Here is a 121,054-nt window from a genome sequence, read left to right on the forward strand (position 1 = left end):
TCAGGAGCAATTAGAAAGGGATTTGTGTTGTTTTTAAGCAGCTGTGATTGGTTGCTTAGCAGCAGGCTCTAATATGGACACTAATACAAATCGACATACGTAACGGGAGTCAGGACCTCAACATCTCTGTGGTCATTACGACCAATTCTGACACATCCATGAGTCCGACATAGACAGTACTATCATTTTTAATCTTCTATACAGCACGGGTAGTTATTTACATGCTCCTCCAGACAGACTCGTGGTAGACCAACAGGGTTTCATATCACTTCTTTCTCTCCAGGCCGAAGCTCCATGGGCTCAGACAAAGGAATGATACTGATCTCCTCAGCGCTCAGTAAGAAGGCGAACAAAGGTGTTTCCCCAGAATACTACCTGTACACTCTACTGCCATGCAATTTAAAGACTCTTCAGAAAATTCAGCAAAGCATATAATGTTAAATTTATGCTGAGACTGAGTGGTACTGATCCAGCTGTGAGCGGAGTCTTCGAGGCTGTTTATTGTCATTTGTGTTGGACTGCATCATATTGTCTGTCTGTATCTAAAGACTGACTGTGTTCCACCGGTCCTTGTGATGAGACACAATGGATTATGTAAAAAAAAAAATACAGACAACAATCCTGGTGTGTTTGTGAGCATAAATAAACTAACATTTGCAGTTTATCCAGCAGGATTTATAATAGCTGTGCAGAAGCTGTTAATGCTACAATGGGTGTGTGACAAACGAATGATCTACATGCCGAGAGGCAGGTATCTGTTCCTGCAACATCTGAAGGCAGCATGAAACTGTCCATTGTGATCAAGAAAATTAAATCAAAACATATTACATATTTATCATCTTTATAAATTAAGTGCTCTCCTTTTCTGCACCAATAATATTGTACATATTCTGGATAAATCTTGGGTAAATTAACACGAATGTGTGTCATCACAAATGATTGCATTTTCCTCCAGTGCTCATCTTTTCAATCATCACTTCACATTCGTTACTCAACCCGAACATGATTGAAAACAAGCGCTGCCGAGGAAAGAGAAAACAAACTAAATAATGATGTGGAGAGAGTTTATGCAGCTAGAAGTTGAAAGAGGTAAAATAGAGGGCAAGTGTTTCTGTGGGACTGGTTTTCCCACATGGCCATGTGGAGGGGGGTATGTGATTGGAGATCTAATAAACCGCTGGATATGCTGCATTGCCTCTCCTGGTTGGTAGTCATTGCCATGGCAACTCCATCACAAGCACTGCAGGTTAATGTGGGAAATTATGATTTGTCAGTTAAAAATTGTGCATGCACGCACATTTTGAGTTTTGAATTTACTTCAAAGTCTCTGAGCTGGTAGAAAGATACCGGTTCCCATGGTAAATGTTTCAAACATCACAACGCTTCTGAAGAAACATACTCCCAAGCTGTAATTAATACATATGTACTTAACATGCATTTACCCAATATATTCATTGTGTACTAAATATTACAACTAGAAACAGGGATCATTCTGTCTTTTATAAGAAGTAAGAATAACTTGAAAAACCCTGTAGTTTAAGATTGTACCACAGTAAATTACTGTGACATAAATACTGTATATTTCATGTCTTATTAAAAAAAATATTCTACATAATATTTATTATGTGTAAAACATGCTATGTATGAGAATTTGAGGCCATTGGACTTCACTGACATGAAGCTACATCCTAATATCACTCAGTTTTATAAAGTAAGTATAACTTTACAAGTTCCAATATTGTTCCAAATAACAATCATTTAAAGTGTTTGTTGTTACAGCACAAATGCTTAGTTGTTTCTGTTACCAGTAATAATGACATTTGCAAATGTCTATCAGCTAAACACAGGGCCATTCGACCTTTTTTAGGACCTATAGAAAAGGCTAAAATAAAATGTGGCTTTCCATATTGTTGAACTGTATTAAAATAAATTGTAATGGTAAATTAAAAGTTATTTTTCATACTTTGCATGTCTAACAGCAAAATAAAGAACAATCTCACACAAAGGGCCCCTGTCCTCCTTTTGTACACGCTTCTTCATGGTGAGAAATGAAGAACCTTCAGGAAAAGGTCTGTTAAGAGAACCTGAGCAGTTTTTACAAAGTATAGACAGTACCAGAATACCAGTCAACATGTTGGATGCAGTCAACAACTTATTTAGTTGTAATACATGCTCCAAAATGCAGGCTTGTACAGTACTTTTGGGACATTTTAATTAGCCTATAACCTTCTAAGCATAAATGCTTATTAACTTTATCCAGATTGTGCTACTTATAAAAGAAGAAACCTGCAAACTAGTGTTTATTCCCCCCTGTGCTGAAAATGTAAACTCATCTGCTTAATTATAATGCAAGTGAGTAAATCCTGTACGACATCTGTCTTCTATATTTTCTCCTCACTGCAGAGATAATCACATTCCTCCTCGGTAGCTGTGATTTGGGTGAAGAAGCAGCTTGGCAGCTCCTGAAGCTGCAGCTCAGACAGAGACTGGTGAAAAAGTTGTCATTTTCACTACTCCCCTTAGAGTGCAAACAAGGAGGATGAGCGAACAGGAAGGGAGAAAAGAAAACAAGTGACAGGTCTGAGATTAAACGAAGTGTTTCTTTTTCAACATATGGACTCCTGTGTGTAAGTATGAGCTTGCAAGCGTTTGGATGTGTTTCTATCATTCATGTTGTGAGGAAATGCACAAGTTCTCTGGGGGTCTTTGTCTCTTTATCATGATAATGTGTTTTTTATCAGGGAAAAAAAGGGTTAGAAGATCATCGTAACATGTGCACGTGTCTGGATGATGATAAATATATGTTGTCTGTGAATAGTTGGTTACTTTACACCATTAACTAATCAATCAAGCAAAATCACTGAGGGTTGCCTGGTGCAAGAATTGCTATTTTAAAAGGAGATGCAATTTATATTTACTTGATATAATGTGTGAAAGAAACTGCACAAGGATGTCATTTTCATTTTCCAAGTATTATAATAAGGTTGTTTGTTTCAGCAGATAACCATTTAATGTAAATTTCTCAATTTTTACTCATAGCAGTAATGCTATGGAATGAATAAATAAATAAATAAATAAAAGGACAGAGGAAAATGTAATGAGAGATGGAAGTAAGTGGACTAATGGTTTGGCCGCCCCATCAGGAGATCTTTTTTTCCTGGTGTGCCAATGATTATATAGTCTAGACATGGTGAGATGTTACACATAATTATCACCTCAAAGCAAGGCTGTTTGAAGAAGATATAAGTCATCAAGCCCCAACATGTGCAACATGGACCTTCGGACGGCTGCCTGACTTATATGAGTAATGAGAACTGCCCGTGACATAAGAGGCGGAGCGTAAAAATGCTGCAGTTAAGTCAGACGCAGTTTACTAATGTTAGTGAGCTCACAGACTCGTGGGAGTACCATCCGGAGCAAAAGCTTTTAGAGATGACTTTACTTTTTATGGTCTCCATCAGAATGCTCTCAAATCAAATCTTCACGTGATTGAAAAGAAATGAGGTTTTAGTGATAAAAACAACACAGACTTCAAAGCAATTACTTCTTGAACCAAATGGTGCTTACAGATTTTCTGCTTGAAGGAAAAGATAGTTATTCCAAAGCTTTGGGTCCATGGCATAAGTCCTTTGTGATGCCCTGCACTTCTTTCCCTGGACACTAATAGCTGAACGTGACATATTTCTGGTCCTCAGAACAGGTTTTCAGCGCATTATAGAAGAGCTTAACCTGGAGCACTGGATGAAGAGGATAATATGTCACAGAAACCCACATTAAAGGTCATGAAGTTACTTTTACAGTGTTTCAAACTGTGTATTTCACATTTCTATTCAGAAATGGTCAAGAAATAAAACTGCATGGAGTTCAAAAATCACACTAACTCAACACTAACTTTCTCTACCATTTCTCTTCATTACATAGCTGATTTGTTTGCAAAAATACTACTAGATTGAAATGTTTTCAAGGCTGAATTGACAATATTATTCATATTCTTGAATGGAAATCACAATTTTGTAGAAACATTTGCAGACCTGCTGATGTTATGTCTTATTTGTCCTCCACATCCTGCTGCATGTGATATGTGTGTTTATCTGTATGATTTTATAATAGAAAAGGAAAAGTTATAAGAAGTCACTGGAAATCGATTTTACTGGTATGCATGAGTAAGCACCTATAGTGCTGTCTGCCTGTGACTGAATTAGGCAGGACCCATGAGAAACTCAAACTTAATTATAAGAATATTACAAAAAAAAACAACAACAATTTAGTGAACTGCTTATATTCAAAAGTGAAGAGGAATGGATTTATGTTTAGATATGATTAGAGTAGTTTCCCTTCAATCAAGGTGTATATTGTTCAACATGAGCACAGTCACAAAATCCAGATTGTAATGAGTCAACATATAGTGTAATTTTAGGGTTCTTGGTGTAAGATATGAGTTGAGTTTAGGTTAAAGTTTGGGTTGTGAATTTATAGGGTCAGGATTTGGGAATGATAAGGATTTTTGTGTTTATTGATGAGCCAGAAAGATGGAGAGAGATATGCATGTAATCCACTTTGAAGTCCATGTCCTTCCATAATAATATGAATTATTAATTATAAGGTCATTAAATTTATATCGACCAATGCCCTTTGATATTCTTCCACGAGTCGCTTAAAAAAAAAATCAATCAAAAATGATGAATGCAGGTTGGCTGACCTGACCGACAACTTCCAGAAAGATCAGCAACTCTGAAGGCTGATTTATGGTTCCGCGTTACACCAACGCAGAGCCTACGCCGTACGGTGCGCGTCGCCGCGTACCCGACGGCGTAGGCTCTGCGTCGATTTAACGCGGAACCATAATTCAGGCTTGAGTCAGTGCGTCTCATCTCTGCCCTGGGATGCCACTATACTCCTTCTTGCGGCATCATCCCACCACCACATTGCTCCTCACGCCCGGTATAGGGTGGGACTTGGGTTCCCATGGTAGCGATGACAGGACAGATGGTGAGGCTGCTCGTTTGGTCACAACAGTCAGGCGTGTTTGAGTCCAGCTGACCTGCGCTGGGGGGCAGCTGTTAGTCTCTGGAAGCTGCGCTCTGCTGCTTTTTCCATCTCTGAAACATCATCGAGTGAACGGATCCTGCAAACCCCGGGGTGTTGTCCACAGGTCTGGCTGTTCCAGGGAAACATAGCTGAATATATGTACTCCAAAACATAATCTGCACATCACGCGCAACCTCCCCGAGCTGCGGATGCTGCTGGTGTGAGAAACAGTCGGCTGCAGCAGTCTGCCGTGCATTCAGGCTACGGAGGACGCAGCGCTTCATAGGTGAGAGCCATCTGTTTGTGGCATGATGCATGTGCTGAAATTATCATGTTCTCGTAGAAAAATGGCAGCTTATCGCAGTTGATCATCATTTCAGAAGGAATATTTCCAAACATCAGTCCTGATTTTAAACGTGAAGTCATAATGAAGCGTATTTGAGGATGATAGCAGACAATAATTTCCGTGGAACCTCGTGTTACAGCCGTCAAGGAATCGCTGAACAAACAAAAAAAATGTGATTTAGATGGCAAAAAGGAAAAAATCCATAGCTTGGTCACTGCGCTTCGTCCATGCGCTTTTTACTGCGTTTGATGGATCTAATCAATAAATGTATTTTAACAGTAATCTAAGGACAGTGAGCTCTGCAGTCAATCCATATATGGTATATGATTATTATGAATCCTCACACAAGTCTGGATATTTGGTCATACACAGATGGAAGTAAGGACTATGATTAGAAAACGTGGAAGAAACCTGTGTGGCATAACCTTTGTTAAGTTAAAAAAAACAGAGAAAGAGAGATAATTGAAACCTGGTTGAGAGTTTAACCTTGCAAAGATCTAGGTGTATTACATTATCCAGGACATTATACTGTAACATGTACATAGTCTGCAGAATCCACCACCAGTGCTGAGTTCTGCTGGAACAGGTGAGCAGTACAACCTGTCTATCAGAACATCTGTCTCATCAAACCTAGCAGGGCGCCTGAGGGAAAGAAATCAGCAGCAGATGTCAGAAACTGAGGCAAAGATAAGAAAGCCTCAGAATCACTGTTTTCATAAAGACTTTTGGTAGAGCTGGAAATCTGCATCATTAGGGTCACCTTTAGTCTTGGACGTTTCAGGTGCTGCAGTACCTGTTACCTGTTACTGACATCACTATGGCAACACAAGAGCAGGGGGATCATCAGTGTTGATGCACAAATGTGATGGAGATGGGTTATTATTGAGACGCCAGTAACATGCATTGGAATCTTTCCTTCATTCAACTCTGTGTGTTGACTTTGTCTTGGAGGGGAAAGGACACAGTTGGTGCAAATGTCACCCAATGAACCAGTCATATTGTTCAGGAGCTTCTGCCACCTTCCCCCCCAAACTTGGCAAGCACAAAGCTGTGTGACGTGTCTCCTCTGGTGATGATGAGGAGTGTGAGAAAATTCCCAAACAAAGACACGTCTCGGTGCGTCTGCGTGTTTGGGGGTATGAGTGGAGTGCGCAATAGGCCGAACTCTGCAGCGTGTGCTGGTGTCTGGGCTCTCACAGCAGAGGAGTGGAGACAAGGGTGCAACGGCAGGACCATCCCCCTTTTTTCAGAGTGTGAGCTGAAGGGAAGTGTGGAAACTCTATTGGCTACTCAAAAGTCAATGTGTGGTGACTGAATCAGGGGGGTTCATCTTTGTTGACATGGACACGGATATTCTTTGTGTGTGTGTTTTTGATTAAAGTTTATTGGAGAAGTACAAGTTTAAAGCAATTACATATTCATTCATTCATCAATCAAAAACAACCACAAAGACTTGCAAAGAAGCTGTTTTTAAAGCATCATTTTTGGCATGATGTCTTTGTCTACAGGTTCATTCAAATAGTACACGGTATAGTCCCTGGCACATGCTTTCAAGCAGGTATTCCCCAGAGATCAGAGACTTTGGCATGGCTGTAGGATTGACCGGTGCACCAATGACAGAGCGTTGACTTTTCACAGATAACTGTGACTGTGAGGGAGAGCTAAAGCGGAGGGGGAGGATGTTGGGGAAAAAATGAAAACAGAAAAATAATTGCTTCAGGATGTAACTCTGCTTCACAGGGACATCAAGCTATAAGTATCTACAGAAAATACAAATACAGACAACTTGAGCTTAACTTTTTGGGTCTTGGAGGATACTGTTCAAGTATGCAACATAAATGTTGTTTCAGTCCATCCATAGTTCTGGATTTTGTCAATGTGCCTTTAGTCATGTTGTATTTTCCTTTTGATCAAATTATTTCTGTGGCTTTTTAGCTGAAGCAGAGCTGACCGTCCTCTTCCTCTTGGTGTCTTCTTTCTGACTGAATGGACGTGCTTGCTTCTCCTCCTCTGCTATCAGCAGCTGCACCAAAGCCGTCTGTGATGTGAAGTGAAACGCTTGCATACTAATGGAGCAGGAGCAGGATGTTTCTCAGGCAGACAAGCTCAGTGAGGACATGGACCAACATCAGGCAGTCCTCCTTTCCAGTTTTGCATCACATCTAGTCTGCACTTTTTGTAAACTCTGCAAAAGTACACGGCGCAAATGCAAGAAGAGAGTTAGATATACAACAGGAGTGTTTGTGAAAGATCATTGTTGTGTACAGTGGTCACAATATAGCTACCATATTTATGTATTTATGTATGTATAATCTTTTCATACGTAGACTATTTGCCTTGATGTTTTATCATACAGGTTCTGTTTCAGTCCCCCTCTTACGCCAGGGGGGGCTCTGACCATGGTATTAATTTAGCTACCTTAGGGCACTAGCAGCCTCTCATGTCTTCTCATTAAGTTATGAAACAGAAATGCTGGTACCCGTTGCCATGGTGATGGCATGTCTGTGAGCCCGTTGTGATGCTGCTGATTCAGAAACACTGCTTACATTTTGTACCAAGTGTGACATAGGGCCACAGAAAACAGATGGTGAAAGTGTGCTGTTTTAGCATCTTTGCTCTGTTCTGAGAGACTGAACAGACGTACGTTACTGTTGTGACTCTGCCTTGTCAGATTATTATTGTCAGTTGTAATGTCTGTCAACTCTTCAATGTTCGGGGTTAGGGATAGGTTGCTGAAAATGTTGCGTCAAAAACGAATGCAATGGATTTTCAAGTGAGGCTCCTCTTCTCTGTGCTAGTGACTTATGGTAAAGTGAGCTTTCGGCTGCATTGCATCTAAATTATAGTATCAATATGCGTAAGTTAAACTAATACAATTATCTCAAAATCTTACAAAATAAGTAGTCTTTTTAAAACTATCTTCCACTGAAATCAGAAATTGCACCTGCATAAATTTAAAGACAAAGGGGCCTGGCTCGAAACCGATTCGCTGGGCTTATTATCTCACTTCCTGCATTGTCCAGAAAGCCTGTGGTTTAAACAAATGTATCCAGCCTACATAAGCAGTAAAACCTCATTATGTGCCACAATTGTAATTTGCTGCCCCATGTTAAACATCAGGGTCAGAGATCTCTGGATTATGAGTTTCATATTTAGGACAAACTCTTCTAAATCCTTAATCCTTTATAAATATCATAACCTATTGATTTGTCTTTTATGCCTAATCCTAACCATGACCTCCTACAAGGTAAAGAAGTCAAATGTCCGTGAACAATTTTCACTCTATGGTCTAACCTTTTTCATATGTTACAATTTTCAAGGTAAAATTTAAGAATAATGGTAATATTTGTACACACAGTCTCACATAATGCAAAATGTAAGCATGTAATGAGTTTTTAGCACTGAAAGTTTAGTAACTCAACAGTATTTAAGCTTTTATTTTCCTAAAATGCTTCATTTTGCTTTGCGGCCCAAAGCAGCAACGACACATTCTGTTGTGAGACTGCGCCGTCATCAGAATTAAAAAAAAGAAAATCTAAATCCCACTGCTGAAGGCTTCAGCTTAGACAGTCAGCTGGATGATACCGAGCTGGTGAAGGATTATTCTGCCTCTTTCCAGTAGTCTGTATGTAGATGCATGTTAAAATCTGTCACTGGAAGAGGGGGTGGTGGTGATGGAATAGGACGAAATTTGTACTTCTTAAAAAGCGTAAATGGAAGGAAATGTCTTTGCAAGCGTTTTGGATTACCATGACTTTGATGACTGAGAATCTACACCAGAAAATTGATAAGTATAGAGATAGATGTGCTGTAGATAGCCATGTAAGCCTGATTGTTTAGCTTCTATGCTCTGCTCTGCATCAGGGAAAAAATAAGCAACAGATTTTCTAGTTTGACACTACTTTGGCAGTCAGGCTATTAATCTCATTAATGTTTGTCAACTCACTGAGAGCATGAGTTCATTCAGTGCAAGTTGATCCACTTCAGTGGATCAACTCTGTGAATAACACATCCTGTGGCGCATTGTGAAGTACGCAAGGATGGATTTGTGTCCTCCAGTGAGTATGAAGAAGGCCATCATTGAAAAAGATCATATGTGATCAGTGAACCTCTAAAGCGTCAATAAGGTCAACACATACACACAGCGTCAGGTGGAAGTGGATGCAGACCCCTATTGTGCTGCAAAGCTGCCAAAAACCTGGTGCCAGGTGTCGGAGTTTTATGGCCTCAGCATGAAAGCAACGATTACTCTGCCTGTCTCCTCCAATTAAACATTTCAGTAGCGCAAAACACACGGAGGAAGAGGGAGGACAGCAAAACATTTTCCCCCGTAAAGCTCTACTTAACAAAGAGTATTTATAGGCAGTTAATTAAAATAAGCAGCATATGACTGGATTGTTTTTGAGAGGCTGAATTATGGTTGATTAAAAACAGATAATGCTGCATGTTCAGCAGTCTTCCCCAGTCTTCCCCAGTCAAGAACTATAGACAGAGTCAACAGAAGATGGAGGTTTCTGCTGCCACACTTTAGTCACACAGAGGGAATCAAATCAATTTGTGTTGGATTAGGTCATTGCAGAGTCCAGCCACCTGATACCAGTCACCGTTCTCACCCAGAAACACAGCAAGATGGGTGAGCGTCGATGCTGCTTAAGCTTCCGCAGTGTATTTTCTGTTTGTTTGTGGTGATTCTGCTGAAAGCTGCTTTTTTCCAGAGCTGTCCTACTCTTGCGATCATATCTACATTTATAGAAACATCCTTGTTGGGCTGTTTTTCTAAGCAGATTTTTGTTCCTTTCCATATTTGTTGAGATGCTTTTTTACTGTTGCTTATGCAAATTTGAAAAGAGGAAAAACTGTGAAGTGTCAGTGTGTGGCAGGGCAGTAATAGCCAGCACATGCAAATGGAAAACGATCTGTGTTTATTTATGAAAATATCAGAGGAACTTGGCCGTTGAGAAACAGCATTTTTCTCTGTTTTGTTCTCTCTCTCTCTTACACACACACATGCACACACGCACGCAAACACAGAATAATAAAGAGGCAAGCGAAAGTTTGGGCATGTGTGAAATATTGATTACTTATAATTAGTTAAGTATTTAAACTGAACTGACCTCCAAAATTCCTAAATTTACAAACTGATATTTTAAGCAAATTATCATTATTATAATCAGTAATTATTTCAGAGCAATTTAAAACTTTAGCATTCATAAATCAGCATTTACCAAGGTCTTTGGCCTAAGATCACAAATGTTAAATCATTTCAGAATGGCATAAATATTCTCAGTTTTAAAGAGGTTTTCAGGAGTATTTAACAGTCTCTGTAGTAGGGGGTCTACTGGTCAGCTGTGAAGACACACTTGCAATAAAATGACTAAATATAAGCAATCAAATGAGACTAAATGCCCATTTATGCTACCTAAAGTTCATACATAACCACGTCAAGCGTTGTTATACATCACCGCCCTCATACTTCCATGCATCTTTTACGTTGTTGTCTTGGTTGTTACATCAATATATCCACTAGTGGACAGTGTTAGGTTCAGATGCAGATTGCGCTGAAATCGCCACAAAGGGCTGAACAAAACGGCTCAATGCACCACCAATATCTGCATTGACTGATTGTTTTCCAAACCAATTACAGTTGTCTCTGTATGTATTATGGTGTAATTAAATTCAATTCAGAAAAATCAAATGTCATAGTTATCCTCCATTCACAGTGCAGAAAGACAGCACTTAGTCCTTGCAAGCAATCTGGGAATTTAGTCCCAGTTGACTTTCACAGAAATTTCAGCTGTATTATTGCATAACTTTGCAAGTTTGGAAGTAAAATCTAAACAAGCCAGGCACATTTTTGTGTTCCGGTTGGTAACATGAGAAATATTTCTTCCAGTGAAGAAATTCTGAGGGAAGCATTAGGCTGTCAATTAAAAAAAAAGGCAAAAAATAAAGCTAAAAAATGAGCAGAGAAACCGTTTATGCATTAGAATCTTAGGATCTCAAAAATCAGATCTAAAGGTTTTGCCATATCTTTGAATAAAGGGCAGATTTCACAGAACATGATGGATTTGTTTTAGAAAGAATGAGCAAAAATTAACCAAACAAAAGGTTACAGAAGTTTGACCAGAGGTGAACAAATTTGTATACACAAGTTTGCAGTATATCAGCTGTCATCCACCAGGTTCTACATATAAGATGTCTGCACGGCATGCCCAAAATAAAAATACAAATGTTGACTCATCTTTGAAGGGAAATTAAAATGTGCTCAGTGTCGAGGATGCTTGTATTGTCCTTCACATGTACAGTATATATTCAGTATATATTAGATAAAGGATAAAGTAAGTAGGGACTGATTGAAAGTGAAGAGGTCGCTCTCTCTGCATACTAAGCCTGTTGTGTAATGGGCTCACAGCCAGAGCAGCAGGTTGTGGTTCCTCCACACAGTCGTTCAAGAGGATAACTGATATCAAGCTGGTATGCAGATAATCAAACCAACTCAGAGAGAACATCATGTCCGTAATATCCAAGGAGACAGACTCTTCATGGAAGCAAAGCTGAAATAGGTTCTTTCATCTTAAGATACAGGCAAACCTTGAACATAATTGATAAGAGTTACCAATCCGTATGCTCAAATAATAAGAACTTTTTGTAAGGAAACCCCAAATTAAATATGCTCTGTCGAGACTTTATCCAGTCCAGTGACACATTCATCCCAGTTGGTCCAAGTAGGTGCAAAGACGGGGGATACGACGGGAACATGCTGCTCTGTGGTCTGACGCAGCTGTCTATGCTTTAAACAGTAAAACTCTGCACGTTCAAGTAAAAAACAAAAACAATGAAAATATCTACATTTGTGGATTTTGTAAAAATCTTAAAAAAAAAAAAAAAAAAAAAAAAAGAATAATGTTAGTAAGTTTGATTCCAAGTTCCATCACCTGGTCCATTTTCTGAACCCACTCTGGCAAAAGTAAAACGGATGGATTGCCACATTCCGAGTTACATTGGTTCAATGTTTGTGCACTTCATCAAACCGTATCTGTTGGAGAAATTCATGTATAATCACTTTAAACAGACTAAATGCTGACCCTTAAAGTCTGCAGTCAAGTAGAAAATTTACCGTGTCTCATGTCTGTTGTGAAATCAGTTTTATATCCTGTTCTTCTGATTTACCCGCGTTTGACCTTAAAAGCTTGGAACTATTTTAACTAAAAAGGAAGTGTATGACATTTTGCTATAGTTTCGGTCTTGTCTGGAATAACAGCGAAATAACAAGCTCAGCACTTTTGCCTAACTCCTGTGTAAAAATGTACTCATGATGTGTAAAAAGAATACGCCCATGTACTCAATATGTGTAAAAAGAATACGCCCATGTACTGAATAAATTCAAGCTGAAGAGGGAAGCTCAGTCGGAGTTGAGCGGAGACACCTCAGTATTCTGAATTCTCCGAGGAGCTTTCTCCCCTTTGCAAAGCTGAAAAACTTTGAAATTGTGTCTGGTTCTCATTTCTTTGTAGGGTGATAAAACGAAATAACCTAACATCTTGGTGCCTTGTGACCCGCCTTCCCACATACCCACGGCTGACGGGGAGAGGACGAAAACCGTGCACGGTCAGGGTCTGAGACCTGACAGAAAGACCCGGGGGGTAACTTCCTCAGCGGGCCAGCGTCATAGGTCTACTCTCTTCGTCAGCCCTGGATTGACGGGATCCGACACATCGAGAACCGGCACAATTGAGAAGTAAGTGAAATTTCCTTTGCCAGGGGCAGGAAACAAGGTTAACCAGAAAATTTCCTTTGCCTGGGGCAGGAAAAAATAAGAATAAGAAAACTTCCTTTGCCTGGGGCAGGAAGGATGAGGCTAGCCAACAATAGTTATCAGGGATAGACTATTGTGAGAAGTGTGAATGACGAGTGAATGCCAACAGTAAGTCACTGAAGCAGCAGCATTGTTGTCAATGGTCTGTTGAAGTAAGTCACTTCACGTTGGATTTGTGATTTTTTTAATACAATAACACAACGCAGACTGCCACATAGGCGACATGGGCACGTGCATGAGTAAGACCCCCGACGGGGGGCGCTTAGAAGGAGATGCAAAGTTTATGTTCCAGAAAAATCCAGAGAACGTGAAATGGTTACTTAAATGGAAGGCTCTAGGAGACTGGTAAAGACCTCTTGTTAGTGAAAAAGGGTGGTTGGCAGCGGGTCGGGGACCCGATCTTTTTGAAGTCAGGGACTTTAATAGATACTAGCCTGGGGTTAATGCATAAGGCCGACACCCACTGGGTCTGGGACCCACTTTAAGATCAGGGATTTTAAAGTACAGAATAACGAGAAGAGGTTTCTTAGGAATGGTTTTTAATGGGTTGTGTTTCATGTCCACTGTTTGTCTTGTCTGATGTTTATGACAGGAAACTGTCTGTTCAATGTGAGGTTTCCCAAATTGTGAGGCAAAATTTAAATTGCTCACTAAACGATCAGGCTAAAACCAAACTGTAAAAAAAGGAAACTTGTGTCCTGAGTGAAACTTAAGGAATATAAAGCCATGAATGAAGGCATAGAATCATAGAATTTTCAAATTGGGTTAATTCACCATTCGAATTACAGATTACCTTTGTAATACTGTGATTCTTGACGTTGTGAGCATGAGAACAAATGATTGGGTTGATGGTGACATGAATGTGAACCAAATCAATCATTTGTCCTTACTCTGTTTGTTGTAAAATCACTACTGATGATTGACAGCGTCGTCAGGGTTGGATTTCGTACAATGAAATTAACGCTGCTGTGTTTTGGATACAGTGGAGTGAGGCTGTTCATGAGCCTACTGTCATTTGCATGTCAGTGATATTTTTACACAGAAAGGCGGAGTGTGTAAAATAATTGGAGAAACGTGTTGTACCTGGATCCCAGATGGAAGCTCTAATATGACAGCTATACAGCAGCTCCTTGATGACCTTCTGAGGTGACAACATGCTGAGAACTCAGGGGGGTCCACTTGGGATCCCCTATCATGGTTAACCAGTGGCCCCTGGTGGCACCTTTTGCTGAAAATTAGTGCACCGATACTGTGTGTGCTAATACTATTCTGCTTATTCACCACCTGTGTTCTGCCCTGTGTGAAATCCATGATAAAAAAAAAAACTATGGCAAATACTTTTGTCCAGTACCAACTGCTCCAACATGAATATCAAGCGTTGAAACCAACCGAAGATAAATATGAGGATGTTAGAGAGGAATATGATGATGTTGTTTAAGCCATACTTTGTCTCTTGATTATGATGTGATCATCGAAACTGTCCTGACATGGGATGATGTACTGATGTGTACAAGGATTTAGTATGTTAAAATGATAAACAGGAGGGAGATGTTGGAGAAATTCATGTATAATCACTTTAAACAGACTAAATGCTGACCCTTAAAGTCTGCAGTCAAGTAGAAAATGTACCGTGTCTCATGTCTGTTGTGAAATCAGTTTTATATCCTGTTCTTCTGATTTCCCCGCGTTTGACCTTAAAAGCTTGGAACTATTTTAACTAAAAAGGAAGTGTATGACATTTTGCTATAGTTTCGGTCTTGTCTGGAATAACAGCGAAATAACAAGCTCAGCACTTTTGCCTAACTCCTGTGTAAAAATGTACTCATGATGTGTAAAAAGAATACGCCCATGTACTCAATATGTGTAAAAAGAATACGCCCATGTACTCAATATGTGTAAAAAGAATACGCCCATGTACTGAATAAATTCAAGCTGAAGAGGGAAGCTCAGTCGGAGTTGAGCGGAGACACCTCAGTATTCTGAATTCTCTGAGGAGCTCTCTCCCCTTTGCAAAGCTGAAAAACTTTGAAATTGTGTCTGGTTCTCATTTCTTTGTAGGGTGATAAAACGAAATAACCCAACAGTATCTGCCGTGTATCTGCACATCAAAAACTGGCATTGAATGTCTTGGCAAGAGGAGTAGGGATATTGGGGATTTTAGATGTTCATTCTGCTCTTTTAGACACGTCAACTTAGTCTCCTAAGCATCGATGAGGTGGTACCGTAGAGATCTGCCTCATTTAAAAACAACAACAACAAAATTAACCCAAACAAAACCATGCCTAATATTTGTTACCTTTACAACCCCGTACAGTTGATCGTTTTTGTTACGTTCATTCAAAAATACTTGCTTTAATAGTTTCTTTGCTCTCTTTCATTTTTTTAGGGTGGAAGTGACCCCATGCCTGCTGGACCTTCCTTATGCAAAATCATTCCTCTGACTTAGAAATCCCCGTTCTGGACCAGCAGCATCAAGGGAGCACGAAAAGGAGTCTGATGCCCACGAGCCATCCCTTCAGCTTCTTCTGCCAACCACTGCCTCTCTTCTAACCCTTCTGTTTGCAGAGAGAGCAGCCAACATGGCACTCGGCTCTACATTTGGGGCTCCTCTGCTCTTGCTCTTCACAGGATTTATCCTCTCCTTTCTGCTGCCGGTGAATGGCAAAGAATGTCCTCGTTTATGCGTATGCGAGATCCGCCCTTGGTTCACCCCACAGTCAACCTACAAAGAGGCAACCACAGTGGACTGTAACGACTTGAAGCTGACGCACATCCCTACCAACATGTCGGCAGACACCCAGGTTCTTCTGCTCCAAAGTAACGCCATCTCTCGCACCTATGGCGAACTGCAGGCTCTGTTGAACTTAACAGAATTGGACTTTTCACAGAACAACTTCACTAATGTGGAAGCTGTAGGTCTTAGAAACATGAATCACCTGACCACCCTGCATCTGGAGGAGAACCAGATCACTGAGCTGCCTGACCACTGCCTAGGAAACCTCTCCAGCCTGCAGGAGCTCTACATCAACCACAACCAGATAAGATCCATTTTTCCTCGGGCTTTTTCAGGCCTGCGTAACCTGCTGCGCCTGCACCTCAATTCAAATAAGCTTCATGTTATAGACAGCCGCTGGTTTGAAGAAACGCCAAATCTGGAAATTCTCATGGTTGGAGAGAACCCAGTTATTGGTCTCCTGGACATGAACTTCAAACCGTTGGGAAGCCTGAGGAGTTTGGTTCTGGCAGGGATGGATCTCACCGATGTTCCAGCGAATGCTTTCGTAGGTTTAGATAATCTGGAGAGTATTTCTTTCTATGACAACAAGCTGGTCAGAATCCCTCAACTTGCCCTTCAAAAAGTTCCAAATCTCAAATTCTTGGATTTAAACAAAAATCCTGTTCACAAAATTCAGGAAGGAGACTTCAGAAACATGCTACGCCTTAAAGAGTTGGGCATCAACAATATGATGGAGTTAGTGTCGATTGATCGCTACGCTCTGGACAACCTGCCAGAACTGACAAAACTGGAGGCCACCAACAACCCCAAGCTGTCTTACATCCACAGATTGGCATTTAGGGACATGCCCTCACTGGAGAGCCTGATGCTCAACAGCAATGCTCTAACTGCCATTTACCAGCACACTGTGGAGGTGTTGCCCAACCTGCGGGAGATCAGCATCCACAGCAATCCGCTGCGATGTAACTGTGTCATTCAGTGGATGAGTTTGAATAGGACGACAGTGCGCTTTATGGAGCCTTTGTCCATGCTGTGCAACTCGCCACCTGAGCTCAGAGGCCGGCGGGTTCGAGAGCTGAAGCTGCTGGAGTCCACGGAGCAGTGTCTTCCCCTCATATCTCACAACACCTTTCCCAGCCACTTGAACCTTGAGCTGGGCATGAATGTGGCGCTGGATTGTAGGGCCATGGCCGAGCCGGAACCAGAAATCTACTGGGTGACGCCTCTCGGCACCAAAGTCGTAGCAGACGCCTCGACGGAGCGCTATCACTTAAGCACCGACGGGACTCTGTGGCTGTTTCACGTGCAGGTGGAAGATTCTGGTCGGTACACCTGCGTGGCCCAGAACACAGAGGGCGCCGACACATGGGTCGCCACCATCCGCGTAAATGGGACCCTGCTCGACAGCGGTCAGGTGATGAAGATCTATGTTAAGCAGACAGAATCCCACTCCATTCTGGTCTCGTGGAAAGTCAATTCGAATGTCATGTCCTCCGATCTGAAATGGGCCTCGGCCACCATGAAGATCGACAACCCGCACATCACCTACACAGCTCGCGTCCCTGTGGATGTTCACGAGTACAACCTCACGCACCTCCAGCCGGGCACTGAGTATGAGGTGTGCCTCACAGTTTCCAACATCCACTTGCAGACACACAAGTCTTGCGTCAACGTGACAACTCGGAGCGCTACCTTCGCTCTGGACCTGTCCCACCAGCACCCGAGTGTGGCCGTGCTGGCTGTCATGTCCACCATGCTGGCCTTCATCAGTCTGGCCACTGTGGGCATCTACATGGCTCGCAGATGGAAGAGGAAAAACTATCACCACTCCCTGAAAAAGTACATGCTGAAGACCTCGTCTATCCCGCTTAATGAGCTGTACCCTCCTCTCATTAACCTGTGGGAGACGGAAGGGGAGAAGGACAAAGATGGCCCCACGGAGGTGAAACCTTCCCCAGTTGACACTTCACGCAGTTATTACATGTGGTGAGGACTGACTAAGCAGGCTTCAATGCCTCTCCAGCAGCACAAAAAGACACACTTTTGCCATTTTGGTGCAAAAGTCAATTAAGGTTGCAAGTGTTTTTTGTATCCTCAGCTTTGCTAAGAAGAGGCAGAGTGTTAAAGAGTAAGATTTTTTTATTAGTATAGCGTATCGCCTTTTGTTTAATCTGTATTTCTTAACTGTTCTGGACTCTCTGAGACGGCAGCTGTATTTAGCCTCCATGTTGACTTAGTTGCTCTGCTCTGTTTCCGTGGTGCATCTTTGACTAATTTTGCTTTTTGATGACTTATACCACAGGGAGCGGTGGCTTGTCATCCTTTAGCAAAAATTGCATTAGCAAAAATCAATCCCCCCCCCCCACCTGTTTTGTAGAACAGCTAATTTGTTGTGCACTCATAGAGGAACCAGTTTCTTTGAACTTCAGATAAAAGCTGACAGCGGGTTTAGACTTGTTAAACTGTCTACTGAATGTTAGCAATTGTGCAGTAATGTTGTATCAACTATAACTTTGAACTTTCTGATTTACACTGGAAGAGAGTAGGATTTTAGTTTGCTAATAAACTTCATGTTGAATGCTAGGAATACAAACTTTTCTTAAAATATTTCAATTTTATTCTTATTAAAGTGAACTAGAAATGTTTTAACTTGTTCTCTAATTACTAATTTCTTTGTCTAGACTCTTACTTTTTGTTTTGCTTAGTTTGTTATTTTTACATGCCAAATGTATCATGAACAACTTAAATAAAAATGTGGTTCTTTTGCAAAGACTTTCTTCCTTGTCAGATGTTTCACTCTTAAAGAGTTGATGCAACTTTTAGGTTTAGACGAGCACTTGCAGTTCTCTGATTCCAGCTGTGAGTTTCATGTGGATTTTAAACGCATGTCAGAAGTTAAGCCTCAAAGTTGCAGGGTGCTCACTTCCCTGATCCATCTTCACAGACAGACCTCATGCTGTGTGCTACAGATAAACAGTAAGGTGGGTCGATATGACCAGCTGCTGCCCCCTGGTGGATCTTAGACGTTATCGCTTCACCTCAACGGGTACATTTTACATAGCAAACATGAATCACTCCTAAAATCTTCAAAACAAAACAAAGCTAACACATGATTACTGAAATTAAGAGTTTTTTATTTGTCCAATTATGACATTTTTGGACAAATTGAAACAGTAAAGTTATATTAAATCAATTAAAAAAAACTTAAGAAAAATAAAAATTCAAGGTAAAGCTCACACATACACACATCAAGACAAACGTGTTTCCAAAAATAATTTATAGCAACTTCACAGAATCATTCTACAAGAATTCCCTTTATTTCTACTTTGCAGGTAACAAAAACAAAATGTTTTTTTGCTGCTGAATAATTCTCAGGTCTGAACAGAAACAGTGACTAAAGTCATGAAGGTGTCTTCCCACCTGCGCTCCTAAAGGTGTAAAAAAACAAAACTAATAACTTAAAGACCTCAATTAACCTCTCCTACCAAAATATAAAACACAAAATATATTATACATATTGTTAACCTGCAGAAGTCACAGATGTGTGACCAGATGCTGATTCAAAGCAACATGGGTCGTGGCTTTGGGTTATGGAAAGGCAACATGGAAGTAGAACAAGTCTTTACAGTATTCACTGATGCAACTAGGAGCAAACACAATTTGAACTCATCATACAGGAAGTCTTTACATTAACCAGCATTAAAACTTCTCAGCCTGCCTCGCGTCACTACGATGGTCTGGTGGCAGAAGGGTCAACTCTTTGTACACCAGAGACTCTCCTGCACGCTCCACCTCTGTAATCTCCATCTTGGAAAACATTTCAAGTAATACATTCAGTGTTGTCTTTTACTTGCATTGCACTCAGCATCAGACAAAAGTTATACGAATACAAAAACTATAAATATATGTTTCATACATTTTGTTTTAAAAAGTCTTGGAGTTTTTAAATGAGAGTGCAACACATGTCAACAATGACTATGGATATTCTCTGCCTTTCATTTACTGAGATACTCTTCTTATGCAGAAGAGTGAACTGGCAGCTTAGCCCTCAGATTCAGCTCTTCTTTCAAGTGTAAACCCTGCATTTGACACAGGGGTTAGAGAGCAGCAGGATGGAGGGGCTCTTTGTTCACGACAAGCAGGCAAAGTCATCGTTTCTCCGGAGAAACACAACGAAAGCCAAGATTGGAGGCTGAGCTGTCTGGGGTGTTCTGACTTCGAGCAGCACATCTGTATCTGTAACAGTAAGACTGAAGGAGCGGGGGCGAGAAGAGAAAGAGAAGTTCACCCAGTCAAACCATAATCCTCACACAGCTTTTGTAACTTATCTCTCAGTGCTTTAAAAAGGTGAGGGATTAGTTTTGTACTTGAGAACACAATAACATCCTTGATAACACTGTCATGTTTAGCAGTATAGGTGAAGAAAATATATTTTTTGAGAATAATTAGTATGATTGTGTAGAAATATCTGCTGCCGTTACCTTGTGGCACATGTATGAGCCGCCCTTCTTTACTCTGTCTGTTCCTGAAGGAGGACCCTTCTGAAAGAGAGGACGTAGGGAAGCCAAAACTGAATTTATGACCGCAAAGGGGGGAGGGCTTAGATGGATGTTGGTTTTACCGGGTTGTTCTGCTTGTCCGCCGTGTGATGCACAGTCCACCAGTCTGAGGTCCATTCCCATGCATTTCCCACCATGTCATACAGACCAAAACCATTAGCAGGAAAGGACATCACCTGCAGGGTGAGAGGACAATAATGTACTTTCTGAATATATTCTGATTATATATACTTATTCTAATCAACAGACTCACTGTCTGTACATATTTTTGTGGGCCTTATTATTTAACATACCAGTAAAACCTGTTAGCTTATTGGTCCAGGGCCATTTCCAAGAACTGAATCACACATGCAGACCAGAAAAGCATCTGGATTTACAAGTACTTTGAGTTTGTTTCTTCTTGTATGTATGATTACTGAAATCGTGTCTTTGTGGAAGCAAGGGCAAAAAAACAAATAACAACAAAAAAGCAAACAAACAAACAATAAAAGAAAACTTAATTAGCTGAACTCAGAGTGGATGAAAACGGGTTTTCTGCTCTTGGAGAATCCATCTGGACCTCCTCCTGCTCAGACAGATGTCCAGCTAGACTAGTCATGCCATGGCTTTACAGCTCTTGTTGGTTGTATGTTTGTTTATCTGGATCAAGAGGCTTTGCTGTCTGTTGATAATGCCAGTTGGAAATAGAAAACAAACGGAGCTTCAAGAACGATGTGCAGATGGACATTCGTCTGTCATCTTTGAATTGGAAGTTGACTGTTTTAAGATGTTATCCTTAGAAAGAAGATCTGGGAATTACAGGGTGGATTGAATAAGAAATCAAAGTTTGAAATTTAAAAAAGAAAAAAAAAAAAATTCTAAAACCAAAACTGGGTGGTGGGACCCAGCTTGGTTTTAGAATTTTTTTTTTTCTTTTCAATTTGTGAGTTTATTCCAAAAACTGAAAGCCGTCTAAAGGACTTGTAATCTCCATTTCATTTGCTCCTACAGTAAAATTGCAATGGCATAAACACATCGCTTCAGTCAATCAGATCACATGCAGACTGAAGATTATTTTCATTTGGCAAACCTGGTTGAAAAAGTATAGGGTCTGTGCTTGAGAGCATTTACGTCAGAAACTTAGACATAGTGCAGCTTTATCACTTTGTTTGGGGCTTCCTAAGTCTGACAAGACCTCACTCTGTAAGGGATTCAAAGTTGCAGGGCACTGTGACACCACAGGCCAGATTTAGCATGATGTTTTAACTTTCCCATCTTCTTCTCCCTGCAAATTCCCCTCATCCTCCAGCTGCTGTAGCTTGGAATGGGTATGCAAAGATGCAACTTGGATAAACCTCAAGGGAGTGGAGTTGAGTTGAGTGGCCATCTCCATGCCCAAAACTGGCTGCTTTTAACAGAACTGTAAGGACATGGCTGAAGTGTTTTTCTGATGGATCTCCGTGGTAATTTTGCAAAAGCATGTCAACAACACTTCATTAGGAAAGTCTACTTTGTATATGTTTGTATGTGTTGTATCTTAGCGACATACATTCATAGTCATAGCATCTTTTACTTGTGTATATCTATGAGACTTCCCCACCAAACCTGATATACAACATTACTAAACAGACACACGGCTACAACATATTTTTTTTCTGTCTCTCTTACTGGTGAAGTTTTGATGTATCCATCTTCTCCAGAGTTGTGAGTTGGGAAATCCCCCTGCCAAAGGTTGGCATAATGTTGTCCTTTTGGATTTAACTTGTTCCCCCAGGGGAAAAGTCTATGTGCAAACAAGATATACAAGGAGGTAAATGTAACTAAAAAAACAACACTTCAAACAATTGGCATATTTAACATTTTCTTCACGACACATGTCACCTGTCTTTCAAGCCCCCCCTGCAGGCATACTCCCATTCTGCCTCTGTGGGAAGTCTCTTGTTGGCCCAGGAGCAGTAGGCGCCAGCGTCTGCCCAGGAGACGTGTATAACAGGATGATTCATCCTATAAACACACCTTTACAGTCAGTTACCGAGTAATTTATATCATCTATTGCTGCTTTACTTAGATGATCAATATAAGTCAGGGGTTTTTCTTTTGATTGATATTCAGCACTAGTTTTTTTGTGTGTTTTTCAAAAAAAAAAATGTTTTTGAAGTGTTTTTTTCTACCTGTCTGTGATGTTGGAGTCTGGACCCTCGGGGTGTTTCCAGTTGGCCTCTTTGACTGGGAGCCACCAGGGGGCAGCAGCTACCTAATGACGAGACAACAACAGGGATCACCGATAGATCGATAGTATGGCTCTCTCATACGTTCATTTGTTTTTCTCTAACTAACCATTTTCAGGGCTTGTCCCATACTGTTTTCAGATAACTGTAATGTTGCAAGAGGATTACAGTGGGAACATTACACATGCATTAACGAGTTCAAAGCATTTAGTTAGTCACGTGACCAGGCTGCACCTGACAGCTGAGATGAAGCAGTGAATACGCTGCTGTCTGGCTTTTGTCTGCAGGAGGGCCTGTTGTACTCAGGTCTCTTACAACCCATCTACAAACATTCCCAGTACTCCTACAATCGCTGGAGAATATAGTACACCTTTATGTCCATCTACAACCACAAATATTGTATGAACACAGAACTTGAGCGGTTTTCACAACGATAGATGGGTGCATGAATGCAACTCTAAAAATGTTAAAGGATTTCTGATAAGAAAGAGAATGCAACCTTATTTCATGATGTAAAAAAACTAAATCTGTAAAAGCTAGGTGTTGGTGTAAGGTGGGCTGAAAGTACTCAAACATCCCTTATTTAAAAACACAACACACCTTTAGTATTTTTACAATTGCCATGTTTCTTATGCACACTTTTAAAGAAAGATAAAAAGCTATGGCAGTTCTTAGTAATTAATGGCAGGGCCTTTATCTGCCATCACAGGTCTGGACTCAACAATGCTGATACCACCAGGCTGTCTGGCTCATATCACTGTTTTGTTGGAAGGCCCAATGTTTTCCAAGGTCAAGTCTGCCATCAGACAGTTTCATGTTCTCCTTGAGATTCTGAATAAAAATGGCTTTTTTCCCACCATGATGGTGCAAGCTTTGACAGTATTTCCTGGCCCGCAGACATAAATAACCAAACAATGCATTTTCATCATTGCGCCCAACAGTTGGTAAAATGTTTGTGGGGGTGACTGATCCTGCTTTCTTTCACCAAATAAAAAGCATGTCCCAGTCTATGAATTCAATTTATATCTATCTTGGCGATAGTTATCCTTAGATCCTGAATTATGCTTGATTTGAATGATTCAGACCTGAGCCCAGAGCAGAATCCATGGAAGGAACAAAAAACCAGAAGGATGGCAAAGATGCTTTCTCACGAGCTAAAAGTCTGGAGATTAATACCGTGTAGAGGTGCATGAAACTTGTTAGTGATAACATTGATTTCTGTGATTGCAAATGGAAAACAAAGAACTTGCCATTCATTATCAAGATACTGTAGGTTATGGACAAGTTTGGACAAATGTTTTTTTTTTCTTTAAACAAAAAACCCTACAAAAACAAAAACTAAAATAAAAAAATCTGTTCATATCATTGCTAAAAACAGATTTGCAATAGTGCCTTCTCGCTTGTTTAAGTTATTTCCAGCCTAAACAAAAGTATTAGCTTATTAAAAATTCAAAAACATGAATTTACATTATTTACTGATTTAAATAATTCCCTGCTTAACTGTACATATAACACTTTGTATTTGCATTTCCTCATATCAAGACAGTGACAGAAGTATTTTGAGTTAGGAATAAGCCAAAAAGCAGGAAGCAGAAAGTGTCAAACTTGGAAAACAAAGCGTGTGAACTTCTCCCCCTGGCCCTGAATGCTACGGGTTTCCATGGCAACCACAAGTCATGAGTGGGCATGCATCTGTGAGCTATTACATGGTTTTGTGTGACATGTGACTATAAGCACGTCACCGTGTCCTCATTTTGTTTCTATCAAGGTGAACACACATCTTTCTACAGGGTCTCAGCAAGATTTAGTTTTTCTTTTCAAGCTTAGGTATAGGAATAATAAGCTGTATATGTTGCTTCACTGCTGAATGAATATACTCACAGCTTGGCTGATTTGGTTTTTGACATGCTCGCTCAAAATTCCCTCAAAAACAAATGAGTCTCCAAATTTTTCTGCCTTAAACAAAAAGAAGAGTACATTATTAGTAAACGCTGTGAAGAGATTACATTAAGAACTTTACAAAAAAAGTAACCTCAGAAAATTAAATGCTGAATTATTGGTTACCTCGGTAATGTATCCTGTTGCGTGGACAAAGCTCTGGAACTGTTCATTAGTGACTTCCAGGATATCCATGTAGAAGGAGTCCAGATGCACCAGCCTCTGAGGCCCTTCGCCGTCTGCAGGGATGCCTGGGTCGTCTGTTCCCATCAGAAACTCTCCTCCAGAAATCCACACCATCTAGAAGCAGCATATAAACTTTGATCAAACTGTAAAGGTCATCCATTTCACTGATGAGAGTAGGAGGGCATAAACTCAAGAGGAGCATTAAAATAAAAACATGAAACGTGGTTTGATCTGAATGCAACAAATGGGTAAACGGTACAGGTAGAAAATTAGCAGCGACAAAAAGGAAAAAACATATTGGAATATAATTTTAAAAAAAATGCTGATTTAATCTCATTATAAAGGGAACACATTTACCAGTTATATATTCATCGAAACAAAGTCTTTAATAATAATTAATGACTGTACAATGAAAACTCCCAATTATCATCATTTAGGTTTTTCAGTATTTCTTCTCCATTTAATTTTATTATTTAGCATTACAGCATCGTTATATTTAAATAGTTGAGTACCATCTAATATTGTCTCTTGGTTTTTCGGGGAAATTAGCAAGCTGACTGTGAGGTAGACAGTCATTCCCTGATAACTGTGTGTTTCTAGGTACAACCAAAAAAGACAACATCATTGGTAGGAAATGTTACTGGTTACTGGTGAATCAAGCATTTACCCAGAAGATGAAACAATAATTTGTAGATAATAGGAATGAGAGTGAACAAATCATTTCCACCCATAGTTCATTGGAAGGGAAAACAAAACAAAGACAAATATAACATGAATTTCTAAAACAAATTGCATTGTTCACAGAAAAACATAAGTCCACTCTGAGTTTGATGGCAATAGTTTTTTGAAAAAGAAAAACAAAGTTGGGATGAATGCTGCAAAGATGGGAAATGTTAGTGAGGGCTGAAAAAGGTTGGAAGAACATCTCATACCTAATTAGGTTATTCTAAGTGGATTAGTAAGATGAGGGTGTATAAACAGCATCAGAGAAAGACTGAATGTTTCAGAAGTAAAGACGGAGATTTAGCACTCTGTGAAGGCCTGAGGGTAAATACTTCAACAATTTAAGACTGACCTTTTTCAATTTAAAATTACAAAGAATGTAAAGATTTCATCTTCCGTTATAGTATAAATAAAAGATACTGAGAAGCTGGAAAAAAGATCACTGGAAATACAAAACATTGCATCTTTGTGATCTTTGGGCTGTCAGACAGCAAAGCAATAAAAACTACTTTATTGTCTGCAGCCCAGACCCGTAATGCATTAAAAACATTTGGCACATTAGGTCAATTAGGAATGCAACTAAAAAAGCACCAGAATGTCAAGCATTTGAAATCATTTATCAGGCAATAACCAGAAAGCCGTTGGCGAGAGTTGTTCAAGGAGATCATGTAACTAGATGCTGAAATATACTGCTGGTATTAAATTCAAAATGAACATATAGTACATTAAAAAAAGTATAAAGCAAAAACAAAAATTAAAGGATAAACAATTCTATATTTAATCACTGGATATGCTGTTTACCTTTTAAAAATGCAATGCGTGGCAAGTATTGCATTCTTCTAAAATTAACACAAATCTCAATTTTTTTATAAAACGGGATTTTAGGGTATGGATATAAGATATCAGTTTTTCCCCCGTCTTCAAATGAATGAATAAAATGAATAACCATAAATACTGAATCACTGACTGCTGCTATCAAATGGAAGGTTATGTCCGAGTTGAACTTTTTCATCGTTTGGTTCTAATGGTTTGTATTTTACGATCCACAGAACATCTTGTTTTAAATGTACTTCAACCTCATGTCAGAGAAAGGAGTATCTAATGTTTGTAAATGGTCACATATTAGGGAAAAAAATACTTTTTTGTGTGTTTGACAGCATGTATTTTGTGTCTGAAGTAACAAATGTAAAAGTTTGTAACACAATTTTGTTGTTTTGTTTGGCCCCACCTTAATATTAAAAATGTTTTGTTTTTGTTTAGTGGTGAAAATTTGCAAGGCTCTGTGACGTCAGAAACGTCAAGTATCAACAGTATCATCACACTGTATGTCTGTGGTATTGATCAAAACATATCGACGTCTTTCCTTTAAGACCTGAGAAAACTGAGTAAACTTTTGAAAAAAGAAGAAGAAAAAAAAGGCACCGGCAACCCCCTATTATCTGACTCGTGAGAACATGCAGAGATAATTATGAACTTACAATATAATTATATAAAGTGGTAGAGACAAACATAAACACAAACTACATGTCCCACAATACATCTTGATTTCATTACCTGTTCCATGACATATCAACCCACTAAATGACAGTATCTCATCTGAGCCACTTCCTACAACAGTTTTATTGTGAAGTCACTGATAGGAAACAAAAACGTCCAAGAAAAAACAAACAAACGAGGAAAGGCAATTTAAAGAAGAGAACCAAAAACATGTTTCAGTCTAATGGAGACAAGTCAGTATTTTTCTTAAGGCAGATTTATCCGTCAAGCGTCTGCCACACCGATATAATGAGGATGAATATACATCCATATTTAACCCTTTTAGGTCGTTAGGCCATTTTTTTCCCTCTTTCCGGTAATTTTCCTCTCTGTTTTTGACACCATTTTGGTGGAATATAGTTTTGGTAAAAAGTTTTTTCTTGAAAAACTTTAAAATTTAAAATGTCAAACTCTAAATGGCTTTTTGATTACATAATGCCATTGTTTTTATGAGAAAAAAAAAGTGTTTGGGATCTGGGATCTTTAAATACACCAAAGATTAGCAACAAAAATCAATTTGGACACATTGTTTTATATTTTTTTTAAATTGATTTTACCATTGAAAATGGCACATTTTTTGTACATATATTGTGTTTTTAGTAAAAAAATTGTTTGAATGGGACTCTATTGAACTTGTGTCTTCTAATGGAAGGGTAGAAACTTTTAAATCTGACACTGAAATAAATTATCAATGCTTCAAAGACAATGTTATTACTAATCTTATACAGTTAATATTCCCCCACCAGCCCAAAAAACAAATACGGAAAATAACTCATTTAATTTGTTTCTGTTTTCATAAAAACAATGACATCCTGTAATCACATTGGCATTTAAAGGCTTAAGATAGCTACAATAAGTAAATTTTTAGTAGTTTTGATAACAAATGAAGTTGAGAGTTTTAAGAAAGAAAATGGGGAAAAAAAGGTAATCTGTAATGGTTTACAATAGCAGATTTTGAGAGGACTCTTTTGTCCTCCAATGACCTTGAAGGGGAGTAACTTTAAAAACGGACACTGAATTACTAAATGAATAAATAAAGACTCATAATTAATACTCTTACTAAATGTGTGCATAAATATGACTGATCTTTTAAAAATGATCTCCTGCCCTATAATATATCACGGAAAATAGCTGACTTTGTATGTATTTGTTCCATAAAAATGTTATATCTTCTATTCATTGAAAGTGTTAAAATAACTAAAATTATTCATAATTTGGTAGTTTTAGTTTGGACCGAAGTTGACTGAAAGATTTGAGCAACAAAAATGTATCTCGCCCTCTCACTCACACCCAGTACTCGAGTTGTAAAAAAAAAAATCAGGGGGATGGTGGATTTTATCATATGGGGACAGATAATTTGTGCTGATTACAAATAATATAATATATTACAAATAAGAGCACTGACCAAATCACCTGCAGAAATACTGCAGGAATGACATAGCAGCAGTTAAATGCAGCCTTCTGTAAGCTTTAAATATCCACTGGGCTTACATCAAATACATCAAAACACAACAATAAAAAACAGTTTTCTGAACTTATCAATATGATTCTGTCCTTCACAGGATAAGTAAAATGGATCACTGCAAAAACTCAAAATCTTAAAAAGAATATTTGTCTTACTTCTAATTAAAATGTCTCAATTTAGTAAAAAAATCTCATTACACTTAAAACAAGACTCATCACTGGAAAAAACAACAATTTTCACCTGTTTCAAGTAGATTTTCACTTAAAATAAGTAGAAAAATCTGCCAGTGGAACAAGATTTTTTCTTGTAATGAGAAGATAAATCTTGTCCCACTGGCAGATTTTTCTACTTATTTCAAGTGAAAATTTACTTGAAACAGGTGAAAATTGTCAAATAAGTTATTTTTCTGGTGATGACTCTAAATGTTGAAATAGCAGTAATACCACATTCATTGATGAAATGATATAAGGGATGGCAGTTTTATTTTTATTTCAGGGGGGATGCCATCCCCCCTCATCCCCCCTCATCTCGAGTACCGCTCACACCTGTGAAAACACACCTGACTGTGTATCTCCCCCTCGTCTCTGCGGGCTGGAGCCTGCCTGTCATTCATGCTGCTGGAGTATTTGCCAGCGGGCTGGCCGGCTGTGGTCTGCCCCCCACCGGCTCTCTTCAGCTGGCCGCAGCCGCAGCCCGGAGCGCGCTCCGGGGAGGCGGGTTGCTGCGCGGCCTCGCATGAACTCTCAAGACAAAACGCATGATTTACAAATCCAAATGTCAAAAGTATGGAAAAGTAGCGCACCATTCTTTCAAGACACGGGTTAGCTTAGCCCCTGCTCTTGTTGTTGTGACTTCTACTTCCGTAAAGTCACGTGATCAAGGGTTACAAAATTAACTCTTTCCTGTCCGAGGACGATTCGTTATCCAAGATTGTTAATACACAAAAACTAAGTGTGGTTCCATTTGGGTCTCACTAGTAGCCTAAATCATCTGTGTATTTTTGTTTATTTGGACCCACATTTATATTGAAAAACACCAATGAAGGAAAAATAGACAACAACAACCAAAAAACGTACAAGTTTCTGGTGTTTAAAATCTATTATATCTATTATGATGAACTCTCATCACTCAGATTCTCAGAGTAATCAATCACAGTGCAATAATAATAATAATAATAAAAATAATAATAGTAATAATAATAATAATAATAATAATAATAATAATAATAATAATAATAATAACCACAATCATATGCTGTAACAATGCACCTTTCAATAACAATGTCTACCTCATACTGCTGCACCTTTCACTTTTTTTATTGTATATATGTTAATAAGAGCTGTCATTTAATAAGAGCTACTATTTTTTTTCTCTCTTGTACATACTCTTTCTACTTTTTATATTGCTCTTTTTATTATTTAACTATTTATTGGTTATTTCTATTTTAATTTTTTTGTATAAAGTGTGTTTTGGCTGCTGCACGACTGAATTTCTCCTGTGGGAGATCAATAAAGTCTTCTATTCTATTCTATTCTATTTGTCTATTTACTGTACAGTGAGCGAAAATAACCGAGTAATGCCGCGTTCCATTTGTCCTCGGAAGTGGGAATTTTCCAGTTCCCAGTCGGATTTTTCAACTGGAACGCCCCTCGAAGTGGGATTTCCCACTGGGAAGTGGGAGAGTCTTCACCACCCCCGAGTTCAGATTCCAAGATGGCTGCCCCGGTTGTAAACAGTAGAAGAGAGCTCTGTAATTATTCGTAGCACTTCTTTCTAGTTTTGGTCACACTAAATCAGTCATATACAAGTATTGTTCAGCATATATATGCTGCTATAGTGTACTTCACATATTTCATGCGAACTACAAACTTGTTTTCCGACTTCGTAACTGGAACGCTGATAACTCGGCTGTGACGTCATTCCCAGTTCCGAGTTCCGACTTCCGAGGTAAATGGAACGCAGCATAAAATTCCCTGTCTTGTTTGACCTGATTTGGGATTTTTTTTTTTTTTAATTTTCATAATTTCATAATTTTCATCATTTTTAATTTATGTTATTTGTGAAAGGGGCAGATCAGATAAGATTCTTCTTCTTTCTGCTCCCTTTTCATTCATAAATTAGGAACATTTGTATTTGTGTTTGTATTAAATTGTTTTGTTTTTGAATGAAATAAAGAATAAAATGAAAATGAAATGAAATGAAATGAAACTTGGCCAAATAAACATGATTCTGATTCTGATTATCAGACGGACTTTTTTTTTTTTTTTACACTGGAGTAATAATGATGGAACCACGTGGACAACATTTCCCAGATATCAACACAAAAGCCGCCGGAGAAGAAGAAGAAGAAGAAGGAGAAAGAAGAATAAGGAGGAGAAGAAGAAGAAGCAGTGGCAGCGAGCCAGCAGCGCAGCCAGCTGTGCTCGCCTTCAGTGCGCGCACCCGCGGACAGCCGACAGGCGCGGAAAGCTGTCAAAAACCGGATTATTACAGTCGCTGACGGCTGGATTTTACTCTTGGCCAAGCGGAGCGGAGAGACACAGTCATGTTGCCCTTGCTGCCCCAGAAAAAGCTGAAAATCTGAGCGTTTCCCCACCATCGAGGTAAAGTTGAGCACACAACTCACACAGTTTGGTCCTTTTCTCTATCCTCTTTCTCTCGCAGGAGAAAAAAAATAAAGACTGAGTTCTCCCGAAAGAGCCTCGTTTCTCCGGTGGTCAAACCCCCCTAAAAAAAACAGCTACTGTCACCATTTAGAAAAGAGTGCGGGAGTATGCGGTTTCACGTCACGGATGGCGATTAAAATGAACGAAATAACTATTCCGTCAAGTTTCAGGTATGTGCTGCTGCTTAGATAAACAGCCCCTCTGAGGAGATGCGCGCCTGCCCATGTCTCCTCACTACAGTCGCATTTTCAAGCTTACATCAGTCAAATTCACAATCAAACTGTTCACACTTGGAGATTTATTGGCGTCATTGGGATGCAGTGCTTTCAGAACCGCTTGAGGAAAAAAAAAACAAAACCTGACTCAAACTCGCATTCAGCTTCAAAAATGGCAATGCCCTGCTGCAGGTGTTCAGACCTTCCTGGTAGCTACAGCTCCTAATCATTAAACCACACTACAACACCACCAGGTTAACTGTAACATCACAGAGTGTTTTCATTTCCTGCCGCTTCTATGCAAATATATACTGTATACAGCCAGACAGCAGTGTGTCGCCAAGGCATTTGGTTTTAATAGAGTTTGCAGGGGGAAGTTGTAACTACAAACTGCAAATAACTCCCAAATCCAGCAACACAGAACCTGATTGTCATATTCACAAATATGACCTTAGAGAACAGGGGTGGAAAGTAACAAATTACATTTACTCACGTTACTGTAATTGAGTACTTTTTATGAGTAATTTGTAATTTTCTAAGTAGTTTTTGAAATATGTAATTTTTACTTTTACTCGAGTACATTTTGAACCAAGTATTTTACTTCACTACATTTGAACCCCCTCACGTTACTGAGTACAAAATTTATGGTGAAAATATTGTGGGCATTTTATTGTGGTTTATTGTGAATAGCAGGATCCTGTGGGCATTGGGCACTTTATTTTGTGTTTGAATACTTTGATTCGGGTTTTAGTGTTGTCGGTTGGACAATATAACTGAAAATAGTTTGCACTTTACAGTACAGGTTGTGACTGTCCTTTTTGTCCTGTTCTGCGGAAGTAAAAGCTTTTACAAGTGTGGATGTTTACTTTAATACGCCTCAAAGTTAATTAAAACAACTTGTGCTGGATTTGATTCGTGACTCATCGTTTTTTTGCATTAAATAACTGAAAGTAACTTTTACTCAAATTACATTTTAAATGAAGTACTTTTGTACTTTTACTCGAGTAGATTTTTAGATGAGTACTTTTTCCTTTACTTTGAGTAAAAGTAAAGGAAAGATACTTTTACTCAATTACAATTTTTCAGTACTTTTTCCACCTCTGTTAGAGAAATAAACCTCTGGATGCCGGTTTTTAGAGTTTTTTTTAGAGTTCATTGATATCAAACACTCTGGCATATGTAATGCAATGAGAATAGTTGTTTTTCTCCTTAAAAAAAAATCTGATTTTTTTATTTTCCTCCTCTGTAGGTGCTCCCTTGCTTCTAACAAACATGTCTGATAAGATGTCCAGCTTTTTACACATTGGGGATATCTGCTCCCTGTATGCAGAGGGATCCACCAATGGTTTCATCAGCACCCTGGGGTATGTCTCTCTCCCTCTCTTTCTCCCTCTCTCTCTTACTGCCTACATATTATGTTTCAGGGCCTTTCTTTGCTGTTTTACAATGGTAGGGAGATGTTTGGATGGAGTAAAAACTGTGCTTTTCAATGCTCACCGTCCTCCAGGAGGCATTTCTCCTCTTTTTTTAATGCCTTGATTGGAGCAAACCTAATGAATGCTTGTTTCCGTGTGATGCAAGTGGCAGTTATTGAATTGGATTAAGTGGCAAAGGTGGGGAAAATAGCTGTAGCTTTTATCTCGCTGGAGAAAGCTGTGAAAGCAGATGAGGCCTTTGAAGTGTCACTTGAGCCATGGTGACTTCCCCCACTACTGATAATGCTTAGGAGTAAAGGAAATGTAGGGACAGCAATTGCACAATTGATGATAATGTTTTTTTTAGGGAATGTGGTAGCAGGTTAGAAGGTAATAATGGTGAGATGGTGTTGTGTGTGGGACTCCGTATGGTCAATCCTCTGTAAAATCCACTCATTCTCCCACACACTTGCTCTTGTATTGAACTGTTTCCTCCATCAGATTTACTTCACACATATAATACTACAGGAAAGGATTGCACAGTGATTTTTTTTTCTTTTGTATTTTTAATATACTGTAGCTCTCATTTTGAGCTATAAATTGTCAGGAAGAACACAATTAATAATAATAATAATAATAATAATAATAATATATAAATAAATAAATATATATATTCATGTATATTTATTTTTCTTTGAAACAAGTATGAAAATATATCTGTTCTTGTCTTTGATGAAATGTTTTGATCCCAAATGTGAGTGTTTGTGCTTATAGAATACGATGATTCTTTGGTTTACATTTCAAAAATACAGTTGGAATCTTTGCTTTACTTTTGTAATGATGCATTGATTGCAGTGTTTATTTGATTTTCTCTGACTGAATTCTCTAAAAGGACTGATTCTGATTTTTGTCATTTTTCAGATTATTTTTATTCTTAAGAAACAGTGGACCATTTGTAGTAGTATAACCAACTAGTGGAAAAATAAACAAATGTTTCCTGGAAGTTTTATTTTTGTCTCCTAGTGTTTGTTAACTCCATAGATTTGGACATGCTCAACGGGCTGACGCTCTTGAAAGAGATGGATTAAGTTTGTTGCCCCCAAATTCTTTGACATGCTTCCACATCTCATTTTCAATTTACCAATACTAACAAATTACCATGTTTACTGACTTTCTATAGTACTTATGTGATATTTTTTGTATGCTCATACAGTGGTGAGAACAAGTTTATGAACACCTTGAAATAAACCACCTTTCTTATTGGCCATAAACTGTGATCTGATCTTTGTCTAAGTCACAGTAACAGATGAATAATAATGTGCTTAAGCGGACGAGCACAAACAGCTGTGATTTGTTGTGCCTTTTATTGAATATACCTGTTAAATATTCACAATGCTGGCATAAAAAGTCAATGAGTCCCTGGATCCGACATCTGGTGGAAGCTCTATGTTTAGCTCTGGATCTGACACGCACAATGTTCAGGAGGACTGATCCTCTCCATAGAATCGGTTCAGCTCAGACACATTCATAAGACGTCTGGCGTGACTGAATGAAGTTTAGGTCTGAGCCCTGACTGGGGCACTCCACAATGCAATTTCTCTTTACCTGCAGCTGTTATGTACTGTATTTTCTGGATTTGTATTTTGTCCTGCTGCATGGTAGTTTTTTTTAGTTTTTTGAATTCTTTTCCCAATCAATGATGGCAACAGTGCAGCCTCTGCCAAGCGCAGTAAACTCAAATCATGATGCCTCCTCCTCCATAGGTGCTGCTTTGATGTTGGGAAGATGTGCCCTTTTTGAGCTCTGTGTAGAACTGAGTATTCTTTCAGTATAATTCAACATTTGTTTCATCAGTCCAAAGAACATTTTCTCAGTGGCAGTGTGGCTCACCAATGTGCTCGCTCACAAACGTTGCAGCTTAGTGGCTTCTTCTGTGGTTGAGGGACTTGTGTATTGTAGATTCATGGTGTGCTCCTGTACTCGTGGGCTCTTCTTTGTATAGCTGAGGATTCTGCATTGAGTCTTTGACTCATCTTGGCTGGGCCTAAAGACGTTGAGATGATTGTACTTCTTTTCAGCTTTATGCAGGTCAACATCTCTTAACGCCTTCATGTTGGCAGATGTTTCTGTTTTGAACAGAAAACGTAAAACGATTTAGTGTCTTTTATCAATCGAAGTATCTCTAAACAACACTTCCAAGCTCATTTCATTAATTTGATTAATAAATGTATACCACCAGCTCATGCACATTGCGCTGGTCTAGATCACATTTGGTGGCAAATCTGAAGCAGTTAATTCTAAGTTAATCCTTCTTGCCAATGTTTGTACCGTCTCTGTTAAATAAAGCGGAAATGAAACTGAATAAAGAAAGAAAGAAAAAGAACATCTCTGCAGCAAGGCCCAAAACAGAAAATAGATTTTATAAAGCACAACAATTCCCGTAACAAAATGGAAAAGAGAGCATTCACAAAATATATAAAAAATAAGGGAAATGTAACATTTAAGAAGACAAAAGAAAAAAAACAGGAATAGAAATGCGATGAATCTGCTCCGTACTGATATTTTGTTGTTTTCATTTTGTCCTTTCCACTTTAAAGCAGCCAACCACAAGTACTGGGAAGTTTACATTAAAATATAGAACTGTCACAAACTAGAATAATGATTGACAAGTGGGGTTTTTTAAGTTTTTGCTTAATACTGAATATAAACAACCCCATAGTAAAAAGTCAGCTTGTGTAAACTAGCATGTAGTCAAATGAAAGCAAAATGTTTGCTGTCTGACATCAGTGATGGTATCAGGGTGGTCAGATCAGCGTCCTGAACCCCCCGGCTCATGAAAAATGGTACGACCCACAGCAAAGACTGAGTCATTAAAACGACATTGTGACCTTTCTTGAGTTTAAGCGCTTCCATTGTATAAAAACAAACACTCTCATACTCGGTTACAAAAATGATCATGGGAGTTTTGAAAATGAGACACCCACTCGATGCACAAACAGCATCTCAGCAGCGTTCTCCAGATCCTCTTGTTGTTCAAGATACACATGCTTTCTGCACACACACACTGTCATAGCTTCTTATCATTCTGAGTCTCACTTCATTTCCAAATTTAAACCGTTACCCCTTGAGTTGTAATGCCTGTAACAGTAGATAGATTTGTTTGGACAACCGTCGACATTCTGCTGGAAAAGGAATGAAATGGATGTGGGATTTGGTCTGTGTCCAGACTTGTGTTATTACAGACCAGTAAAAGCTATATTCGTCACCAAAAATTCCTCTCTGCCCAGTGGTCATCTAATCCAGCATAATTCCTTATTTTGTGGCGAGAGATGGAAAAAGCAAGCTCCTCACAGTGAAATTAGGCAACAAAAGTATAATATAAAAGCAAACATGAACCAGTCCTGCTATATACTATCCACTCTCTGTGAATGGGTCCATATCTTAATTTTCACCCTGACTGAGACTGACTTTTACTACATATCTGCTGGATTCACTTCTCACTAAGCTCCTTCAGGCTATTTCCAAGTTCAGAAGGTTTGTCTTACTTACTCTGCTGCTGAAAAACCTTCTCAGAACACTGGCCAAATTGGTCTAACTTTTCAGAGTGGCCAATCCAATGAGATGTTTTTTTTGTTTGTAATGGAAGGTCTAAAGCAGTGGTTCTCAAATGGGGGTACGCGTACCCCTGGGGGCACTTGAAGGCACTCCAGGGGGTAAGTGAGATTTTAAAATATACATATATTTAAAAAGTAGCATCCATGCAAAAATCATTTAAAAATAAATATTTCATAATTGAGGAAAATATAAGTCTAAATTCATAAAATTAATTCTATCTTCAGGAGTAGGCTATTCAACTTATTATCCTAAAACCGCAGAGTATCCCCCACACCAGGATGGTTCCACCTAACCTGTCAAATGCCACCTGGCTTCACCTGTCAATCACTTGGACCAACGATGGAGTCGTGGTTGAAGCATAGCAGCAATATTTTTATGTTTAATAAATCAGTTACTGATGGCACAGTGCTCTGTTTTAGGTCTTTTTTTTTACAACCAAAAGTGCTTTGCGCTGGTTAGGGGGTATTTGGCTGAAAAAATATTTCATAGGGGGTACATCACTGAAAAAAGGTTGAGGACCACTGGTCTAAAGGGGGTAGACATGCATCAGAATCCTTTATTCTTTCCTTGATCAATGTCTCTGCAGCCTTTGAGTAGGTAAACTACAACATAAAACCATTTTCTGCTGTCTTTGATCAACATTTCGGACATGGTACAGTTGAACATTGAGTTTTACCTTAATGGCTATTCTGAAGTACAAACATCACTCCCTTTACATCACAACAAGGATACCCCAAGACTCATCTCTACCTCTTTATCTACCTCTTTTGGTCCAGTCATCTGCTTGCATAGCTTCTTGAATCACTGATATGCACATGATAGTCAATGATACCCATCATACTTACCAGATGACCCTGCAGTTTCAGTAGAAATGTAGGCTTGCCTGACAAATCCACCAAGCTATCTATACTCTGTGATATTGTCCTTTTTCAACCTCCTTAGGAACATCATGTGATGGCTGTCTCAATACACAGTCTTAATTTGTGTTTCCACGATAATGCAATGATCTCCAAATGCTATCAGAGCTGGAAGATCTCTCTGCTTTCAAGAATCTGTTAGACTCATCTTTTCTAAGAACACCTCGTCTCCTAAGACCTCACACATCCTATTATTCCAGACCTGTATGTCCTTTACATTTTTGTACTATTTACCATTTAAATGCATTTAGTGCTCAATGCTTCCAGCATGATCTTTAGGTTTTTAGGCTTTTAACCCCCCCAACCATCTTAAATGCAAAGTAGCATGGATTGTTAAAATTATGCCTGTATATTTCCATTTGTTAAGCTGCATCCGTTATTATATAGCTAAAATCTGTTTTATTTATTTTTTAAGCTTTTAATGTACATGGCTGCTGGTATTTTATTATTTAGAATATCATAAGTTATTCCTATCACTGCAGTCAGTAACCAGAAATTAAAAACCAACAAAAAACTGGCAACATGAACATTTATGGACATATTTTATCTATTGCTGCACAAAGCAGTCACCTAATGAAATAATATGTCAACCCTCAAATCTCATAAAGTAGTCCAGACACAATTACCGGTAAGTTGTTTGGTTCTTTTGTCACTTGATTGCTGACATAATTTCTTTTAGGGAATTTGGTCAGTCTGCTTCTGGAGGAATGCAATCACACTGGTGAACTTCAACGCAAAAATAACACGGTCGATACTACAATTTCAAAAAATGCATTGCACACAACCACAACTGGTTTTGAGTGCCAGACATCTCCCGGGCTAAAATAGTTCTCCATTCATCCACAATTGTCACATTATAAATTTAATGGGGAAAAAAACTATGCATGCTTTACAGTATATCTCAAAGACAAAACCCTGCATGGCTGCTGCAGTTATGTCATCATGTGCTTTAACGATGTCTTGATATGTTCACTTCTACAGCCTGGTGGATGACCGCTGCGTGGTCCAGCCTGACGCTGGGGATCTTAACAACCCTCCAAAGAAATTCAGAGGTAAGAGGCACAGTGTCGAAACTCTTCTTTCTCACTCGTGCAAGAATCATAACACTAACTGCTCTGTTTACACTGCTGACTGTGTGAGAGACGCTGCTGAATGTGTTGTATCGTGTTTCTTTGGTGATGGCCACAATATCTGAGCTCATTGGACTTGAAACAGGCCTACTTTTGTCTTTATTGATGGAGCCTGTGTGTGTGTGTTTGTGCATGCACATGCCTGCATTAATGCCTTCATCCAAGTGCTTGTTAGCGACGTGAGCATAACTATAATTGAAAGAGAGTTTACTTTACTTATGTCCTCTACTGTACATTAGAGGAGAGGGACAACAAGAGAATCTATCCTTTTTTCCCTTTTTTATTGAAACAATACACAACAATAAAGCTGCTATCATAGTAAAAGCCTTCAGCCCTTAGTTCTGGTGAAACTGCTATAAATAGCTGCTATACAGGAAGTCAAACTCATGACCCACAATTCTCAGGCTAAAAGTTTAAATCTCCTGGGACATGTTTAGCTCAATGTTGCACTACGAGTGTATGAGAACATTGAAGCCGTTTGTCGTTGGTATTTCTTCATAAATATCAGACAACAATAATTGGACTTCCTGCTGTGGAGTAAGTACTAGACTAAAAAAATGCAACATAGGTTGAATATTTTCTAGATGGCCAAGTTCTGCTTGATGGATCAGGAGTGTATGGTAATGTGGGAAAAAAAAACAAAAAACATCCTCCTTTTAAGATGTAAAACACCTGCTTCATCCCCTTCAGACCTGCAGAGGGACAGGGGCCTGTCCAAGCTGCAGGTCAGACAAAATTAGTTTCACACAGCAAAATTAGCTTACAGACCTGAAAAATAAAGTTTAATCTTTTAGATGGTAAAAGATTAAAACAAACAATAAATATATATGTGGTTATTTTCAGGTTGCAAGTTGGATGAATACCTCAGACGAACCTGTGATTATACACCATATCATTATTTACTGGCAAACAAAGTGCTTATCTGAGGTTTACTTTACCCAGATTTAAGACCTTTTTATTTTTAAATTTTATTTTATTTATATTTTTATTGAATATTTTTATCCCGATTTCCTCTCCCCATGTTATCACCCAGTGCTCTACCTAAGGTACAGTCCTGGGGCCTCATTTAAAATGGACTGCGTAGAATTCATACTAAAAATGCACGTACACTCAAAAGCCGAAAATGCCGGGCGCAAAAAAAAATCCGGATCAATAAAACCATGTGCACGCAGATTTGCACGCAATTTTCGGTTTATAAATCACAATCCAGCTGGAAGGCTGCGCAGCTGAATCCGCCTCATATCCCGCCCTCTACACGCCCACTTCATACCAAAAATGGTATGTTTTTGCATATGAATGAGCCTGCTGAGCATGCGCAGCGGCTTCCTGCAGCCTGTTTGGCTTCAGGATGACTGAGAGGGTGTCAGCCACCGTGCCACTGAATTTCACTGAGATCTGAGATCGAGATGTTGAGGATGAGGTGGAGGACAGGAAAACTACATTATTTTGTGGTCACAGTAAAAGTACAAAAATAAATAGTATAAAATACAGCAAGTGAGTGGCAGCACGCCGTTGCTGCGCGGAACGCCGTGAGTGCCCCGGCGCAACAGTGTCTTGTTTTTGTCCCCCCCACTTTTTACAGTTTAAAAACTAACGGTAGGATCAGCCATTAATAAACGTCTGTGCGAAGACGATGTGAGAACCATATGTCTATGGCGAGAACGGCCCGGCAGCTCCCCTTCACCCCCCGCTCCCCCTCCTCCTCTCCGGTCTCCCCTCAGAGCTGCTCAGGGCTGATTTATGGTTCCGCGTTACACCAACGCAGAGCCTACGGCGTAGGTGCGCGTCGCCGCGTACCCTACGCCGTAGGCTCTGCGTCGTTTTAACGCGGGACCCTAATTTAGGCACCACACACCTGCACGGAAAGGTTTCACGCGCGCGTAAAACTCATATGAAAAAAAATCTGAGTCCCTTTAGGGGCTCCGTGGGGCTCCCTAAAAGCAGCCCCTCATTTGTTCTGTCCTAAAGCGGGTGAAGAAGAGGCTGCAGCTCCAGCAGCACCAGAGTCCTGACTGACTGAGCTTCACACAGAGGAACACGATCAGCGCTATTTTATTTTATTATTTTATTATTTTAAGTCTGATATATGTTGTGAAGTGTGATGACATTATTAAGAGTATGACATGAATCTGGCTTCATTTCACCACCTCAATCCCTGCGTCGCCAGTTCCCCGTGTCTTAAGTAAATTCTTACGGGAGGGTCCGAGTTGCCGTAAAGATAAGCAGATTTTTCGGTTAGTTTTTTCTTTTTAGATCCGAGGATTTGCGTAGAAGGTGGCTTCCGCAACTTTCAGGCGCTTTTTCTGCGCAAGCAAGCTTTATAGATGAGGCCCCAGGACTGCTGCATGTTTTTGTAAGGGTAGCTCTCATTGCTACCCAAGGGAACCAAGGGGAGAACATGCAAACTCCACACAGAAAGGCCCTTTCACCAACCCCACCCAGGGTGTGGGCACTGAAGTCATGGGGGAACTTAACACGCACTCAGCGCCCACAGCGTCCCCGGCGGGAATTGAACCCAGGACCTTCTAGCTGTGAGGCGGCTGCACTACCAGCTGTGCCCCTTATTTATTTATTTATTTATTTATTTATTTAAAACGTTTTCATGATGCATAAAACTATAATTGAAAGAGAGTTTACTTACTTCTTCACTTGATTATGTATGACAAAACTGCAAAGTTATTTTGAATGTGTGCTGCAGGGTTTTTGTATCATCTCTCTTGCAAAGAAAGTAATTATATAATCGCTGTTGTCAAATTCTTATGGTGTTTTGTTTTCCTCGTACTTCAACTACTTCCTCTTAATATTGAGTCCCTTCTTCCATTTAGAGCATCAGAAGCACTAACAGTCTCCTTCCCAGAACGGGTTCAATGCAGTAGCCTTGGATAAGTGCCTGAGAAAGTATGCGGCAGTGAGAAGCCTCCGTCCTAGTTTGTTTGGCAGAGTCGAGCTTCTAAACAGAGATGACAAGGCGATTTACTGCATCATAAATCAAAAAAGAAATATTTGTTAGTGGCAGCCTTTTGTCAAGAGCAGGAGAAGAGTGTGAAGGAGAAGAGACAGACTGTCTCTGCAGACATTGTGTGTCGCATAAATGTACAACTTTAATCCTCTTCTAACTACACATAAAACAATTTTATACCTCTGACATTTCTAAGACACACATCCCTTCAATGGCCTTTATATCAGACTGTGCAATTACTTTGGAACTATCTAACCATTTGACTATAAGAAAGTTGGGATCTGGTCATTTCTCTGCATATTTGATCATGGATTGATCAATATATGACTTTTGTCGAATTAGGACGTGTGTTAAAATGCTCAAACGATGCATCTGGTTTTTCCGATGTAATTGCGATGTCTACATCAAATAAACAATAAATAGATAAAATTAAATTTCTGTAAAATGAGGATGTGATAACCCAACCTTGTTATGAACATTGTGTATATGAAACTATGTGGAACTTAAGGAGGTTATGTTTCCTTTTTAATAAACAAAGGCCAAAAACAACTTGACATGTAGATAAAGTACCTTTTATATTGTAACCATGGGTCATATTTGAGTTGGTTCTTCCTTATGCTGACCTGTCAGGGCGTGAACAAGAACGTTTGAGGGTACTCCAGGTTGTCTGGTACCAGGACGTTGGCAGTAGATCGTTTGGAGCCTTTGGGTTGTGAGCAGAGCTCTTTCTAGACTGATGCTCCCCACAGAAGCCATCAGGTTGATATTTGTCAAGTTTGGAGGCCATGTCAAAACTTCTTGTCATGTTCTTTTAACATCTTGCTAAACTACATCTTCTGTTGTATATGCTGATAAGAGAGTGGTATACCATCCGTATATATAGTAGTGTCCTTGGGCAAGACACCTTACCCACCTTGCCCCGTGTGAATGTGTATGAATGTTGGTGGTGGTCGGAGGGGCCGTTTGGCGCGGAATGGCAGCCACGCTTCTGTCAGTCTGCCCCAGGGCAGCTGTGGCTACAAAATGTAGCTTACCACCACCAGAGAGAATGTGTATGAATGAATAATGATTTCTGTAAAGCGCTCTGGGTGCCTTGAAGGGCGCTATATAAATCCAAGTCATTATTATTATTATTATTATATCCCTAAAGATAATCCGCCATCATAGTCTGACAATCCTCATTGTTATCAAATAGTCAGAAATATATACTGTAGCTATTTTCTAGAGAAGTATTTTTTCTTTTTCTTTTTTTTTTTAACTTTTTGCTGCTTCAATAGTATTATTCTGTATCTTTGCTGTTTCATTGTTCCTGATTCTAAAATAAGGACGTTTTAGTTTTGCTCATCAAAACAGACTTTTAGAGGGGACAGAGCCTCTTAAGCAAGAAGTGGACAGTTTACCAGCTGTTCACAGGGCCACACACAGAGCGAGAAGACTAACAAACCGTTTACTTTACCTTGTGGGAAACCCCCCCCCCCCGCAGACACCGTGAGAATATGCGTCACATGTATGAGTTGTTTCAAAATAATTATTTTTCCTTTTTGCATAATTTCTTTGCAGTTTTTCTCAAATAAACTGATCTCGAAAAATCAATTTGTGCCCTTTCAAACTCAGTTTGACATTTACTTGTGTTAGATAGCATGCATTTTATGTGCACATGATCATACTTTGTATTTGGATTTATATCTCCTGTCTCAAGGGTTAGAGAAGTCTGGACAACATTTAAAAAGGGTGGCTTTGATCTCTGGAGTGACCTACACAGGCCAGCTCTTCTGTGGGCCTCTGGTGTCCCAGCGGTCGTTATCTGCCCCACAGACATAATTGCTGTAAGCACGATAAACAGACTGCAGACTGATACCTCAACAAAATGCGAGGCTCCCTCTCTATCCATCTCTGTTTGCAACTGTCAAGTGTAATGTATAAATCCGAGGTCTGCTAGGCTGGGCATCATCTTTTATTTAGTGCATAGGTAGCTTTTCTGCATGCATCTGTAAAATAAGGACCATGATGATTTATCAAGACATGAACAGGAAGTCCATACTTACTGTACATGGTGTCTGGAGAGAGTTCAAGGCAAGTGCAGTCCAAACCATTTTCAGATTTTACTGAGATATGCAAAGTCCTGTGTCATAGATTTAAGCAAATGAGATCTGGATTCCCACCAGAACTTATTGGTTTCTTCCTCTCACTCACGTTCCAGCTCTCCATCAATTGTCATGATATTCAGCAGCTGGTAGTTTTTGCATAGTTTTCCAGACATACCAGCAAACAAAAAGTTAAACCCATACCTCCATCCGAGCAGGGGAAGTGAATTGTTAGTATGTCTATTTTCAGCATCAATCATGATTAAGTTGAGGGAGCTGTATTTGGCTCACTCGTACAGGAAGGCCTTTGTATCGTTAAATCTTCATTCCGCCCTCGTTTTCTTTTGACTAACTTACAAAAAAATCATCACATATCTCAGAACAGTCTCCTGCTCCTCAACAAAATCTCTTAATGTCACATTTGAAATCAGAAAGAGAATATTGAAACTATGTGTAGCAGTGTTTCACTTAATGCAAAAGAAATGTAACTGCATGAGAGTGGAGCAGCAGACCAGGCTTCCTTATGTCTGTAAAGGGGGGGACGGGGGACGTGTCCAGGTGATGGATGAGTGGTGGGGGGGGGGGCTCATTGGTTTACCCTACCTGGAAGGGAACCCACATTTTACAGCTTGAGAGCACCTCAGCAAAGGAGACTTCACATAGAGAAGTGTTCCCATAAACTAAATTGGCTATCGCTTTCTTCGCGGCCTATAAGAAATGGTCAATGGTGTCTAGGCTATATAAGTGCGTGTGTGTGTATATGTATACATATCACGGCAGGAGCTTTAAATGTGGACTTTTAGTCACATCGATACAGTAAAAACACTACAATTTTACAATAAAAACAAAAAAGAAGCCCATTGCCCAGATGCCCAAAAGCCCAGATGCCCTCATATAAATAAGTCAATGCTGCTGATTCAAACACATGCCTAATACAAGGTATTATTCCTTAATAGGAGTTCTTTGTTATCTGCAAGCACTTTCTTGTCTTTCTCCGGTTTGGTGGGTGCTTGTGTATTTGAGACACACACACGCGCAGAGGTAATTAAGTGGATGCTATAAGGGCAACAGGCCAGATGAACCATTACCACTGGGCCTTATTGTCATTGCTGAAATATGCTTGACGTTTCCTCGTAATGTAAACACTGCATCCTCCACACGAGCACACTCATATAGCCTGTATCTATTTACAGAGACACGAGCCATGCTTTGTGTTTATGCCCGGACATGGTTTTGAAATACCATGAGACACCTACACATGCTGAGTGCAGAGTTCAGAGGAGTTCACTGCTGAAGGTAGCAGCTCTGTAACAGTTGCTTTTGTATTTACATTTTTTATTCACTATGATTCATACTTCCTCTCTCGGTTATTTGAATGCCACAACACGTCTTAATTAGAGGTTGCTATGGTGGCAACTCTTTTTGGTCATATGTTGCAGTGCAGATTGAATGCTGGATTTTTTTCAAATGTCATCCTCTTTACTGACTCATCAATCACCATCCTCATGATTGTAAAAGACTTTGAATGGTGATGTGTTTGTGGACGTCTGTTTAATAGCATTTATTATAGTCTGAAAGGCAAAGACCCCCCCCCCCCCCCTCCCCCCAGCTTCTCGTTACACTGGGATGTGATTAGATTGTGACATTTGTGGTTGTGGGTCTTTGATGATTTTCCGGTGTTTGACATTTTTGGTCATAAAGAACCAACAAAAATTGGATGCTTTTAGTTTGAAATTTGGCTTTGGTCTCTGACAAGTTTCCCCAATGATTGCAATCATTCAAAAGGAATTTAAAACATTGAAATTAGTACAAAACTAAATTAAATGTTAAAACTTTGAAGAATTAAAGACCACAAGCTTGTGACAGAGTGTTTACCATCATCGTTCTGAGCATTTGGGTATAACTGAGGTCCTCTGTTGCTTTAGTTTTGTTGTTCTTTTAAAGTCAAACATCTTAACCATTTTTACTTGTCGTGTGCACAGAGACATTCTCTGTCCTCATGGATGTATGGCTTTAAACTGTATGCCGATTAGAAATTAGAAGTTTTTTTCTCTTTAACCCATAGGACTCAATGTTGATCACGATTTACAAAAAAGAATTTGAAATTTGCTCGATAACACTGCAGGACGCTTTTCTGCTTCACCCCAATACTCATTCAGACCTAAAACTTATTTCAGCTCTTTGTAAAAGCAGGTACTTTTCTTCTTTTATCGTAATTACTGAGTCTGCCCACATTATCAGTATTTTAGGGGAAAAAAAGCATAATTTATGTCTTGAATGCCTTGAAAATGTACTCCTTGAAAATGGTAATGTGATGTGAGTGTTGCATTAGTCAAAAGTAAAAGCTTGCATATGCTGCCGCAGGCAGAGGGAAGGCCGTTCACAGATCTGTGGGAGGTCTTTTTGGATCTTAAGTTTTAACCAAACGATAAATGTTGTTCCCTATGTGCATGGATTTCTTCCTATTCTCTGGTTATTTCAATCATTTGTAAATCTGAGGATGAAATCCCTTTCCCATTGAAAAACGTCATTCTTATATTGTTAAACTATTTGCCCATACATTTTTTCATAAAGTTAGCAACTACCTTAACTATGATCTTGAAGAATCGGTTACTGTTTTCCGTCAAGTTGTGAATTGTTATAAAACCATTTCCAACCAGTTTGGAGTCCATTATTCCGCAGCATGAGAGATTATTCACGCTCCAGCTGGACGTCCCAGAAGGTCAAACCCAAGTTGAAACCATGTAATGCTAATGAGAAATGAAAAGAAAATCCAGAAGGTACGCCTCAGTTGGCATGTTAAAAGTTTTAGAAAAAGACATAACAACTATGGCTTGCTTGAAGGTGTTATCATAAGAAAGATTTTTTTCTGTCCTAATAGTATATGGCAGAATGAATTAAGTTAGTTAATCTGCATCTGAACAAACCTTGAGACAATATCCTTTTGATGAACAAATTAAAATTATTTGTGGCCATATTACACAGAGCCACATTTGATGAAATTAAACACAAAAAAAAGATCCTGTGTCATTTGCTATCGGTATGCTTAGCAGAGTGTGATGGTGGAGGTGTGATGATTTGGGCTCGTTTTGCAGCCACTTGGCCTGTACACTGTTTACACTGTCCCATGAACTCCTCTCTGCAGCAAGAGCTTGATAAAACTAGGCTGAAATCGGGTCATGCAGCAGGTACAATGATTCAAAGAACAGCAGCATATCAAAGCTGAATGTCTACCAAAAGGAGGAGAGAAAAAAAAACAAAAAAAACCCAAGATTTTTCAAGGATCCTGTAAAACACGCCTGAAACACTGCAGTACCGTAGGAGAGCTGTGCATAAATGAATGCCGGCAGACTTCAATGAACTGAAATAGTGCTCCAAAAAGGGCAAGAAATCCCCCGCGCTAATACGAAAGACAAATGACGCCACACTAAAAATTATCCCTTCATGTTTTTGCTTCAAAACATGATTCTACAAGCTACTGAAGCACAAGATACGTTTTGAGACAGTGGTTTTGCTTTTTTTTGCTTCTTTTTTTACTTTTAATTTGGTGTAATGTTGTGTGTTGTTATTCAGCTCCTTCTGTATTTTAGTTAATTTTTAAGATGTGGTTAGGACCAGGGCTAGTTTATTTTTTATTTTTTAATATTATATCACAATGCATAAGACCCTAGAAGTGAAAGGTGATGCACTTTTTTCTTTTAACATGTCTGCATCTTTTTAAATGTAATATTATAGTGTGTTGTACTTTGTTCGGGATCATGGCTGTACAGTATAAATACTCTGGAGTTGTTGTGGTTTTTCTACCTTCTTAATAAGGTGAAAATATTGATTTGTCCAAAACTCTGTTACTTTTTGAGACATTTCAATGCTGCACACTAATCTTACCCCTAAAAACCACTGAGAAATAGAACTGGAGGAAGATAAGGTCATCAAACATTTGTCTTTGCTGAAAAAATCGACCCGATTTGTCATCTCTGTTCAACATTCATCTTAAACGAGTAGCATGTGAAGGCCATTACAGTCTGTTGTAGTCATTACTAATTATATACTGCCACGCTGGTCTGACGTCAAATATACAGTATACTCCTGCCCATCTCAGCTCCTTGCTTAATTATCTCAGATGTACCTGCCGTGTCCCTGGAAATATTTTGAAGCCGTACAGCCCAGTTCAGTTTAAAGATTTGGTTCCTCGCTACCTCTTTTCTGTTGTAAACCAAAATCATAGAACATTGAGGTGAAGAACAGTTTCTTCAGACCAGGTGTCCTTCAGCCCGTCTATATGACGTTGGACTAACTACTTCACAGAAGTGAATCACAGAGCTGTGAGCCCATCGACTGTAACATCACTGGGTTCATCTATGATGGGTTCAGTGGGCTTCAGGACAGCCGCAATCAGCACGAGGTTGAGTTGTAACAGAACCAAAAGACATTTATCAATGGGCATTGGGAAATTGAATATTCTAATGTTTTTATTTAATTGTACAATCTCAATTAGATTGTAAAATTTAATTAATGGTGGAGGAATTTATATAACTGGGTTGTCACAAGAAGTTCCCCCTTGTGACATTTAGTTACTGTTGAAGTCTTCCCTAACGCTGCGCCAATGCTTTCCTGCACGAAAACTATTAAACTGTTCACCGTCAGGGATTTTATTCAGTTCTGTCTTCTCATTGAATAAATCTACCCTGCATACATTCATCCTGCTGCTATTCTCACATCATTTGTTGTGGACATTTAGCTCTTCAGTGCAACTTTCCCAAACATAAACCCTCTGTGCTGGTTTTACAGTGGCTTCACACAGCTTCCTCCTGATCTTCTTGAACCCTGTACAGTGTTTGTCGAGACCTTTGGAGCAGAACTTATGTTTGTAACCAGTCCAATGTTGAAAGTGAGGGAGCGGTCACCTAAAAGTGGTGATCTTGTGTCATTTGTTAAGTTTCGGATGCTGTATTTGCATGTAATTAGCACTATGTTTCTTACTTTAGCGGTAGTGTGGAATTTTTTAAATTTTTTTTTAAACCTCGTCTGCACACATATTAATGGTTAATACCATGCTGGTAAGAACCTAAGGCATATATATGTGCATTGTTACTATATTTAATATACATACATACATATATATATATATATATATATATATATATATATATATATATATATATATATATATATATATATATATATATATATATATATATATATGCACCCATACGCATACACATACATATATATATAGTAGTGCGGAAATTTTAAAGCCAACTTCCTCAGTCTTGAGTCAGCTTTTTGCTCAACAGTCTGTGAGAAGAGAAGGGGTCTGAGTTTAAAGAAAGTGGGTCATTTTTGTTGAAGTACAAGAAGACTTCTTTTAACATACCGGTATACGATATGTTCCCATTAGGACTCTGGATATTGCTTATGCTGGTCATGTTGGGATGTAAATACCCTGCTTCGTCATGCGTCGCTCTCCTCGTGTCACTTCAGCAGCATGCAAGCCCAGCACAGGGTCATTGACCTAATAATTACAACTGTGTGGGTGTTTTCTTTTTTTTAAGTGCAATTTATTTGCCAAAAAAGGAGACGGAGGTGAATTTGACAAATGACAATATAGTTTTTCTAAGTTTGATAGTGCAAAATAGTCATATAATAACTGATTTGAGACTACAAGATGTTGTAAACATCTTACAATGACAAATTACCTAAAAGTTGCAAAGAAAATAAGTGAAACAAGCAATTAAATTCCCACATTTATACTTGCAAACAACTGCAGGAATATTTGAGTGGGTTTACCATACGTACCTTTTGTAAGCACATGTGGGTCAGCCGGTACCAAAGCTCGCTTTGTGTTTTGTCTAAAGAGATATCTAAGTACTAAATAAAGCAATGTTTACGCTTCAGAGGTTCCGGTAGTGAAGGATAATTTCTGGCTGCAGGAATGTTAATGAATCATTTTGTGGCCTTTGGACTAGTCCCACCGCTTGTTCCCTGACCCGAGAAGAAAGTGTCAGCATGGTTTTGAACAGGTTTTCACTCGCAACTGATGTTTAGTGCGGCTTTATCATCCCTCACATGCTGTGATTGTGTGTTCAGCGTATGATAAAACCATGTAGCCTGGCGGCCTCAGCGTTCACTCAGATACAACCTGGACCAAACACTGTCTCATCTGTTAGTGTGAACGTGTCTGATGTATCTGTAACTTATAAATGCACGTTGACCCCATTGATGCCACTGTTTTCTCTTAACTCCCTGAATTCTCACTCTCTCTCTTTTTTTTTCCGCATCGTCTTCCTCATTTTTGTTTCACTTCCCCTTCTTTGTTTTTTCTTGCTGTAGTTTTGGTCAAACAAAAACAGACTGCGTCTGATGAGGAGGCAAGTAAAGGTAGTGTGAAGAGGATTTAGGAGCTCAGGAACACTTCGCCAAGAGGAGCGAGTGGTGTGTGAAATGGTTGGAGGAATTCAGAGAGAAGAAGGAGGGATGACAGAATATCGAAGGGGGAATATAGGGAGTCCCACCCTCTCCTCTCTCTTTCTGTCATCCAACTCCTCTTCACATGTCTGGCCTTATTTGGTCATGTTGCTGTGGAGCAATGGAACAGGGGAAGGATGGACAGATTGTTCTTTTTCTCCACTTTTCACCCTCAGAAAAGAGAATTGCGGTGTGATGAGAGGTGAATTTAGAGGAAAGCCAGGACTCAGAAGGAGGGGTTTGTCGTAAGTCGAGGTTTAAAATCTGCAGGAAAAGGAGTTAATCTATAGCTGCTCAATAAAACTCAGCTTTCATCCAGCGTGCAAGTCTCCCTGTGCTGCAGTTGGAGAAGAGGAACTCTCCTGGGACAGAAGAGGAACTCTGTTAAAAACGCTATTCACATGCAAATACATGTCCTGGTTTCCCTCCTGGCGAGTTTATGAAAATGACCAGCATAATCAGGCACTATTGATGACAACAGCATCTCGTCGTTGCCGCGGTTGCAAACTCCAGCTGACTATGGCTTTTTACTACTACACCACCTCATAACACGCAGACACATGGAGTTTTATGTTTCAGTACTTATCATGGTCTGACCACAGGATTTAACCACACGTTACCATGCTTATGTAACAGGCATAAACACATGCTGTCTTGTCTCTCATCACTGCTCTCTGAAGCAGACAAAGGCCTTTGATCTGCATTCAGGAGAAATATTAATGTGTGTTTTAAAATGCAAGCACACACCGTTCCTGGTTCAATCTACAGAGAAGTGAATTAAAACACTTAGTTTATACTTTTTATATGAATAAATTACTTGCCAAAGAGGAGATCTTTATCAAATGGGTGTTGATGTTTTACGTTTTAACATTTGAGATGTGTGATGTCTGGAGGTGTGGCTTGTCTCCATCACTGCTTTCATTAACATATTTTTCAATCTAGTTTTCATGCTTTTATTTAATTGAAGCTAATGTTTATTTTTTTCTCTCTTTCTGTGCAGACTGTCTGTTCAAACTGTGTCCCATGAACCGCTACTCGGCGCAGAAGCAGTTCTGGAAAGCAGCGAAACCCGGAGGGAACACGGATGCGGTGCTCCTCAACAAGCTGCATGTAAATGAAGGGACGGAGCAGTCCTGCCTCCCACGATTAGAGACAGGACAGCGTGACATAGGATGAGCTCTTCCATGAAACTTTATGTTTATTTTTTCATCTTGTGTAGGGTTTGAATTCAAAGTGAATGTAGAGACAAGTTGAATGTTTATTGCACGTTGTAGCCTAAGAAAAGCTTTTATCTGGGATATTTGGAGGGAGAATCCTCTAAAGTCCTTTTATAGAGATTTTTCAGGAGCCTTTCACTACTACTGTCATACCTTTCTGCCTTTTATGCTTTCCTTTCTCTCTGTCTGCTGTTATACAATACCATTTAAAGCAATCCGTCTGACCACACAGTCATAAACTGGAAGATTGCAATTTTCTCTGCGTTTCCATGGTTATCTGAGCTTCAGTTAAGGCCCTTCTTATGAGATGTACATTTTTGGCTAAGAACTCTGTGACTCCTGTATTGTAATGTTGGGTTTCCAACTCGTCCGGAGGTTTCTTGTAGTGTTTTTAACACAGGAGTGGTTGTACTGAGCTATGATGCAGTTCTTAATTGTGACGATATGTTCTCCCGTGTCTTTTTTTTGCATGGCAGCATGCAGCTGACTTGGAGAAGAAGCAAAACGACTCAGAAAACAAAAAACTGCTTGGAACAGTAATTCAGTACGGGAACGTCATCCAGGTTTGTTCGTCAGAAACAGCTGGCTGGTAATTAGCAAATGAAACTCAATGCATCGAATCCAACGAAATCCATCATTGAGGAAGATTTAATTCCACAAATATTCCAACATGTCACATGCTTAAATTGTGCTAGAGAGCATTTATGGGAGTATATTATCAGTATATTTATTTCCAAGGCCATAGTTGAGAGCCGGCTTCCGTGTTTACAAAATCGGACATTGTACCACTCTCTCTCGAACTGATCACACTTAAAAAGTCTGCCAGCCTACAAATATGTTCTGCTTTACTTCAGAAAAGTGTTTCTGTACCCGGATTCAGTGCTGCACACACACATTTTGTGCTGTCCAGTCTGATCGCCCATCACTGACTTTTCTTCTGCATCCACATGAAACTTCTGCTTCTGCTTCGGTTTTTCAATCTTGCATTATTGTTAAACAACCATGAAAAGAAAAACAAAATCAGCTAACCAAGTGCCCACAACGCTCTTTTTACTTCACATCTGCCCTCTGGACGACTCTAGAGAAATGAGTTCAGCGGATCCCTCATTATTTTATTTTTTTGTTCTTTAGTTTATTCTGCTTGTAAGGGATCCGTTGAACCCGTTTAACAGCTAATAATCAGGAGGGGATACTAGCAGGTAAAACAAGCTTCCCTAATGAAGGGGGTGGAAACAGTGATGCCGAAGTCATATTCGGCACTTTATTGGCTGGGATAAGGCTGTTTCAATGAAAGAGCAAAAAGCTGAAATCCAAAAGAGGGAAGCTCAAACTGGAGATGCAGGCAGCTTGTGTATGCAACAGTTAGTCTGAGTGCAAAAACCCAGTTTTGAGGTGAAGCAGAGCATGTTTGCATGCAGGCACAGCGTTTCTGAGTGTTAATGCAGACCTCCGAAGGAGAGTAGTAGAGTAACGGCGTGAAAACAAGAAGCTCTCTGTGAATTTGACAAGATATGCTCTTGATTAAATCGAGTGATAACTCCTCAGATGTATTCTTCAATGTTATTTCCTAAATGTTATTTCTTAAACGGCAGAGGCGAGTCAAAAATGAACACAACACAAACTTAAGAGTGGGTTTCTTAAGTTCCCCCTGATCAGATACTTGGACCTCCAGTTGTCACTGCGACTTGTCCGCGGTAACAGGAACTGGGTGGCTGTCCGGTCCACACTGCTCACATACCCGCAGCAAAAACATACTTTAGTGGCCCACCTAAAATTAAAAATAAGAGAAAGTGTTTAATTAAGTGCTAAAACTACTGAATATCTCTGAGTGCTGGATGAAGCATCAACAGGAACATAGTTAACTCTTAAATGGTTTTATTGCATTTCTTACACATTGAATCACATTAAATGTCCTGTTTTGTACAGCACTTGCAGTGGTTCCTCAGCTTCAGGTTGCCTTTCTGTGGCCTCCTCAAATTCAGAAGCACATTTTTCCCCAAATGATATTTCAGCTTGTCAGGTGGGTTTAATAAACTTAATTTTATCGTATTACATTTCTGCTCAGCTCCTTCATCTGAAGAGCAACAAATATCTGACGGTGAACAAACGTCTGCCGGCACTGTTGGAGAAGAACGCCATGAGGGTGATGCTGGACACCGCTGGAAATGAGGGCTCCTGGTTCTACATACAGCCCTTCTACAAGCTCCGCTCCATCGGGGACAGTGTGAGTCATCTAGTATGAAGGGTGGTGGGGCCGGCAAGTAGCTTTAAAATGTATCTGGGATGACATACGTCCTTCATTTGATATTTTTTTGTTCTTCCACTGGATAAATAAAGTTGTGATTTATCAAATAATGAGCCAGGAAGATGGATGATTTGAGAAAGTTCTCCCACAAATGTGCACTCACAAAAAAATTACAACTCATACTGTGATTAGAAACCCATCAATCACGGTTTGGAAACACCTGCTGCTGTTTCGCTTTGTTGTCATACACAAGTACAAATTTGGATGGGTGGATGCATCCTAACCTCCTCCTATAACCTCCTGGGTACCAGGATGATGCTTTTCCTGCATGTGTGATGGGTGCTCCAAAAGTGGTGACAATGACGCCACAACCTTTCTGAAAATCTCAGATTTACTCACTAGACACCCTGAATGGGCCACACTCAAACTGGAGAAAAATAAATAAAAATACACCTAATTGTTTTAATGAATTAATATTTGAATAATCCATCAATGATGAATTAAGTCATTTTACAAATAAAGCACTGCAAGTAGTTGTACATTTGAACATCACAGATGGGAATATTTCATTCTTTTCTTTTGTGATGTGTGACGGCAATTATCTCTGGGGTGTTGGACTGTTGGACGACTACTGGCGGTATCTTTTAAGGCAGTGGGGAAAATAAAATTGTCATGCTTCGCTTTTTTCTGGCAGAAGAAAACCCCTTAAAGAAATGAAAAATAATAATTAGCAGAATTAGTCAAGAGTGAAAATCATATCTGCCCTTCCTCCTTTGCAGAAGTAGTTAGAAGGCTGTTGCTGAAAGGCAACTTGAACCACATTAGGAGGAAAATTAGGCTGCAATAAGTTCATGTATGCAGGGGGACGAATCTGGTCGCGTTAACTTTGAATAATTTTATTCTACTGTCTACGTTATGCAGCTCTGCTTGTGCTAAGGTTATGATGCACAAACATGCTTTGTTTTTGTTTTTTATAACACACTTTTAATTTGTCTTTCTTGTGCACGATTGCAGGTGGTGATTGGGGACAAAGTAGTCCTGAACCCAGTCAATGCTGGTCAGCCGCTTCATGCCAGCACACACCAGCTTGTGGATAATCCGGGATGCAATGAGGTTTGGTTCCTTCTATCATTTTCCCCTTGTGACCAGTGTTTGGTTGACATGAGTGCTTGGTTAGCAGGTCTCTGATGCTCAGCTGCAGGATTGTGTCGCTGTCGTCCAGTCCGTCAAGCAGAGACTCATCCTGCTCCCGTCTCATAATGCTGCACTGTTCTGTGTTACTTAGCAACACGACTCCTGTTGCGTTATCAAAGGGCATCAAGGTTTTCTTACAGAAATGCAAATCATTTTGTTGATAGGCTTGGGCATTCTTACGTGTGACTGAAAGTAGTTGCAGGATTGTGAAGTTAAGGATAAATACAAAAGTCGTGAAAATGCAGGAAATAAAAATCAGATGTCTAAAATATTTTCTAATAGAAGTATAATATTAAAATGGTGGAAGTCCAAATGTTTGCCTATAGGAAGGTTTACAAGTATCCTCCTGTCTTGAGAGTAAATTATATAACTTAAAATTGAGAAAAAATCGATGTGCACAAACACTCTGTCTTGTTTTTCAGACCCACTGAGCAGGATTTCTGCCAGGAAATTACACCTTCAGTCATATTAACCTCTATTTGTTTTTCAGGTGAACTCTGTAAACTGTAACACAAGCTGGAAGATCGTCTTGTTCATGAAATGGAGTGACAATCAGGAGGTTGTGCTCAAAGGGGTGCGTCTGCTGCTGCAAATCTGATCTTATTGTGTTTTGTTTGTTTCTTTTTTTCTAGCATCTTGGTACAGAGCACATTGTATTTCTAATATGATTTATACGTTTTGGAAATACGTACATGAACATCTGTGTTAAGTCCAATTAAATCTTTCTATAAACATTTGGTATGTAAAATGTACAGTACGTCATCAATTTCAGAACAGTTTTGTTGAAACCAATTAAGAAAATCATTTTCCACAGTTTATATCATTTATTTATTTGAAGAAATCATGGACTTCAAAATGTAGGTGTTGCACAAGGTTGCTCATCAGATCTGAGTGGGCTGGTTGCTGTGTTTGTTACCATCTTTTTATCAATCTGGAGTGGGTGCTCACAAATTAGACTCTATATTGTGTTGTTTTATGGCTTTATATTTGGTCAATTTATATGGATATCTCGGTCTGCTAGTTAGCACTCCCAGAGGGAAATATTGGATACAAGTACTGGTGTATTCAATCATTGTCTGGTAACTTTCAAAAATTGCTCTCGGATAACTGATGTGATTTTAGATTGGTCTTGAACAAGTTCTCTAAAATGTCTTGTACATGGGATTTGAAACATTCTGCGGGCCCGCAAGATATTTCTTTTTCTTTGTCAGGCAGAGTTGGTTGTTTTCAATTCCAGTTGTGACAGCTGTCTTCCAATTCTCCAGGGTGATGTGGTACGGCTGTTTCATGCAGAGCAGGAGAAATTCCTCACATGCGATGATCACAGAAAAAAACAGTATGTTTTCCTTCGCACTACTGGACGTCAGTCAGCTACCTCGGCAACCAGCAGCAAAGCCTTATGGGAGATAGAGGTGAGCAAGAGTATTTCAAAGTCTGGCTTTGCCAATTGTGTTGCCACATGTGCTGTAAAGTTGAGCTGATTCCAGAATGATATAAAAGAAAAAGGGTGAATGTGGTGATGTTTTACACCTGCGTTTAATGTCTCTGATATCAGGTGGTGCAGCATGATCCATGTCGAGGCGGTGCGGGGTACTGGAACAGCCTGTTCAGGTTCAAACACTTAGCCACTGGACACTACCTGGCTGCAGAGGTCGGTCCGTTGGTCAGACTCTTTGTCTGTGGATATGCATCATAAAAATAACAAAAGTCAACTACTTTTGCATTTCTTTCAGGTGAACCCAGAGTATGAAGAGGAGTGCCTTGATTCCCGCTCTCCAGTAAGCAAACTACCTACAATTAATATTTTTTTTTTCATTTTTTGTCAAAAACGTATTAGATCTTGTTAAGATTAGCTGCTTTGGATGTGTGTGATAATATCACGGTGTATCAGAACATCTCATATGGATCTGAAAGCAGCTAGGATCTCAAAACTGAGCCTGTATAAATATGTGACTGCCTCACCTTTTTCCGGTGTGTGAAGGTGGCGGAGCTAAGTTAATTATTAGCCCCCCCACTAAGCTTATAATAAAAAAAAAACAAACAAACAAACAAAGCACACCACTGTTAACCATTTCCAGCAGTAGAGGACCGTATTCTTTGGAAAAATGTGCAAGTATTTTAATAGCCAGCAGGTGGCAGTCTTCTACAATGAATGTCAGTCTTGTAACCATCTTGGCAGCCGGTTGCAGTTTACTGTCTCAACAGCATGAAGTTTAAACATCACTGACACAAGAGCAGCAAGCAGGCCAGCTCACCGCTGATCTGCCCCACAGTTTACTTACTCACTGCTGCTGCTGAATAGAAAACATGCATCAACCAAACTGCTGTTCAGAGAAGATAAAGCAGATCAAAATGAGGTGTTTTTTGCCTCTATTTTTATTATTATAGTTGGATTATGTTCAAAAATACACCTCAAAATGAGAAAATGGGAATCCTAATGAAATTTGGAGACTAACAGTATCTAGTTAAGAAATCTATTTGAAGAAAATGTTTCACATGGTCTTCAGTCTTAAGCTATTCAAATCGTTGTTGATGTATTTACTCCAGTTAAGACTGCGACAATTTAATGAGAAAATTCCCTTTACAAAAAAAGAACTGGTTGTGTCTTTTTTTAATCATTGGGGATTTTGAAAGTTAGTTCAACACGTTTTTTTATTATCTTTATCTTTCCCCAGCAGCAGGCGTTAACCCTTTTATCAACTACTGAAACATTGTACTTGTTAAGATGTTTTATGGTTTGAGTTTACAATTATTATATATACATTTTTTTATTTATTTATTTTTTCCCCCCAGCTTGACTCGGAGCATGAAGCCTTGAGAGCCCGTTTAAGAAATGTCAAAGATAGAGTCATGTACACGCTTGTATCGGTTCCTGATGGAAACGACATCTCTTCCATATTTGAGCTTGATCCTACGACCTTAAGAGGTGGAGACTCACTAGTTCCCAGGTAAGAAAGATGCGTGACTGAGGAAAGTGTCTTGTCTGGTTACTGGTGTGTCATTCCTGATAAAAATCAGACGACATGGCAAATGGGGGACTTCCTCAGTGGTATAACGTCATCTTGATAAGTTTATGAAATAAACACAGAAAGCTCGTAATGACACCTGTTAATATGCTGGAACTAATCATACAGTTACAGTTCTTGTTTATGATGATGACCTAAAGAAGGATATACTGTATGTTGTGATGAACTGCAGGTAAACGGTATTCTTGCATAAACCACTCAGGAGATTTCTTTCACGAGTGTGACAGAGTAAATACACCCTAAACTCACAGTAAATTTTGCTTTAGGAATATATGTAAGCCTTCATTTTTAAAAGTTACTCCTTCGTTTGATGTTTTGTTGAAGCCTTCCTGACACGATGATGTAGCATCTCCCAGAGATCTTGTGCTGGGATGGGATTCGGGGACTGATTTGGTAACCGTTCATGCTTTACGAGTGGGAGCAATGTCACCTTGGACCACACGAAACGTGGTATTCATTTGTTGTAACCCTTCCATCAAGTCTACCCAAAAACATGCACATGTAATGAAGGGTTTGTCCACTGCAGCTTTATTATAATGTGTCTCCATGTGCAGAATCCTGCCGGGATGTACTCAGTTAGAAGAGGTCTTTCCTACAAAATGCATTAAAACTAAGATAAAATGGACATCAGATTCGCAATGTCAACAACACTTTTGAAACTAATTTACTCGTTCTCACATATATAAATGCCCCTCCTTGAACTGCCACCTTACTGTGGTGGAGGGGTTGTGTTGTCCGAATGATCCTAGGAGCTATGTTGTCTGGGGCATTACGCCCTTGGTAGGGTCTCCCATGGCAAACAGGTCCTAGGTGACGGTCCAGACTAATGCGGTTCCAAAGCTTATCATGGAAGAAGAAAAATCAAGGACCGCCACGTCGCCCGGATCGGCATCACCGGGGCCCCTCCCTGGAGCCAGGCCTGGGGTTGGGGCTCGCTGGCGAGCGCCTGGTGGCCGGGTCTTTGCCCGTGGGACCCGGCTGGGCTCAGCCTGAAACTGCGACGTGGGCCTGCCTTCCCGTGGGCCCAACACCCGCAGGAAGGTCCATGATAGGCTGGTGCTATGTGTACTGGGTAGCAGTCGTGGCGGGGTGCCTCGACGACCCAATCCCTGGACCAAAACCCTCGCAGTGGGGACATGGAATGTCACCTCGCTGGGGGGGAAGGAGCCGGAGCTTGTGCGTGAGGTTGAGAGATACCGGCTAGAGATAGTCGGGCTCACCTCCACACATAGCTTGGGCTCTGGAACCAGCTCCTTGAAAGGGGCTGGACCCTCCACTACTCTGGAGTTGCCCAGGGTGAGAGGCAGCGGGCTGGTGTGGGCTTGGTTATAGCCCCTCAGCTCAGTCGCCATGTGTTGGAGTTCATCCCGGTGAACGAGAGGGTCGCTTCCCTGCGCCTTCTGTCTTTGGTCTGGAAAAGGTCTCTCACTGTTGTTTGTGCCTACGGGCCGAACAGCAGTGCGGAGTACCCGGCCTTCTTGGTTGGTGCACACTTGTGCACCAACACCTGGGTTCACAGCACCAACCAGCCAATCGACAAGGAGGAGGAAAAACCTGTCATGCTACGTGTAAGTTCTCTGATATCTACATCGCTAGTACGCAGTAGATATGTACCGGCAGGCCAAGCGAGCCGCGGCTCGGGCAGTCCTGGAGGCAAAAACTCGGGTCTGGGAGGAGTTCGGGGAGGCCATGGAGGAAGACTTTCGGTCGGCCTCGAGGAAATTCTTGAGATCCGTTCGGCACCTCAGAAGGGGGAAGCAGTACTCTGGCGGCACCGTTTATGGTGCAGGTGGGCAGCTGTTGACCTCGACTGGGGACATCGACGGACGGTGGAAGGAATACTTCGAGGATCTCCTCAACCCGACTGACATGCCTTCCATTGCCACCCAAGCCGAGGTCACTGAGGTAGTTCATAAGCTCCTCGGTGGCAGGGCACTGGGGGTGGATGAGATCCGCCCTGAGTACCTCAAGTCTCTGGATGTCGTAGGGCTGTCTTGGTTGACACGCCTCTGTGACATTGCATGGAGGAAGGGGACAGTGCCGCTGGGGTGTCAAACCGGGGTGGTGGTCCCTCTTTTTAAAAAAGGGGACCGGAGAGTGTGTTCCAACTATAGGGGGATCACACTTCTCAGCCTCCCCGGGAAAGTCTATGCCAGGGTACTGGAGAGGAGAATACGGCCGATTGTTGAACCTCAGGTTCAGGAGGAACAATGCGGTTTTCGTCCCGGTCACGGAACACTGGACCAGCTCTACACCCTCCGCAGGGTGCTCGAGGGTTCACGGGAATTTGCCCAAACAGTCCACATTTGCTTTGTGGATCTGGAGAAGGCATTTGACCGTGTCCCTCGGGCCATTCTGTGGGGGGGATCAGTAGTGAGTATGGGGTCTGTTTGGTTCGCATTGCCAGCAGTAGATCAGACTTGTTCCCGGTGCATGTTGGACTCCGGCAGGGCTGCCCTTTGTCACCGGTCCTGTTCATAATTTTTATGGACAGGATTTCTAGGCGCAGCCAGGGGCCGGAGGGGATCCGGTTTGGGAACCACAGGATTTCGTCTCTGCTTTTTGCGGCTGATGTTGTCCTGTTGGCTTCATCGGACCGGGACCTTCAGCATGTGCTGGGGCGGTTTGAGGCTGAGTGCGACGCGGCAGGGATGAGAATCAGCACCTCCAACACCGAGGCCATGGTTCTCCACCGGGAAAGGGTGGCGTGCCTTCTCTGGGTGGGGGGAGAAGTCCTGCCTCAGGTGGAGTTCAAGTATCTCGGGGTCTTGTTCACGAGTGAGGGAACAATGGGGCGTGGGATTGACCAACGGATCGGTGCAGCGTCCGCAGTTATGCGGTCGGTGTACCGGACCGTCGTGGTGAAGAAAGAGCTGAGTCGAAAGGCGAAGCTCTCGATTTACTAGTCAATCTACGCACCTACCCTCACCTATGGTCATGAACTTTGGGTAATGACCGAAAGGATAAGTGGATACAAGCGGGCGAGTTGAGTTTCCTCCGCAGGGTGGCTGGACGCTCCCTTAGAGATAGGGTGAGGAGTTCGGTCACCCGGGAGGAGCTCGGAGTCGAGCTGCTGCTCCTTCACATTGAGAGGAGTCAGCTGAGGTGGCTTGGGCATCTGTACCGGATCCTCCTGGACGCCTCCCTAGGGAGGTGTTCCAGGCATGTCCCACTGGGAGGAGACCCCGGGGAAGACCCAGGACACGCTGGAGAGACTATGTCTCTCGGCTGGCCTGGGAACGCCTCGGACTCCCCCCGGAAGAGCTGGAGGAAGAGCTGGAGGAAGTGTCTGGGGTGAAGGAAGTCTGGGCATCTCTGCTGAGACTGCTGCCCCCGCGACCCGGGAACGGATAAGCGGAAGAAAATGGATGGATGGATGGATGGATGGATGGATGGATGGATGGATGGATGGATGGACTTATATAAATGTAGTTTAGTCACAATTTCTGCTGAAACCAGTTACAGTAGGTGGTATTTGTGATTATACCTCTTGTCATCTCTCTGCAGCAGTGAACATTCTTCCAAAAACCTACTTGAATCTTTTCTTCTGGGCATTAAAAAACCTTCCTTATTCAATGTATGTGTACATTTTAAAGAACTTGCATAACATATTAAATGCTCAGTTGTAGCATACAGTGCAGGTGGGTGGCGGCATATTAACTTATTCAGGATTTGCTGTCACCATTTTTTTTAGGTCATGCTTGGGAATGATGTAAATGCTTTTTTCTATTTCTTGTTTCTGTGAAATGTCATGATAAATTGAGCAGAATGTATGCTTTGAATTCGGTATTTGTACTTGTAATACATTACCATTCATTCATACAGTATTCCACTTTTGCCTGTCTTGCAGCATGTTTTCAGTCTGTTTAAGTCTGTTTAATGTATTTTATTTTCATATTCTGACAGAGGGGGATTTTCACCTAAAAAAAATTAAAAGGACAAAAAGACTTTTCTGTGTTAGTAACTATTGGCAACCTTTGACTGTTGTTTTACTTTAGATGGTCACTCTTTAATGTGAAACATTTATCATGCAAACACATTGCAAAAAAAATCACAAACATACAATCTAAACAAAAAAACAATGTCTTTCAGAAACTCATATGTGCGCCTCAGACACTTGTGCACCAACACCTGGGTTCACAGCACCAACCAGCCAATCGACAAGGAGGAGGAAAAACCTGTCATGCTACGTGTAAGTTCTCTGATATCTACATCGCTAGTAAATTGTGCATTTCTTTATTATGAGCTAACATTCATCTGGGCTTTTGGGATTAAATGGAATCCATAAGGTAACAAAAGCCTTGTCATTTGGGAAACTCCCTCTTTCTTACTATTAGGTGCTGGTGGAACTGTACAGGGCCAATTTCTAAGAATATCTTGCATTGCTTTGATAAATGATAAAGTCTGCTTTTCTTTTCTGCTTCCAGATTGGCACATCTTCACAGAAAGAAGACAAAGAGGCTTTTGCCATTGTGCCCGTCTCACCAGCGGAAGTGAGAGACCTTGACTTTGCAAACGATGCCAGTAAAGTGCTGGCCTCTATTGCTGGAAAGTTGGAAAAAGGCACCATCACACAGAATGAAAGAAGGTAAAAAATACATATTGAGGCAGGACTGTGCTTTTTGTCTGTGGAAGGAAGATGGTCATCCTTTTACTTTGCATCTTTTTTACACACAATCAGAGCGGTCACCAAGCTTCTGGAGGATCTGGTGTTCTTTGTTGTGGACATTCCCAACAATGGACAAGATGTTCTGGAAATCATGGTCAACAAACCCAACAGGGAGCGGCAGAAGCTTATGAGAGAACAGAATATACTCAAACAGGTAACGTCTTAGTATAGTAAGACTAATGTTTTAACGACACTGGGATTACACTCTCCAGTTGTAAAATGTTTGAGCTTCATTGAAATTCCTCCTCCTCCTTAAATCTTCGTCATTCCAAGTGGCATTCATGCCACTTTTACTATCTGACTCAGCATGTTTCTTTAACTTCAAGCTCAATATGGTTCAATATGGTTATGATTGTCACAACATCGTCCTCGCATCCAGATCTTCAAGCTGCTGCAAGCGCCGTTCACAGACAGTGGGGACGGGCCCATGCTGCGACTGGAGGAGCTGGCTGACCAGCGCCACGCCCCCTTCAGACACATCTGCCGCCTCTGTTACAGAGTTTTGCGTCATTCTCAGCAGGACTACCGAAAGAACCAGGTAGGAATTGTTGTACCTGAATAACTTTGTGCATTACCAAAAGATAAAGGTACACTCATGTGTGGGGGAAACAAAAGTTCATCAACTTTCGATTCCTGGCCTTTGTGTCCAATTAAAATCATCTGGTTCTCTCCAGGATGGAGATCAAAACACATTATTGCGTCTTTATTTGACAAGAAGCCAAAATGAAAAAACAGTTTTGGAAAAATGTAACTGCACCTCATTATTCAGTCATTTATAAAACCGTCTCAGCAATAATTTGAAGTCATCATTTCCAGTCTGGAACATCATTGTGAAGGAAACTTGGGCCGCTCTTCTCTACAACATTGCTTCTATTTTTTGAGGTTTGCCAAAGAAACTTTGGTCTCCCATCCTCGTTGTTTCTTCTGACAACTATGTGTCCCTTTTCCGGTAGGATGTTACACATCAACAGTGAAGGTTTGGACAGTGTTGTAAAAGCTATTTAACATCTACACCTGTGGGGCGTTGCGCTGCACTTAACATTTCACAAGTTCCTCTGTCTTGCTTTAAGAAAGGGGAGTTGTTTTTCTTCGGTAACTTCTGTGTCTAATAACCTTTTAAATAATAGATGTGCGGCAACAGTTGCGTCTCCCAGATTATTGCTGGTGTCTTTCCTCCTTAACGTTATGTTAGCACACACCTGAATGACACACATCTGAATCAGTAAACTGCCTGAAAATCTGCTTTCATCATTACATTTGCTGATGAGTTCATCAAGAGCTTTTGAGGAGCAGCGCCTGGCGGCTACTTACCCTCCTAATTACTCAGGAAGCATAAAGAGTGTACTTGAGTTTTTCACACAATGGTTCTGCATTTTGTCTTAATTTTTGTTAAATATCTAACAAATTTGATTGTATCTAATTTTAAGAAATCAGATTATTGTTTGAAATTATGTTCTGACATTTAATACCTTAGAATTGAAAGGTGTAATTTCTTTTTTCACATGTTCAAAGAGTTTAGCTGACGTTTAGACTTTAATCCCACGTTGCCCAGGTTACACCTCATGTGACATAAGTCCTCTTAAACCTTAAGACCTCTTAAACCTCACAGCAACGATATTTGCGCCTCTGATTTACCCTGCAGCTCAAGCTCAGCGTCATCTCTGTCTTCCTGTCCTAAAAAATATGAATAAATGAAATTTTAAAAAAAAAAATAAAAAAGTCCCACCACTATAGGCCTCTTTTCCAGTGTTTGTAAAACCTGATATAGATTAGTTTTAAGAAGTCATTTCTTTAACAAAAAGAGGTGTGTATCCCAGCCTGCATACTCATTTTGTTGTGATGTATGCTTATTGCAGCACATGCTGGTCGCTGCTTCTAAATTACAACCAAGAAAAACATATCTATTGTGCTTTATTCATTTAATATGCATTTTAGTATTTTATTCCTGCTGTTTCTGCTTTTAAGTCTTGCCATATTTGTTGAATCACAATATAGTGCAATAGATTTTTGGTCTTTGTAGCCCATCCAAGCACGTAGGATGCCCCGTCATGTCTTGTCAACATTTGCAACTTAAAGTTGTTCTAAAGTGTCGGTTCACATCAAGATTTATGATTCAAGCACCATCCAGCTTAAATGATTAATTAGAGGCCTGTGATGAAATATTCTCATCAACTCCCTTTCAATCACTGACGACAACAGGATCCAATAGATTTTTTTATTTATTTTTTATTGCTGAGAGTTAATATTATTTTTGGGTGAATGGAAAACCAGTTTTATACGTAAAAAGAGGGATTACATCTGGGCTTTAAGTACTTTAGGCTTCAACCCAGTTCATCTGTTAATCAGCTGAACCTCTGTGCTTGTGACACTGCAGTCATGTTCAGCTTTGGGTTTATCTTTAAACGTTTTCGTCCGTTTTGTAAAAACACTTAAATGAAACCGAATATACCCTCGGTCTATAATGCAATTGTGTGCTTGAGCAAATAATGTTGGATATAAAGACTCGGATCCAATATGTTAAAAGTCCATTCTGTTAAATACATACTTACAAATAGTAACAGTCAAATTAACAATCTTTTCGGCATCACACCATCAATTAACAAAATTAGTCCATCTAAATAACGTTTCTTGTCTTAAAAAGATAATTCCTTCTAGAGATTACATGCAGACTTCACTTTCTCGAGTGATGTGTTACATTTCTCATGCATTTATTACGTGTTCTTGTGTTTTCTTACATACGTTCATATTGTCTGTCTTTCTTGCAGGAATATATCGCCAAGCAGTTTCGTTTCATGCAGAAACAGATTGGTTATGATGTCCTGGCAGAGGACACAATCACAGCTCTGCTTCACAACAACCGCAAGCTGCTGGAGAAACACATCACTGCTGCAGAAATCGACACGTTTGTCAGTCTGGTCCGAAAGAACCGTGAGCCCAGGTCCGGGTTTCTTTCTTCTTTTTTTTTTCCATCACTGAATGTCATTGCGGTATACGATGTAAGCGCCATCTGGTGATGACATAAAAGTCTGCTGCTATTGCTGTGCGTGTGCGTGTGCGTGTGTGCGTGTGTGCGTGTGCGCGTGTGCGCGTGTGCGCGTGCGTGTGTGTGTGTGTGTGTGTGTGTGTTTTAAGATTTATAAGCTCTGGAGCTGTTATTGACCTTGTTTTCAATGGGTTGGGTGATTTAGTTGTTCATATTTGTTTATGTTCATATCCAGGTTCCTGGACTACCTGTCAGACTTGTGTGTGTCAATGAATAAATCCATCCCTGTGACCCAAGAGCTCATCTGTAACGCTGTGTTGGATCCAGCAAATGCAGACATCCTCATTGAAACAAAGTGCGTTACACCTCATCTGCTTCTCCTCAGCATGTCAATAAGTATCATAGGAAGTATTAGCTGATTTGACTAAAAATGTACTACTCAGTTAAAGTATTTGCTATTATGTAGCAATATGGTAAAAACTAGCTCCCTCTTATAAGGATGCAAGAGAATGTTTGTCTTATAAAGGTGTAAAAAGTGCTGTCATGGTGATTGGATCATCGATTACTAATTTCTTGAAAATGTATCAACAGTTCTGTGCTGTGTTTAGGTTTCTAAATGTCATGCTATAGATGAATCCATTAACCGTTAATACAACAAACAAGTGAAGATGATTTGTTCCTTTGTTTTGTGATTCAGTTCTTATTCTTTTTGCAGACTAGTGCTCTCCAGGTTTGAGATTGAGGGTGCGCAACTCGGGGAGAACTCAGTGGAGTCGGAGGAAGATGAGGAGGAGGTGTGGCTCTTCTGGAAGGACAGTAATAAAGAGATTCGTAGTAAAAGCATCAGGGAGCTGGCCCAGGATGCCAAGGAAGGCCAGAAGGAGGACAAGGAAGTGCTCAATTACTACAGGTAAGTGCTGTGCCGTTCTTTTTCGTCGTGTTGGTGACTGTTTTGTATTTCTATATTTAATTTGGGGTATACTGTATTCCAGATTGTTTACATCTGACTGTAGTTGGCTCTTAACATTACAGGTACCAGTTAAACTTGTTTGCCCGGATGTGTTTGGATCGGCAATATCTGGCAATCAACAAGATCTCCGGCCAGCTAGATGTGGATCTGATCTTGCGATGTATGTCTGATGAAGACCTGCCCTATGACCTGCGAGCGTCGTTCTGTCGAATGATGCTGCACATGCATGTGGATCGCGATCCTCAGGAGCAGGTTACACCAGTCAAATATGCACGGCTTTGGTCAGAAATCCCCTCGGAGATCGCCATTGATGAGTGAGAACGTTTCCTTCTGTGGTTCACGGGTGCATGTTTCTTTTACACATTTGAATTCCTTACAGGCTGTGTATTTATTTGTCATTTCACTTGTAGCTATGACAATGACGGCACATCCAAAGATGAAATAAAGGAGCGATTCTCGCAGACTATGGAGTTTGTTGAAAACTACCTCAGAGATGTGGTTTGCCAGAGCTTCCCTTTTGCAGACAAAGAGAAAAACAAGCTGACGTTTGAGGTCAGTGTGGTTCACACCATACGATACAAAATCACACTCACGTCTTGGTTGTCAGGCTTTGATGGTGAAATGAACAAACCTGGTAAAACCACCTATTTTCTTTGCTTAGGTGGTGAATCTGGCCAGGAACCTGATTTATTTTGGTTTCTACAACTTCAGTGACCTGCTGAGACTAACCAAGATCCTGCTGGCTATTCTAGATTGCGTCCATGTCAGCACCATTTTTCCTGTAAACAAGCTGGACAAAGGAGACGAAGGCAAAGGTAAAAGTGCCTTGGATGATTGGGGGAGGAAGTCCATAGGATGGATGTGAGGTTGATATTCATGTTTGTGCATCTGTGTGTGTGTATTTGCTTCAGGCAGTAATGTGATGAGGTCCATTCATGGCGTTGGAGAGCTGATGTCCCAAGTAGTCCTGAGAGGAGGCGGCTTCCTTCCTGCAACTTCAAGCAGCAGCTCAAACGGAAACACGGTAAAGACCCAGGTTGAACCAGAGAAACAGGACATACTCGTCATGGACACCAAGCTCAAGATCATCGAGATCCTACAGGTGAAGGACTTTCCGTGTTACATGTTTAATCCATACAAACACGTGGAGTAAGTTAAGCATAAATGTGTCTGTATATTGTATTCTGCCCTGCAGTTCATCCTGAATGTTCGTCTGGACTACAGGATCTCCTGTCTGCTATCCATCTTTAAGAGGGAGTTTGACGAGAGTAATTCTCAGAGTGAATTATCTTTAAGTGGAGCAGTCGATGGCCCAAACAACATGCCAGGTCAGATTAACCAGCATTTGCATGATATGGCATTATAGAGCGAATGACTGTGGCAGATTCTGTGCTGAAACTCTTTTACAAATGCAGGTGCTCTGGATTTTGAGCAGATAGAGGAGCAGGCAGAGGGGATCTTTGGTGGAAGGTAATCTCAGTTTAGTTGCAGAAGTTACTGGAATTCAAATAGGAGGTTTTGTCTATTTGAGTGTTTTTTCTCTGGTTCTAGTGAAGAGAACACCCCACTGGACCTGGATGATCATGGTGGTCGCACCTTCTTGAGGGTCCTGCTGCACTTGACTATGCATGACTATCCTCCTCTGGTGTCCAGAGCTCTGCATCTGCTCTTCAGGCACTTTAGCCAGAGGCAGGAGGTCCTGCAGGCATTTAAGCAGGTATCACAGCTTTACAACTCAAAACAAAAATAATCAGTAGTCATAAAATTTGCTGGGAAATTTGTGGAAATGATCTACTGTTCGGAGCTACCTAATGAAAAAACTGACATTAATATTTTCTGGAATGTGTTAAATCTGAGCGAAGGCTTTGTTTGCTAACAGGTGCAGCTGCTGGTTACGAGTCAAGATGTTGAAAACTACAAACAAATAAAGTACGACCTGGACCAGCTGCGCTCCATTGTGGAGAAGTCTGAGCTCTGGGTGTACAAGAGACAGGGGCCCGACGAGGGCATGGATGCAGGAGAGGTTTCCACCGAGCCAGATCGTAAGAAGGTACAGGAGGTTGCACCAGACTTGATACGAGATTTCCTGGAAAGCCAGCCAGCCCGTCATGAGTAAGGTGATTCTCATTCTGACTTTCATGCCGTCTTTTGCAGGGAGACGAGGGGGCTTCAGACAAACCAAAGAAAGCAGAAAGCACAAGCAGTTACAACTACAGGGTTGTAAAGGAGGTAAACAATGTTGTTACTAATGCTAAAAGATGGTCATCAATTAATTCATTTATTTTTTTCAAGTATTGTTTCATAGTCTTCAGGTAGGGCTGGGCGATATATCGAGATTTTAATATATATCGATATATTTTCAAACGCGATATGGTACGAGAAAATATCGTTTATATCGATTTTTTTTATTTTTTTTTATTTTTTATTTTTTTAATGATTTTGATATAGCTTATTTTGTGACAAATTGACTTGAATGTTTTATTTGAGATTTGCACAAATGTTTTGTTATTTGCACAACTATCAACCTCAGTTGAAAAGTCTGCCTGTTATTGTACAGTGTATTTTAATTTAATTGTTGTGCAGGAAAGGGATATTTGTTTTATTTTATTCAAGAAGCATTTTTATTCTATATATGCAGGCAGTTTATTTGTATTTCATTTGTTTTATACATGTTGATATTGTGCAGACCTCTGTTAATAAAGGTACCTGTGTGACATTTGGCACGAGGCTTTGTATTAAAACTGACTGTTTTTTTAAGGGTTTGCCTCAGAAAAAAATGAAGCTAACAGAGATGCTATGCTATAATGCTTTGGGGGAAACCCCAATTATGGCACAGAAAAAATATCGAGATATATATCGAGTATCGCCATTCAGCTAGAAAATATCGAGATATGACTTTTGGTCCATATCGCCCAGCCCTATCTTCAGGTATGTTTTCAACATAACTAATTTTGTCTTGTTTTTCCCATCAGATCCTGCTGCGACTCAGCAGGTTGTGTGTCCAAGAAGGTCTGTCAGGTAGGAAGAGCAGGAAACAGCAGCAGAGGCTGCTGAGGAACATGGGCGCTCATGCTGTGGTCCTGGAGCTATTACAGATCCCCTATGAAAAGGTATTGATGATTTTCAAGAAGACATTTTTATTTATTTTTTTCATTTTTAAGTGAACAAACCTTCACTTCAGCCATCTTAACCTCCAGGGAGAAGATATACGCATGCAGGATATCATGAAGCTTGCCCATCAGTTTCTGCAGAACTTCTGTGCAGGGAACCAGCAGAACCAAGCCCTGCTCCACAAGCACATCAACCTCTTCCTCAATCCGGGGGTGTGCCATCCGACCAGATCCTTCACCATCTCATGATTGTAACAATACAGAGAATTATTTGGATTTAAACAACAACTTAATGCGTTGCCTCTCCTCCTTTTTTTACTTTGATCTAGATCTTAGAAGCTATCACCATGCAGCACATCTTCATGAACAACTTCCAGCTGTGCAGTGAGATCAACGAGCGCGTGGTTCAACATTTTGTCCACTGCATTGAGACACACGGCCGCAACGTGCAGTACCTCAAGTTCTTACAGACCATCGTCAAAGCGGAGAACAAGTTCATCAAGAAGTGTCAAGACGTCGTCATGGCTGAGGTCGTGCCTCATTTCCACACTGTCCTTTCCCCGACATGGTCTTTCTCGGCCCTAATTGGAGTTTTTTTTTTAATTTCCTCCAACAGCTGGTGAATGCTGGAGAAGATGTTCTGATCTTCTACAATGACCGCGCGTCCTTCCAGACTCTGGTCCAGATGATGCGATCAGAGCGGGATCGCATGGATGAGAACAGTCCGCTGATGTACCACATACACCTGGTGGAGCTTTTGGCCGTCTGCACTGAGGGCAAGAACGTCTACACAGAGATAAAATGCAACTCTCTTTTACCACTGGATGACATCGTGCGAGTTGTGACCCATGAGGACTGCATCCCTGAGGTGAGATGGACACAGCTAGTCATATGTTTGTTTGTACACAGGTGTCAGCTTGGAGAGCTTTGGGATTGACCAACACACACGGAAACGTGTATTGTTTTTATGAGAGGGAATGCAAACTTTACAAAGTGGTAAAAACTTTACATTTTATGGGTTTTGAGCCTAAAATGCAGAATAACTAATGTATAGTCGCACATCGTATCTTTTCTTTTTTTTGAACACTATATTTATTGACATTTTTTTCAATTATTACAACAATACAGTTATCTGTAAATAAAATGTACAATAAAAATAAAAAAACAATGAAAGAAAAAAAAAACACAAGCATAGCAGACAAAGATACAAAGACAAAACAACAACATAAAAAAACATTACGCACAAAACTCAAAACAAATACAAAATCCCCCCTACATCATCATTCAACAGAATCATCCAGTACAGGTCCCGACGGATTACTCCTCATAAAACGCATGAACTATCCCCAGATTTCCCAAAAGTCATCAGATTTCCCTTTCATGGCATATGTCAGTTTCTCTAATGCAAGACAATTTGAGAGTTCTTTGTACCATTGCTTTATGTCTGGTTTGTTTGGGTTCTTCCAAAACAATGCTATCGAATGTTTCGCCTGGAGAAGAAAATAAGTTATCATACTCTTCTTTCTACTGTTTATTTTAAAGTTATCAGGAAATATACATAAAATACACAATTGTGGACAAATAGGAATATCTTCTGAGATAATCTGGGATAAGTTACAAATTACTTCTTTCCAAAACTTTGCGATCTTTGGGCATTGCCATAAGCAGTGAGACCCCTCTCCACGTTACACTTCACACATTGGTCCGGTATATTAGGATCAAAACGATTAAGTAGAGAGGGAGTAATATACGTTCTCATAAGCCATTTGTACTGTAATAATTTGTACCTGGTATTGATCGTCTGCGTTTGGGCTTTGTAGCAAGCCCTCTCCAAAACTTCAGCACTTATGTCTACATTCAGATCGTTACACCAGGCCAATCTTCTACACTCTGAAGATTCCTCAGACAACCTCACAAACATACCATAAACTACAGATACTTGACCACCATGAAGTATCTTTAGTTTACTGTACACAATTCTTCTTTTTATTTCTTTATGTTTATATTTTTTAAATGATACATTTGGAAAAGCAAATTTTACAATAATTTATGCTTCGTTGTACCTTAATCTTAATTTTCTAGGTGAAGATTGCTTATATCAATTTCCTCAACCACTGCTATGTGGACACTGAGGTTGAGATGAAGGAGATCTACACCTCCAACCACATGTGGAAACTCTTTGATAACTTCCTCGTTGACATTTGCAGAGTAAGCACTGTACTTGCTTTTCAAGGGGAATGTTCAATATGACCACAAAAAAAAAGAGCTGTTTTCTAACTTTTTCTCTTGTATTTAGGTATGCAACAATACCAGCGACCGCAAGCACGCAGACGGCATCCTGGAGCGATACGTGACTGAAACAGTCATGAGCATTGTCACCACCTTCTTCAGCTCACCTTTCTCTGACCAGAGTACAAGCCTGCAGGTGACCGTCTGCAGCAATGCAACTGTTCACAAGCATTTGCAATAAACAAGCAACCCTCCCCATCTTAAACAGTTTTCTGATAGAGGGTCTATATAAGGTCACTATAAGAAAGAGAATGGCACGCTTTTATATTATATTTTATATGCTGAATGTGACAAACCTGTGTCACGTCTTTGTTTTTTTTGTCTGTGTGGCTATGAGAAATGTCATCAGCTCGAACAGAATATACTGTATAGGAGCTGTCTCATGTCTCTCCAGAAAAACCCCTCAATGCAGGATTATGACTCTTAGTTTGAAGCCACAGAGTGCTTACACATTAAGTGTTTTTCACAGTGGTAAAGTCGTCGCTTACCCAGAGTTTATTCACGTAACTGATGAGGGAGAATGTTCCTCCTCTCTTCCCATTCGATTGCGTTTACCTATCTATCTACTAGGGCTGGGCGATATGGACCAAAAGTCATATCTCGATATTTTCTAGCTGAATGGCGATACTCGATATATATCTCGATATTTTTTCTGTGCCTTAATTGGGGTTTCCCCCAAAGCATTATAGCATAGCATCTCTGTTAGCTTCATTTTTTTCTGAGGCAAACCCTTAAAAAAACAGTCAGTTTTAATACAAAGCCTCGTGCCAAATGTCACACAGGTACCTTTATTAACAGAGGTCTGCACAATATCAAAATGTATAAAACAAATAAAATAAAAATAAACTGCCTGCATATATAGAATAAAAATGCTTCTTGAATAAAATAAAACAAATATCCCTTTCCTGCATAACAATTACATTAAAATACACTGCAATTAATACAATGTAGACAGTAACAGGCAGACTTTTCCACTGAGGTTGACAGTTGTGCAAATAACAAAACATTTGTGCAAATCTCAAATAAAACATTCAAGTCAATTTTTCACAAAATAAGCTATATCAAAATCATAAAAAAAAAAAAAAAAAATATATTTTTTTAAATCGATATAAACGATATTGTCTCGTACCATATCGTGTTTGAAAATATATCGATATATATTAAAATCTCGATATATTGCCCAGCCCTACTATCTACCATGATCCTCCAGAGCTGATCTGATTACTGACATAAAAGCAGTAAGTCAAGAAATGTGACTCAGTGTTCTGTTTTCTGATGAAACATTTCTCTTGTAGATATTCAGAGGTTCCCTTTTTAATTTGAAAAATGAACTTTGAGTACTTCAGAAAGAGATTCTTTGACTATCAGGACCTAAAATGGTATTTTGTCTTCTGTGTTTTATAAGGTGGTTGTTATGTGGTCTCTGTTCATATACTAAAAATCCTCTCAGTAAACTACAGTTTCTGGTGTTTTTAAAAAATAAAACACTTCATCGGAGGGCAGAGAATGATATGTGTTATCCATCTGGATTATTTTCCACGCATGTTTTTATTTCTTCACCGCTTGTGTCCTCTGCTGCAGGCTCCTATACTGAAGAAAATATTTCAGGTATTTGTTGCAGTTTTCTCCAGAACAGAAATGCAGTTTCCTTTTATGCGTTTTTGTGGGATAGAAAAAAAAAAAAAAAAAAAAAAAAAATATATATATATATATATATATATATATATATATATATATATATATATATATATATATGTATAACAGGTTTTCACAGGGTGAGAAATGGGCGAATGAGGGGTGTCCAGCAAAAATAACGAGCCAATAATAAAAAAGAGAAATATGTTGATGTTACAATATGATGTTAATTTTTAGCACGGTTTTGAGGCTTTTTATCTTACTAAAACACTACAGTCCAGCTTGTTGGTGCTGCGCAGAACAGAGCAGTGTCTTTCACGTCACTGGGGATTTTTGTCTTTCTTTTGAGACAATATGGCTAATTTATAACTCTTGGGAAAACTAACAAAGTTATCTCTTTGTGTGTGTGTGTCGTCGTCTTAGACCAGGCAGCCAGTATTTGTGCAGCTGTTGCAGGCGGTATTCCGGGTCTATCATTGCCACTGGTTGGTCCCGGTCCAGAAGGGCTCTGTTGAGAGTTGCATCAAAGTACTCTCTGATGTTGGTAAGATGGACACATTTCTCAAGCATCACTAATGTTGTAATTCCTGGTTTTAAGGTCAAAATAAGTAGGTAATTTACATGTCCATGTGAATTCACCAGCCAAAAGCAGAGCGATAGCCATCCCCGTGGACCTGGACAACCAGGTCAACAACCTGTTTGTAAAATCCAACAACATTGTGCAGAAGACGGCCATGAGCTGGAGACTGTCTGTCCGCAACGCTTCCCGCAGAGACTCTGTGGTGACCGCGTCGCGGGACTACAGGAACATCATTGAGAGGCTTCAGGTATTATCTGTGTGTGTATTTGCACTCACGCATGTCAGTTAATTTCCCCAAAGATTAACTTTGTTTCTGTGTCCGCAATGAAGGACATTGTATCAGCTCTGGAGGACCGTCTGCGTCCGTTGGTCCAGGCTGAACTGTCGGTTCTGGTGGATGTGTTGCATCGGCCCGAGTTGCTGTTTCCTGAAAACACAGACTCACGCAAGAAGTGTGAGAGTGGAGGTTTTATATGCAAGTAAGGACTGCGAGTGTCAGTGTAATTAATAACTCAATGTGTCCACTGGAAATGAGACTGAAAGACTAATATGCATGTGCAGACTGATCAAACACACCAAGCAGCTGCTGGAGGAAAATGAGGAAAGACTTTGCATCAAAGTTCTGCAAACGCTTCGGGAGATGATGACTAAAGACAGAGGTTATGGAGAGAAGGTAGGACACGCCGTTAAGAACGGCTAAAATGCATCTCCACAGTGACATGATGTTTTTTCAGGAAGTATACATCATATATATATATTAGGGATGGGCGATATGGACTAAAAAATGTATCACAATCATTTCTGGGATTTATCCCGATAACGATAAAAATGACGATAAAAAAAAATACCAATTCAACTCCACCTTTGTAACTATAAATCTATCTCACTCTCAGATCCGCCATGTTTGTTACACAAAAACGTCTTCAACGGGAATTTATCCTTCTTTCTTTCTTTCTTTGTGTCTTTCTTTCTTTCTGGCTCATTCCTTCCTTCCTTCTTTCTTTCTTTCTTTCTTTCTTTCTTTCTTTCTTTCTTTCTTTCTTTCTTTCTTTCTTTCTTTCTTTCTTTCTTTCTTTCTTTCTTTCTTTCTTTCTTTCTTTCTTTCTTTCTTTCTTTCTTTCTTTCTTTCTTTCTTTCTTTCTTTCTGGCTCATTTCTTTCTTTATTTCTTTCTTTCTTTCTTTCTGGCTAATTCCTTCCTTCCTTCCTTCCTTCCTTCCTTTCTTTCTTTCTTTCTTTCTTTCTTTCTTTCTTTCTTTCTTTCTTTCTTTCTTTCTTTCTTTCTTTCTTTCTTTCTTTCTTTCTTTCTGGCTAATTCCTTCCTTCCTTCCTTCCTTCCTTCCTTCCTTCCTTCCTTCCTTCCTTTCTTTCTTTCTTCTTTCTTTCTGGCTCATTTCTTTCTTTCTTTCTTTCTTTCTTTCTTTCTTTCTTTCTTTCGGCTTTACACAAAAACATCATCAACGGGAATTTATCGTTTTTACCGCGAGATGACAAATTCTTACCGTGAGGAATTTTTTTGACGGTTTATCGTGAACGGTAAAATATCGCCCATTCCTAATATATATTTGATCTTGCACTTTAATGCAGTAATATATTTTGAATTTGACTTGATTTGTTATGCTCAAGGATTCTTCAATACTAAACTGAGATGAATGTAACAAAGACATGATGTCCTTGTTACTAAAGCAGCAGTTTGAATCAGTATGATTTCAAATATAAGAAATTGTTATTAGATGATGTTCTCATTAACTTGTGTGGGTCCTTGTGCATGAATTTACTTGAACAAATACACGTACTGCATTTACACAATCTGTGATTATTTCAAAAGGAAGCGCCTTGTCCATTTCTCAGAAATTCTTTCAGTCACTGTCACCTTGCACTAATCCTGCTCACTTTGAAAACAGCTATTAACTAAGGTTATTCCTCTGTTCTGCTGAAGTATGCTGAATGTCCTTCCTCACATAACTAACATGTCATGCCGTATCACTGACCTCAGCTTAACCTTCCTCCTTCCTTCAGTGTTATCTAATACCTTAAACCCTCTGTTCTCTTTCAGCTCAGGGCCTTTGATGATGAGATGGATATGCCAAAGGTTGTCTCTCTTTTTCTTTTGCTCTCGCCTTTGTTTCCCTCAGCTCCTATCTGTGGTCCAACTTGAGTTCTGTGACTGCATTTTAGCAGCTGCTGTTGTTGAGTTGTACTTAGCTGGGGTTTCCGGGCACAGCTGCAAGCGAACAAGGGCAGACTAATTCTGTGTAAAACCCCTGCAGCATTGTCTGTAGATCAGCTTGGGGGGATGTGAGCTGTGGCTGCCTGCATGCTGATCAGCAGCGCTGGGTTATTCCATGTGTCGGTTAGAAGGACCGAGTTGTGTTTGTGTCTGCTCACTGTCCGCACTCTGGATGTTTGCATGTGTAAATATCTGCCCGTGTTTACCAGTATCAAGGAAGAAAAACATAGCGGGGCACATTTACTCTATATTTCAACAATAAGTCCAGCTTAAAACTGATGGCTGTGTGAAAGCAGCTCCAAATCTTTGGAATCATCTGGTCAAATTTCAAACACACCATTTTCAATAACCATTTTGAAATGACCCCCCCTTTCTTTTATGTAAATCTTGACTTTTTTTGTTTTATATTTTTGTAGGCATTGACCTTCACATTTTAAAAATAGTTCCAATATATTATATATATATATATATATATATTATATGTATTATATAATATATTTGTTATTTTATATCTGACATTGCCTCGTTCCACTGCATCTTGTAATCCGGTCTCCCCAGTCTTAGCGCCCGTACCCTCCCTGTCTGCGCTAGTGAAGGGATGCGTCTGCGACAGCGAGACACACATAATGCAAGTCAAGTGCAGGGTTTATTTTCATAAGCGGTATCGGAAAACCCAGTGCTTTTGATGTACATTAGGAGATTGTAGAGAAAGCACAGAGATGGCTCTGTTTTGGCAAATAAGCACTTGCTGGGATTAGATAATCCACTTTTTGGGAAGGTTTGATTCACTGTAATGTACGGGGGTGAAGCCGAGGTGTTCCTGTTGCCATCATGGACCGAGACACTGAGAGCTGTTCATGTACTGAAGGGACTGGAGTTGCATAGAAAGTCATATTTTTATGAATCAAATCATAATAATGATCCAAAATTCAAAAAAGGACATACATGACTGAGAATGAATTCAATAAATACAATGTGGATTAAATCCGTAATTAAATAACTCACATGAATGAAGTTTTAGTTTTTTTAATTCAAAACATTTTGTCATGGACAAGCTTTTATTAATTTCAGGGGACATTTATTAAGTAATGCTATGTTTATTTCGTCAGGAAACTTTTTTATTTCTTGGGATTTATTTTCTGATATTTAGGCTGCAATACCGCCTGTAAGTCAGACTATATTTCAAATGGAGAGCTGGTGTCCTTGTTAACAGGCTCAGATGTAGTATAGCTCTCCTTCTGAGCTCTACCTCACACTTAAAAGGTCAGTTTGTGTAAAAATATGATCCGTTTTCCCCCCGAAACCGTGTTTCTGCTCTCAGAACTAACATATGTGTACAGATGTCCTTCTGTCCAGTTTGAGCTCTTCTCCTTGTATTCAGTCTTCCGCTGTGGATGGGTACAATTTAGCTTGAATTTTGGTTTATTGATTTTTGATTGCTGTAAAAAAAAAAAATAGTCTCAGCCAGTAGTTTAGTGCAGGTATGATCAACACCCGTTCCTTCAGGTTTGCTCATTTCCCTCACACCGTCATCTTCATACTGCTGGTGGCTCTCTTGGTTAAGCAGCGCTGCTTCAGCCAGCTTGGTGGATTTAAAAGGAAAATTGTCACTACTTTTATTCAGTAATTTTTAACATTATTAAATGTAATACTGTACAATTACATTTTATTTATATAGCGTCTATTACTACAGAAGTTGTCTCTAGGAGCTTTCCAGAGACCCAGAACATGACCCCCGAGCAATTATCACATAAACAATGGCAGGTAAAAACTCCTCTAGTGGGAGAAAAATCTTAAGCCAAACAGTGGCAAGAAAATCTCTCCTTTAGGAAGGAAGAAACCTTGAGCAGGACATGGGGGTCCATTAACCATTTGATTAATGGATGAGTTACATAAACCACTGTATATTTTATGGTTGGCAGTGATGGCTGCATATATTAAAAAATGTGGACAAGGAAAAATAAAAGGTGTACATGCTAGTAGTCTGTGTTCCACAGGGAAACAATAAGGTGACATCAGTGAATTTGCCATCAATGTTAGAGTGATGGTCTTAATCTGGCCAGAAGTTTCACTGTTGCTAATGTGACAAGCTGTACACAAATAAGCAGTAACCCTTGGCCCATCTCCTTGCTGCACCTGTCTCTGTTTTGGTCGCTCTACTCGTCATACTACATTCCCTCAGCCTGCAGATGCATACAAATATGAGAGAAACAAACCATGTAGTAAACGATAGCGATGGGGCATCCACATGGTTATTTAGGTTTTCAGCTAATATTGTGGTGTGATGCCTGAAAAGTTTCTTCTTTTTTTTTTAACACCATGTTTCCGCAACCATTAAGCTCAGCTGCGGGTGCAAATATTTGCATCTCACTAAAACCCATTTCTTAAAGGACCACACCAGGTATAACAGAATATCATATACAAAGAAGATAAAAATAATAATTTGCCCTATGCTGCCTCTACTGCTCACAGTAGGTTGTATGTAACAGAACGTTCAAATTAAAAGTAAAATGACCAAAGTAGATGAAAAAAGAAAAAAAAGAAATGATCTGGGGCCTCATTTATAAAGCTTCCGTGCGCACAAAACAGGGCTTGAAAGATGCGCACGCCACCTTTTACGCAAAGGTTGGGATTTAAAACGAAAAACTGAACGGGAAAATGTGCGTATCTTTACGCAAACTTTGATCCTAGCGCACAAACTTTTTGAAGATATGGGGAACTGGCGATGCAGACGGTGAGGTGGTGAAATGAAGCCAGATTCATGTCATACTTTTAATGTCATCACATATCAGACTTATAATATAATAGTGCTGATCGTGTCCCTCTGTGTTTGAAGCACAGCGTCAGCACTGGGTTCGCTCTGGTGCTGCAGCCGCGGTGCAGGACACGCCGTGGCGGGAACCTCCTCGTTAGGGATGGGCGGTATGGACTAAAAAATGTATCATGATTATTTCTGGCATTTATCCCGATAACGATAAAAATGACGATAAAAAAAATATCAATTCAACTCCACCTTTTTAACTATGAATCTATCTCGCTCTCAGATCCGCCATGTTTGTCATCAATGGGAATTTATCTTTCTTTCTTTCTTTCTTTCTTTCTTTCTTTCTTTCTTTCTTTCTTTCTTTCTTTCTTTCTTTCTTTCTTTCTTTCTTTCTTTCTTTCTTTCTTTCTTTCTTTCTTTCTTTCTTTCCTTCCTTCCTTCTTTTTTCCCTTCCTTCTTTTTTCCCTTCCTTCTTCCCTTCCTCTTTTCTCCCTTCCTTCCTCCTTTCCTTGTTTTCTCCCTTCCTTCTCCCCTTTCCTTTCTTCCTTCTTTTTTCTCCTTCCTTCCTTCCTTCCTTCCTTCCTTCCTTCCTTCCTTCCTTCCTTCCTTCCTTCCTTCCTTCCATAAATCAGCTTTACACAAAAACATCATCAACGGGAATTTGTCGTTTTTACCGCGACATGACAAATTCTTATCGTGAGGAATTTTTTTGACGATATATCGTGAACGGTAAAATATCGCCCATTCCTACTCCTCGTCACCCACCACTTCCAACTGTAGAGTGACTGAGGACATAACAAATAAGTGCCGGGCCACTCTCCTCTTGGCCTCCACCTTCAGATCGCACCACTTCTTTTTTATTTCTGCCACAGATCTGTCCGTGGCACTCACGGCGTTTAGCGCAGCAACGATGTACTGTATTGTTAATGATGCCACTACTGTGACCACCAAATAATGTTGTTTTCCTGGCCTCCACCTCATCCACAACATCTCAATCTCGGTCTCCATGAAATTTAGTGGCACAGTGGCCTGGCTCGATTTATTTTTTTTTGTGCGCACGCCATTTTCGGCTTTTGAGCGCACGTACACTTCTACTATGAATCCTACGCACTCTTTTATAAATGAGGCCCCTGGTCTTTACCAGCTTTTAGGATTAGCGTGGACTAAGTCCGTTGTTTGTGGTTCCACAGGAATTAGGAGGGTAAGTAGCAGGTGGTTGTTGCAAATCATGTGTGTTTGATTAATTGAGCTACGGCAAGTGCGAGCACCGCTATAAAAGAAAATGTTCTGGCAATTTCCTGGTCTAGAGATTTCAGAAAAATGGAGAGAATATTCACAAAGGACAAAGCATTCAATCTTCCCACTAGTGTGTCCCAGCAAGCTCACCGCAAGATTGGACTCTGCAATTCTTGAATAAAATGTAAAAGATTCAAAATCCCAAACTCAAACTGTACAGGACTCGGTTAGCATGAAAAATGTTAGTTCAAGCCGGAGAAAGACTGAACTTGTTTGGAAGGGCCCTAAAGGGAGAGATGCAGAGTTGCGTCTATACAAATCACAAGACTGCTGGAACATTGTCCCAATGACGCATAAGTTAGAGATGTTTTTGTTTGACTGTCGAAGCTCGGCTAATATCGGGTCATAGAACAGGAAAAGGATCTGAAATATAACACCGCAGCAACAGCATGGCTGAGAAGAAAATAGTCAAATGTTGCAACATCAAAAAGTCAAAGGTCAGACCTCAACCCTGTTGAACTGCAGGACCTCAAGAAAACGCTGCGTCAACTAAAACCTGTTTCACAAAAAAAGAACACACTGCCAAGTGTGTTTCTGTGAACTTTTGAATCATGAGATGAACGTAATTTTCCTACACAGGCCTTGAGGTTAACTTTAATTGACCCTATAATGAAAAGGTTGATTATGTCAGTTGTTGTTTATTAGAAGCTGTATTAGCTTAATTTGAAGATTTAATAAATTTATATGGTATTAAAGTCCTGATGTACAAAACCTCAGACATCAGAACATTTACGTGTGTACAATTATGGTTAAGCACTCTTAATATTATTTATCAAAGATTGTAAGTATATATCTACGATATGTGTGCATGTTATATATGTGCACAACCACAAACCCTCTTCACCTGTTTTGCATAAGTGAGATTTTAACCATTAGGCTGCAAAACCTGCATAATTCTCTTTGCATTCATACAGGTGTTTTATCTCGTCTCTGGCTTTTGTAGGGTGTTTCCCCTGTGTTTCACTTAGAGACCAATAGGGGGCACTGTGACTGCGCTCTGTGTCTGTGTGTGAGTATTAATGAATGTGAGAGGCTGTGGCAGTCATTGAGGCTGTGTCCTAGTTTTCCTTGCCTCTGAGCTGCACGATTCCTGGGTCCTTGCCAACTCTGCACTGGGGTTACATAAGAACCAGCCTTTTTTTTTCTTTCCTGGAACTCAGCCCTGCTGCTGATGTGTGACCTTCAACAGTAATTGCCAATAAAAGTGTAGAGGAGCTGTTTACCCCTTCTTGCATGTGTGCATGCATGTGTGTGTGTGTGTATGCACACTCGTGTATAAATGCAGATTTAGAAAGAAGGGAGTGGTTGTTTGGTGGGTGTTTTTAATGAGACTTGTCTTGTCAAGTGTTATGTTTGTCTGTCTACACATGAAAAAGCAGCTGTGGTGTGACACTAAAACAGTCGAGCAGAATCCTTTACCGCCTTTCCTTTTTCCTAATTTGCCTCTATTGAACTATTGTGATACGATTCCTGGAATACGGTACTCCCCACATCCGCTCACACCCTTTTTCATGGAGATACAAACACACGCCCACTCTGTTTAAACTTAATGAAGTTGGTTGTTAATGTTTCCCTGCATGTGATATGAAAATGATTTTCACTTTTTGACACGTTTAGATGTATGAGGAGGAAAAAAAATAGCAAGACACAGGACTGAAGAGGAAAGGGGACCATATGTGCACTTATTTCACAGGAAACATGATTAATATGGGTCGCATGAGGTGGGGTGATGCAATAGTCCTGTGCAGGTTTTTGCGTTTTTAATAAACCTCTCTGGTTTGTGCATGCATCCATTTCTGACTGAAGACGGAGTCGGAGGACCTCAAGATATGCAGCGCTGGGTCTCTTACTCTCAGGCCTCCCTCTTTACCTGCGATTCATGTCTGCCCTCTTATTGATAATTAAATTTCTCTCTTCTCACTTGTCTTCCATAAACAGAAGAAAGTCAGAAGGCAATTGGCTTCCTAATTTATTTATTTATTTTCCCCCCAATTCACTAAACACATTTTCTCCGGCCGTCTCAGCAGGGCTGTACCGTCTCTGGTCAAGACAAGAAAACAAAACTAATTTCAGAGGTTTGGCTTAGAAGTAGGTCATTTTCCATGAAAATGAGAGCGCAGAGTCTTCGAATTTAGTCTGATCTTCTGTCTGCACATAACAAGCCCTCAAGTGGTAAACCCAAGTTTTCATGTCATCCACCACGGGTTTAAACATGACTCAGTCTCAGGCTGCAAAGATTCAGAGACATGTTTATTTCTGCACTTTCTAAAAGAAACAAGGTTGTCTTGTGCGTGTATGTGTACATGTATATTTCCTCTAGTGTTGATCTTAGAGGTGCGAGACTGATCAGGGGTTTGCCCTGGGGAGATTCCAGTTTGGTGAAATACCCCGGGGCGGATGTGGCGGCGTTGCGGGGTTACTCTGTGGTGTCTGTGGTGGAGCTGGGGATGATTAGCTGCACACACTGTACCAACTCTGATCAGCATATTGCTCTGCGGTTTAATGTGGTCACTAGCTTTAAGAGTCTTCTGAAAGATGTTGCTCCTCTAGGGTGTCGGTACTCGCCACATGAACTGAACTCAAGCTCGGTGTCATATGCAGCTCTGGCTCAAACTGTTTTTTGGAATTGCCAGAAAGGAGTTTTTGACGTCATGATACTAAACACAAAGCAGCTCAAGTTGTGACTGGCCAATGTTGAACCTGACGCAAATGGTTTTCTCACGTGAGACTAATCTGATACTGTTGAAAAATTATGTGACACTTTCTACTGAAAAAGAACGTTTTTGTCAGGAACTCACATGAACCAAAGTATGATATCCGTCTTTCTGCTGTCGCCTGTTGTTTAAAAGCCTGTCGCCTCCATCTGAAGGACAGACATGTTATACTTAAAACTGATGTATAATATTTACAAAGCTGGAAAAAAAGTGTTTCTGAATTTAGGGGAGGTCTTGTTTTTTAGATGTCAAATGTTTTAAGATTGGAAGAGACGCATACTGTGTATACTAGGGGTAAAGATTACGTGGGCTGTGTCGACTACTACTCTTTTTCTCTCTCTCTCTCCTCTGATCCACCTGCAGGTTGGCAGGTTGCATATTTTTTTTGAAGACTTCCAGGGCTTTTAATGATGCTTAGATCCATAAGTAATCAATGATAAAACACGAAGAATTCCTTGCATCCAAACAAGGCCCACGGGATATATTTACGATTTTAAAAACCCCATGAAGCCTGAACTTTGTGGTTTCTGGCCAGGCGGGGGAGGTAGCTGGCTCCTATATTGGCCCAAATTCTGATTTTCAGAAGACATCATTCAATCCAGGTACCAAGCTAAACAAACAAAGCCTGGAACTGGTGCTAAAACTGAACTCTTTCCCTAAACTAAGGTCACAACACATGGCTCATTCATGATCCACTCAGGTCGCTTTCAAACGCCCTCATTCAGAAGAAAAATATGCTGTGTCCAAACTGGCCCAAGTCCACCATAAAATCCAGCTAAATCTGACAGCCCTACTAGACTAGAGTTACTAGGCATATGCCACAACACAACCACATGAGTAGACACAAATCTGAGAGATTTCCACTTGACTTACATAGACATGTTTATCAGTGTTATCAAGAAAACCAGTGGAGGAAATCATTTTTTCGAAGGGTGGCAGTTAAAAAGCAAGTAAATCTCCCACTGTACTGTGGATTTTTCTTTAATGTCTTCACAGAATAACTTCCAAGCATGGTCTGCCTCTGTTATTATCCACTTAAAAAGTTCATGTCTTGTCCATCTTTTTTTCTTAAAACGCGTTTGTAACAGTTGTGTTTTATCTGGGATTGAGCTCCAGTGCAATTCTGATGCCTTTCTGTGGTAATCATCTTATTCTGGGTTTAGTGAAGACATCAAGACAAGATATTCAGTAAAAAATAAGGCCAGAGCCTTCTTCATACTTGCGTGCTTTCACTTAATTTCACTCGTACTTTTATGTGCTTTTGATGACGGATTGCCGCAAACAGCTCCCTGTCGCTGGTTTAGTGGCCTAGTTCCATTTGAATTGATTATGCAACGCTAAATCCATCATCCCGTGCCCCTCCCCTGCCCCCTTCTAATAAGTCCTTTTACATAACAATAGATGTGGAGCAGCATCTTTTTACCAGTTTCAGTTTTCATTAGTCTCCACAAACTGTACATTGTGTGCAGGTGCTGAAATGTCATCTGACGTGAGGAAGGTGGAAAATGGAAGGTGGGAAAACAACACCTCGCTGTGTTTTGACACTAAAATTTTTAGGTTTCGCTTTACCTTGACCGGAATATGGTTCAAACAGAAAACTGCTCACCTTTCGATCACTCAATGCTGACTTTAACTTTAAGTTGCAGTGTGGTTTTGGTTTTTAGTCAGTTATTTTTTTTCATAAATGGTGAGAAGAATTTGGCATTTGCTAAATTGGCCAATTCTTCTTTCCTGCATGTGCCGTGGTGTTGATGGTTATTAGGTACATTCAAACCGAACTGTTCTAAGGTGTCTGTCAGGTTTATGGACAACGTGAGCTTCTTTTCGTGTTCGGTTTGCGCTGCAAAAATGCAGTTGCAGTTGCATGTTTGCCAGCCAGTGGGTCGGAGACCAGTCACTTCAGTTCTCCATCTGGGTTTTTAGAAGCCAAAGTTGAGATTTTGTTATTTTCATGACCAACTTTATACTAGTTTTATTTAATGGTGGTTCCTCTCTGTTGCAATTTAGCTTTCTGGTCCAATCAGCATGCGGTTGGGCCACAGATGCTTCATGGCAGGAAAGTACCAGCTGCGGTGCAGATACAAAAAAAGTGTCTACACTGCAGGTGAAACTGCCTCCAATAGTTAAAAAAAAGAAAAGAAAAGTTTCCTGTCATACTGTGAAGTCGTTGGTCTTCCCAAAGTTGTTGTTTCCATCTAAGACATTATGTTTCTTGTTTTAAATGAGATTTAAAATTTACTGTATGCAAGCTAGGATCATTTGTCTTAATTTAAATGTGCAGTACAGTATGTGTTTGCAGAATATGTTTCAAAAATATGTTGGTTTTTTCAGTGTAATTAATCAGCTAAGATAGTCAAATCTCCTCTTAAAATTCTGTTTTGTCATACAATTTATAGACTTAAAAAAAATTCTGTGTTTGAAAGTGTACGGTAGTTTGAAGGTAGTTGTCTGCATGGTCATGGTCATGCAGGTGGTTAATTCCTAAAGAAGGGAAAGTAAATAAAAAGTCTGCAAGGAGCACAAGTCCATATGATAAAGAAACAGTTGCCCTGGAAATAAAATAACCTTCATGATTAAGCAGCAAGCCATGAATACCTTCAAGGATGAAGGTTCTTGTGTTTCCTGGTCAGCAATGAAAGGAAATCAACAACATACGCTTGTAGAATATCTAAGATCAGAACAGCCAGATCTGACTACGGGCGGCTTAAATGGAGGTGTAAAATGACCATTTACAGTATTTATGATTTAACAGCAGGCAGAAGCTAGCATTCTACTGAACAGATATGTCCGTTAAAACCTACAATGTCGAAATTCAGCAATGATCTTAACATGCAGTCAAAAAAGCTTTATTGGCTGAAGCGATGTCGTCTCGCCGCAGGCCAAGACGGCACACAAACTCAGTCCTGCTGAGGGTTTTTTATTTTCTAAAGGCAAGACTAAAGACAGAGAGACCCCACAACAATGGGAAGTTTCTGGAGTGACCCGTGGAGGGATTGTACTCGGGGATGTTTAAAAAAAAAAAAAAAAAAAACTGTTGCTGGTGTATAAGCTAAGAAGTCCTGCCAATAATTGACTTAAATAGATTTAAAAGAAAACCATTGAATATTGATTGTAGTGTTTCACTATGTCCAATTACTTTTGACCATCTAAACTTTGTGTGTGTTACATCTGGCATCCACTGATGCACTTGCTCAAGCCAAAACAGAGTGTTTAAGAGCCGAAAACAAGTAATTATCAACATGTTAGCAGTCTTGAATGCAGGACACAAACAATAAAGTTAATAGGATTCAACATGAAGGATCTACTCACCCTGAATGTGTTTTTATTATTTCATTTAATAGACAGCACTGTACACACTATTTGTCTCTGCTCTAAATCCTCCACAGCCATAATGCTGCAACAGTTTCTGACCCAGCAGTAAAAGCATGGCAACTCACACCGAAGAGACCTTTGCATGGCAACTTGAAACAGCTATACATGATGTAGTAATTAATCTGACAATTGCTCTCCTTGTGCTGCATGAATACTAACTCTGTGTCTGTGTTGATGTGCCTGCCCTGCTCACTGCACCCAGCCGCTGGATCAGAATCAGCCCGTGAAACTGTTGGCGGACCAGAAGAGGGTACGTATTTGAAACGGCATGGCGGCTCAACTGAAAACTGCAGCTTTTTGTTTCTGATTGTTGCTCAGCTTCAGAGCTTTGAATCATACCCAGTGAATACTTGTGTTTTAATCAAGATAGACAATGTCACGTTTCCCTCTGGGCTCTCTCTGTAGTGTTGATGGCAAAACTTAAGATGTTGAGTCGATCCCATCATTTAATATAATAAATGTAGTAACATTACATTTGTTTAATAGCAGTCTAGGCTTTGAATAATACACCAGTAGTGCCGTGTATCTGTTTTTAAAGGATAAATTGCCTTTTTTCAAAGGTTGACATAATTTCCTGAGGTGTTAATGAAGTGTCAGTGTCATGTTTTAGTTGAAATACCACAAGGATAAAGTACAAAAGCTCCCTTTTTTGCCATTTTTTACACAGCTGGTTTAAGTGGCTGGAGTCAGCCGCTCAACTCCAAACCATCCACTTATTCCACAGAATGTGCATTCAACTTAAACATTAAACTGTGCATTAGGTTCCTACTTGGTAGGTAAAGCAAAAGCAGCATAATGAGAATTTGGGTGGAAATTAAGATGGAGAGCAGGATAATTGCAAAGGGTTACATCTGGTTTGTTAGTCTGACATAAAGGAAGGCAAAAAAATAAAATAAAGAATTTCCTTTCCTTAAATGACCACTTGGGGGTGGCTCCAAAAGGGGCACTATCTTCATTGACCCCTAAAAACTGGCCTGGTAGCTGGCTAGCAGCCCTGGATTACACCAAGCTGGTCTTCACCTGGGGTCGAGCCCTGGGCCGAGCTGGTTATGTCTCGTCTGCCTGGTGCAGACGCATGACCCTCACAATATAAGACCAGCCTTCCAGGGTCCAGGTCGTAGTTGCAGTTTAACCGCTGGTGCTGCCGAGGCTTAGATAGCGGAGCTTGACCGGAGTTCTGACAGTCCTCATTTGAGCTCTCGCGGTTCTTGTGTCAGACGTCGCGACCGAAATGACCTCTGAAACGAGGTCAGAATGAATGTAAGATTAATTAACATTCGGTAACATCAGTTAACATAACAATGAGCCAATTTTAGCTAAAATATGTATCTTGTGTTACGTGGTGACATAGATGGTTCAATCTGAGACTGCCAGGCTCGTTTGTTCCAACCATTAGCACATTTTTGGATTACGGTAACTGGGATTGGGCGGAATAATTTCTTTCCGCTTGAATAATTGGCTCCAAAGCTTTTCTTCAGAAACCTCTGGGTGAAATTCACAGAAGATTTGAGAGTTGTCTTGTTCCTGTAATACAGGTCTGTGATGTCACAGTACCCTACAAATCAAAACCAGCTCACTTATTTTTTCCAACCTAAGGCATGCCAAATAAATTGGACAGCACTATGTTATATTAGTTTTTGAGTTGGACTTGACACACCCACATAAATGGTTCAAGCACAAAAAAGAAAATAATGTTTTCATTAAAAAAATAAATAAAATGTTTCATTATTTTTTTTCTTTTAAATTAAAACAAATTTATTTAAGTTTAGGAATATAAGTTTAACACCTTGTCAGTTTGCTCATCCTTGACGTCAAGTTTGTGTTGACAGTTTTACGTTTTACATTATTCTTTAAGGTAAAACCTTAAACTAAGGGTTTAAAGCAGCACAATGTAACTTTCAGCTTTTGTTGAGTTTGGCGGCCCCTTTGGACAAAAGCGGTAGTGCTTTACCAGTAGTGTGGAAGGGTTCCTACCATGCACCTCAAAGTTACATAGTGCCAGTGAAGGTGATACAGACCCCTCAGACCATGACAGAGGTGTCATTAAACCTGTTGGAAGTTGATGTACCATCACAATGACTCTGGAAATATGATATTAAGGTGGAAAAGTTACAATGTGCTGCTTTAAGTAATTTCTCGGGAATGTCAAAGAAATATTTGTCTGGTGAGAGCAGGGAATATTTTCTGATGTCAACCGATAATACTTTCCCATTGTGCCCAATAAATAGAGTTGATTAACCTTCCAATCAGGAAAAAAGATAACGGTGTTCTTCACACCACTTACATAAACTAATCTTGACCCTGGAGCATAAATATGGAAGGGAGCTTACATAATTTCTCTGTCGTCTCTCAAAGACCACCCACAGCCGACAATAATTTGCACATCATGGCACACAAATGCAAAATTGCCCTTCTCTTTCATTTTCTTCACTTTATCCCATGGGAGGTCTGTCAGGTAGCTATGGGCTGTGGTTGCCATAACAACAGCAAAGTCGTGCTGCCGACTGCTCAGCAGCAATGAGTCACAGTGTGGGAGGGCTGCCCTCAGGTCTGCCTAAGTGAAAACCTGGGACCTCACATTGTCACTGCACAGGGTCACTGTTCCCATAATAGACACGTCGTGTGGGTGGCAGACGGCAATAAACTTTACACTATGCATCAAAGTTTTCTTGTGCACAAAATTTCTGAAAATGTTAAATATTTAGAGTGTTGATTCTCCAGGGCAATCAATTACAGGGTGTGACCGTGATGGCAGGCAGGCTATAATCTTCTGAGACTGGGGTGTTTTGAACTGCATGAAAAACTGAAATGCACAATATATCATTGCTGTTACACAACCTCCTCTCACTCCATCTTTCATTCACATAACGTCATTCCATCCTTTTTCTTTCTTTACCCCTTACAGGGTGAAGTGCTGAGGCAAATTCTGGTGAACCGTTACTATGGTAACTTCCATCGAAATGGTGGGCGGAGAGACAGCTTGACGTCATTTGGCAATGGCCCTCTCAGTCCAGTAGGGCCAGGCAAAGCCCAATCAGGTGGGGGACTCTGGGAGTGAGGATGCTCATTTCCAACAAGGAACAGAGAAGTTTTTAATCCGACAGATCTTTTTTGTTTAGTTTGCTCTCACAAGGCCATGAGTACACCGATATAAACATCTTTAGCTGAGCTGATGCCCCTGTAAAGCATTTACCAAGGACCTCTGACAACCCATGAAGGATGTTTTGCTGCCGGTAGTAATCACAGTTATATCAGTTGGCAGAGTCACGATGAACCTTTTGCTTTAGATTTGCACAAAATGTAACACAAGGATGGGGCTGTATCTGTCTGGCCCTGAGCTCGTTATCAGCTCCATGGTTGTTCTGCGAGCTGCCCTTTGAGCATGCAGAGCACAACATCCTTATCACCTCATGATAACGTGGTAATTGTGTTACTATCGACAGTCAAAATACTGAAGCAATGCTGCTTTGTTCAGTCTTTCATTCTGTTTGAACCGTTGGTTGATTTTTAACATGTGTAATGCAAGTAGGTTCAGGAGGACACGCTTTATTGAGAGTTGTAACATGTGCCGAGAGTCTGTTGCTCATATAAATTTACTGCTGCCATATTGATCTAACACAGCAGACACAAGTCTTTGCAGTCAATAGGAGTGCCAGTGACCCGTAAAAGAAAAAAAAAGAAAGATGGGTGTGACATAATACATTTATATTTTATGACACTTGTCAGACAACTGTGATAACCATCTCAGTTATTGAAACCAATAGTATCTTTGCTGAACTGCAACAAAGACGCGGCTCGCGCCTCTTTGTTGCTCGTCCCGGTTCTCCATCTTCCCCATGTACACCAAGAAGCTGGCACATGTCCAGACCACAGGAAGTTTACTCCTCCCCTCCACGATAAATCTCTTACTGTTGCTTGGAGACGGGCCGCTACTTCCTGTGAAAACAGCCTTTGCACCTGTTGCAGAAATGAGAGCCAGGATAAGAATTCCATATGAAGCCTGGAGCTGAGGCCCGGGGGGGGAATCACAGGCAGAGTCAAGTGTAGTCAATTATACAACTGTAAATTTGCACCATACAAGGTCTGTGTATGATCTGCTTCAGTAAGTCTACCAGGATTATATCCAAGTCCCTTAAAAATGAATCTGTGATTAAATTAATCAAGGATATATTTTTCTTTTCACTTAATTTAGTTTGCTGAATAAAATGTGAAGTGTCAGTATCAAGCTTTGCAGTTAATTTTTTTTAGATTTTTGAGGTTTTAGCACATAATATCTCAAACAAAAATGAAACATAATTTTGAGATTAGAAGAATGAAATTGCAATTTTTTTTGGAGGCAGCACAAGTAATAGATTTAATTTCTCTGAGTACAGTATGACCTTAGGGTAAGACTAACAATAACACACAGCAAAACGTCTCACACCAACTATGAAGCATGGTGCCGTACTGTAGGTTTGATCATTTTGATATCTTTGCAGTCATAGAAACTGGTCACCGTAAAGTCAATTATCAGTCTCATTTACATAGTCAAGTACTGTTGGGTCAAATGTAAGGCCTCCTGTCCAACAGCTTAAACTTGACTAAAACTGAATCATGCAAAAGGGAAAAGGACGATGATCACAGACACACCGGCAAATCTCCAACAGAATTGGTGAAAAAGAAAAGAATCAAGGTACCAAAGCCCAGCCAACAGACAACCTTATTTAAATGTGGTGGTAGAGACTTGTGTTAAAACACAACTTTTAAACCTTAATGAGTGCTCTACTCACTATTGAATCATTGGGTGTGCCACATTTTTTTGCACAATGCTTTTTACTTATTTTTTGTTATATATTATGACATGGTGAATGATGACATGGGTAGTTATTTGTCTGAGGTTGTATTTACCTAATTTTAAGCCTTCAGTTATTCAGAAATGATGACCTCGTATTCACTCTACCTGATATAAGTGCTGCTGGACCTTTCACTTTTTTAATTGTATATATGTTAATAAGTGCCACATTTGTTTATTTACTGTACATATGTTTATTTACGGTTTGCTAATTTTTAAATCTGGGTACAGTTAGTGAAATAATCGGAGTCAAATTCCTTGTCGGGCATGCTCAAACTTGGCCAATAAAGCTGATGCTGATTCTGATCTAAGCGTCTCTTATTTGTCTTCTCACCCCGTCTCGGTCATGCAGGGTTAGGAGGTCCAGGGGGCCTGAGTCGAGGGGAAATGAGCCTCACAGAAGTGCAGTGTCACCTGGACAAAGAAGGAGCTTCTGATCTGGTTATTGACCTGATCATGAACACCACCAGTGACCGAGTCTTCCAAGAAAGCATTCTCTTGGCCATTGCACTGCTCGAAGGTGGAAACACTACCATTCAGGTCAGTTATCGACAAGTCTTTAGCACACACATGTGAAATTGAGAATTAAGAGGAACATTGTCATGTCTGTAATCCTACAATTGAGCATGTTTCTATCTTTTAATGAAATCGCCCTATTATAAGGAGCCTACCGTTTACTGCTACAGTATAGCTAAACTGCTTTAATGTGATGAGTAGGACGATCACCATTGAATTAAGTTTTCAAGCATGCGATGAGTTGTATGTAGGTCAGTGTGCCATTGTGGCTGCATATATGCATCACCAAGGCAACTCCTCTTCTTCTTATATCTCACACTATATCATAGAGTATGGCTGGAAGACCTGGACAGCTGCTCGGGGGGGGTTACCTTTTATATCACGCTATGATAAAATATTCTCATGTTTCCAATTGGGACACAAAAGCCTTTGGGGATGTGCAAATTGATGGATGTTTATATTTTATTTAAAAACATTTTTTTTTCGTCTATTTCTCCCTGTTTTGTTCAACCCGAGCCACTCTGAGCCCTATCCGTCTCTGCAGGTGTTTGTCATGTAGCTCTGTGTCTTGCTCTGCTAATTGATCTCTCCCGTCTCCTCATCTCGTCTGTCCGCCTGCCTGTTGTGTAAGCACGGCGCTTGCATAATCAGGTTAGAGTGAGGAAGCCACTGGGGCAGAGATAATGCTTTGGCTCCCACGACTGCTGCAGAGCTACGTCACGTGATCAGTCTGTTACATAAGGCTTGTGTGAATGAACAATGAGGAATGTCTCAGCCTTCAAAACATTCCAGCCTCGTTCCCTCGTGTTCTCCTACCGGCCCAAACTGGGTCATGCTGGGCCCCCGGAACTGGGGCAGTGGGGAGATTGGGTGGAGTGATGAGGAAACGCAGAGGGGATTAAGGAAAAAAACGGATCTCCTGTCAACTTTATATTCTTTCATTTCTTTTAGAAAAAGCAGCTTTTCCTGCAGAGCAACAAAATGCACCTCACAGTGCTAATATATATTTTATAACAATATATTTATATTCAAGTTGCTGCATAATTCCCCCAAAAACTGACAATGAAGAGGTGAACCCTGTGATAAAAGCCACGGTGATCCACAGACGGGCCATGCTGAGCACCCGCTAGGTGTTGGTATCTTGTTCTCACATTGCACAGTTAACTCTCTCCTCTTGGCCTGTAAAGTGCACAAAAATACACCACCCCAGATATCCTGTGCATGCTCATTCAGTTATTTGCACTCACTTATATTCTTCTTATAAAACTCATACTCTAATCCTGATAAAACCCCACTAATAGAAAAAAAGGAACGGCGTCTTGAATAAATTTAAAATAAAAAAAATGAATATGGAAAAAGATAAATGCTGATTTCTTATTTGACGCTAACATAAATTCTAAAAAGAATAGAAGCAACAAAGAAAAAAAATCAATCGGGTGGAAGCTCACACAACTTATTATGTAAATCAGTCAGAAGCATTACATAATATAGAAAGAGCACCCCAGTACTGACTAACATAAAAAATCTGGAGAAATCTGGATTCAAAACTTGTTTTTGGAGATTATAGATGATGCATCATGCATCATCTCGGATATAGAAGAGGTATACCATCCAGAGTATAATCAGCTCAGTTCATCTGCAGCATGTCCGTGGGCATGAACTCATCCTTACCACATGTGCACCTCACATTCTGCAAAGACAACATACGCCGTCATTTTGACATCTTTTTCTGGGAAGCTCTTCTTTTGCGATAAAGGGAATTCCAAACCACATCATGCAAGTAATCCAAGAGCTCTGTAATAAGAGTCCAGGTGCTGAACTGTCCTGCAGTCCAGACTCAACGCTGATGGGGGGCCCCACAGTGTTTTAGTTTAAGCATTTGATGCATTTCCTCCATACCGTGTTCAATTTGAGACACAGTTTAGATTTTTTTGTGGGGTTTTTGCATAAAATAATCTTAAAGCGCTTACATTTTAGTGCTTTCCTCTCTTATTTGCTCCTGTTCGCCCTCCTTATCCCTGCTCCTGCAGTAGCTGTGACAGAGCTGTGACATGGCGAATTGTGACATTTCACTTGTCAACCATCTGTTGTCCCGCCACATGACATGCTGCCTCTGTTTCCCTCCAAAGCGTTTCATTGGCAGGTGTGTTTCATGAGTCTTTTTCTATTTTTTTAAATTGAATTTGAAAGTAAGGCTGTATTGACTTTAATTCAGGTTGAAGAGGATGTCTGACATATGTGGCTGATTTGTGGAACAAGGGAAGGACTTGAAAGCGGAGGAGAAGGTCTTCGGGGGGAGAAGAGAGCCGTGCAGCAGTTCTATTTGGTTTGCATGCGGTGCTGCCTGACGTGAGAGGGAGGGTGAGAGGAAAAGGGAGCAGAAGTATAAATAGCTGTTACATAACATCCCTTTGTTGATGCCAAGTGGCGGAACGGAAGGAGAGAAGGGAAAGCGCTGTGACCTTGTTTTTCAGTGTCGTCCGCCCCCACCCTGTCCCGCTCCTCTTCGTCTCATTCCGCTCAGGGTTTGTCTCCATAGATACCGACAGGCTCTGTGTTTACCCAACACTATGGGAGTGGGGGGGGGGTTGAGATGCTTCTCCCTCTCCTTTCTCTTCCTATGTTACTATCTCTCCATTCTCTCTTTGCTTTGACCACCGTGTGTGTTACTTCATCCTTAAAGTGACATCTCCACCCGTGTCCTCGCTTTTTTCAAGCGCCCCTGAGCAAACAGTGTTTTGACACGGTGTTGGGCGCAGGTTTTGTAAATTGTCCTGTTAGGACCGACACCGAAACATGAAAGAGGCAGCAGCGTGGTTAGACATGAAAGTTCAGGTTTTCACTTTTGATTCATTGTGACAAACATTTCTGCAGAAATCCTAAAATGAAAGTTTTGTTGCTGCGGTTTCTCTTTGCTGTGGCCTCCTATCTCGACGTGCAGGCCTGGTCTCTGTTTCAGTGACGCACTCGATTCACAAAACCAAACTTTAGTTCTTTGAAACTGCTTTTCAAAAATATTGTCTCTGTCGGTGTACCCTGCTACATGTGAATATTTCACTGTGTGGCAAAACATTTCAAACCTCCATAAATCAAACAAACCTACTGTGAAATATAACCGTTGTCTAATAAAGATGAAACACCCCTGCCGGCCTGGTACTGGTCCAGCTAACCTTACTGTGCGAGTTCAACTGCACGCTGGAACACATTATAGGCAATAAAAAAATGGCTCTGATTACATAAGACTGAAGCTCAGAGTCACAGGGTTTGGGAGAATATCCTGAATTGTGAATCATGTGTGATATGTGGGTGTGTTTTCTCAAAGTTGGCATGTGCTGATGCCGAGGAAAGCCGACCCAGTTTTGTGAGTGTAAAAGTCAGAGTGCATTCTGGCGTGTGCACTCTCGCGTCTGTGCGCTCGTACTGTACAAGTGTTATATAATGTAAAAAGGGTGCGGGAGCTATGGGGGAGTGCTCTCCTGTGTTTTCTCTGGTCAGACTGATGCGTGTTAGTCTGGCCCTGTGCCTTCTGCCTCACCCTCTGCACCCTGCCGTCCTCACCGTTCCTCTGCCCTCCCCTCCCCTCCCCTCCTGCAGGCCTGCCCTCAGAGGACAGAGATATATGAGCAAAGACAGACAGGCACGGACCACCGCTGCCCCCCCAGCCACTCCGCCCTCCTCAGGCACGGTCCGAGGTGTGAGCTGTGAGTGTGGTTGCCGCTGGTGCGGCTAATCCTGTTGCTGCCTCTGTCATCAAGTTGTTTATTACGTGATGGCCTTGCTTGGCAGTTCCCCTCTCCCAATGCTGCCATCTCCTTGTCCCTGAGTTTTGGCAGGGTGCGTACGTGCAGGAGGCCTGCTGCTCAGTGGTGGAAGGTCAGGGCGGGGCACGAGGCTCTGCCGCGCAAGCGCACAGTCATTAACATTGTTCCTTTGGAAATGCAGCGTCTCAGTTAAAACTATGTTAGCTCTGTTTCGTGTCACGTCTGTAGTAAGATACACAGACTCTTTTTTTGGCTGCTTCATTGTTTTGTACCTATTTTTTTCAGTGGTAGGAGTTTAGCATTACAAGTTGTAACGATGTTACTCCAAAAACAATCAGACGATGGCCATGGAAGAGGACAAACAAAGTCCAATTTGTTTAACATCCTTGTGACTATTTGCTTCCAGCAGTAGCCCGGCTTTGCATTTAACCTGGAAAGACACATGGTTATGTAAAAAAACTTTGAGAGGTGGCCTAGATACTGCCTGATAAGATCCCCTCTCCTTTCCCCTCTCTCAATAACCAGTTTTTTTGTTGTTGTTGTTTTTTCTCCCTCATCGGTATCTATATTGCCGCCACCACTTTTTTTCTTTTCTCTCCCTCTCTCTCATTACACCTTTTAGTCGCTCCGTTTGGGTAGGCGGGCAAGGCTTCCCGCTCTCTTGTCATGTTTCACCCTGCAAGTGTGGCAAGCCTGCTTGGGCTGGTTGAAGCCTTCCCCTAGGCTGCAGCAGTAACAGCACTTACATAATCCAAACACGGCCCTGCAGGCTGGAGCACGGTGTGTACATTGCGCCTGGCAGGCATGAAAATGCCCTAATTCTGCTTGACCTCATTTTACAGCCATAGCTGAGGCCTTAAAATCCTCCTATCTCAGTAAATAAAGACTAGGTTATATAATGTTTTGGGAAGGCCTTGACAAAACCACTTCTGTCACATTAAACTGTAAGATTAAAGCCATTGATTAAAAACCCCACTCACTCTAACTAAATATATTTAAATGGCTTGTTATATCCAACAAACTGCAGGAGTCTTTTTTTTTTATTAGCTGATCTTTACTTAATAAGTAGAATCGGTTAAACTATGTTCTTGAAATATAATTTAAAACCACAACAGCACTGTTTTTAGTGGTAGTGTAAAGCAAACCAGAACAACCTGGCAGTTTAACTTCACATCTACAGGTAAAGCACATTTTGGTGTCATGGGTAGCTTAGCTAATAAATCTATTTTTTCACCCTTTTACGTCGTTCTTTTGGTTGTTTGAACTTGTTAATATTTTTTTATATTTTTTTGCCTCGCTTGACTTCTTTACAATTACCCTAACTTCAGAATCAGAATCAGCTTTATTGGCCAGGTTCGAACATTGTCCAACAAGGAATTTGACTCTGGTAATTTCGTTCTTTGGTAATGAAATAAACAATAAAACAAATGTGGTATTTCTATGATACAGAATAAACATTTAAGGTGCAGCAGTTTGAGGTAGAGAAAGAAAAGAAAAAGGGACAGTTCTGAATAAAAATAAACATAACCTATTTACAATTTTACAAGACAATTATACAAAAAAAATACAAAAAGATTATACAAATTATAAAAAAGAAATACAAAGTGAGGGCTGCAGCAGAGTGAGGCAGACATGGTTATCAAGGAAGGTGCTAGATGATTTTTTGCACGTGATTGGTTACTCTGAGACTCTATTAGTTGTGGGAGTTCATCAGAGCAACCGCTCTTGCAGCATCGCTTATTCCAGACAATACAATCAATAATGTTTTATTTTTTCCCCACCACTGTTGTCTCCAGCGTTCATTCTTTTGCCGTCTGACAGACGACAAGAATTCAGAGAAGTTCTTCCGGGTCTTTTATGACCGTATGAAGTCGGCCCAGCTGGAGATCAAAGCCACGGTCACCGTGAATACAAGTGACCTGGGTAACAGAAAGAGAGATGACGACAACCTGGACAAAGATGTCCCCCCTCGCAAAAAAGGTCCCAAAGCATTTATGCTCAAATGCATCACCTGATGTTTTGAGGTTTCAGATTTATCGTCTATTGAGGATTTACGCATCGATGACTGACAAGCGTACTTGTGTTGTGCTTCTGTTGTTGTAGTGAGAGACTCTGCGGTGATTATGACGGAGGATGTGAAAGAGCAACTTTTAGAGGCTTCATCTGCCACCAAAAAGGCCTTCAACTCTTATCGGCGAGAAGCTGACCCAGAGGACCATTTTCCCTCGGCAGATGGCCAGCCCAGCGCCGGGGACAAGAACCAGGATGAGGGAGAGATGAGCTTATTGATTGTTATCATGCAGCCTATTCTTCGCTTCCTCCAGCTGCTTTGTGAAAATCACAACCGAGATCTACAGGTGGGACAGACGGAGCATCAGATGATACTTTTGAAAAAAATCCTTTCAGTAGGCCACACAAAGTCGAGAAGTAACGCACTGGTCATTTACTGTAATCATGATTTAATTACATGAAATGCCTTTTATTTGCAAAGATATAAAATTTGCAAACTTCAAGGAGTCCCAAACCTTTTTTGCTGTGCCTTGTTTTTCCTCTGAGATTCAAAGGGCTTATTTCTGTTACGAAACCCTTCAGTTTTTGGTTTATTCTGGCGAGAAAGCACCTGCATAATGTCAGTCCATTAAAAGCATCATAAAAGTCTCAGAGATGCCTGCAGATATTTAACTGGAAAATAAAAAGTAATTGCACAATTTCCCTTATACTTCAAATACATTTTAATGTCTAGTAATAAACGAACACAATTGAAAATATTTCAGTATTAAAGTTAATTAGCTGTAAAGTTCACGTAAAAATGAATAGGGATTTTTCTTTCACTCTGATGTTCTACACGGAGGTTTCACGAATTATCTTCAGTCATGGCAGAAGTTATTACACTTTGCATTTTAGTGTGTTTATATGCAGTGGTTAATAGAGTCTGCTGAATTGTGGCACAAAACAGACATCAACAGAACTCAAAGAACTTTCAGTTTTAGTTTAACTGAATGCTTCATGATTTGCTCTTAAACACCAGTTAATGGTGAATATGTCAATGCACCTCCAGCCCCTTTTGCAATCTTTTTCTTTCCTCCAACTTTGCAGAACTTCCTACGTTGTCAAAACAAAAAGAACAATTACAACCTTGTGTGTGAGACCCTGCAGTTCCTAGACTGCATCTGCGGCAGCACCACAGGAGGTCTCGGTCTGCTGGGACTCTACATCAATGAGAAGAACGTCGCCCTCATCAATCAAACTCTGGAGAGTCTAACAGAGTACTGTCAAGGTCCCTGCCACGAAAACCAGGTACAGCAGATATGACGTAAGGGGAAGCTTTCAGAGAGCTCAGACACGTCTTTTTTTAATTTTTATTTTTATACTTCCTTCCTATTTTTCCAGAACTGCATTGCCACTCACGAGTCTAACGGCATTGACATCATTATAGCTTTGATTCTTAATGACATCAACCCACTTGGGAAGAAACGGATGGATCTAGTTTTGGAGCTCAAGGTGGGTTTTGCTCTTGAAAGTGGAGGATCTAAATTAAGATGAAGCTCTGTTTGATATTTGCTAAAAAAAAAAAAAAACTGTGGTAGTTCCCTGACCAATTCCAAGTGCCAAAGCGTTTCCATCTGTTTTATTCTTTTAATATTGCCTGTCTTCATTTTTTGGGGGGATTCTCAGAACAATGCATCCAAGCTGTTGCTCGCCATCATGGAGAGCCGCCATGACAGCGAGAATGCTGAGAGAATCCTCTACAACATGAAGCCTAAAGAGCTGGTGAGCAACTTATCTTGTACATTTAGTTTTTTCATCCTTTTACTGATCTACTTCTTGCGTTTCAGGTTCAAAACATCTTCTCAGCTTTAGCTGTGTTGTGATATTACCAGAGGTGGAAAAAGTACTGAAAAATTGTAATTGAGTAAAAGTATCTTTACTTTGCTTAAATCCTACTCAAAGTAAAAGTAAAAGTACTCATCTAAAAATTTACTCAAGTAAAAGTACTTAATTTAAAATGTAATTTGAGTAAAAGTTACTTTCAGTTATTTAATGCAAAAAAAGGATGAGTCACGAATCAAATCCAGCACAAGTTGTTTTAATTAACTTCGAGGCGTATTAAAGTACACATCCACACTTGTAAAAGCTCAGCTGAGCTCAGTAACATGATCCTTTTACTTCGGCAGAACAGGACAAAAAGGACAGTCACAACCTGTACTGTAAAGTGCAAACTATTTTCAGTCATATTGTCCAACCGACAACACTAAAACCAGAATCAAAGTATTCAAACACAAAATAAAGTGCCCAATGCCCGCAGGATCCTGCTATTCACAATAAACCAAAATAAAATGCCCACAAGATTTTCACCATAAATTTTGTACTCAGTAACGTGAGGGGATTCAAATGTAGCGAAGTAAAATACTTGGGTCAAAATGTACTCGAGTAAAAGTAAAAATTACATATTTCAAAAACTACTTAGAAAATTACAAATTACTCATAAAAAGTACTCAATCACAGTAACGTGAGTAAATGTAATTTGTTACTTTCCACCCCTGGATATTACACATTACACTGTGACATTGTTAAGGTGCTTGTTTCCTTGCAGGTGGAGGTGATAAAGAAGGCTTACCTTCAAGGAGAGATTGAGTTTGAGGAAACAAAAGAGGATGAGGACAACAAAGATGAGGAAGAACATGATGCTGCTTCACCCCAAAATGTTGGACACAATATCTATATTTTAGCTCATCAGGTCAGGCCTCTCTCTCTTCAGCGTGTAAAGAATAAAATAATAATGTAAGACACGCTTTTTATCCATGAGTTGTTTTGTGTGACGAGCAGTGTTTGCTGTCTCTACTTCATGCAGTTGGCACGTCATAATAAAGAGCTGTCCATGATGTTGAAGCCAGGAGGGGCTAGCGGAGATGGATATGAAGCTCTGGAGTTCTACGCCAACCACACGGCTCAGATCGAGGTCATAATACACAACCTTTTGACTTTATTTTGAGCAGAAATTCGCACATTTCCACATGGGCCTCCGCCGATACCCTCTGATACCGTCTTGACTGTGTGAGTGTCTCTGTTCAGATTGTGCGTCAGGACCGCACCATGGAGGAGATAGTTTTCCCAGTGCCTAACATCTGTGAATTCCTGACGACGGAGTCAAAGCTGCGGATCTACTACACCACCGAGAGAGACGAGCAGGGCAGCAAGATCAATGACTTCTTCCTGCGAGCAGAAGACCTCTTTAATGAGATGAACTGGCAGAAGAAGCTTAGAGGTATGTTGAAGACTCAGCATGTGCTTGTTTGATTGCAGTGATGCATTATTACTCTTAATTAAAGTGAATAAACTGAGATTAATACCAATGGGGAAGGACAAGCCAGAGATGGAAAGTAGACATGGACAAATACGGACTCTTTGTAGATTCATATCACTTTATAAGTCTGCACAACCTCACAGAGGTCTTTTCCAGAAGTGGATGGCTGCACATTACGGTATGAAATTGGCATGTTGCCCGTACTCCAGTTCATAGAGAAGCTCCTTTGTGAAAGAGAAACTTCACCTTAGCTGTGGGTTTAAATGTGATCATTTGATTCTGTTCCAGTGAAAAACTGCTGGCAGGTCCCAGGTGCACTGCACCTCTCGCACTCTCAAATGCTGCTGGGAGGCCAGCCTGAGTACAATGAAGAGCCTGTATGGAAATTGAATGGCAGACTGTGCATCACCACTGTAGACTTGTCTGTTGTCCCGCTGGGGCGTATGTTATATGCGCATGTTTCCTCTATCTAAAAGCAGACTGGGGCTTTCCACATTCTCTGAGCCATTTGTACAGGAACCTTATGAATCACAAGTGAGAGCGTGCGTGCTCATGCACTTAAACATACACACTCAGACCCGCACCCACTCTCAGTCACACTTCTAATCCACATACAAGACTTGATACCCACACAAAGGCCTATTTTGTCTGTCTATCAGAGAAGGGGATGGACACAGAAAAGTCCCTGCATCTCTTTCTCTTTCTCTCTGTCTCTCCAATAAAACCAGAGTATACAAGTAGTCTCTGAAAAGTGAGATTGTAGGTTGGAAGTAAAGGTCAAATATATTTTTCAGAGTTCTGCGCTTCCCGTTGACCTTTTGAACTTTATCTTTAGTCTTTTTCTCTGAATAAACATTTAAATGTGTATGTTTTGTATTGCATTTGAACTGTCCCTCCATCCTCTTATTCAGCTTTTTTTTTAGGCCTTTTATATTTGTCCAGTTTCTTCCAAACCTTATTCTTCCAAACCTTATTTCTGCAGTCTTACAGGTCAGGATTAGAAATGTACAGTCTGGGAAGTTTTTTTTTTTTGCTTTAAATAATCCATACCTATGAAACATTGCATCTTGAACAGTATGTGATGATCACTTTCTGAGGGTTATATAATTTTATTTGAATATCTTGACCTCTCGGATTGCACGTACATCTGCAAACTTTCTCTTTTTGCTTTTGGAATTTTGCACATTGTTTGTTCATCCGAGCCGCTGCTCCTCCACATTGAGAGGAGTCAGCTGAGGTGGCTTGGGCATCTGTACCGGATGCCTCCTGGATGCCTCCCTAGGGAGGTGTTCCAGGCATGTCCCTCCGGGAGGAGACCCCGGGGAAGACCCAGGACACGCTGGAGAGACTATGTCTCTCGGCTGGCCTGGGAACGCCTCGGACTCCCCTCGGAAGAGCTGGAGGAAGTGTCTGGGGTGAGGGAAGTCTGGGCATCCCTGTTGAGGCTGCTGCCCCCGCTACCCGGGAACGGATAAGCGGCGGACGATGGATGGATGGATGGATGGATGGATGTTTGTTCATCCATTATAATTATTATTATCTATGTTTCTTTAATTTCAATATCATAGATGTTTTTTGTTTGGGAAACCAAGATGGTCTAGTGCAAGTGAACTCTTTTGTAAAGTACATGTTATCACTTTTCATGCACTTTTGAGGCGATTGATGTTCAAATTCACATGTCGACTTAGTAGCTCTTGTAATGCCATTATTATGATGTTAACCAACCCAGTCCTCAGTGCTGTAAGATACCAGTCTGCTATGTGGAAACACTGGTATGACTGTCTTTTTTAAATATTGTTGTATGTTTGTTTGTCTTTTTTAATGGACCTGAGTCTAAATAAAAAGATTGATTGATTGATTGATTGATAGACTTGATCTTTGACCTTGTCCCCTCTCCTCCCCAGCCCAGCCAGTGCTGTACTGGTGCTCCAGGAACATGTCCGTGTGGAGCACCGTCTCCTTCAACCTGGCCGTCCTCATGAACCTGCTGGTGTGCTTCTTCTACCCTCTGGAGGGGGTACATGGAGGTCAGTCACCTGGCTCCACATTTGATTGGGCCTATGCTGGAAATATTTGTTTAGGAATCCGTTTACGGTTTTTCCAGTAAATTTGTAGTGCTTGTTGATTTTTGGGAAAGGATATTTAGTCTTTTTATCAGGTTTCTTTGGAAAGCGCATTCACACAAAAGGTATGCAGTGATTGATGCAAAACAGGAAGGATGGGGGCTCGCTGGCCTGTTTTCTTGCTACAAAGCTCTCCCATTACATATTCTTACCTGTACACACATGCCATGACTGGAAAAACTTTTCTTTTAATAAATGTGTGCATATTTTATAAAGCGACAATAGCAATAAAGTCCAGGTGCACTTAGAAGCAAGTGAAAGCATTGGTATTTTACATTTACATCACTCTCTCTAGTATAGTATAAGAAGCTACTATACATATATATACATACATATACTATTTTTTTTTAATTTATTTATTATTTTGCACAGTGATAGTACAATAATTTTTTTATCATATAAAGACGAATAATTTGTGCAGGAGAGGAAAAGAAGCCCGAAGGGCTTATAAGAAATCCTCCCCTCAATACAAAATCACCAAAAACAAATCAGTCAATAGCAAAAGAATAGAAAGGAAAAAAGAAAAGGTAAAATAAAATATAGAATATTTAAAGTGCCTTCTCAAGCTCTCTATTGGGATCAGCATTGACCTACTGATCTCCTTTAGCCACGCTTTTCAGGTCTCCTGACTTCTAATCACCTGGTCAGGATTAGGAGAGGGACTATCTTTAAGACACACCCACTGCCTTCATGAGTTTCAGCTCCTATTTGCCTTTTATTGTTTTGGATACCACAGTAAACACTGGTGCGGTTTAATTTTCTGTAAGCAGAGGACACGTTAGCCGGAGATCCGTAAGTTGATCCGAGTTTGCGTTGTTGACGCCAGAATCAAAACCGACTCCCCATGCTCTGACTCCGATCACAAAAACGTATTAAACATGACTACGGTCTCGCTGAATCTGAGTTCTTCTCTGGAACTTGGTGTGTCTGCAAAACATCATCACGTGAAATTCCAGCATACCTTTGACCTGCTTAAACAGGCACTTTTATGGCTTTTGACCGTTGCCTTTTCTCTCTCCTACACACAGACACACACCTACTGTGATCCTCCTCCCTTTGCTCAGGGCTTTAGAATGAAGGTTATAAGAGCAGGAGATTTAGGTCAGTGTGTTCTGGCTGCATGCACCACTAAACTGCCTTTTGATGAATAGTTTTGGTTAACATGACGTACACATGCTCACACTCAAACTGTGCATGTTTCTAGCCTTCGCGATCAATTTTCAAGATGTTATAACGTTTTTATCCAGCGGCGCATTAAACTGAGAGTTTTTGAGTGCATGTTAGAGCCCCTCTTTCAGTCCCCAACACTGCCAGAGCTGCTTGTTGCTCCCTGCTCATTCCTCATGAATCTTTCAGTTGAGGTATTTTTAGAGGCTGTTATGTAAGTGGCACCTGTCATGTGATCTCGACAGGGATTGGAAAGGAAAGAAAGCTAGAGACATGAAAGAAGAGAAGGAGACTAGAGAAGGAAATTTAGAGAGGGCTCCCTTAACTGCAGCACCGCACTTTTTTTTATATTTTTTTTTATTTCAACCTTGCAGTTCTGCTCCATGTTGCTTCTTCTCTCACATTCCTTAGGGGATTTACGACCTTAGTTAATAGAATACTTGCACACATAAACACATCAGTCTGATGATTTAAGAGAAAGATTACTTACAGTGGGTGTGGCCTTGTTTTTTGGCTGGTCTAACTTGCTCTCGGATTTAGGATTGAGTCACACGTCATGTAGCAACATGAAACCCTGGACTTGAACTCTAATTCTGGATTCACCTCAGAATCAAAGAGAGCATCAGGTTGTCTCTCACTGACGCTCTCTGTGCACTCTTAAATACTTGCTCACACCAAAAGTATGTCATACACTTTGGAGGTGTTATGTAAGCGAGTTTGCATCTGTCTCTTTAAGATGAAAACTGCACTGGCGTCCTTTCAACATCTGGTTAGTTATTCCCTAGAGGTCATTGTACAACTTTTTTTTTTTTATAAGTCACTTTCAGTGTGGTAGCTTTGGCAGCTTTCCTGTGCATTGGGCATTAAATTGCAGAGTGTGTATGTGCATTGCTTTTTTTTTTTTCTGCAGGAATGCTGGATCCCCATCTGTCTGCTCTGCTGTGGATGGGAGTGTTGGCTACGCTGGTCATCGTTGTCATCATGCCCCAACCACTAGGCATACGTGCACTGGTCATTGTCACAATTCTCCGTCTCATCTTCTCCGCGGGCCTGGAGCCCACACTCTTCCTTCTGGGTGCTTTCAATGTGAGTGAGCTCACTCAAAAAGTCAACTACCTCAAATAACCAGCACTGGGGTTTTTTTTTGTGAAGTTGATATTACTTTTCATTTAACAGCTTTTGAGATTTGGATCTGAAATGTATGTTGCTATCCCCTTTACATTGAAAGGAAATGGACTTTTGTTAAGATTAATCAGTAGGATGCCTTATTAATAAGATGTCCCCATCATACGACTGGTTACTTTTCCTCAGTGAGAAGTCGGCAACACTGGCTGATGTAAACATATTTTTACATATTTTAAAGGTGACCTATTATGGCATTTAATGTATATTTTAAACAGGCTTTGAATGTCTTAAAAACAATCAAAAGCTTGTTTTTTCTACATAAATTTGAAATTCTGCCTCTGGGCCATGTCTTTATTTTTACCGCTTCTAACCTCATTCTCTATGAGGGATTCTGAGGGGAGGGGAGGCTATGATAATGAGGCTCTGCGCTGATTGGCTGCCTGAAGGACGTGTAGCAGGGGAGGGAACAAAGCCTCGCTCCGGGCAGAAGAGCCGGCTCCGTACACTATTAAAGCCGGTCCCATGCGAGCGAGCTTCAGCGACAAAATCAATTCCATTGCTTTATTTTTTTTGTATTGGACTGTCCTAACTGGCCGCGAGTTTAACGGTTTCAGTGTGGACAGAGAGCGTCCGATGTCACGCAGCTCGACGCGATAGTCGGACGCTCGCATGCAGTTACACGATGTAAACGGATCTTAAAGCCTGATTTACCTGCGTTAAATCGACACGTATCCTACGCCGTAGGCTCTGCGTTGGTGTAACGCAGAACCATAAATCAGCCTTTAGTTACCTGAAGGGGGGAACGGGTCACCTCGTCTTATGTTACAAGACAAATGAATGTTACAAGACAAATGAATCATGTCAACTGTAAAGAAATCAAAACACTGAATGTTCACAAATGGCAACTTTATTGTTAAAAAAAATAAAAAAACATTTGTGCACATTATATACACCACTTATATACACCATACACTGTTTATATACACCAAGTTGTATATAAATAACATTTATGCACTATTACTGGCTCAAGGAAGGACCGTGCATCTTCTGGAGGTGTCGTTGAACAGCTTCAGGTGCATTGCTAGGAAGATCTGAAACCATCGACAGAAAAAAATATTTATTATTTATTACTAACAGAGCTCCGGTGTTACCCGTAGACAAATATAAATAACATAAAAATGTAACGTCACTTACCGCTGACTCGTGTGCAGTTGCCGGGTCCGTACTGTTGGTACTGATCCTTTTAGGAACAATGGCGGAAGCTCTGGCTGGCGGAGTTAGTTGTGGGTTTCAGCAGCAGAGGCCGACCTATGGAAATCGCTCCCGTCGTTACGTAACGACGAGAGCAGAATCTGAACGGCTCGTAAAAGTCACATGACACTGGAAGGATCATCCCGGCGGGGTGAACAGACACTGCAGAATTTGGTTGCTTTCCTCCTTCTCTGAGTTGGCAGGCTGAGGGGAGACCACTTTATATATGTTAAAGCAAGAAAAAATTTGTTTTTCATTATAGGTCCCCTTTAAATTGGGCAATGAATGCAGTGTTACAACTGCTTCTACTGTTTGCAGTTTGGGAATTGATCAAATGGAAACGACAGAGCTGCTGCTACTTTTTTGAGATCGTGTGTCAGCAGATACTCAACATCAAATGACTCGGACCCAGGAGCAAAAAAAGAACAAACGTGATCAATACATTCATTATTCAGTTCAAGGAATTTCCTTGAACAATTTAAATCTTTCATTTGCTAAATGCGTGTGACAGAAACTCTGCGCGGGTTAAAAGTCATTTTTCATAGAAGAATCCTGCCAAACACTCTACAGAAGCCACTGTCTCACAATTTCCACTTCTCCTTTCAAGTTTCGTACTCGCGTCTGCGGCATCGCCCCCTGTCGCTGCAGTCCCCCGCTGGCAGGCTGACACTGCGTGGTGTGAACTGCATCAGTGGCCCCCAGGGAGAGCAATGCTGCCCCTTCAGTCGCCAGACATTTTCTTAGACACACACGTACGGTCTGAAGAGATCATGACACGATCATGTGCCCCTCCATTTGTTTACACTTATGAGGGAAAAATAGGTTGAGAGAAATCAGGTTAAGGCAAGAAATCGGAGTAAATGCTACCATAGGGAGCAGTAACCTGGTTACTCTTGAATCTAGTTAATACACAGGTGCTCGGATTTCTCCCGGCTGGGTTTTTGATACTTTTGAACCAGTTTCTTCCTTTAAAGGCTGTTGATTCTTTCAGTGAGCGGCATTTAGGCCGTATAAGGAATTTGACTATTTTTAATTCCAGTTTCACTTCTAGTCTAGTCTAGACTAATTTCATCCCGATAAGAGGATTGCGCTGATTGCTCCCTACTGTTGCCACAGTGATACCCAGAAAGCAAGTCAAGTAAACATGTTTGTCAAGCATGGCCTTACCCTGATACATGAAACGGTTAATAATTTGAAAATGGTGAAGGTACAAGTTATAGTCAAGTGTCTAAATATATCACGGTCCCCCCATTTAGTTTAGAGGCTACTGTTACTACACTTCTGTCAACACTGGCTACCACAAAGGGCCTTATTGATATTGTTTATCTCAGTGTAAGGACGATTAAGAATGAATTGTTGTTGAAAGCTGGGATTTATCTTCCAGGTTTGCAATAAGATAATCTTCCTGATAAGTTTTGTTGGAAACCGAGGAACCTTCACACGAGGCTATAAGGCCATGGTGATGGACTTCGAGTTCCTCTATCATCTCATCTACCTCATCATCTGCTGTCTGGGGGTGTTTGGTCATGTCTTTTTCTACAGCCTGCTGGTGAGACAAACACGCACAACCTCATGTAAAGCATAACTGCATCCTGTCAATTGTTCTTTGCAAATATACACACACAGAGCTCCTCTTGACCAGACAGAACATTCTTCGTAAAAGCCTGTGTAAAAGCCTGTATTTGAATGTAATGAAAGCTTTCCATCATTGTGCATCCAAGGTCTCCATCCTTCTAAGAAACAGGTTTTAGGCTTTAATTGGGGGTGTCATGAAATTGCAGCTGTTTTTGAGTTAAGTTCAACTGAGACTGACTTTGCCAGTGTTATGGAGATGTTTTCATGTCATGTGTCTGCTCCTATGCAGATTTAACACAATATGGCTTGAATTATAGTTGTTTCAGACTGAAAAAAAATTAATTCATCACAAGGGGAAAATAATAAATCTACACTAACATACATTTTTTTCCCCCATTTTGTCATTTTCTGTTGTCACATATTCTGTTGTTTTGTGTTCTTTTGCGCATTTGTAATGAGTGGTCTGTCTCTGTAGCTGTTTGACCTGGTGTACCGAGAAGAGACCTTGCTGAATGTAATCAAGAGTGTCACTCGTAATGGACGCTCCATCGTGTTGACTGCTGTTCTTGCGCTCATTTTGGTCTACCTGTTCTCCATTGTCGGCTACATCTTCTTCAAAGATGACTTCATCTTGGAGGTGGATCGTATCCCCAACACAACCCAGAGTGAGAACAGACTGCAATCACTTTGTGGTTTTCCATAAGTCCTGTCCTTCGTTATATTCGGAAACGATATTGCTGTGTCTTATTTTGTAGAGACTGGTGCTGCTATGGATGGAGAGTTTTTGTCTGAAGGAACATGTCATGGAGGTATTTATGAGAACTGCAGCACCGAGACTCCACAGGAAGGTAACTATTCAATGCAGTGTGAGGGATATTCCATTGCCCTTTAATTAGTTTTGAAATGTTCAATGAAAATGTCTGATTGTAAATAATAATTGTTAGCAACAAGCTCTGTTTATATTGTGGTTTTTTTAGTATAAGTTTTAAAATGTAAAATGATTTAGTTTTGTGGACAATGCACTTGATGCTATAATCGGAACTCACTACATTTATATTTAGATGGAAACAAGACCATTGAGGTGGAGACTCGGTTTCATGTTCCTTGTTTGCAGACTTTATTGTTGTTTTTTTTACACAGAAACGGGTAGCAGCTTGTAAAATGGAAACATATTATGAGGAAGATGGTTCAAAAGTTGCAATTATCATTTAAAACCAACTTCTAAGAAACAAGTAAATAAAAGGAACATTGTGTGATACTTTTGCCTAAAAAGTGCCCTGTTTTTGAATGTTCTGCATTTCACCAACAATACAGACTTAAATGCATGTGACTCAGTCGAGCATCACATGACTGTCATGTGCAACCTCAACAGCGAATTATGGTTATGTCCTGAAGAATGTTAAATTCCTGGGAATTTCCCACCAATCGGGATGTTTGGTTGCATCAAGGCTCTAATGTGAAAACTGGTCAGATTTGTCCCCAAAATACATTCGTTTGGAATCAGTTTCCATTTGAAAACTTTTCACATCGCTAAGGGAGAGTCCATCCATCCTATGTTGGAAACTCATTTCAGCCCCTTGTATCCATGATCTTATTCTTAAGGTTACTACCCACAGTTCATGAACATAACCATGGGTCAAAACATAAATTAACCAGTCACAGAAAGCCTTGTCTTTTGGCTCAACTCCCTCTTCACCAAAACCAACATTAAAGAGTTTGCATTACTTCAGATCCCGCAATTCAGCTCATGTCATTTTGTAGAATCCCTAGATTATTGGGGGCTTTTTTGTTAATAGCAGTAAAAAGGGTATTAATCTAATGAGAAGAAAACAAAAGAATGAATATTCATCCCCAGTTTGAGTTTAGACACCTGCTTTTTTAATGTTACTCAAATGGAAAAGGACATTTTGGACCAGAAGTCAAGGTTTTAAAAGGAATAGCTGACTATCATCTGAATAAAAGTGATGGTTGATGTTCCCGATAAAATCCATCCTAAGGTTATATAGAATATAAAGTGCAAACAGAATAGGGCCCAATACAGGTCCCTGGGGAACCACACACCACAGACCAGCAGCTTCTGAGATGAAATTATTTACACAAACTCCTATCAAAGAGATAAGATACGAACCTTTTGATACATTTTTTGAGATGCCTAGAAATTGTTCGATTCTATTTAACAAGATGCGAGATGTATTAAAAGCTGAGGTGAGGTCCAACAAAGAAGGACGGAATTTCCAGCATCTGTAGCCATCATATAATCGTAAACTTTGAAAAGTGTTGATTTTTTTTTGTGAAATGGGCAAAAACCTGACAGAAATGTATCATAAATGTTGAATTAATCCATAGACGAAATAAGTTGCACATGTACACATTTTTGTAAGCGATATGGGCCTTTAACTCTTCGGTTAGGAGGGATAAAAATTGGTTTTCTAAAGTCTAGGTTCCACACGGCTCGCTTAAAAAAGATGGCGATGGAGCCATTTCACTTTGACAAAGGTGTTGAAATTGAGTCTAATTATTAACTCGAAAATAATATATAAACTCTTTCCATTTAGGTTTTCCTCTAGCTTCTCCCATTCCAATGAAATTAAAACATTTCTGTTTTAACTAACAGTAGTCCCACTGTGAGCTAAAGTATGTAAATATAATACATACAAAGTTATGCCTCTATATCAACTACAACAGCAAACACTAATACAGCTGACTACTATTTACTTGTCTTTTTTACAAACAAGAATTTCAACAGCCGGTCCTTTGATAACTACTACTTTCCTAAATCTTGGGCTTTAAGTGGAGTGACTTTTCTTTCAAACAATTTACTGAACTAGATATACGAGTTCAGTGATTTAAACAGCAGTGATGCAACTTCACTACAATTACGTTTGCATTTTTACAGCCACTTATAGAATTCTTAAAGTTTGACTGTTGAGTTAATTTTCTTTTCTGCTTCCTTAGAGTTGGGGAATGACGGTGAGGAGGAGAGCGACGTGGAGCGGACGTGCGACTCTTTACTCATGTGCATTGTTACTGTGCTGAGTCACGGCTTGAGGAGTGGAGGTGGTGTGGGGGATGTTCTCCGTAAGCCTTCTAAGGAGGTAAATACCAGAATGATTATGCCCTGGGCTATCTGTGTGAGCTCGCGTTGACAGGGCGTAGCACCCGCAGCTGCAGCCCGGGTCATGTGAGTTGGCTATGAGCTCATTGGTCACTGAACTTGTTTTTATTTCAAAAGCGTAGAGATTTTGCAATATTTCCTTACAGCTGCACTGCCTCCTCCTTGTGTGAGAATTGAGCCTTAAAATAGACTTCCACTGAATTCAGGCTAAACCACTAATGATGTCAAAAAGGGATGTGGATGTCTGTCTCACGTATGCACAGCACGTCGCAGCTGAGGTCAAAAGGGGACTCTTCTTGTGAAGGTTTATGAAGAAATGTTGAAATCCTCATAGTTTTCTGAAAGACAAGCTCATCTTAAATAAGGGTGAGTGCAACTGTGTGGCTGTGTTAGGGTGCAGCAAGAAACTCATTCCCTACTTTTGAGGACAAAGTAAAAATGAGTTCATGAATCTGGCCAATGCCTCTGGGACAGGCCGCCTCGTGCTGACTCGTTTTCTTGTCACTTGAGCATCTGGCAGGTTAAACCTGGGGCTTTGTTTCTATTAACATCCACGAGTATCAAGGTTAACCACCATTCAGTCTCATGAGATCATCCCTGACATGTGAAAGACTACATTTTATATTTTAACAGGACTATCATTATTCCTCAGCCCTCAAATTTACTTTGTTACACTCTTCTGTTTGTTACCCAGGAGCCACTGTTTGCAGCCAGAGTGATTTATGACCTGCTGTTCTTCTTCATGGTCATCATCATTGTCCTCAACCTAATCTTTGGTGTAATTATTGACACCTTTGCTGACCTGAGAAGTGAAAAACAAAAGAAAGAAGAGGTCCTGAAGACAACCTGCTTCATCTGCGGTAAAAGCGATCAGTTCCTCTGTTAAACTATGACCTAGAGTGGGGAGAACAAGTATTTGATACACTGCCGATTTTGCAGGTTTTCCCACTTGAAAAGCATGTAGAAGTCTGTAATTTTTATCATAGGTACTCTTCAACTGTGAGTGATGGAATCTAAAAAAAAAATCCAGAAAATCACATTGTATGATTTTTAAGTAATTCATTTGCATTTTATTGCATGACATAAGTATTTGATACATCAGAAAAACAGAACTTAATATTTGGTACAGAAACCTTTGTTTGCAATTACAGAGATCAGACGTTTCCTGTAGTTCTTGACCAGGTTTGCACACACTGCAGCAGGGATTTTGGCCCACTCCTCCATACAGATCTTCTCCAGATCCTTCAGGTTTCGGGGCTGTCGCTGGGCAATACGGACTTTCAGCTCCCTCCAAAGATTTTCTATTGGGTTCAGGTCTGGAGACTGGCTAGGCCACTCCAGGACCTTGAAATGCTTCTTACGGAGCCACTCCTTAGTTGCCCTGGCTGTGTGTTTCGGGTCGTTTTCATGCTGGAAGACCCAGCCACGACCCATCTTCAATGCTCTTACTGAGGGAAGGAGGTTGTTGGCCAAGATCTCGCGATACATGGCCCCATCCATCCTCCCCTCAATACGGTGCAGTCGTCCTGTCCCCTTTGCAGAAAAGCATCCCCAAAGAGTGATGTTTCCATCTCCATGCTTCACGGTTGGGATGGTGTTCTTGGGGTTGTACTCATCCTTCTTCTTCCTCCAAACACGGCGAATGGAGTTTAGACCAAAAAGCTCTATTTTAGTCTCATCAGACCACATGACCTTCTCCCATTCCTCCTCTGGATCATCCAGATGGTCATTGGCAAACTTCAGACGGGCCTTGACATGCACTGGCTTGAGCAGGGGGACCTTGCGTGCGCTGCAGGATTTTAATCCATGACGGCGTAGTGTGTTACTACTGGTTTTCTTTGAGACTGTGGTCCCAGCTCTCTTCAGGTCATTGACCAGGTCCTGCCGTGTAGTTCTGGGCTGATCCCTCACCTTCCTCATGATCATTGATGCCCCACCAGGTGAGATTTTGCATGGAGCCCCAGACCGAGGGAGATTGACCGTCATCTTGAACTTCTTCCATTTTCTAATAATTGCGCCAACAGTTGTTGCCTTCTCACCAAGCTGCTTGCCTATTGTCCTGTAGCCCATCCCAGCCTTGTGCAGGTCTACAATTTCATCCCTGATGTCCTTACACAGCTCTCTGGTCTTGGCCATTGTGGAGAGGTTGCAGTTTGTTTGATTGAGTGTGTGGACAGGTGTCTTTTATACAGGTAACGAGTTCAAACAGGTGCAGTTAATACAGGTAATGAGTGGAGAACAGGAGGGCTTCTTAAAGAAGAACTAACAGGTCTGTGAGAGCCGGAAGTCTTACTGGTTGACAGGTGATCAAATACTTATGTCATGCAATAAAATGCAAATTAATTACTTAAAAATCATACAATGTGATTTTCTGGATTTTTTTTTTTTAGATTCTGTCACTCACAGTTGAAGATTACCTATGATAAAAATTACAGACTTCTACATGCTTTTCAAGTGGGAAAACCTGCAAAATCGGCAGTGTATCAAATACTTGTTCTCCCCACTGTATATAGGTTATTTAAAAGCTTTATTGTGTGTGTGTCCACTAGTTATACACTGGATGATGTTTAAAGACATGCTATTTTGACTTGTGTTCCTTGCGGCAGAACCTCTTCTCACCGTCTTTTGAGGTTAAACGTAAGTTTTGGATCATGTCTCTGTAATGGTGAGGCACTGATTCCACATGCAGCTTTAAAACCACAACGTTTACCTGTCAAGGTCTCAAAAATATATGTCTGAGGTGCTTGGAAAAGAGTAGTTAATAGTAATAGTTAGCTAATATATAGACAGCATGCAGCATTCAAAATGTGGGCAATGTGTTGTTAGATTTTAGGAGGACTGTGATATGCAAATGTGCTTCATAGTGATGTGAAAAAAGTATTTTAAGGCTGTTCAGCAGCAGAGTATTCCCTTGAATTTGGAATTTTTTTTACATGTGCAATAAATTAGGAGGACCATGAATGATGTAGAATCATGAAAACCATGTCTGCCCCGTAACCACGCACCCTCTTGTTTTAGATTGTTCTGCAGGAACCGAGACGTGCATTATTTAAACTTTTCCACTGTCCATCTCAAGTCAACGTTTTGACTCCCAAATTTCCCTCCATGAATATGAAATTTCTTGGTTACTTGTGAGTTCTGGGAAGTAGATTTACAAAGGAGTATGCAGTTTGTTGCAGTTCCCCTAATCCCTCCCCCCGCTTTTTTTTTTTTTTTTTTTACTTTGCTGCTGTTCCAAAGAAGGCTGAGTCATGAAGGCTTCCTGCCACCGCTCCGCTCGCCTCCATAATTCATGTCTGTTTCACACACGCACACACATTTACTCCTACTCACTCGGTTACTCACTCACTTGCACACATTTAACCATATGTTTTGTGCAACTCCACTTATTACTCAAACTCTGTCCTTCCTTTATCTGGCATTATCTGCAAGAACGTCCGTATACGTGCAAACATGTGTCCGTTTCTAAATAAATGCAGGTTGTCCCGTAAGTTGTTTTCACACCCGAGGGAACGTTAGCCCGGCGGTACATACTATACGTGAGCACATGTGCGAGCATGCACACTCGTGCTGGGTCGGGGGACGTTAGGACAAGTGTTAAGCATGTGGAACGATAGCAGTATTATATCAACCAACCTGCCATCAGCTCTGACTCACTCATGTTAAATAAAGCCAGGCCACAAGGGGGGCTGCTGTCTCTATGGTTTCCAGGGGGACCACAAGAGAACAGGAGATGCAGAGATTAGGAGCCGATCTACTCGGGAATTAAGAGGCCAGACGTCTTCTAGCTCGGTTTCATAAAGCATCGATCTGTCAGCGTCTCTAATGTCACTCTGTAGATCTTATGGGGGCTTAAGCCAATGATTGATTTATGTCATAAACTTGCTGCCGAGGGCTGGTTTCCAGCTCAATTTATGATATCATGAAATTATTTTTCTTTATGGTAGATGTTCTGCTTAGACTATTTTTTTTTTTACCTGAAAGGAAATCTGACTTTATACCATAAACAATGAGTGTTGCTGCCTGTTGCAGGTCTGGAACGTGACAAGTTTGACAATAAAACAGTGACTTTTGAAGAACACATCAAAGAGGAGCACAACATGTGGCACTACTTATTCTTCATTGTGCTGGTGAAAGTCAAAGACTCCACAGAATACACCGGTCCGGAGAGCTACGTAGCTGAGATGATCAAGGTAAAACACCAAGCACGGAGGCTCCCTCAAAAATGCACCTGTCTCCTTCTCTGATCATCCAAGCCAGTTTGTTGCAAATGACTTGAATTCACTCGTGATACGGCTCCTACGTGAGTTCATAAACGCTCAGCAGAACTGGTGAATTTCACACTCATGTCTCTTCTGCAGAAAAAAAAGATATACTTGGTAACCACAGGGGTTTTTTCAATGCATCACAGTTTTTCAGATTGTTGCTGTGTTTTTACCATTTTTAAGCTCTTTTGGGGAGCTGCTGCCTTGGTTACTGATGTGCACTTGGTCATGAAGGCCGCAGGAATGATTTCCGTTTGTGTCACATCTGTGGGAACTGTGATGAAGCAATCTTTCTAAGCTACTGAATCACATAAACAATTCCCGCTCTCATCTCCACACACACACACACACACACACACACACACACACACACACACACACACACACACACACACACACACACACACACACACACACACACACACACACACACACACACACACACACACACACACACACACACACAAGCACACACACACACACACACACACACACACTAATCTACTACTCTGTGCCTCTTTTGTAATCTTAACGGTTGGTTATATTTATTGAATAACACAAACTAACTGGTGTAAATGAGGAGATCACTGAGTTGCAGACTAACCCTAAAACTGATCACGGTGTGATAAAAACTCTGGGGTTTTTCTTTACTGTATACATGGGGTTAATCTGAGGTCATTTACTCTCTTCAAACATGGTTCTCTGAACAACCTTTAATGAAGCGCCTGACAGCCTAACAGGAGCAAGTTTTGCTCTAAGTTAGCTTTTAGGCTCACTAACTTTTAGCTCATCTGTATCAGTTGTCATGTTCTTTGTTAACAACAGGAGCACAACCTGGACTGGTTTCCTCGAATGCGTGCCATGTCGCTGGTGAGCAGCGACGCAGAGGGGGAGCAGAATGAAATCAGGAACCTGCAGGAGAAGCTGGAATCGACCATGAAACTGGTGGCCAACCTGTCTGGACAACTGACTGAGCTCAAGGAGCAGGTATCTGCAGTATCAAGGGACAGAATTGCTAATGTTGTAGCCCATCCTCCATCATTTACTCTTCTTTTGTTTGGTATCGAATCGTAATGTTGCCATGGGAGGAAATGTGGTACACGTCAAAATACATTCCAGATCTTTCCTAAAAACTTGAGGTTTCCCATCAGGATGCCACAGTGTCACAAGATTATTAATGTTATTCCATTATTTTGTTTCCCTCTTGTTATATTTTTATTTTACATCCTCCATTTTATCCCTCTGCGCTTCCACATCGTTGAGAAACCAGTCCCCGCAGTCACAGTATTGTTATGTTACACATCTAGAAAAAACCACGGATGGAAGTCATTTTCAGTGTCCCCGTACCGTAAGAGAACACTGTCGCTCCATCTTGTAAAATAAGACACCTTGGAAGAGAGATCCAGTGATTCAGTAAATTGTACCGTACTTCAAGATTAATGTTGATGAATTTTAATCATGATTTTATTTCTAAACCAGTTGTGAGATCTTTAAGAAACGATACAGGGAGGGGAAAAAATTAATTGCACGTTCCAAATAGTTAAAGTCAGATGATCAGTTGATCTGATCCATCAGCACCTGTCCAGCCACATCATGCTTATGTATTGAAATTATACACATTTGTAACTTCTGGAAACCTTTTTTATTTTGCCGATGATTTGCACATATACATGGACCCAGTGAAGACATTGTTCCAGATTGCCATCAGTACCTCTCAACCAGGGGTCGGCAATCCAAAATGTTGAAAGAGCCATATTGGACCAAAAACACAAAAAACAAATATGTCTGGAGCCGCAAAAAATGAAAAGTCTTGTATAAGCCTTAAAATGAAGGCAAATGGCGAAAGGCGAAATGTTGAGAAAAAAGTCGAAATGTTGAGGAAAAAGTCAAAATTTCGAGGTTAAAAAGGAAACGAAAAAGGAAGAAAAAAAGAAGAAAAATTGTATAAGCCTAAGGCAAATGGTGAAAGGCGAAATGTTGAGAAAAAAGTCGAAATGTTGAGGAAATAGTCAAAATTTCGAGGTTAAAAAGGAAACGAAAAAGGAAGAAAAAAAGAAGAAAAATTGTATAAGCCTTAGAATGAAGGCAAATGGTGAAAGGCGAAATTTTGAGAAAAAAGTCAAAATTTTGAGAAAAAAGTCAAAATTTCGAGAAAAAAGTCAAAATGTCTAGAAAAAAGTCGAAATGTCGAGAAAAAAGTCAAAATGTCGAGATTAAAAAGGAAAGGAAAAAAAGAGAAAAAAAAGGAAAAAAAGAAGAAAAAAAAGGGGAAAAAAAAGAAGAAAAAAAGGAAAAAAAAAGTCAAACATTTTTGAAAAAGCTCCAGGAGCCACTAGGGCGGCGCTAAAGAGCCACATGCGGCTCTAGAGCCGCAGGTTGCCGACCCCTGCTCTAAACAATGCCTCCAAACATCTGCGGTATCAATTTGAGTTGTATAGCACGGTCATATTGCCATATTACACAAGTGATGTAGAGTGAAATGTTCTTTTGTACCCTTCTGTTTCTTCCCCACTGCAGATGACCGAGCAGAGGAAGCAGAAACAACGAATTGGACTCCTGGGTCATCCGCCGCACTTGAACATTAACCCGCAGCAGCCTGCCTAAAGGCCCTGGGGGCCACTTTCATCAGTGACCGAGCTCTCCAGACAGTGTCCCAAATGTTACAAAAAATACACAAGACGTACCTATTTCATGTATGTATTTAGGTCGATGTCTGGTCGTCTATGTAGAGTAAAAGTTAGAGTGCTCTATAGTGTGGACACGTCTGTATGAGAAGAGTTTACACAAAGTGCCTCTGCACCTGACAAGCCAGTCCTGTAAGTCTCAGAAATGACCACGCTCACTTCAGCTTTACTGCCCTCACTGCCTCCGTCTGCATTTGACACCTCTGACAGCGAGCTTCAGTTTGGCCGTTGTTCCTGGGGGTGTTTTTCCTGTCAAGTGTCCTTCTGTTGAGGTTTAATCCTCTGTCTTTCACCAGCAAGCTCAGGTCACACGACTTGAGAATCTGTTTCAATTCAACTACAACACATTATTTATTTTTTTCTGCTTTCATCTGACAGCAATAGGAATGCTATATCATATGCAATGTCTATAAGAATCAACTATTTTGGGATTTTACTTGCTTTTATATTTGAAAAGATGTATCTTATATTTATAATATGAAGATAAACAAGAGATCCTAATAAGTTAACCATTGTTTTCCGAAGGATCTTAGTCATGCGTTTAAAAAAAAAAAAGGTTGTTTTTTTTGTGTGCGTGTCTGTGTGCATGGAGCGGTGTTTTCCCTCTTTCCTCCCTTTGAAGGCAAGTATTTACCACTTACAGAATTCCTTGTCATCTCCAAGAGAGGTTCTTCTTGTTCTGGGATAGTTTGATTAAAAAGGTGGATTTGAGGCGACACTGAAGCATTTTGTAAAGATAAATAATCTGAACCCTTTAAACCCGTTTCATAGCTGTCATTTTGAATAATGAATGGTATGAACTTACTGGAGGGTAAAAGCATGTCACGTGATTGCTTTACTATATAGCTCGGTGCATTTAATGTTTAATGATACATGCTCAGTGGAGTCCCGTTACAAACACATGCTCAAACGTAAGGATCCGTGGGAGCAGTGTAATACTGACTTAATTATTACACTTTAATATGTCTGCACTAAATTATGTTATCTTTAATTTATTCCTAAGCACTGGTATTTGCCATAGCACATGATTTTTTTTGTTTTTTTGTTTTGATGATGATAATTTTGATGATAATGTTTCACTTTGTAAAACATCACCAAGAGAGTGACTGCTTGAGTGTTTGAGTGTAATTGAGGGGGACAAAAAAAAAAAATGAACTAACAGATGTCACTTGGCGTGCTGCTTAACCAAACTCAACTTTTCTACTAATTGGTAGTTTGTGTCTGAATTGTACATTACAATCTTGGAGTCTATTTAAATAAAGAAGTGTGTTAAATACTCTGTTAATGAAAACATTGTCTGAATCAGCCAAGTATTCAAAAGGAGGACCAGAACGAACGTCACAGTGAGGAAAATGAAGGTTCGGTGTTCCTCCCGGTCACTGCCATGCAGTTTATTTTGAAACTTCAAAGTGTGTCATAAAAATGTAACTGCTCATGTAATGACCGCTTAAATGGCAACATTTTTTTTTAGCTTGCTGAAGACCAGAATGACAAAAAAAAAGCCCAGAGAAGTCGTCAGGGGTGTATATTAACTCTGAAATGTAGCCCTTGGTAGACGAGGAAGCGTGCGTGGTAGATTGTTGCACAAGGAAACATGTTTACTTATTCAGTTCCTTCAAAAGTTTTGTTTTTATTTCACATTGGTTGATTTTAACACAGCCTAAAAAAAAGGCAACTTAGTTTTAAAATTATCTTTATTTGGATTTTTCTACGACTGGCATTGTATAATCAATTTGCAGCTTAAGACCATCAAAAAGGTTTTCACAGCAGTGTCATGTAAATATGTTGCAACTTGTCACTTTTTTTTTACAGTAATATAATTATTATATTTTTAATACTGTAAACTCAATTAGGATAAAATTAATTAATTAATTAATTAAATGTTAATTAATAGGTTTTATTGTTTTTATCACCATAAAATAGATTATAATTTACAAATGAACTCAAATAAAGGAGCTAGTGTAAGGGTTTTTTTGTTTTTTTATTAAATCCTGTATAGTGTTTAATTATGTTACTGTGCCTATCTGTCTCTGAGGGGGTTTCCATCATTCTTACATTACAAGCCCTCTTACATTATTTAATTATAGCTGAATAGCTGTGACCTGTCCACATGGATATTTTCTAATTAAAAACCATGCACAGTGTAACTGGACAGGGGATGAGGGGTGCTGGAACATGTCCCGGTTCTTCTCATGGGTGGAAAGCAAGACATCCATCTACAGGGGCTCGGAGAGACACACAAACATGCACTGGGAAACTGCTTTTGCTCCATCACACCTTTTTGTTCGAGGTCAAAGTTTTGAGGTCAGATCGTCAACAATATCTGCTATTTTTTTTAAGATAAAAATGATGGATTAAAAAATGAACTTCCTCTTACAATAACATAAAATTTTACCTCACAATTCAATATATATTTGGAGTAAATGTTTATCCACATTGTCTAAAGCTTACAGTGTAGTAGTGATTGTAACAGAAGACATGCAAATCAATAACCAAAAATGCTGCCAGGCTGCTCTTTGAAGAAGCGCTTTGAGATGTATCATAGAAATGTTGCACGTACTGTAAAACACCATGAATCTTGCATGATTGGCGAAACTTGTGTGAGATGTTTGATTTGATATTCTTAAATGCTCAAAACCACATATACACAAATTCATTAGATAACTGTAAAGATTTTCCTTTTTCTTAATTAAAAAAAGAGGTATGTGTTGTTAAATGGGGAACTATAGCTTTTCATTAGTCACATACTATGTGTATGTGTAAGTGTAACTTCTCAAGACTGGAGTCATATTGCTGTACCATCAGTACTCGAGTTGAGGGGGGATGAGGGGGGATGGCACCCCCCCTGAAATAAAAACGGTGAAAATCATCCCCCCTTTCCATCCCTTATGTCATTTCATCAATGAATGTGGCTTTACTGCTATTTCAACATTTAGAGTCATCACCAGAAAAATAACTTATTTGACAATTTTCACCTGTTTCAAGTACATTGAACTTGAAATAAGTAGAAAAATCTGCCAGTGGGACAATATTTAT

At 40.3% G+C, this 121,054-nt stretch overlaps 3 protein-coding genes across 10 annotated transcripts; 2 read left to right on the plus strand and 1 right to left on the minus strand.

Moving 5' to 3' along the window:
• The first annotated feature begins 2,510 nt into the window (after positions 1-2,510).
• Positions 2,511-18,646, plus strand: LOC133448730 (leucine-rich repeat neuronal protein 1-like). Of its 5 annotated transcripts, none has more exons than XM_061727542.1 (3): positions 2,511-2,627; positions 12,889-13,112; positions 15,577-18,646. In XM_061727542.1, the coding sequence occupies exon 3, from the start codon at positions 15,770-15,772 to the stop codon at positions 17,915-17,917; it is 2,148 nt and encodes a 715-aa protein (XP_061583526.1). In that variant the 5' UTR covers positions 2,511-2,627; positions 12,889-13,112; positions 15,577-15,769; the 3' UTR covers positions 17,918-18,646. The 5 variants fall into 5 exon arrangements, with proteins under 5 accessions (XP_061583526.1, XP_061583528.1, XP_061583524.1 ...); XM_061727540.1 differs by lacking the exon at positions 2,511-2,627 and adding an exon at positions 4,990-5,314; XM_061727544.1 differs by lacking the exon at positions 12,889-13,112 and having other exon boundaries at positions 2,528-2,627.
• Positions 18,647-19,094: 448 nt separating this feature from the next.
• On the minus strand, positions 19,095-31,188 carry sumf1 (sulfatase modifying factor 1). 2 transcript variants are annotated; one of them, XM_061727556.1, is made up of 9 exons: positions 29,101-29,393; positions 24,758-24,931; positions 24,575-24,649; positions 22,637-22,719; positions 22,347-22,469; positions 22,134-22,248; positions 20,549-20,662; positions 20,409-20,468; positions 19,095-20,177 (listed from the first exon to the last, which is right to left on the minus strand). In XM_061727556.1, exons 1-9 carry the CDS (start codon positions 29,344-29,346, stop codon positions 20,076-20,078), a joined length of 1,092 nt encoding a protein of 363 aa, XP_061583540.1. In that variant the 5' UTR covers positions 29,347-29,393; the 3' UTR covers positions 19,095-20,075. The 2 variants fall into 2 exon arrangements, with proteins under 2 accessions (XP_061583540.1, XP_061583541.1); XM_061727557.1 differs by lacking the exon at positions 29,101-29,393 and adding an exon at positions 31,168-31,188 and having other exon boundaries at positions 19,098-20,177.
• Positions 30,932-119,294, plus strand: itpr1a (inositol 1,4,5-trisphosphate receptor, type 1a). Of its 3 annotated transcripts, XM_061727549.1 has the most exons (60): positions 30,932-31,144; positions 32,672-32,786; positions 38,351-38,421; positions 51,008-51,117; positions 51,701-51,787; positions 53,290-53,448; positions 54,484-54,582; positions 55,154-55,237; positions 55,929-56,075; positions 56,219-56,314; positions 56,397-56,441; positions 57,457-57,611; positions 61,782-61,881; positions 62,117-62,277; positions 62,371-62,512; positions 62,738-62,896; positions 65,124-65,296; positions 65,577-65,696; positions 66,057-66,251; positions 66,374-66,625; positions 66,722-66,863; positions 66,973-67,126; positions 67,223-67,413; positions 67,507-67,639; positions 67,727-67,781; positions 67,863-68,028; positions 68,191-68,361; positions 68,466-68,540; positions 69,284-69,421; positions 69,509-69,634; positions 69,751-69,951; positions 70,038-70,289; positions 71,504-71,629; positions 71,718-71,846; positions 73,769-73,889; positions 73,988-74,172; positions 74,256-74,404; positions 74,487-74,598; positions 75,981-76,016; positions 86,503-86,550; positions 89,206-89,338; positions 91,484-91,671; positions 97,205-97,388; positions 97,512-97,765; positions 98,505-98,705; positions 98,799-98,909; positions 99,084-99,179; positions 100,003-100,146; positions 100,261-100,368; positions 100,482-100,674; positions 102,618-102,740; positions 104,914-105,089; positions 107,764-107,928; positions 108,430-108,619; positions 108,710-108,802; positions 110,910-111,049; positions 111,764-111,929; positions 115,102-115,262; positions 116,160-116,321; positions 117,852-119,294. In XM_061727549.1, the coding sequence occupies exons 2-60, from the start codon at positions 32,695-32,697 to the stop codon at positions 117,936-117,938; spliced, it is 8,232 nt and encodes a 2,743-aa protein (XP_061583533.1). In that variant the 5' UTR covers positions 30,932-31,144; positions 32,672-32,694; the 3' UTR covers positions 117,939-119,294. The 3 variants fall into 3 exon arrangements, with proteins under 3 accessions (XP_061583533.1, XP_061583534.1, XP_061583535.1); XM_061727550.1 differs by lacking the exon at positions 75,981-76,016; XM_061727551.1 differs by lacking the exons at positions 75,981-76,016; positions 86,503-86,550.
• Positions 119,295-121,054: the final 1,760 nt, after the last annotated feature.

Source organism: Cololabis saira, chromosome 8 (genome assembly GCF_033807715.1).
Source record: "Cololabis saira isolate AMF1-May2022 chromosome 8, fColSai1.1, whole genome shotgun sequence".
NCBI classification, from domain to species: Eukaryota; Metazoa; Chordata; class Actinopteri; order Beloniformes; family Belonidae; genus Cololabis; species Cololabis saira.

Bases quoted from the DNA above. Each gene is read 5' to 3' on its own strand.
- LOC133448730 (XM_061727542.1), top strand. From the start codon at position 15,770: ATGGCACTCGGCTCTACATTTGGGGCTCCTCTGCTCTTGCTCTTCACA.
- sumf1 (XM_061727556.1), bottom strand. From the start codon at position 29,346: ATGGTGCGCTACTTTTCCATACTTTTGACATTTGGATTTGTAAATCAT. The intron at 20,469-20,548 runs GTAAAACCAACA...CCTCTCTTTCAG, and splicing joins CGGACAAGCAGAACAACCCG to AAGGGTCCTCCTTCAGGAAC. The intron at 20,178-20,408 runs GTAACGGCAGCA...CCGCTCCTTCAG, and splicing joins GCTCATACATGTGCCACAAG to TCTTACTGTTACAGATACAG.
- itpr1a (XM_061727549.1), top strand. From the start codon at position 32,695: ATGTCTGATAAGATGTCCAGCTTTTTACACATTGGGGATATCTGCTCC. The intron at 68,029-68,190 runs GTATCACAGCTT...GTTTGCTAACAG, and splicing joins TCCTGCAGGCATTTAAGCAG to GTGCAGCTGCTGGTTACGAG. The intron at 100,147-100,260 runs GTCAGGCCTCTC...TACTTCATGCAG, and splicing joins TCTATATTTTAGCTCATCAG to TTGGCACGTCATAATAAAGA.